The sequence below is a fragment of the Pelecanus crispus genome, chromosome 5, assembly GCF_030463565.1.
Source record: "Pelecanus crispus isolate bPelCri1 chromosome 5, bPelCri1.pri, whole genome shotgun sequence".
Classification (NCBI taxonomy): Eukaryota; Metazoa; Chordata; class Aves; order Pelecaniformes; family Pelecanidae; genus Pelecanus; species Pelecanus crispus.
In genome coordinates this window covers 15,189,381-15,333,559 of record NC_134647.1, presented here as the reverse complement: position 1 = coordinate 15,333,559, position 144,179 = coordinate 15,189,381, and the positions used below count along the sequence as shown (strand labels likewise).

At 45.0% G+C, this 144,179-nt stretch overlaps 1 protein-coding gene across 1 annotated transcript; it reads left to right on the top strand.

Annotated features, from left to right (window-relative positions):
* The first annotated feature begins 69,442 nt into the window (after positions 1 to 69,442).
* On the top strand, positions 69,443 to 109,770 carry MRAS (muscle RAS oncogene homolog). The gene is made up of 6 exons (XM_075710312.1): positions 69,443 to 69,468; positions 92,020 to 92,230; positions 101,586 to 101,739; positions 105,028 to 105,127; positions 106,457 to 106,536; positions 109,671 to 109,770. The coding sequence occupies exons 2-6, from the start codon at positions 92,038 to 92,040 to the stop codon at positions 109,768 to 109,770; spliced, it is 627 nt and encodes a 208-aa protein (XP_075566427.1). The 5' UTR covers positions 69,443 to 69,468; positions 92,020 to 92,037.
* The last annotated feature ends 34,409 nt before the right edge of the window (positions 109,771 to 144,179 follow it).

Sequence of the window (144,179 nt, the reverse complement as noted above, 5' to 3'; positions counted from 1 at the left end):
AATAAAAATGTTCACTCGAATCACAGATTTTTTAATGGCATAGTTGGCATTAACAATAAACAAACTATTTTTTTTTTAAATAATCCTAGAGATGTGAACAATGCAAAATAATGATTAATGTTAAATCAATAACAATTTGGTGTACTAATAATTCTTGTTTTCTTTCTGATAGCTATAAGTTTTGACTGCTATTCTAAAGTTTACGGAATCTGATTCTTTTAAGTAAATATTCTTCATGTGATATCATATTTCAGATAGAGCTTTTTGGTAGCCTTGGGTTTTGACTATTAAAACACATCACTAGTAAATAATTAAACATGAGAGATTGAACTTAGTAAATGCTCTGGTGAGAAGATGGTGCATTTTCCCTCACAGGCATGTAATAATAAATGCTGTTCGACCAGTTAAGCAAGCAGCATGCAGAAATAAAAATCTTCATGGCCTAATCCAAAACTTGCTGCAGTCAATAGAAACAGACCCATTAACATCAAAGGATTTTAGGTCATCTCTTTCCTGAATAAGTGTGTGTATTTTTTGAATGGTTGTTACCAATATGATAGCAATTTAGCCATCTCCTTTGTTATTCTTGCAGGATGCATTACCATTGTGTGCATGGATGTTGTGAGACACAAAGGCTTCTTAAAGGCTCAGGATTTGTAATGTTGGGTTTCCGCTCTTCTCCCTTCCATGAAAATAAATGAGGGTACACTCATGTGACATAACCAGGCCATGTGTTTTCTTAGCCGCTATTTAGAAAAAGCCACAAACGGCAGTTTTAAGTCCAGGAATTAACATGCACAAAACTCTCTTTGGGTGTAAGAAAAGAGAAAACAATGTTTCTTCACTATGCACATGCTGTATTAGACAGCAGACCACAGTCACACCATCAAACTTTCATGTACAAGTGACAGATCAGGGCTCCTTCTGTTGTTTAGGATGAGAAGAAATGGGCTCAAGCTGCGCCAGGGGAGGTTCAGGTTGGAAATTAGGAAAAATTTCTTCATGGAAAGGGTGGTCAAGCATTGGAACAGGCTGCCCAGAGAGGTGGTGGAGTCACCATCCCTGGAAGTGTTCAAAAAACAGGTAGATGTGGCACTTTGGGACATGGTTTAGTCCAGTCTACCCTTGATTGGCTTAGAGTAGACTTGGTAGTGTAGGTTAATGGTTGGACTGGATGATCTTAAAGGTCTTTTCCAACCTAAATGATTCTATGATTCTATGATTCTATGATTTTATGAATGGAGAGAAGCAGAAAGCTAACTTGGGCATGCTGAGTCATACAATGCAAGGCTCCGCTGACTACACAGCAAATATGCCTGAAGTTAGGGTGTGTGAATATCCATTTACATGTAAATCCATCCAGATCACTGTAAGCTTGCTTCAGCACACCACAAAAAGATTCTCAAAAGCCCTCTACAGTTTAAAGGCACTACCTTTTGAGAATAAAACCAAACACCTTTTAGCTTTGGTGCAGTTTTTTTATATACAATGCCATCAGTTATCTCCTTTGGCTACTCTACTTTTTGTTGCTTCCTGATCCAAAATGTTTGACCATGGCTGTGGGTTGCCTACTAGTTCACAGACCTGTGGTCCTCTTCAGCCACAGGTATGTGCAGCAATAGTCTTGTCTTTGCCCAGCTTCTGTTCCCAACAAAATCGACAAGTTTGCTTTGACTTATTGTAGTAAGAGTCTATTGACTACCTAAGCAAGTTGCTCTCTACTTTCTGCTTGACTCAGTGCATTAAGCCGTAAAACTAGAAAAAAGTGAACTGTGTTTCCCTTGAAATGAAAATTGAAAGGCCTTTTTTGAAAAAGCAGAGGACAGTTCCCTTAATGGACTTAAAATGCATTAAATCTGCTACAAAATACCATACTGGCTATTATATTGGTCCTGCTATTTTTATTGAATAAGCAAAAAAAAAACCAAACAAAAAGCCTCTAAAACTTCTTAAAATCTATTTTTAATATTGCTTGAGTTAACATTTTAAGCAGTTTATGGGGTTTCTATCTGGTTTACTTCCTTTCTTTTTAATTTATTTTTGTATTACTATTTTTTATGTCAGGAGCAACAGTTTCCATATAAGGTGATGGCCAGGTAGGTTAGAGATTTTTCATTCAACTATCCTATGACCCATCAAAGCAGCAAAATGTTACAAATCAGATAGTGCCATTGATATTAGTAGCAGCAGAGGCTTAAATGGCATGATTCAGCATTACACTAGCTGAAAGATCACGCCTTGGATATATCGGGTACCACAGCAATAACAAGAGCCATTAATTAATTAAGAAAAGATATTCAGGTGACAGGTTTTGGGGTCTTTTTAAAAATGACCTGGCAGGAACTGGTGACCAGCTGAAAATTTGTGACTGGGAGAGGCCATTGTTGCTGTGAGACCAACACACACACACTCACACCCAGCACAAAATAAAGTGTAAGGTTTCCTTTTTGCTCGAAGCCAGACTGATTCAGTAGATAGATTTGCAGGGATGATTGCTTGGATTGTCTCTCAATGCTCCATTTGACTTTTCATAGCAGGTATAAAAATTTTATCTGATTTTCTACTTTACTCTTTTGAAATATTAAACATTGATAAATTATTAAACTAAATATAAAGTATTACAAATGTACGTACATTTCATAAAGAGGTCTGCACAAGCGGGCTACATAATGGGACTGCTTCTGCCACACAAACAGGTCAGAAACCAGCTCTTCTCTCTTCTATTTTTTTCCCATGTCTGTTGGCCCAGGTATTTCTAAGGTAGTGTGTGTGTGGTGAGATAAAATGCAACAAATCCTTACTTGAACTCTTATTTCTGCCTTCTCTCAACTCATTGCGCTCTTCATCATCTCCTCCTCCCTTTTTGTAAAGCCTGTGCAATCCCATATGGGCCTTCTATGAAACTTCACTAAATGTGCTTACTGGAAATGGGTTAATAAAACTGCTGATCTTGCAGTGGGATCAGAGCACAAACATGCCTGTTTGATCTCTTTCGCTTCAGAGGCTCTCAAACTCCATAAGATACTGCTCTTTCTTGGACTGGAACTAGAGATCTTAGCAAGATATTTATGCTCAATGCATACTGAAGAAGGCAATACTTCTTCCTTATCCAGAGGATCTGAAATGTTTCTTTTGTCTGAAAATTTATTTCAAATGGAAAGCTACAGTGTATCCCAATGTTAGTATTTTTCCCATTAAAAATTTACATGCTCTTTCAGGACTAGTGCAGTAACCAGGGTCACGTTAGGCTTAAATTCACCAAAGGCTGATGCTGTGTGCTTCAGAGCATCTCTGTGTGGTACTACATCTTTAACAGTATTTATACTACAGCAAAGTCACCATGAGAAGTAATTTCTTAAATACATTAAGAATTAAGGTCTGTACTGAATTAGGGTCTAAGTTTTCTTAAGTACATTAAGAATTAAGGTCTGTACTGAATTAGGGTCTAAGTTACTTTGAAAAGAATCTTTTGTAGGACTAATTAATTTTGTCCATTTGGTCCTCAAATTGACTATGAAAAAAGTCAAAAAGCCCAAAGTAAACAGCCAGTCTTATTGGAAAATTTCAGCTTTCTTCAAAAGTTTCAGTTTTCCATTAAGTGACAAAAGAGAAGTAACAGGGAAGATAAGGAGTGTTCAACTGTTAATTTTTCTCAAAAGATTCTGTCGTGGTTTAGCCCCAGCCAGCAACTAAGCACCACGCAGCCGCTCGCTCACTCCCCCTACCCCGATGGGATGGGGGAGACAATCGGAGGAGTAAGAATGAGAAACACTCCTGGGTTGAGATAAGAACAGTTTAATAATTGAAATAAAGTAAAATAGTAATAATAATAATAATAATAATAATATAATGATAATAATAGTAATAATATCATACAAAGCAAGTGATGCACAATGCAATTGCTCACCACTCACTGACCAATACCCATTCAGTTCCCGAGCAGCGATCGCTGCTCCCCGGCCAACCCCCCCCCCCAGTTTCTATACTGAGCGTGATGTCATATGGTATGGAATAGCCCTTTGGGCAGTTTGGATCAACTATTCTGGCTGTGCCCCCTCCCAGTTTCTTGTGTACCTGGCAGAGCATGGGAAGCTGAAAAGTCCTTGACTAGCATAAGCAGTACTTAGCAACAACTAAAACATCAGCATGTTATCAGCATTCTTCTCCTACTAAACCCAAAACACAGCACTATGCCTGCTGCTAGGAAGAAAATTAACTCTATCCCAGGCAAAACCAGGACAGATTCATAGTAAGGGACCCCAGAAGTCTATTCTCCCATCCTAAAGCAGTTTCAGTATATTTTTGCTTTAAACCAGCCTTTATTCAACCAACCTGTTCTTAAGAGACCCCAGTGATAAAGACTATGAAACCTTCCCTACTTGTTTCTACCATAATAAATTTTTGTACCTTGAGGTCCCCGATGACCATGTCAGCCTGTCCTGGCAGAGCAAAATGTTGCCATTTCATGGTTTGTGAGATGTTGCTCCATCATTCCCTGAAATGCCAAAACCCCTACCATAAAGAGGAGGAAAAATCCCATTTTCTAGTCATCACAACTGTAAAAAATCAGGAAAAAACAGAAAGAGTGAATACTGTGCCAGCTCTCAGAGAGAGCTGCGTGCACCAGGGAGTAAAACTTGCAGCTCACTCGGATACTGTTTGTACTACGGAATTCAAAGAGAGACAGTTCAAGTCATTTGAGGAAGGGTCTAAATGCCACCGTGGGCATTGTTTGGTCTTAGGTAAGTAAGGCCAGTAGCTTTAGCGTTACAGAGAAAAATGTCAAATCTGACCCTAAGTATTCGTAACATGGTGAATTACCCTGGATATTAGCTGTATTAAGTTACTGTGAAAATATAAGCCTTAACAAAAGCAATTAGCACTCATAGCTTGTTTTACATAGGCAATGCACTTTGTGGATAAGAGCCTAACAGTGGTGGTAAAGTCATGCAGGTTGTGCTTTATCAGACTAGTGGATTATAGCCCTTCAGGTTAAAGGGTTCAGAAAAATGGAAGAAAATCCAGGTGCAATTTGCTACTGTGGCTTTACTCTAATATCAAATCCTCGCAGGCTTAGCTGCTTCCTCTGCTTGCTAGATTACTTACACATTTGTGATTTCAACTTGTCATGAGATCATTTGCAGTTCCTCTGCATTTGTTAGCTTGGTTTCAAGGATTATGGGAAATGTTAAGTATGAAAAAAAGTGGGAAGACCAATCAAGAAACTGGTAGCTGGAATCTGGCTAAATACCTTTTCCTATTCTTAAAATGACATTTCTTTAAGTCCATATTGACAAGGATCACTGCATGTTAATGGGAACATGCTTGCACCTCTACCTATCTTATCATAGACTTTTTTTTTCTACATTTCCCTACTAAGAAAAGTAAGAGGCAGAGCTGCTGCCCTTCCCCACATCTTGCCATAGATCACCCTCTTTTGTGTGCAATAACATCTAGTTTGATGGCTTGGTTCTAATGACAAAAATGCTCCTATGTAACTGTGATTGCTGAGCTAATTAAACTGAGATACAACTGGGCTGTGAACAGGCTGATGAGTATCCAAAGCCAAATCTGAGTTATCTGAGTACAACCTTTGGAAATATGACTTACCCTTTCTGCTGTACAACATTGCAAAATTACTTCTTGAGTCAATACTCATCTTTTCTGTTTCAGCTCAGCTGAACTCCCTAAAAGAAAAACAAAAATCCAAGGTTTCTCAGAGCTCAAGACTTTTCCTGAGGAGGATATCAGATAATAACAGCAGCAGCCAAAATAATCTAGGACCTTTTACCATTAAAAAAATTATTTCATTGATCAGCCATATGATATATCACATTTTCTGAAGCATGTAGAATTAAATGAAAGCTAGTTATCTTTAATATTCTCACAACTTAAAAATAACCCTTTCATGACTGCTCTATATATACATTACATATATTCACATTTTGTTTCTCTGGAAGCAAGACAATTGTATTAACTGTTTACAAAAAGGAAGAAATTTTCTTACTGCTGCCCAGGTATCCTGGGAAGCTTCTTACCAAAAGTCAATAATGTCACTGTACTGGAGAAAGAATGGACTTTCATTGGGTAAGAAAATCTCTAGTCTCCAGAAAATCCTCTGAGAAGAATTTTATAAAACACAGAAGTCTTGAAAGGGATATAAACCCACATGCCTCAGGCTTTAACACAGCCTCTAACTACCATCGGTTACAGCAACTTTTGTGGGCAACCTCCTCCATAATTAACTACTGTGGGGCTTCCTGCACTCTGTTTGCAGGTTGTATCAGCCACAGCTAGAGACAGAATTTATGAATAATCTGGCACTGCAGTCTGCTCTCACAATACTAATTTTACAGTAGAAATTGGCACCCTTTATAAATGAAGAGGTCTGTTTTAATTGGGATGTCAAAATTAATTCTAATATGCTTAAAATAATCATGATGGTTTGATAATTCTCTTAATGCTGTGTGCTAAGTTTGCTTGCTAAGATGAAATAACTGGGGTAATTCAGCTGACTTCTGTAACAGGACAGAAGGTAGACCCAGATCTGTCTCAGTATTAGCATTCAAAGTACACCAGTTCTTATATAAATGAGTGTGGGGAGGGGATCACAGCTGGATGTACGTTGAGTAGGAGGTCACGTGTATTTTTTTTTTTCACTGCATTATATCCCTGGTGTCACATCCCTGGATATACTCTTTTCCATCACCATGACATGCTATGTTAGAGTAATGCATTGGAAGTGAAGCAAGTACATGACCATAAGGAAATCTTTCATAAAATTGTGTCAATGGGAAGTAACACATTCCATTCAGACCAATCTCCCTGATGGAAAAGGGTGCTTGGAATTAGCAAAGATTGTCTAGCTCCATGGATAATTTATCAGTGCCACCAGCTGATCTCTAGAAAAAGCTTAAAAATAACAAAAGACAACTAATCCACTTTCAAAAAAAAAAAAAAAGATTGAAAATGTGTTTCAAAAGCTCATTGGTGCTTCTCGTATTAAAAAGCTTACCCTGGTGCATTCCATCTATGGCTTTAGACTATTCTTCACATCATTTGGATGAAGAAGCTTACAGCTCTCCCCAGACAGAGAGCGGATTAGAAATGTTCATAAGTCAATAGTCTTTGAATTTTAAAGTATTTGCTTATTACAGGCTACTTTAGAAAGTTCAGAATCAAAACCTTGCTATTCCTGTTTGACAAGAAAACCTTGGCAGTTTCCTAATGCTCAGTATAAAAATGATGATTTCCATTTCTTCAACAGTTTCCCTCCTAGGATCTCCAGGTGCTTTGAATTAGTAACATAACATTAATATGCAACCCTGTAAACATCCCTCTGCAGTACAGAACCCTTTACACCACCTTCTTGCAAGAAGAGGACACAAAGCTGGCATCCAAAGGTAACCACTTCAGTGGTTAGATTCTTATTCACATGAAGGGATTTTCGATAGATTATTGATAGATTTGATAGATTATTTGATATTGTCAGGGCTGAAGGACCTTCAATGGACACATTGCCTGACCTTCACAACAGTGAAGGATTATGCCCAGTGAATCTTTAAGCTCGTAATCCTGTGGATGTGGTCTCAAGACTCAGCCTTTCTGCATCCATTTGCAGGCAGATGTTCTGGCTTTGTTCAGATCTCAAAGAAGGAAAAGGCAATAGGATCATTGTGTCCTTCCTACAGCGTGACCTTCCCCTCCACAACTCTGAATCTATGAAGAATTTGAATGAAGCAATTTAGACATAGCAAAAGTGAACTCACAGATGGTCCAATGAATCCTGTGGGGAAAAAAAAGAAAAAAAAAAAATATGGGTCTCAGCACTCACTCTATTACTGTGGTAGAGCTCTAGGGATATAAGACACAAATCCACAACAGACTCTCATCATTAGCCAGGATGCTCGTGGACCAGGTTATTATACTGGGACAGATAAAGCAATCCAAACTCCAACACAGAAAGGGAAAAATATGTAGGACTAATAGTAGAATAACATTGAAGTGATCATACCTTTCTCACTAGAGGCTGTAGCACAATGATTATTCTATACAAAAAAAACCCAAAAGTATTTAACAACTATAGCAAAAATCCTAGGTGCAAATAGTCCATTGCAGAGCCAGAGGCAACACTTAGTTTTACTGACTTGCAAGCTATAGCTGTAACCAGAAGTTCATCCTTTTGTTTAATAGGGACTGACAGGCTGGCTTGCAAATTAGGGGGGAAAAAAAAAAAACAACCCACCACCAAAACCCCAAGATTTAACAAAACTCTTGGGCCTGATCCAAACAGCGAATATTAGATAAAAAGAATTAGACAATCTGGTGGGGCAGGGGGGAAGTTGCATCTGTTTTATAGGTGATGACTTTTCCTTTATTGACTCTGGCCTAACTGAAACACACTGGTTTTGTGGGATTGCTAAACTGATTAATAACAGGAAGAGAAAATAATGAGATACTGGTAAGCAGCCTCTGTGAGTGAGATTTCCAGTTGTCTTTGAATCATATAGATGGGTTAAAAGAATGTATAACATTAGTTTTAACTATCTTTATTGTTTCCCAAAGGAACTCACTGGTGGGTTGATTTTTCTGCAGATTCCTTCCTAAATATTAAGATCTAGGAAAAAAAGAAATGGAATTGCCAAATTATCACTTTCTTGCATGTCTGGAAGAGCTAAATGTAGTTTCAAGCTCTCATACAGACCACTCTTTGGTCTACTCAGAGTATTTTTACCAGTTCATTTTTTCACTTGCAGGGGATGTGATTTTCTACTGCAAGAGTTAAATCAATACCATTTTATAAATTGTATCAGTGTAAAAGTTCTTTGTAGCTGGGTAGTATATTGCCCTTTCTGGACAGACATAAGATCTATTACTACAGGTATCCCAATACAGATATACATGACTCTACTCTTATGGTGCTGTGCCATTTTTATTATACTAGAATTTTGAAAGCAACTTCATTTTTGTGCTATAAAAAGCTCTTCTAATATTATTTAATACTTGTGCTTCAGATCTTTCCCTCTTTTCTCCTGCTTAGGGTGAAGATGACTCTAATCTTGTTCCACCCACTGCATGTCTTATTTGTCTACATATATAATTTCTTTAGGTCAGAGTATTTTACTTAAAGTGCCCATGCGTATGTATACATATACTCTGTGCTAAGCATCCTGGGTACAGTGATAATTGCTCAGGAAAAGCTGGTGAAGGGATGTACTGGCCTCTGCCCCATTTAACCTCTTTAAAGCAATTTGGAAGTAAACCAAAAACATGCACCCTGGATTAATCAGTTGTCACGGGCTTGATGTCAAATTTACTGAGTGAAACAAGAATGTCTGAGAGACACCCAAACAAACCGTAGATAACTGTAATGGAAACTAGTGTGTGATTTGGATCTTATTTAATTAGGGCCGCTTAGCAATATTATGATAATAAAATAATTAGTACTAAGAAAAACCTTAAACACAGTCTAGCTATACCTAGATAGACATAGGAGCAAAGAGATATGGATACAGATTAGATACAGATATAGATAGAAGAGGGGGAAATTTTCTAAGTATTGAAAGCCCAAATGCTGGGATAGAAATCTGAGTCTCAGAGTTCCCATCTGTGGCACAGGGAGCCGCCACACTGAAACCCCAGTAGGGCAGCCTCCAGATGTTAATTGAGTCAATTCAAACTGCTTCAAGAAATGTCAGCTAAAACACATCAGCTGCAGTTCTAACTTAGCTTTCTAACACTGGCATAAGTGACTTTATATCACTTGCATAGCTGAGGATATGAAAGGGGGAATGAGAGTTTTGACTGGCTCAGTGACTGAGTTTGCTTTGGAGGATTGTTAATTATTATCCTCTTAACTGAGTCACCCTCATGCAGCTTATCAGCCCAGGTAAGTAGACAGGCTGTTGAGAAGAAACTGTCCTTACTTCTCACTTTGACCTTTATTTGGCAATTTCTCCTTTAAAAACTTAGACCTGCTGTTTACGGTATTTAGCTTATTTAATAGTTGATTGCACACCACCTAATCTCTTGGTGTTGGCCTAATCCATCCATGCCATGGATTTTTTTTACTGTTGCCAATACTGGACTGTCTTTATTTATCACGGCCACCCTCACTACATCTTCTGGGGAAGCCACATCAATCAAGTAACCATCCTGATTTGCTGTGTCCCAGGGCAACAAGAAATGCTTTGTTCTGACTGTATATTTTTTAGTTATTTTGAGTCCTCCCACAAATTAAAGTCAGAGGAGCAGTAAGAATAACAGTTAGCTATCTCACAGGGGAGCAGCATGAGCTGTTTGCTGCATTAGGATGAGCTTTCAGTGGTGACAGGCAACTTCCACCTGCCCTGAAAGTTTCTCTCAGGACTTTTCTCACCCATCCAGGCTCTGTTCCCCACAAGGGCTGGGGAGCAGGTTGGCCGTGCATACATGGTGCCAGACTCACCCTGCTGCCTGCTGCCCTGACGAGCCTGAAGGAACCATCCTCTCAGGGACAATAATGCACAGGGGTTGTGTGGCCACCGGAGAAAGGTTCTGTGATGTCCTCAGTGGTCCTCAGCTGGTTCCCAACTGGTCCTCAGCTCACTTTGGTATTTCCAAATTCCTCCTGAATTTTTCCCTGCAACTCAGAAAGGCACTGAGGAACCTCTCAGTGAATCACCGGAGTCCTTGTGCCAATCTACCCACCCTGGTCCTGCCATCCAAACCCCAGGTCAGTGTTAAGGGGTTGGGAAGGGAAGGTGGGAAGGGAGAAGGGCAGAGAGGGGATCCTGGGGTGGAGTTTTCTTATCTTGGGCAGGAATTCTTCTGTCCCTGCCAGGGACATCATCTGACATTTAGGCCTGATCCAGGAGCTCTTCTACAAAGTCTCACTTTATGAATAAAGCAAATAAATGTATAAACTCTACAAGAAAAATTACACCCATCAAAACATTCATAAAGCTGCGTATATTCACACACAAATCTGAAGACATAAAAATTACAGCCTAAACCATTTTCCAAAGAAGTTCTCTTTAACTGGCACAAGGTGTTGAATTATGCAGAACAGATCTCAATGGAGATTTTTTTTAATATAAAGTTAATTACTTTATCTTGGTTTGCATGAGGAAGCACAATACTTTTTGCACAGACTTTTTGTATCAGAGACAGCTACTATCCATGTTACTCTGTTCATGTAATAAAAATCAAATTGCATCAATTCCTTAACAAAGCACAGCAGAGGCTTCCCTTAATAGAATCCTTATTAGAGAATCAGATACAGCTATCTCCAAAGAAAAGATTTTTAAAAGGTACTGGGATTTCTCTGTAGTTTATTAGATTAAGCAACACTGGAATTAGCTGCTGGGAGATGTCAGCTTGGAATAAGAACTGCTGGGTGGAAGCAGAGGCAATTAGGATACCCTCTGCTGTTGACATGATTCAATGGAAATTTTTTGATTTTATGAGGCAAGCTGGAGAGGTGAGAGGGGCAGAAGCACTGCCTGTCGACGTTTTGACTCTTCCTTTGCTATCCACATAGAGCTCCTCCCTCCACCCCAGTTTCACTCCCAGGCAAGGCCAGGTTTGCAAACCAAAACCCATTCTACTCCACAGCCATTCCCAAAGCCACAGCATGGGAAACACAGGGAAACCGGGGACTTGGGGGATTCTGCTATCATGGGATTTGGCTTAACTTCCTTCCTGTGCACCAAAACTGCAAACACCTTAACAGGCCCAATCTGGGCTTGAGAATTTGTAAGGAAGCAAGTGAATTTTGCATGCCTTTGTTTTTGTCAAGAACAGTTTGCACAGGCTTATTCCTAGCCTGAAATGGTATTCAGTTTGTGCCCTGAAGCATGAGGATTGATAGCCCTTGTCATTTGCTCCCAGCTAGTATAACTGCCGTTATCTTAGCAAAGCACACCCCATTGCCATCGGACTCCTCTGGAGAACAATTAGCAGAGCTCAGCAGCTGAAATAACGACAGCAGGGCAGTGGCAGCGTGGCTGCAGTCAGGCTGCGTGAGAAACGGACCCTGCGTACCTCTCAGAGCGGCTCTCCACCTCTCCCCAAGCCATGGCTGGTGACTCCGGTGGGGGCAGGAGGTTGGAGGGTGTTTTGAGGCAGCTGTCAGGGCTGGCCAACCAAGAGCCACTGCAAACCCTTCCTGGTGACTTGAGCACTTCAGGGACTCAGGTTTTGGAAATCCCAATTTGTGATATTTTAAATTACTGGTGCCAGACCCCTCAGCCACCACTGCTTATGGTATTGTTGGCCACTGCCTTTAATTTACCGGTCCATAGTGGCCATGCAGAGTTCACTGTATACTCCAAGCTCATGTCCAAACTGGTGCTGACTGTAAAATGCCAGACAGCACCATGCCACCCAGGGTTATCCTCCCCTCTGCAGCATCCTCTTGCTCCAGCCTTCCAGAGCTGCTGAACTGGGGAAAGTGAAATTGCTTCTAAAATGTATCCTGCCTCTTTGGAGTTATATTTTCTCTCCTGGCATGCCACTATGGAAAAGGCTTTTACAGACCAGGATTTCAAAATAAAACCAGTTTTCCCCCTTCCTGTCTGGCTGCAGTACTTTAGAAGCACATGGGCAGCACCTGAAATACAGAGGAGGTTAAAGATCCAACAAGGCAGCTGTTTGAGGGCTCCAAGATTTGGAGAGTGAAGGGACAGCCAAAGGAAAGGAGTAGGAGCAAAGGCATTGCTTGCCAAAGCTGGGGGTGTTTTGAAAGGGGCATAGCCCCAACCTGCTGTGGAGCTGGATCAGAGTGCACCAAGGAGAAATGGAAGAAATGTACACATTCCCATCTCCCCTTCTTCCTTGTCTTCATTCCCCAGACAGGCAAAAGGACCGCTCCTCTTCTTGGGGGTCTACCAAAACCGAGGCAGGAGCAGCCACTGGTACCTGCCTGTGACAGCATCAGAGAGACGTGCCAGGGTTGACACTGAAGTCACAACTGCGTCAAGTGCCAGACTCCAAAAAAACCAGGTGGGATGCAGTTCGGCAGCATGGATTCATTTCCTCTGGCAGGAGGCCTCTAACTGAGCTGTCGCCCTCATGCCCTGCTACCATCAGCGGGCACAGATGGGACCTTCCACAAAGCGGTGGAGTCTTGTGTGGGCTGAGTCACACTCTGAAGGACCCTAATTTCTGAAACTGTTCTGGATGCAACTGTCTCTGAGTGTAGCAGAAACCTCCAGTGACTCTGCTGCTATCTCAGACTCTGAACAAAAATCCCTAGCAGTGGGTGTAAACACACAGGTCTAACCACCCATCTTAACCATAAATCATCTGCTTAAAATTAAACATGTGCCTTGGTGATCTGCACAGGTTGCTTTTTAAGTAAAAAGCTACCTGTAATAATTTGAACAAGCATTAGCTGTTAAATATGAGTATATTATAAAGCATGCTCTAAAATGGCCCACAAGACGGCAGCAACGCGGCTTTTAGACGGCTCTGGTATCAACCCCTTCACAGTGTGCATTGCTGGGACAGGGCAGGTGGTCCTTGACTCTGAATCTTTGTTTCCCACCTACCTCAGGCGAGTGTGAAGAAAAAGTGCAAAGTGCTCGCCTCCAGCTTGCAGAGGCATTTGAACGCAGGAGGCAAGTTTAAGTGGAGTTTGGCATCCCATGGGGTGAACTCTTCCTGACAGCCAGAGCAATGATATCGAGCACTATCATTCTCTGCTGCGCACATCTTTGCCTGACCTTACCCTGAACGCATCCCCTTTGACTTACTTCTTTAGAGCCTAATAGATTTTCTTTAGCTTGAGGCAGAGCAAACCTCTGCTGGATTGAACTAATGTAGAAGTATTAGAAAAGATTGGTGCTGGGAATTTTTTTCCCTCTTCCCCTTGCTGCGTGATAGGAAGAAAATGTATGACCTAAATCTGCCAAGCACCTTCAAAAGGAAGGAAGAAACACATGTGGAAAAGCATTAGAAAGCCACCCAGCTCCCTTTAATTATGATGAGAATGCCAACATTGCTAAATGAATAGAAAATAAACTGAATAAGTATTAAATGATTATGGTTTCTCTCACATATTTCTTTTCATCTATTCACCAGCAGATAGTTTTACAACATAAATAAATCTTTTCAGATGTAAACAAGTCTCCAGCACACGCTGCTGGAGCTGGCGCTGGAGCTGTTGGCTTCTGGGTGGGGAGGGAAGCCGCGATCTCCAGCACCCCCTGCAGCATCCTCGCCAGAAGACAGGCTCGGAGCCTGCGCGCAAGGCCAGCGGTGCAAATCCAGCTCTGCTTACGGGTTCTTCTGGGATTTAAAACGGTAAAATGCCCTTATATGCAGGGTTTAATACTACCGGTTTCCTATTGTTTCTTGGTTTCATCCCTACACAGAAGGAAAACTTGGTTTGAAATCTCAAAGCTTCGCAGAGCGGGAAATGCAATTTCTGCCGGAGCGCACGTTGCCTTTCTGCTCCCAGCAGCCACGGTGTGAGTGGCCTGTGGAAGGGGCCAGAACACTGCAGGGAGAGGGAAGTTTTGCATATCTCTAATATTTGCGAAGAAAAAACACCTAGAGCTTTTGAGAAACCTGAAACTCTTCCCAAGGTTGGGTGCAGAGTGACCACTACCTAGCGTTCTGCCCCCTCCCTGCACCAGAGACGCCAGTAGAGCCTCCAGCCCTGGCTGGCTGTTTAGGGTGGACTAAAAAAATATAGTTACACTCTAAGTGCTTGAATTTCCCCATTTAATCCTTGGCTTGCTGACCAAATGGCTTTCCATTTCATCTGCACTCATCCAGCATCCACCTGCTGAGCTATTGAAATGTGGTAAGAACATAACACAAGAACCATATCCCCTTAAAGTCCCTTCATATCTCTGAAATAAGTTAATAGCAGAGCTCCCACAATCAGCCACACAGCACCAGGTACCCCGTGCAGTGAAACGGCGGTGTGGGGACTGTCCCTGGCGCAAAGCTCTGCAGCCCCACTAAGCACCGCACAGAGCTGCACCGCTTCATACCAGCTGGGCTCTGTCTCCCCCTAAGTCCAGCAAAGAGATGCCCCCCAGTTTGATTTGTCCCCCTTTACGAGCAGGACTACCTGGCTGCAGAGCTGCCGGCTGCCGGTGGCCCCCTTTATTTTGCTGAAGTGCAAACACGAACTTTGACGTATTTCTTTCAGAATCAGGATGGTCTGAGCTTGCTTTTTCCAAGTGCAAGAGAAAGGAAAATCCACAAATTGTTCCTTTCTTTGCCAGACTGCTTCCCAAGCAGGTTGTGAGCAGAGCTAATTTGGCTCATCCTTGCAGGCCTCCCCGGTGACTATTACACAACCGGAGCCCTCCCGCGTGGGGCATTTCACACAGCTCACACATGCATATGGGAAGAGGGCTGTTTATATGGTATTTATGTCCTCCTTTGCATCCCTCTGCTTCCGAGAGCTGCATGCCCCTCTCCCGCTGCCCCGCAGTGTCCAGCCTTTCCCTTCTGCCCCTTCTGTTAAGTGCCTAATGTGACTTTTCTCCTCTGCCCTGTCCTCTTGTCAAGCCACCCTCCCGCGGAGCAGCTGCTGTTAGAGCAGATGTAAAATGGTTCAGTAACACTCGCTAATATTAGCTTTGACACCAGCACAGAGAGGAAAAAAATTCTTTTCTGGGGGAGAAGCACAAATTACTTAATGCAGCAGATCAGAGCAGCATCCGTGACAATGCTGGAAGAGAGCTGGTGTAATATGTCCCTGAATATAACACACATGGAAAGCAGAATAACTCTTCCCCCCCAGCAGCCAGAGCATAGCTTGCCCTGTTTTGCCCTGCACAGCCTGTGGTGATTTCTCCCCAGCCTTGCAGGACTCTGGTCATTAATCTAGAATCTGCTTATTAGTCCATAAAAAGCCGCCTCCAAGGGCCTTGGCTGGGTGGAGAGGTGCTTCACAAGCCAGGCTTTTCCATGGCGATTACAGCAGGCACTAGCACCGGTGGAGAGGTGGCCGAGGCATGTTGAGATGGGGTGGCTGCTTGCTGGTGTTTAAGCAGGCACAGGTCACAGGACGTGAGCAGCACCCAAGCATGACTGATCCCCTCCATTTATGTGTTTGGCATATGGCATGCAACAGCCTGGCTGGTCATGGGGAGGAGGAGAGGGGTTTGCAGTGGATAGTGAAGCTGCATGGAATAGTGGGAGCTGACTTGAAAAGGTCTCAGCCTCCTCCTGGAGCAAAGAAGAGCTGCTCAGGGTTACGTGTCTTGCTCAGCAGCCAATTCCCCCCCGTGCTCTGTACCGTGAGGCCTTCAGCTCCCAAACCTGCTTTCCCAACAGCACTGGCTCCAGCCCAGACAAAAGAGGGGTGCAGGGCCAGAGCTGTTGCACAGAGTTTGGGGAGTCTGAAACCCTTCTGCCTGCAGGACTGTCCCGTCCTTGGCTGTTCCAGCACACCTCCTCCCCCGAGAAATGGATTTACTCTGCCCTGAATGACTTCTCTGAGGCAGTAGTTTGGCCGATGATTTATGATGGCCTGAGCTACAGGGGAATCACGTCTCATTCACATGCCGCATGCGGTGAGCCAGGTTTTCTGTGTGTGCAAGCTTCAGTAGGAGATTTTTACCTCCCTCTGAAATCTCAGGTACGAGATGGATTCGACATGGATGGGATGACCTAGTATGCAAATTATTATCTTCCTGACCTGGAAACTCCTCTTTTTTCTCCTTTGTTCTGCTTTTAGGATGAAAGCACTGACAGCATTTCAGCAAAGTCAGTACCAGCTGCCCTGGTGGGAAATACCTTCAAAGGGTCCCTTTTGCTAGTGCTGCAAGGCTGAATGCAGCCAGAGAAATAAAGAAATTTGGCCGAATTCAGGAACTGCACCCATTGACACCACTAGTAATTGGCCCGTTGCCCCTCTGACTAGCTCTAATGGAAATCTTTGCCAGTCGTGGGAGTGTTGATCTGTTAATCACCAGAGCACGCACCGGCCTCGATTGTTAGCTGATTTTGCGGACAATTTCTGCTCAGGTTATGGATCGGCGCTGCATGCGCAATGTATAGTATTATATTCAGGCAGAAAGAAAATAATGAATTCAGCACAAAGAAGCAAGAAACTAAACTGTTTAGATAACCTTAGGCTTTTTCTGCTAAGAAAATCAATACAGTTAGAAGCTCAGAAACTACCCATGTTGCCAGCAGAGTCAGGCTACAGAGCAACAGAGAACCCAATGTAAATGACCAAAACTGTTTAGTTTAAGGGTTTTTTGCTTGTATTACCTTTTCTTTTTCTTTAATAATTCAAGTGTTTCTGTATAGTGTGCACCTATCTCTTAAGGTACCTTTGCCTGTAAGGTTTAATTTTTTTTTAATCCAAAATCTTGGTTCAGAGTCCCTTGTATTGGGAACTCTACAGCCCTGTGAGTTCCCATCTCTTTTGATGACATCTGTCATTAGTCCAGAGAAAAGCTGGCATGGAAATGACTGTGTCAACTTGCAGCTTCCCAGGGCAGGTAGTTTATTCTCTGTATTCCATTCACATGTTTGGTGTCCTTACTCCAACAGCCAACATGGGTGCTAATTAGCAGCTACACTCCTCCTGGCAGGTTGTGTGGGTACCCATCAAGTAGCACCTGACATGAATTTAATTCACATCATGGATTAACTGCTTTGTTATTTGCATTGCAGTAACACCATCAGTGCACGGAAGAGGGAGAAGCAGTCCCAGCAGTGTGGAAAATGTAATTAGGTGTCAGGGCATTAATAGGCCTTAATGACCCTGACCAGCCTCACCTGGGACCCACATCCACACCCTTCCCCTGGGCCCAAGGGCTCTATTTCAGCTCAGTCCAGCGATTGCAGCCCTTCCCTAAGCTAGGCTGTGGATGTATCTGTTCTCAGCCCTGCTGTAGATCTTGTTTTCTGGATAGGCTTGGCCCTGTCTCATGGATGGACCTTGGATCCATGCTGAAGCCTTGTCTCTGTCTCCTTTTGTTCATGTGTGGATTCCTTGGATGGCCCCTGCACCTGATGTATCACCTTGCTTTATCTGTGACTGATGGTAGATCCTGTCACCACCAATGCTGTGCTCTTCCTCAGCTCCCAGCTCATCTTCTGTTGTAGAGCAGCCCTGCTCTTGCTGCTCCCTGATATCAGGACAGAGAGAAGTGGAGAGGCAGGAGTGACTACAGCAGCGCGGGGAACACTGGAGGATCTGCCACTAAGGAGTGAGGAAGTGAAGAAGAAAGCCTGTCCTTGTGTGCCTGCAGTGAGGAAGACATGTATTCAGCAGTCCTCATCCCACAGGATGGACAGGAGGAAATTGTGGGACTAACTGTGGCTTATTTCTCCCTCAGGAGAAGAAAGGGTGTGGGCAACTACCACTTACTCCAGTAGTCAGTTGGGATGCAGTCGGGAGAGGTAGCCAGGGACAGCAGAGAGTTGCACTTGCTATGGATCAGTCTTTGATTCTTGTCTAGTGACTTTCTCACTGCATCACATCTGGCCACTCCTGGCCTTGACCTGATAAGGGGGTTACAACCCCTTTCACAATGGAGTCCCAAGCAAGAGCTCTAAAACACCTGACCCAGGGTCCATCTCTGGGTGTATCCAGAGCCACCCCTGGAGTTGTTAGAGTGCTAACAGCAGCTTAGCCAAGTTCACCTCTCATTTTGCCTGGCCTGAGAGGCAAGGCACATGCTCCTGGTTTCTGTACAGTCATTCCTACCTGGTATAAGGCTACACTACATTCTCTTTAGCAGTGCAGGTATGCCTGTGTTTGATGATATTCAGAAATAATTCTGATTAAAGGAGGAGGAAAAGCACCAGAGCAAAGAGTTCTTTTTAAGTAAATAACAAAAGCCTTTAATCTTTGGAGGCAGATTGTTCCCTGCATGTTTTAAAGCTTATGCTGCAGAGAGATGATGCCACTTACTGCAAACTTTGTTCCTTTTATTTTTTTATCTTAGGAAGGGACTAAAGATAGAAGTACTCAATAAAAGAAGTATCTACAGGCACTGAAGAGTCAAGAAATGGTGAGTTCACCTCCCTTTGCATACTTTATATGTCAAATGGCTACCAGTCCTTGTCAGCCTTGCAGAGTACCAGGCACTGTAGCAGACTGTATGCTTCAGACATAAGGAGAGCCAGCTGGGCTGCCCCATAAGGCAGTGCCTTTCTTCAGTGCTGCTGAACCATCTATATCCCTCAGCATGAATAGCAGGTTTGTGGAAGCCAACTTGCATCCTCCTAACAAATCTCGGAGGAGGTTATTCAAATCCCTCGTGGAGGTTTCTCATGCTCATCTTGCTGTGCTGCCAGCCTGGAGCCTGCACAGAGCTGTGTCAGCCCAGGTGGAAATACTGTGTGAAACAGCTCTGCATGCTGCAGGGAGTAAAACTTTAGGAGATTTTTACTGAGCAGGAAACCTTAGATTTCCCTACAGGGACCAGGGATGTGCATACTGAGGTGTTGGATGACAATATAATCTATAAAACTCTCATGCTAAGAGGTGTTTCTCTGTAAAGAATGAGGTGATGTTAAACAGTGGGAGATTAATCACTCCTCCTCCCCTTTCCTCCCACTTACCTTGTGGATCATTAGGTCTCAGGAAGGTTTTAATTCTGTCTCTTCCATGTGTACATGAAAAAAATTGACAAGAGTTTCACCTGGCTGGTGACTAGGTCATGTTAAGATCTGTATCACAATCAAGACTCATTAGTCCAAAACAGCAAAGAAACAATGCATCCTCCTGGGAGAGGAGGATATTTGTCAATTTAGGAGGCTTTTATGGGGGATTATCGTGTCAGTTGTACATAGCGTTCTTGCTTCCTTCCACAAGAGGTACATGTGTAAGCAGGAGACAGGGAAAACTGGTGTCCCTGAGCATCCCTCTCACTTGAGTGATCACAGCTTTATGTCCCAGACTGTTTCTTTCAAGGAGGATTTCCATCACAGGAGCTTTGGTGTGAGAATTTCAAAATTAGGTATCAAAACCAAGATGATTAGTGCTGAAATAATGTCTCACTCAAATGCAAAGCCCCTGAGACTGGCCTGGATTGGATTTACTCCAATCTGAGCCTACTTTGTGCCTGGAATTATTTCATGTGACAGTGTTGGGGACTGGGCATTCACATGCAGAGCAACAGGCTGGGATTCACCCTCAGTCATGTATTGATCAGATTTTGATCTTTTTTTATGGTAAATGCTCCTGAGAACCTATTTTTGTTGAGAAGAGATTGGGTGGTGTCTGCTCTTCATGGGTTAACAGTGGAATTCTTGCACTCATCTGCTGGTGCTTCAAATGGTGTTAAGCTGTGCAGAGAACAGGGACAATAATATGGGATTTAGGTGATCAAATCAACTGAACTAAAAATCGAGAAGGGGAAGGAAACAGATTTGACTTAAATGTTTGAACTTAGATAAAACTTGAAGGCTGGAAACTTGCAAGTAGGAAAGAAGGGAAAAATTAAGTGAAAACTTTTCCATATTTCTTACCTAGTGTGTTCTAAATTTTTTTTCTTAATTTACCGCTTCTGTTTTTTGTATTATTGATAACTAAAGTTAGAACTAGCTCAGAACATAAAAATCTTTAAAAGTAGTTTATAATGACTGTGATAGTCTATTGCAATAAAAGAAAAAGGAATCAATCTGATTCTTTCCTCCCAGTTTGCTAAACCAGGCACCAAAACCCAGCCTTTTCTTTGCAGATTAAGCTAACTAGAAGCAATATTTCATTCTGCCCATTAAGAATGCAATTCCACTGGTAACTGCTTCCATTGGGGGGTGAAGTGATTTTTAAATACTCCATCTTCTTTTGATGAAAAATGCTGTTGAAGTGTATTACAAGCTATTATCAAGTTTACAAAAAAGATTCGCTCTGGAGTTACGGTATTTTATGCCAACTTTCAGCTTAGACTAAACTTTTATAGCCAGGTTATAAACTCCTGAATATAGGGTCTTTATAATAGAAAACCTGGCTGACTAGGGTCAGGAAGAGCAATAGTATAATACGATTTATAGCCTACTCAGCTTGGATTTACAATTCATCACAGTCCAATATCAGGAGCAGATGTTACAATGACAGTCCTTCCTCTTTTGTTGCTGTGTAAAAACAACTATAATATAGTCCTAAAACAGAACTGCTGTTTTCTTAATGGGAGAGCAGGGATAGCTCACATTTCCTGAAAGTATTTTTATAAGCATAGCCTTTGCAACACCAACACCTCAGTTACCCCCAAAGCCCCCTCAAAAACAATGGCATTGAAAATAAATCCTCTGGTTTTAACCTGTGAAATTAGAGACCAGAAGAACAGGAAAATCAAAGGCTGAGCTCTCTTGAGACAGAGGCCAAGCTATGGGGGCTCCAGTAGATGCTGGGAAGGGAAAGCCTATTTTAGAGATTGGAGACAAGGCATTTACCATGGATGGGATGGGGTCACTGGGGTTGAAAAGGCACCCTGGAGGACTCTGGTCCAACCCCCTGCTCAAAGCAGAGCTGGAAGAAGGGATAAAGTCACTTTCAAATAAATAATACTTCTGCTGAACTGCAAGAACATAACAGTGCAGTGCCCAAATCAACCAGTTCAATGACAGCTATGTCACCTTAATAGAAACTTTTTCCCCTGGATCACAGTATAATGTGCATGTAACAGATAAATTAAAGATGTTTAAACCTTCTCCTGTCCCCTTGCAACCCTTCACCCCCTTTATTTTCACTTGCTAGCAGAACAGAAATGAGGAGTTGCCATGAGGCATTTAATAATTATAAAACCACTTTGTTTTGAAACCCCAGGTGTTGTGTGTGGGCTTCTTTGGGGAAAAACTGATTTACATTAAAGTTTGGATCCAGTCTGACAGAGCCTGTGTAGTGAAAGATTACTGGGACCAGAATTTTTTTTGTTCTGTGCTTGTACAGAGTCTGCTCTGGGGAGAGAGGGCTCAAACACAGAGCTCTCAGGCATTACTGGAAATCACATAATGATATCAGGAAAGTCTCCAGTAGTTTTCCAAAAACTAATTATTTGAAATTACTGACTACAGAAAATCATGTATGCAATTATTTCTGCCTTTATTTTTTTTGCTCTCTGTCTTAAAGTCTGCAAGGTTGAGGGAAGACCGGTCTCCATGCACCACCTCTTTGTGGATGGATAGATCCCTTCCAGGCTTCAGAACCATGGAGAGGAAAATATTGATAACATTAGCAAAGAAATCCATCCCAGGGTGAGACTGAAGCTTTCTAGTGATTCAGTTTGTGCCCATTATTGCAGTATCATTAACTACTTTGCTGCTGGTGCTCTGTGCCACAAGCAGATTTAGCAGGAAAACAATGAGATTTAAAATGTTTTAAAGACATTCCACTCTCTTTAATTAGCTCCTGGCTGCAAGGAATGCTGTGAACTACCAGTGAACCCTGGCTGAGAGTCAGTGCTGGTAATTTCATGCTTTTGGGCAGGTTCATTGGTGTTTCCTAATGGTGCTCCTGGCCTTGAAGGTGCCAGATAGTGCGTGCACTGAAAAGGGCACAGATGTTGGTGTCTGTTAGAGGAGGTCAGTGAGTGGAAGTGGAAGCACTGAAGGGAGAAGTTCAGACTGTGGCAAGAAAAGGAGACCATTGATTAATGTGCTGTTATGTGTCAGTGTGTACCAGAAGGGCATGACCTGGCTGTGAGTGAGAGGCAACGCAGCTATTCAGAGAGGGATTCAGTTGGACGTGTCCTAGCTATATTGTCAGCGAGATATGACTGTGAGGCTTGCAAGCTCTGTGCAACTAAACCTCCAAAATATTAGACCCTTCTGATTTGCAAAAAGAAGCCCAGATTGGCCTCTTTTTATTTGATAAGTCCCTGAATTATATCTTTCTGGCCTTGCAAAGAATTTTACAGGAACAACCTATCTGATGCCATTTTGGCATGTCTCAATTGCACAGATCATGCATAGGCATGATTTTCAAGAAATTTCTTAGAATTTTCTAAGTTTCCTAAACATTAAGTGCAGGGGAAGCAAGGACCATAAGAGAGTATAATAAGAGTTTCTCCTGACTCTGTGTAATCAATTGTTGGCCATAAACCAAAACACCAGAATGGATCTGTGTGACATCTGTGATACTGTCTAGTGAGTTGGATGCTAAGGAACAAACGAGAAGCCCTGGCTTCCCTTATCAGTTCCCCTCACTTTGCTGCTTTCCTTTTGCACAACTGCTCTGCTTCCAACCTGACTTCTTACCAAGTCCTCTATGTATGCACAGTTTGTTACTCCATGGTAATCTTGATGGAGGCATCACGGAGCTATCAGCATGAAAATAAGAGGTAGGATGAGTGATTAGAAAATTTCTGGAGGACAGGATGGCAGGGTGAATCTCATAGGCAGGAATTTTTTCCCTCCCATAATCCTGGGCAACCCAGGACTTTCAATTAGGGCAGATGTGCTCTGCATTTTCACACATCAATCTTTCATTGGCCTCGCATCAATCATTCACCGTCTTGTGCAAATAACTTCTCCCAAATGATATTCTCCCATCAGAAACAGGCACTGTCATCTGCAAACCTGTTTGAATATTTCATTGTTGCCAGATGATGTTTTTTTGTGGAGGCTTTTTGTGCATTTCCTGGATGACATGGCAAGATAGTCCCTGTGCTTCTTGCCCTAATGAGGCTGGAAAGCCAGGGTAAAGCTAGACAGTGGCTGGGGCTGTGTCCTAGAAAACATTTTCTCTGTATCTATGCAGGGAGGAACAAAGGGAACTGCAAACAGGGAGCACTTGTTTATTACTTATTTGAATCTAGTCCAGTCAGGTTCAACCTAGCTGATGTCAGGAGTGTCATCACTAAAGCAATGTCAAGGTCATCCTCAGTAGACAGCCATTCAGCAGATGGTGATGGGAGCCCTTATGGACGTGGTATATCACAGTCTTGTTTTCAGCTGAAAACCTTTCAAATCCTCCTGCCTGCTCCCTGGGTAGTTTGAGGTATTCACTAATTAATATATATCATTGGTAGGTACTGATAATTCTTCTTGGCCTTCACTTGAAAAATACATCCTGACCCTGTTAACTACTAGGTCGCAGCACAAGGTCAAGTTACCTACGTGGTGTTGAGTGGAGAGAGGCTCCTGAGGTTTTGCTAGGGCAAAAGTTCTTGGCTGGCATTGTCAGACTTGGCTTATAAAACTGATTAGCCCTTTAGCACAACTTACACATATACAAAGCTTACTTTGGCTACCTGTTCTTTCAGGAAAGTTTTAATCCATAGGTTACAATTCAGGCAGCTGCCAGTTGACTTGTTTTCTGAAGGTGTTGTTGAAAGCTCTTTGTGCACGGTCTCTGGGAGGCCGTGTTTGCCTGAGTATAGGTCAGCACAGATGAAAAGGGTTTATCTGGGGCAAAGCAAGGGGTAGAACTGAGGGGAGACCTAGTGAAAACTGTGACCTACCCAACAACTTCTGAAAAGGAGGTCTGGCCAGCTGTGGGAAACCACAGTAAGTTGGCTGATCTGAGCACTTCAAAACTAGACCTATCCAGATAGCACATCACTGGTGCAATAAACAGTAAATGCCCGTGAACTGGGCTTACCCATGCCTGGTTTGGACAATAGAGTGTTTACTTGCTTCTCAGCGAAAAGAACATGGTACTTGTAATGCAAGTGCATCTCAGATAAGGCCACCAATGAGTTTTTATTCCTAATAATGCCACGATGATCATTACTTTCTGTGATGTCAAATAGTTTCTTCAGGAACAGTGTGCTAACTTGACCCGGGTCTTTTTTAAAAGTGCATCAATAGATTAAAACTACAAATTAACAGCATGTTTCTGTGCTCCTGTGGTCTCAGATTTCCCCCTCAATTTAAAATAGCTCCTGCAAGGGTATATTGAACTTTTTGTCTTTGTGCTCTCTCTCATCATGTTTCTTCTCAGTGCTACACTCTTACAGTAGAAAAGGCTTTGAAATCAATTGCTGAAATGTAGTTCAGTTTATGGTTCATAAAGGGCTTTGGGAAACCATTTTGTATACAAAGTGAGATATAAATATAGGCAGCATATTTATTCCCTTTTCTTAGCTTTGAAATTATACTATTAAGCTGGCAAACCTGTCAAATATGTAACTTAGCCTACTGAAGCCCTACATACCAAAAGGCACTTAAGTGGATTCTTAAAATTAAGCAGGTGATTTAATCCTGCCTTATACTGTTCTTAAACATGGGCATAAGTCTCACTGAAGTCAAGGCAAGCACATTAAAGTTAGGTGTATGCTAAGCACTTTGTTAAATCAAGACCTAACTCTACTTATTTTCATATCCATTCCTAATTCTGAAAAACAACAAGTATGTTACAAGAGGCAGTGACATCTCAACTTCTGCCCCGATTAAATAAGTTAAAAAATAATGAATCCTAAAGCAATTGCATTGCCATCATACCTCTTTGCCTTTATGATTAATCCAGAGTTTGATATGCCTTTCTATAGGATTAATATCTTAACAGCAAGGTAATAGGTAGTATGACATTTAATCTCTTTGATTAAATTCCATACTAAAAATGTCCCATAAATAAAAGAAACAATTGAGGCAATCATAAATTATCTTCATTGTTGCAAAGTGATGGATTTAGTGGTTACAGAGGGTAAAATCTCATGAGCTCATTGAAAGCTATAAGGGTTTTTTTCTTTCCACAGCCCTAAAAGATGTTGTGGCCCACAGCAGGTTTTCTCACATGGCTTTCATTTAATCAGCTGAAACCTTAAGACCCTGGGCAAGTCAGAAGGCCAAATTTTCAACCATCAGAGCCAGCTCAAAATGTATCAGTCACAACCATAGTGCCAAATTAATAAGGTTTGGATGCAGTCCAATGGACTGTGCTCTTCTGAGTATTTACCTAAAAGCATTGCAAGGGAGATGCTTATTTCTGAGTCCCTCTCAAAATCTGCATGCAGGAGTAGATCCCAAACCTTTTAAGGCCCCACTGTGCTACTGAGATGCACCTGGAGGATTCATTTCTCCCTTTGCAAAATGAATAAGAGGTTGAACCCAACCAGAAGGACTTCACTTAGCATAAGGCGGCACCATTTTTCCTATTCAATTAGAAAACCCTTTTTACCACAGATGCTAAGACAGGGGTTTTTTCCCTTCTGTTCAGCTATAGCAGGTAGAGAAGTTAAGTGACAGAAGGGGAATAATGTGAACAAGACTTTCATCCAAGTTGGAGGGGGGGAGGTCAGGGGCTGTCATTAGCACTTTCCTGCCTCCTGAAATCAGTACTGTCTCTTTGACTCCTTACAACAAACTGTCGTTGCCATGAAACCAATCCTCCCAACAAGGACAACACAGGTGCACAGGCTGCACTTTAGAGCCCTCCTGCACTGTGCCTCTGCTGAGCTGCATGGTCGCCAAGGTTAGGGATGGGCAAGAGGCTGATATACAGTCTGACAGTGCTAAAAAAAAAAAAAAAAAATAAAAAGTCAGCCCATTCATGTGATTAAGGATTCAAATGAAAGGCTTTCTGTAAAGACGTGTCTTTAATATAAAAGGCTGCCAGCAGAGAAGTCCCCCATGGTGCAGTTTGTAGGATCTTGTAAGAGTTTAATGAGATTAAGTTCATGTAAATTCCTTAAGAAGTATCTGCACAACCCACACCGAGGTTTTGCTGCACGTCTCACCAGATGAAATGCTGCATTTGACTTAAACCTTGTTCAAGTACCCATGAAAATGACAGAGCTGGTAGTGCCAGGAGCACCAGATTTCCTCCTGGGGAAATATGGTAGGAAGCCTTATTGTGGGTGGCATGGGTGCTCTGCAAGAATGGGCCATGAGTGATTTTTCTGTAGGTCTTTGCCATCAGCAGAGACCAGGGTACTCATTCTACTTTAGCCTCCTAAAAAAAATAAAAAAGCACATACTGACCAAGAAATTTCTCTCATTACTAATCTCAGTAGCTGCCTACGGCCTCTGTCCCTTAAATCGTGCGAGGCCTGTCTTAGCAAAGATTCATGGAAGGTAGAAGCTCACTGACAGATCCTGATAAATCAATCAGATCTTGGATTGCTTTTTAAAAACTTCAGCCTGTTTTCCTGAAACCTATTATTAAACATGCCCTGTTCTGACCAGTTCCTTTCACAATGACCTCCAACAAGTTTTTGCTGGAGAAGCTATAAAGGGAGAATGGGCACAGGGCCAGGGACCCTCAAAAACAGGCCTTGCAAGTAAACAGGCTGTAGAGCATGGCAGGGCCTTCAGACAGTGCAAAACACATCACAGTGGCCCAGGTCTGTGTCAGAAACACCTGCTGGTGGAGATCTAGTGATGCTTTGGGTGGATTAACAGTGAATGCATCCCAAAGGGACTACAGAGGGAGGAAAATCACAGCTTAGCTTCCCTGTGCTTTGTTTCTTTGTCTGTCTTTTCTTTGTGTACCGCCATATTGTAACTGGTTTATCACAGGCCAGACCAGTGCAATCCCAAATTACTGTAGAAACCTCACAACGAACCTCTAGAAATGCTGATTCTTCATACAGTCTGCCCAAACACTTCCATTACCCGTGTAGGTCTGGGAGTCACAGGCTGGAGTCAGGGATGGACGTGTGTATTGCATTTAGTAATATTAATCTATTTTACCCATTCTTACAAACTGAAGCAATGTATGTAATATAGGTGAAGCAATCTATATAATATAGGATGTCTATTTTACTAGCATCTTCACTCTGGTTACTTGCAGCCTGAGTTCAAAAGCCCTAACATCTAGGGTTATTTGAAATGCTCCAGGGTATCTGAGACATCCATGTGGGCCTGGCAGATATGACCCTGGATGTAGGACTACCCAAGCCCTTCAGAAGTGGCATGTGGAGATCGGGGGGGTGAACTAGGGCACCTCCAGTAACACTTTAGACACGTTTTGTCACTTGAATCCCATTCCCATTCACTGCAGTGAGAGCTCAGACACCTAGTGCACATCTAGACACTTATGTAGACACCAAATGTAGGCACCTCAATTTGGGAGGCTGTCATCCCTCCCTACACAAGCTCCTCCTCAGCAGTACAGCCCATTAGTCCCACCTGCGCTTTTGCAGGTACCTTGCAGAGCTCCTTATAGATACTGAGCTCCTTGAGACCATTAATATTCCTGGGTAACCTATGAAACTGATCCAGCAGGGGAAAAAAAAAAAAAATCTCGCTGAAACCTGGGAAGAAAACTCTCTTGACTTTGAAATTTTTAATTACATTTTAGTTTACTATGGAAGCTACCTCAAAATACAAATTCAGATGTTTCCTTATGGGAGAATTTTTAGGTTTTCAAACAAAAAAGAAACACTTTTAACTAAGACTTAATTTGATTTAAAACTCAATTTTCCATAGGGATGGGAAATTCATCACAGATTTTTCACACCTCCTTTGTTATTCAGGCTGATTGTGCTCCAGGCAAGAACTAGTAGGATTAGGGGAAACTGATAGCTACTAGGATAATTTCAGAAGTCTGGGACATGACCTGAAGAAATGATTGATTTGCACTATTCCTTGACAAAGAAGATACGTCATGTACAAGGAGAGAAGCAGCCTGGCATCTGAGGTCAATTGACCAATGTTCCCACAGTGCAGAGACGGGGTAGGTGAGAGCAAATGCAGCAGTTTCTTTAATAACAGGCAATCAACCCCATCTTTTTCGAAGCCAAGAGAATTCTCTCATTGATTTCAATGTTTTCTGATTTATAATATAAGGAAAGTACCCACCTCAGGTAGCTGAGTGCAGGTAGCTTGATTCAAGCCAAAGTAAAACATGTCTGACCACTTTAATATTTGTTTGGAAGGTAATAGTTTAGAATGGAGTGAGCTGGAACAAGAATAGTTTTGATGCAATTAAGCCTTGGGGATTTTTGTTGTTGTTTTTGTTTTGCATTTGTTCTAGTTCCTTTTCTCCAAATAGACCACTTCATCATTTGTTGGTAATCATGATTTGCAGCTATAAACGTAGCCCATACAGCAAATGCAGTGTGCCTTTTCCATTACTTTCACTCTCTCCATGCACCTTTTACATCCTCATGCCATAGGTGTCCAGTGTTATGCCCATATGCACTTTTAACAAGTGAATTTCCAAGGTTTGTGTGGATGAGTATTTGCAGGAGCTTCCTTGTTTACATTCACTGTTTGTACATCTGTTGAGCCTGGTACCCAAGAGATGCTGAGAGCATCAACATTCACTAACATCACTGGCAAATAAAAATACTCAGCTTCGTGTCAGCTTCAGTCACCTTTTTCTGAAACTTTGCTCCTATATTGTATTTTGTCTAAGACTACTGTCATAACCACCAGGACTATCACTAGGGTCACCTTGAAGGGGAGGGTTAGTGCTTTAGCTTGTAGACTCTCAGAGTTTGTATTGGTATTTAGGGTTGATTTAGAGGTTATTCTCCATGGGGGTTGGGGGGGGGGGGGGGGGGGCGGGGGGGGAGGGGTGTTTCTTCCCCTTAAGTACTGCATAAGTGTATCTCAGGCTGGCTTGAAGAGCTGTTCAAAGGATCAGTCTGCATATTTATTTGTTTTTTCTTCTAAACATCACTTAACTTTGTTGTAGCAGATTTAGAAAATGAGGTGTAAAACAGAAATCAGAACAGGGATTTCTGGCATTGCTGGCAATGGCCTGCTTGAGCTGGAGGCTTGAAGAATAGGTGAAAGCTCCAGATATGCTGCAACATACATCAGGCAGCAACTGAGCAGAGCCATGAATTCAAAAGAGGGATTGAGCTAGAGAGAAAAGGGATTTACTGGATATATGTCGGCAGACCAGGATATAGGATTTGATGGCATCCTAGGAGCCTTGAGGACAAACACGGTATTTCCGTTATGTATTTGCAAATACCCTGGAGCAGTAGGCTCCAGTCACAGCCAGAGGCTTTTTTAGGCTTGACAATAAATACTGATAATACTTGGCATTTATCTGCCAAGTTGAGAATTACTGGTGCTGGAATCTTTGGCTGTTTAGCTAATGAGAGAACAGAGGTAACACAATCTGATTTCCCCAGCCATTCTCACCTTCACAATGAAGCCTGTGCTTCCAATGCTCCTGGTCCCACTGTTGTGTAGGCTTTCTTTAAGCTATCATGTTCATATGATAAATAGGTTTGAGGAAATCTCTTCACTTCCATGGATCCCATGAGCAAAAAAAGTAGGACTAAATATATGAAATAAATTATTCATTCTGAATTATTTACTCAGCTTCACTTACTTGTTCTCATTTACTTCCTTTTTACTTATACAAGATCATTCATCTTCTCTTTCTTCCTTAAAAGATATTTCAAATGTTTTTTAATCACTTTGCATATATCAAATGCTGATAGATATTACCATCATGCTGCTATTTGGGAAGCCTACAAATAGTATTGTATACATTGAGGTAAATAAACCTCATTAGCTTTGTTAACTCCATTAATCACCGTCAATAACATTAATGAAGCATACTTTAGCATCGCTGTTGGAGATTTAGGACTAATTCATCTTATTATTAACTTTTGTGGAATTACAGTCCTCTTCAAATTTATCCCCCAGTACTATCAAATTTTATGTGAGGTCAGCATTTTCCCATGGATTTTTGAAGTGTAAACTCAACCAAAAAAGTGTTGTGGAAGCATTTTGAAAGGTTTTTAGTTTGATCACAAAAGGGCACAAGAATTGGAAAGTGAGGAGGACTGGAAATTGAAAGGGAAACTACACAGAATTAAACATCTACTTTTTTGCTCCAGTTGCTACACTCCAGCCTCCAAGTGATGGATGTGTCAACTGAGTAGTAGTGGCCAGAATCCCAAACAGGGCTTAGTCACTGGGCAGTCAAGTCTGACCTAAAGATGTTGACTTAGAGATTTAAAGACCCTTCCAACATGCAGATTTAGTGGTCTCGAATGCACATGGACTTTACCTTACTGTTGCCTTACAGATTGTCTTCGATACATTTATGGACTAGGATTTCCACATTTGGGGAGTTGTAGGAAGGTGTTATCAGACTGATGTATTAGTCTATTTGAAGACTGCAGTGAGACAGTTATATTTAGTAGATACTGTATTGTGAAGGCCTGACATGATAGAGTTAATTCTATATGGAGCTACAGAAAGATGAAGAGTTTATTTTCATTGTAATTTTGTTCCTTTTTTGACCAAATGTTGACAAAACCAGTTTTTTCTTAACTGTATAACATTTCTAACTGTCTACTTGCACATATATCACATTTCCTGAGCATTTTAAAATTTAAAGCAACACCTTTAATGTTACACTAATACTATTTTCTGCTTTTGATGCTATTTTTTTATTTTCCATATATCTGCCATTCTGTTTTCTGGCATGGATTAGAATTGGCAGTATCTAAAATACCTTGAAAAGGATATGTCTTTCAATAAATCTTTGCAGATAAAAGCAGGAATAACCAGCGATATAAAAGAGCCAGTTTTTCAGCTAGACCTGATAAGTATCCATTCACATTAATACATACCAGCCTTCTGTATGAGGTACCCAAATCTTCCCCAGGCGCAACAGCCTCTACTTAGAGTTTTACCCATTCCCACATCATAAAAACAGATCAGTTGCTCATTTCAAAAGAGCTGATCCTAGATAAACATAGTTCCTGTATTTCGGTCCCCATTTATAAAATATTAAGTGTTAAACGTCTGTGTTGGGCTTGAGGTCAATTAGTTTGAATTTTCATTTAAGAACAAAAACCTGAAGCATCTCCAATGTGGCATTCCCTCAGTGAGGCAGCCTTAAAGCCTCTCCCCAGTCCTCGTGCTTTGTAAAATAAGACATTTTTGTTCTTACATAATTAGCTGGCTGTAAGATTCAGGAAAAGAGGGGGACAACAGACACTTTAGAGCTCTGAGTAGTGACTTGTCTGAGCATTTACATCAGTTCCTTTTAAACAGCTCTGTGGCTAACTTCCCAGGTTTCTTCCAGTGACTAATGCTGGGTATTAGTTTAATGGGTCATAGTCACTGATTGGATCATAAATACAGAAATCCCACCACTGAAGCTTAAAAAAAAACCCCAGAGCTATTCAAGAAGCAGCTAAAATTCAGCACAGCAGTACAACATAGCATGTATCTCCTGGCCTTCCCTTACAGAGACAGCTTTTTCTGATCTTGCTGCGTTTCCCTTATGCTGAAAGGAATGGATTTTTTTTTTTTTTCCTCAAGAAACCCAGATGTTATAAACTCTTAAGCCAAATTCTTTTTCCTTTTTTAGAAGGAAGGGGGAAGCAGGGCTGAGGGGCTCTGAATGAAGGTCACCATGGGACGACCTGGAATTGGTTTAGAATCATGAAGAGCTCATCAGCTTTGCCAGGTGTCAGTGACATTTCTGTTCTACAGCAGGCTGGTACATTGGCCTGAATTTCTAAGGGAAGAGGCTACAAATGAGAGCAACTTCATTATTTCAGTGCTTTATCGAAGTCTTTGAGGGGTAACTAAGAAGCCATTTACATTGACCTTTACAGCACTGGCCTGAGGCTCAAAACAATGTGGTAATATTCATTGCCAGTAAAGCTCTGCTGAGATACTTCATGCTGTAGCAGGTGGGAAGGAGGCAGATTGTTACAGCAATGGCCTGAAAGATTTCCAGGTACAATGCCTCAGAGATTCAGTGTGCACCAGTGACTGGGGGCTATTTTCAGCCCTACTTCTCTATCTTGCTTCTGCTCTGCTTAGGCGCCGAATTGCCATGTGCTGCAATGGTGACATCTGCTTATTTAAACTTCAACGTCTGATATTGCAAGCCTTTGCCACATCTCAATTACTGTCTCCAGGACTAAGGTTGTTATGGTTTAGCCCCAGCCAGCAACTAAGCACGACACAGCTGCTCACTCACACCCCCTACCCCGATGGGATGGGGGAGAGAATCGGAGGAGTAAGAATGAGAAACAGTCCTGGGTTGAGATAAGAACAGTTTAATAATTGAAATAAAGTAAAATAGTAATAATAATAATAATATAATGATAATAATATACAAAGCAAGCGATGCACAATGCAATTGCTCACCACCCGCCAAACGATACCCAGACAACTCCCGAGCAGTGATTACTCCCCCCGGCCAACTCCCCCCAGTTTATATACTGAGCATGATGTCATATGGTATGGAATAGACTTTTTGTCAGTTTGGATCAATTATTCTGGCTGTGCCCCCTCCCAGTTTCTTGTGCACCTGGCAGAGCATGGGAAGCTGAAAAGTCCTTGACTAGCATAAGCAGTACTCAGCAACAACTAAAACATCAGTGTGTTATCAACATTCTTCTCATACTAAATCCAAAACACAGCACTGTGCCAGCTACTAGGAAGAAAATTAACTCTATTCCAGCCAAAACCAGGACAGGGTGGGCAATTTTATGGCAGGGAAAGGAAGCATAAAGATAGGGATTAGGGGCATCTGAGTCCAGCTTGCAGACAGAAAGCAGAGACCCAGCTTTCAAAGTGAGCAGGGGAAGACCAGACCTAGACATGTGTCAGTATAAAGCGTGACAACTGCAGGCAAATACATGTCATGAATCAGGTCCTGAAACTCATGAGATTTTAAAATAAGATTGGGTATTTTTATTTGCTGTCCGTCTCCTGCCAGGCCTCCTGTTGAGCTAACACAAAATCAGCCTGTGGTGCCAAAAAAAGGGATGGTCCTTTCTAACCCATCAACATGGTGATCATGTACAGGAAATGCACCCCTTTTTCCTAAAGAGATCACCACATTTATTATCCCTTCTTGGGTTCTCTCTGTGACAGGTGGTTTTTTGGTTCCTCCTTTGCTATTTCTATGCCACCAAAGCTTTCTAGAAGTGATGGTCAGTGCAGTCTGAGGAGACAGGAAAGAATTTCCTCTGCCTGGGATTTTCTTTGCTAGTCAGAGAGCAGCAGTCCCAGTAGCCATATTTGGTTTTATTTATGTAACAGACTCCCAGGGAGTCTGTTCTGGGAGAGAGGCACAGAAAAAGGGAGAGAAGAAACCTTTGGCTGTGTGGGTGGGATGGAAATGCACTGAGCTGGACCTGTGTGGTCCTTGGACTCCTGTTGCTGGAGATGTAGAAGTGAAAAATGCACTTTCTCCTTCACTTGGTGGGGCCAAAGCAAATCCCTGGGTAGCCTCTGGAGATGTGGAAATCAGGTTAGATTGGCCCCTTGCTTGCCAAGACATCAGCTTTCCACCAGAGCTTTTCCCTTCCAAACAGAACCCTCCCATGCCTGTCCCTGAGGGATCTCCACTCCAAGACATGACTATTTGAAGAGCACATGATCATAGTTCCTTGGCCAGCATGTCCATATTTGAAGCTGCTTTGCCGATTCTAGCCATACAAAAATCACACAAGTGGTTTCTGAAAGCAAATTCCTTCTGGCTTCCTTCCATTTGCATTTTGCTTTATCTTGTAACTTTTAGGTTGTATTTGGTCACATTCTTACAGTTTCTTTTTACAGCTGTGAAAAATGAACTTTAAAAAGAAGTGAAAGTTGAAGCTTGTTTGGCTCAAGAGTGAGGGCTTTAAAAAATCAAAATATTTCAAGACTCAAAATCCAGAATGCGAGTAGTACCAGCTGAGCTGGATCTCTAATGCTCTTTTTCTCTCATTATGGAGTTGCTCAGGAACATTCATTGTATCAGCTACTTGCATGTGAGTTTTAGGTTCAAGAAAGTGTGAATCTCTTAATGAAACATAATTTCCAGGGACAGGTCCCCAGCGTGGCATGTGTCAGAAAGGACAAAGCAGAATGTGTACATTTTTGCCAGGTCCATTGAAATACTGTTCTCAGGACTTTCAGGGGAGGGGGAGAACAACAAAAATCTTTCACAGAAGCTCTGATTTTTTTTTTGCAAGATCTTCATAATCCTAAAAGTCATATCTGAGAGCCCACACAAGACTTTCTGCAACAGGGAAGTGGAACACATGAAGTGTCCATCAGATTTACTCTAACTTTATTTAAAGTTTTCTTATCAACCCAAACTTTTAGGGTGTTGTCCCATTTCAGAATCTGAGCCAACCACATTAACTTTCAGACAGGTCCGGCTTTGCAGAATTGAAGTTGTTCAGATGAGTTTTCATCCCTTCTAATAGAATGAAAAAACCTGAGTATGACATGAAGGGCTCAAGAACGTAAAAAGAGTTCATTGTACTTTGGATGGAGCAAATTTCAGATTCAGGATGAAGGTCTGGTTACAATACAGCTTGACAAAGATTTGTCATCTGCACAGAAATGTAAGAGTAAAAGGAACTTCCTGGATGACAAAGTTTAGTCCTCTGTTAATACCTGCATTATATAATCCCTGTTACATTAAAAAAAAAAAAAAAAAAAAAAAAGATTTTACTTTAAAGGGACTTTTATTCTCAAAAAAATAGGTTGGGGCTTAGTAAAAAGGAAAAGACAAGATTGAAAGCTTTTCAGTCCTGGCACAGATAGGCAGACAAGCCTTGAAACAGGAAATGTAACAGCCTTAGTGATCTTCTGTGTGAAATCAAGGTCACTGGAGAATTTAGAGAGCAAGGTGAGAAGATCAGTCACATGCCCAGCAGAAGCAGATATGAGCTTCTGCTCTCTTTCATACTAACTGGAGAGGAATACAGGAGGTAGTGTAGGAAAATACTGTCTGCAGTGATAAAGCATCCTGTAAACCCTGTAATTCTGTGCCTCCTGTGAAGTATGCCAGAACCGCAGCAGAAGAAACACATGCCAGATTTGATTGACACTTTGCCAAGGGAAGGCATAAGCACAGGAATGAAAGGGTTGTCATCCTCTCCTGGTAGCTCAAATGTCACACAGAGATAAAGGTTACTGCTAGTAACAAGTCCCATTTCCCAGGGAGAGAGCATGCAGCACCATGGCTCTTCACATATGGAAAGTGGTAGTGGAGCAGTGAGTTGGGTACACACACAGGCTTCGAGATTAACAGCAACAACAGAGTTGACTTCCCTGCTGTCATAGTGCCATTTGCAGAAATTGCATGCTGTTCCTATCTGATCTCAGCAAATCTATGGGGACATGGAAGGAAGACTACGCTCTTTGAAAAATTATGCACCCTACAAACAGGAGCTCTTGCCTTGTTGCTGTGAGAGCATGACACTGGGCTTCATGGTGCTTTGATCATGCATCAGGATCAAAAATAGCACTGGCTTCTCTCGAGGGCTAGGAGAGCATCTGAAGACTCAAGGTGTGGTGCAGGTAGGGTCATCAGAGCTCCAGTTTTCTTCAGAACTTGTCTCAACCTCTTGTACCTGCTTAATTAGATAGAAATGATTAAGGAATCATTGATTTTGACTCTCCCAGTTCCACTCCCTGCTGCAAGCTGAGTCCCTCACAAAAATTAAAGTATGCAGGAGAAGAGACACTTCATTGAATGTTTAGAAGCTTCAGGAATGGATTGTTACACTAGGCAGAATGAACAATTTTGTGTTTTACTTAATATTAAATATTCCACCTTGATCATCTTTAACAATTGTTAGCTTGCTAACAATTAGCCAGCAAGGCCATCTTTGATGTGCAGTTCTTGTCTATAAGAAGTCAGGAGAACTGAACATGATTTGGTCATTCCAGGGTTAGCGGGAAAGCAGATGAAATCACTCTTCTTGTGGTGTTGCCTTATGCCCAGAAGTAAATCTGGTTGGTGACAGATGCCCTCTACCTTTGCTCTCCACAAAGTAAAAGCAAGAGCATTTCAAGACTTCTGGTTCAATCTTCTACATTTCTTGTTAGTTATTTTCAAATCACTAGCTTGAAAAGCCACTGTCTTTTACCTTTCCATAATACCCACCCTGACCTCCCCTCTTCCCTCTGCCTTATGCCTGTCTGCCTATCAATAGGCTGATAGGATTAGTATAATGCTTGATTGAGTGCTGGTCGTCAATCAAACCTCCCTGCCTTAACCACCAAACAACAGTCATTTGTGTAGCAAATTCTGTCCCAGGTAGGAGGTCTGACGGAAGCAGGGATCAATTCAGCCTCCCAAGATTTGCCCTTATGAAAGAGGGGACAAAATTGCTACTGCTGATTTCAGTCCTGCTTTTAAATCCAGAACATCCCTGCCGGTCACTCGTGATGAGCACTATGTAGCAGCCGATGCTCCCCACCTCTCTGGCAGGCTTAGTGGTGTTCTTCCTTTCCCACGTAGGAAGATTGAATTTCTTCCTGGTTTTCATTAGCTTTATCCCCTCAGTAGCCTAATAAACTCTGCAGCTGAAGCAGGGGAAGGAAGCAGGCGGTTTTCCCTGCCTTCGCTGCTCTGCAGGCGGCTGCAGCCGCACTCGCGTGTGTGTTGTGCCATCGCGCGGTGCTGCGGCCGCGCTGCCACTCCCTCCGCATCCCTGGGACCTGCACTGAGCCCAGCCCTGCCAAATGGCTAAGAACCCACGAATACAGCCTTCAAGCCTGCCTTCAGGCCCGTGAGCTGTTGCAAGCTGCAAAGCTTCCCATAGACCAGCGCATTAAAAGCTCTTACAGAGAAATTGGCAAGTGGCCAAGGAAGAAGGTGATGGGCTCTGCCTAAAGGAGGGCTCGTGCCTGTCCTGACTCTCAGAGGCAGCAAAAACCCTAAATGAAGGGATTCATTTTTGTTCTACAAAGCTGTCGTTTTCATTTGGATCTGGGAGAGACACAAGGATTGTGTTTTAAGCATTCATTACCACTGTCAGTGAGCAGGCTTTGTCTGGTCCTTTGACGGTTTCGGGGATGCAGGGCAATATTCTGCACGGTTGCTTCCTGAGCTCTGGCTCCTGGCTTGTGCTAAGTTCTGGAAAACTTTATCTAGTGCTTCTTACTCTGTAAGTGATGGTAACATTAGTGAGGTTAAAGACTGTAGGAAATACGTGTCTAATGGCATTCTAACATATTTTCTAAATTGCATTATATTTTCCAGGAGGCTCCACCAGGGAATAATCTGTCTCATAGACTTGAACCTGCACACTTTTCTGTAGAAGCAAAGTTTGCAGGAATGTAAGTATCCTACCATTCTTTCCTTCTGTTTGAAGTTGACACAGCAGAAGTTTTAAAGACCTGAAATTCCCATACATTTTGCAAAAATAAGAAAAGATCAGATAAGACGCTATTAGTGCTTTTACCCAGAATAAAGAGTGTAGCATAAACTGACCCTTGATTAGACATCAAAGTATGCACTTGGGAGAGCAGCTCGAAGACGTAAGTCCACAGAATCACCATCTTCTTTTGATGTGCTACCTGCAAAATGGCGTTATTCTTCCCTATGCATGCAAAGACAAAGCAACAGAAAGTGAACATCACAGGTGGTTCTCACACTGGTGCAATTTCCTAATCTGAGTAATTTTTACAAGGTAATGGCAATACCTTGAAATTGTTAGAATGGCATCTGGGCTGCCTTTTTGATCTAGAGGATTCTGTTATCATTTCTGGTTTACAGCTTATTGTAACAAGAAAGTACAGACCCTGAAAATCTATGATGCAATATTTATTCCTCAGGATTATTTATATTCTTATAAACATACAAAGAAAGAACTCTTCCAGACAATTAATTTGTTCCATAAAATTATTTCATGTAAGGCCAAACACAGATATCCATGTTCCTAATGAAGAATAGTCTTCTGAGTCATCACAGTCAAGCCAGCAAAACAATTTTAGAACAAAATTACCTATTGCCTATAGGTAGTAGGGAAATCTTGAAATCATTTCAGAAAAAAAATGCATCCAAACAAAGAGTGCGAACAAAACCACATACCAGAAGTAGAGATGACACGTTGCCAGAAGACTGGAAAAGGAGCCAACTGTACCAAATTATTCTGCATGGTTTTGGTTAGTCTTTATTAATAGTCAAATGTTTTGAACCACAGTTTTGTGAGTCATGATAGAACAGGAAGACCATGTCCATACTATATGCAAGCCAAAAGAAGTTATTCCTATATAGCCATGCCTGTTCCTCTTGGTTCATTTCACCTCTTCCTTCCTACACTAATTGTCTTCATGAAGTTTTTCTTAGAGGCTCTGTTCTCTGGCACTTTATTTTTTTCAAGTGATGAGGGGCTAAGATTTCCATGCCAATTAGCAATTCAGTCAAATCCATCTTACTTCTTTTCATTTTTGGTTTTATTTCATCTGCCTTTGACTCCCTGAAACAATCCAGTTTAGCTTGAAGATTTTTTCTTATTATTAATAAAATGGCTCATTAGATTAATCTCTGCTTAAAATTCACATCCTTCTCTCTCACCTCTGAGAGACAACCACTGAAAAGCGGCCTCCTCTATGTGTATTTACTAGCTGCTGAAGGTCACTTTCTGAAAAACCCGTTTTCTTCCCCAAAAGTCAAAATATTCAGGATGGATGGTTAGATTATCTGGTTGTTCTCATTTATAGCTTGCTGTTTTAGGTTTGAGGGGTTTGGGGTTTTTTTAATTGAAGGAGATTTAGAAACGCTTGCTGGAGTGCAGTGTTTGTTATTCAAACCGTGTGTGCCAATGTGTCTTGACAAAGCAGCTGTGCTCTGAAAATGATGACATTTCTACCCCCCTGGGCTGGAAAAGGAAACTTCTGTCCAGGCTCCAAAGATCTCTAGTGACATTAAAAGAGATTTTCATGAAGTGGAAGGCAAACACCATTAAAAGCTGTAATTTTTGCTCTTAAGAAATTATGCATATTTAACAGGATGTCTTTGAACTCATGCCACCTAAGTAGAAAAACAAACAGCTTTTTTGAGAATTTGAGGATTATTTTACATGAGAATTTAATTTGTTTAAATGGAAATGAATATGGATGAGGATATTTGAATAGGTTCAGTGTGTTCGTCAGTCACAATTGCCAAGCAGGGACTAATCTCGGTGATTAGTAAGGGTAGTGATAAAAATATGCTTGTACCCAATATGCCTTCTGATTGGCAGTTTATCGCTCTTAGAGGACCAGATGTCAAAAGCCATATGCTAATATTCAGCACAGAACAATCCTCTGGTTTACACTGTAAAATGCACCATCGTCGGCATGCGTCAGGCGAAAGGAGCATTTGCTGCAGCAGCTGGCAGAGGGGCAGCAGGGGCTTCTGGGGCTGCTCCAGGCTCTGCTGCTGACTCCCGGCATCTTACAACAATGATCAGGGAAGGGGAGATCCAATATTTTACCTAAACTGCACTTCATACTTATTTAGACTAGGAATTATGTTCTTTCTATACGGCACCTGACACAGTGCGGTTCTGCCCTGTTACTAGAGGTGCAGCAATGAAGTTACTAAGTCAGAATAAAAAAGTGTGTTATGTGAGAAGTGCATTAAAAAAAAAAAAAAAAAAAGAAAGAAGAAAAAAAGACCTGCAGATATCAATGTCTTATGCTGAAGTAGGATTTCAGTCTGTGATCTTCCTGAGCTGGGGAAGTTTACATTTTACTGGAATGGTGAGTTTTGAATACAGAATTAACAGTAAAAAAAATTCTCTATTAACTGGTGCCTTTAAAGGTGGTAGTACAACAACAAAAAAAAAAAGTTGGGAGGGAAAAATACACCCTCATACAAAGGAAAAGCCAGCTTCTGCCATCAGTTAAACTTTCCAGCCCCCAAAATTGAAGTGACACTAGGTTTGACTGAAGGCAGTATTAGGGTCATTCTGGTACCATTTTCCAATGTGCTGAATATACTAATAATAACAGTTACTGGTAACGCTAGCCATAATGCCAGGGAAAGAAGTGCCAAAGCCATCAGCACTCACTTTCCACCTGATCAGACTAAAGGGGCAGGTTTCTTTCCCTACAAGCCAGGCCATAGTGATCTGGAGAATTAACAAGATTTCCAGTCTCCAGCCACTGCCAGCAATAAACAAACCCACCAAGCTGTTATTAAAGGCAATGGTGTTCTGTAACATGCTGCTGCAATTTCCTTAGGATTATCCTGAAGTTTCAAGTCCTTCTGATTTGTGAGTTTCTGCAGGAAAAAAAAACTTTTTCAAAGATCAGTTGGGCTGAACTGCAGTCACAGTGGCTGTTCTTAAAGGTTGTTATCCTAATTTTACATTGCATTCTCTTGTACACAGACTAAGATGAGCACAATTTTGTGCCTGCATAATTTCGTCTCCAATTGCATCTATAGTCATAGCATAAACGGGGAGTGTCTCTTTGATTTGTCTCTGTTCCAGGCTCTCTTCTGATGCAAGGATGAGAATAAAAGCCTTACACAAAAGATCACGAGTCCCTTTTCCTTAGGGAGAATACTTGGGTTTCTATGTGTTGAAAGAAGCTTGAATTTCAAACTTTTTGGGGAGTTAGTCTGGAGCACATTTAAATTGCAAGAGAAGATATGCAGTGATAGTCCTGCTCTTGTACAGGTGTTGTACATCTGGCGTAGGCTTCCCCTTCACATTAGGGCTTTGCAGTACTCTGTCTCATTCTGAAGGAAGAACTGATAACATGCTCTGGGAGAAGGAGATATTAATCCAGCTCTTATGCTATCCCCCTCCCTCTTTCTTTTTTCAAAGCAGCAGTATATGAGGTCATATATTTCTCTAACATTCCTCTCATTTGTGTCATTTTATTGAATTCTTTTCATGACTTGTGTAATCCCACACTAATTAAGAAGGGCTTAATAGACCATCACACCTCCATTAGCTTCACCTTGTGTTACTCTTGGAGGAAGGAACTCAATGGGGGAAAACAAGCTCCAGGAGACAAATGATCCTGTGCATCTGTAGGAGACAGAAGCATTTGAGGACTTAGCTGTGTGTTATATGACCACAATCCTTAGTACATGGATTTTGCCTGTCTTATTATTACTGGTTTTCCCTTTTTGTTTTTAGCTTCACTGGGCGATGACGTTGGCAGAACATGTTGGAAGGCCACGGCCTGCAGAGGATGCTGTTGGAGCAAGAGGTATTGATCACTGCAGCCGTGCTTTTGGGGTTGTGATGGTTGAGGAAAAAAAGGAGGCTCATAATGGGATCTGCAGGCAGTGTGCACACTTCTGCACAAATATAGGTCCCTCTTTTTACAGTAAGATAAAGACAAGTTGCAGACTGTGCCATCAGGGAACAGTGCGCACCACAACACATAGAGGTATTTTACCGGACTTTGAACTAGGGCTGGTTTGGAGCCTGCCAGCTGGGAAATGCAGGCAGAGTTAGTGTGCAAACCTTGCACCAGACTATTGATGTGTTCTGTAACGCCTTAGCTTTAACATACTTCTTGAGACCTTGTTTACTATTTCACTAAAAAGCTTTGAGAAGGTGAAACTTCAGTAAGAATGGAAAGACTTGCCTACCGTCTTAGGCTGGTGAGCAGAACATGCTCTGAGCTGGTCTGGTGCGTTTGTAAGAACTGGTCCTGTGCTGCTTGAATTCTCACAGTGTTGTTCAGGCTGGTAGTTTTATTAACTGCTTTACCAATACTGTATTATAAATTCACTAATTGATTTGGTTCTGGCTATATTGACTTGATGAGTGGTGTTCCACAGTCCTGGTTTTTAAGGATAGTAGTTAAAGAGTTTATTGAAAAGACTAACAAAATTACAGTGGTTTGTTTCTGGCCAACCAAACTGTTTAAAAGGATGTAGGCTAAAGAGGTTTTTTCATGAAGTAGAACCACTTGTAGTTTGTTCTTTTGTTTTACAAGGGGGAAAAAATATCAGCCCAGGCTGAAACTTCATAATGCTTTCTCTGTGGTGTAAACGAGAAATTCTGAAGCCTTCTCCTACATGTTACAACTAATCCCTTAAAATTATTCACGGTTAGGACAAGGTCTGTATGGACACAGAGATTTTTCTCACGTACTTTGGTAAAGTGACCAAAATCAATGACTTAGAAGGTCCAGAGCATTGCACCTCAGAAGAGCCTTGTCCCTGAAAGTGGTTTGAAAAGTTGTTTAAAACCTTGCTGTGAATCATAACTGATTAGCTCCTTTAAACACCAAAATATTTGCAAGAATCTAGCTGAAAACCATGAGCTGTCAAGATCTAAATGGTTGAGGGACTCCTGAATTATCCTAGGTTGGATCAAACATTTTTAAAGAGGTAGGAATATAGGGAACCATAACTGCACACAGAGATAATTATCTCTAGAGATGTTAATTAATTTCTGACTGCTAAAAATCACTTGACTTTGGACTTAACAAAGATGAAACTTTCATTTGTTACAACACCACATATTCTGCAGCATTAGCACTAATATAATAGATATGTTCTTATTTTTTTCAGCATATACTCTAGGAGGTCATCTAATTTTAAAGCTTCTGATGCCTCCAAATGTAATGATTCTGGGGGGGAAATGTCTCTCAAGTTTGGGTCACTGAATCTTACCAAGTAATGGAGATCTGCAAGTTCCCAGCCCTGTAAGCCTTTAGTTTGCAATTCTTTTGAAGCACCCTTTTTATGTCTGAGTCACCTTGCTAGCAAGTACACTTGGTCAAGGGAGGATGGTGCTCTCAAGGGGGTTATTCAGGGTCTGTTGGTTAACCTGACTTAGAATGACCCTGGAATGGCTGAGACTTTCTATGTTTATTTGAAACCCCTTTCCTTATCCTGGTGCAGCTCCCAGCTAAACCCAGAGCCTACTTCATGATCATAGCAAGGCTGACTTGTGCCACTTTGGGGAGCCCAAAGGAGCTTATTTGTTAAATGGGAGCTGGGGAATCACTAGCTCTGGCTAGGACACCATCTCCAGATGCTCCAGAGATGTGCTGGACTTTGCCAAGCTGCCTGGGCTCCTGACTGCATGAAATGGCAGCAAGTGAAGACAAACGGTTCCGGGCAGTGCGATACTGAGCTTTGTGTGCTTTCATAACACGGCTTTTGTGACTGAAAACTGCATCCTGGTGTCTTAAGGGATGCCTACCCAGGGTAAAACTGAGAGCATGCCTAGATACTATTAGGCTTGCCTTCTAAATGGGTTGTTCTGTAAAATCAACATAGGCTGGACAGGATGCGGTCTCAGCTTTTTCCTGACACTGATTTTTTTTTTTTTTTTTTTTAACCTTAAGGCCTTATTTCCTGATCCTGGCATCCACTCCTTGCAGGGTCTTTTGAGAAGCAGCTGTCACCTTGGCCTGCTTTGTGTCCTCTCCCAGTCGCAGGGGAGAAGCAGATGGAAGCTTTGGGCTGCTTCATTTTTTAGACATAGTGCATTAAGAAAATAATGGCTTCTGTAGCCAAGGGTGGCTTCCAGCCAGGCCAGAGGCCAAAACATTTGTTTGCACCATATGTGACCCAAGTGCTAAGCTTTAAGAAATGCCCAACAGCTCAAAGTTTGGGTACAGAAAGAGTTTGTTGTCTGTACTCTGTGAGAAAGCTGTGGTGAGATGCAGGTAGGAGCTTTGTGTAGGAGGGAGATGGTTGAGAGCTGGCTGCTGTGGGTGTCTCCGAGGTGTTTACCTCTCCCCAGGTACTCTATAGGGAGCCTTGGCAAACCTGGGCAGCACTTCAGTCCCTCTCTTCATCTGTGTATTCAGATCTAAATGTGTCAGAAACCCAAATCCTTTCTAATCTTCTCATTTTGTTTTGGTGAAGTTATCAGTTATCCTTGTAGTCTGTGTATACTAATTGTAATAGCATTTTTTTTAATGGAGGAAAAGGGAGACAATTTATCTATTAGCTTATTCATTTTGATTTCCCCAAAGTACTACTGGAGGCAATACTTTCCCAAGCATAGCTCTTCTGAGGCTAAAGAAAAGTTAGAAACATAGAAATATCACTAGAACTCAACTGTTAATTACTTGTGCTAAAACAGTCCTTTCCTAAGCAGACTCTGGAAATTAGCCCTGCACTCCTGCAGGGTGTTGCGAATCATTACACTTGCTGCTTTAATTTAGAAGTGCAAGTACTTTTTTCATCTCTCAAGCCCCACAAAGCTGTTTCTAAGGCAATTCCTGCAGCTTTTGGAGAGTCCGAACTGATCCCAGATTCAGAGCAATCTTGAAATCCTTTCTGGGTCCCCTTGCCAGCTGCTGCTCCTGAAATGGCTGAAGCGGCCATCTGTCATGTTTAAGCCTACAAATGTCAAATATCCAGGATGAAGATGATCGAGAGAAGGCTGCTAACTCTTCCCAGCTGTATCTGTCTGTTGAATGAAAAATGACCTGTCCCTGTATGTTTGAACTGTGGACAGTAAACATCGGTGTGGTTGGTCTCCCTGCTCTCCTGGCTCTTGTGCCTCTCAACTGTCCCAGGTGCACTCACAACAGAGCTGCCTGCTCCTCTTCCTAAACTCTTCTCCCCTAGTAAGGGGAGAGTAAGGAGCTGAGAAGATAAGGAATTAAATTTTAATGCTTGCTGATGCCACAGGCTTTCTCTAGCTCCAGCTAGGCTGTTTCTGTCTTGCCTGCACTGGGAAGTGCTTGAAGTTGAAGCACTTACACATTAGGTGGTGCTAAACTCTAATAAATGCAGGCAAAGTGGTTACTGGAGCTGTTACCCATCCTACTTGCTGCACTTCGTAAAGCTCCGAACTCAATGCTGTGAGTGCTGCCCTGCAGCACTGATAGCCAGTTCAGAGGCTTGCCAGTTCACAGTTAAACTTGTCATCAAATAATTGTAGATTAAAAAGTTTCCCGACTACTTATTTTTCTAGAATTACAGCCAATATTACCACACTTAGGAATGTGAATTTAATGTTTTGGGACTTTTGTTATTCTCAGGGCTGCTGCCAGGTTGGGAATAGTTAAATGGAATGGATGGGGGAGTGAAACCTTATTAATGAAAGAAATATGAAGATACTTGAGTTGTTGTCCTGGGGGATCCTAGTTAAGCTGCCACTGAGCAAAATTTACAACTGTCATTCACAAAACTACTCTGTATTGATGGTTTTAATAAATCTGCTTAGCTATCAGAGATGATCTAGGGTTATAGTGGAAACAGGTGCCTCTCAGGAGCTGCCTTGCACTTCCAAGACACTTCTCTACTACTGGTCTCATAGGCATTGAATGGGATCTGAAGGTAATACTGTCAGGTCCCTCTTTGGACCAAAACCCCATCTCTTCTTGCTTTAAACTTCTCCCAAACACTTGTTGAATAAATCACCATTCTATGTGCAACAGGTGGGTAGAAAAGTTACCTTTATACTCGTCTTCCTGCATAAGTGAAGTGGAAATTCCTTTTGGCTCTGGAAGTAGCAAGAAAAAAATCCACAGATGATGTTGCTCTTTTGGGTCACATGGGATAATCACAGAGGATCTATTCTAATGTCTGGGCCAGATGAGGAAGATACTGAAAGAGGTAGGAGATGTCATGCTTATCTGACTAAGGGCTACCTGCTTGAACTCTCCTAGCTACATCTCTGTTGCATTTGAGAGGCACAATAATGGTGAACCTGCAGTTGGGTACCCAGTAGAGCTGGAGGCTGTTCTGCAGAACATGAGAGAAGATGTCCATGGTCTTCCTGCATACTACTGAGCACCCTTTTTTTCATGCTCTGCACACACCTGAACAAGCTCCCTCCAGGCTGCATGAAAGGTAGTGGGATGCAGCGAGGGTTGGCATGGAGTATGCCGTACTTGCAGCCACCCATCGGAGTTTGCTGTTAAAACATTCAGGAATCACAGAAAGGATCCTTTGAGTTCTATTGCACGGGCAAAGCTTTGAGTTAGGAGATCAGGACCTTACAGGATAATCGTGGACAGCATTAGAAATGAAGGCATATAAAACAGCTGAAGAGATGCTTTGAAACTAGCTGCCAAATAATGAATAATCACAGAGAATTTAAATGAGACCCATAGTACAGCCTTTTGTTTCTTAAGGCAAGCTACCTCTCTTAGACTTTTTTTTCCCCTTTGAGAACAAAAGGCAGAATCAATAAGCCAGTCAATGAGACTACTGGAAACCACTTTGAAGTTTGTGATGAAAGAGAATTTTCCTTCCTGTTTGAATTGCAGATTCCTTAGCACAAAACATGGCTGGTTCACTTCCACCTCAGCAAATCCAGCTGAGACGTCTAAGCTCCTATCTCACTCTAATGCCTGACCCTCCTGAGCACAACTCCACTGAGTGAGTTCAACCAGCTGTAGTCTGTACTGCAGACATCACTTTTCAGAGTAGGACCTGAGTCTATTGTTTCACTATTCCAGCTCTCAGGAAGTTTTGATGTGGACATTTTAAAGGCTTTATATGTTATCTGGGGGGGGGGGGGGCGGGGGGAGTGGTGGTGGTGGTATTTTTCAAGCAGTCCTAAGCTCTTTAGCCTTTTGGGTTTTGCTCTTGGTTTGTGTGCAAGGGTCAAGAGAGCTGCAATAGCACTATAATCTTTAGTGGTAACATAAGTGTTAAGTTGCATGTATATTAGCACTCGATAGCCCCGAACAGTTAATGAACTATTGGTTAGAAACTGGTTGGGGGAAAAATGCCTAATTCCTAAATATGAACAAGTTTTGAGTGCTACGAACCGTATCAGTCTTACTTTTAGCTTTTAAATATATAACAGGATGAAGCTGGTTCTCTCTTGACTTTCTAGTTTATACCTCGAGGACAGTACTGCTTTGATTCTGGCAGTGAGGGGATGTTTGCTCACTCCTTGGCTCCTACTTTACAGACACAGTTTCTCTTTGGCAAATTCAGAACTTTCAGTGGCACAGCACCAACAAAGTAACTAGTGTATGGTTAACAGGGGCGATTACATTAAAATGTAACAATGGGCAGTGCTTCTCATCTTTTGCTGTCATTGTTAGTTAGAGACCTTGCCAGAGACATGGGTGGTCTTTATTAGTGTGCAGTCATGTAATACAAGATTGCCCTTGACCAGGGCAACTCTCATTCAAAGTATCCCAGACAGGGATTGCTTCTGTGCTCTGTATGTTTGTTGCACCTAGCAGTTTCCTTTCCATTGAGGCTCCTTAATATAGTCACTAATTAATATTTCACCCTACTCAAAGATGAGACCTGAGACATTAGGATAGCAAGTTCCACCTAGATTAGAAATTGGCAGAGCAGAATTTAGGTAAGCTTCCTTATCCATAAAAATTACCTTGCTAACACTGGATGGTATATAACCTCTTCTTTCATCTCGCTGCATGATCATTAAGCCTTCAGTTGGAAAACTACAGCCTTTCAGCCCACCAGGGCCTGCTTTCTGTCTGCAATGGTTTGTGCTGCTAATCTAGTGGGACCCAGAAGACCTGGCCACATCCCACCTAGCAACTCCCTGTACAGATCTTGGGTCCTTCAACTAATCTCCCTTTTAGAGGGGAAATGTGGCATGACAAACTTACTTACTTACTCATCTTACTAATGGTAAGATGGACCCAGGATGAACAGTGTTTCGGGGAGGCTTGAGAGAAGGCATCATCTCCACCTTCCCTTAGCCTCTCCCAAATAGGTATGCCCCAGGCTTCAGTTGAAGACTTTTAGCGTCCCTGTCACTGCTTCACTGCTCACAGAAATCCCTACCAGCCTAGTCATTTCTGAAGGAAGTTCCACCCAACAGAAGTGCCCTGCTACTGCAAGTTGCCTTAAACACTTGGGTTCCTCCTGAGTTAAGGTAAAGCAGCAGGGAGTCATCTTCAAGTGGAGGGTGCGAAAGAAAAGGTTAACCAACTAACTGCAAAACCATTCCCTTTAACCAAAGGCAGGGAGGCACGCTGCATTTTTTTTATAGCTTGGGACAGAAAAGTGCAAAGTATGTGGCACTGATGCAGAGTGAATGTTTCATGAGCTGGCCTGCTAACAGAAGTCTCCCCGAGAGGAAGGAGCTGGTGTGGCGGTGACAGCCTGAGTGCCCGCAGGAGCGGGCCATGAAGACTCCGGTAGCTGAGGCAGCTTTTGCAGAACCTGGGGATTCTCCTCCTTGGACTTCCATAGCTTTTTGTTAAATAAAGGTTTGGCCCCTTAGCAGAAGGGTGCAGTGCATGCAGCAGATGTTGCACTGACAGACATCAGAGCCAGACGGTACCAGTGATGTGGTGGCAGATCTGAAGGCTGCAAGCCTGCCTGTCCTGTACTGTGAACGCATGAATAATCAAATGCTCTGTCAGACCATGCTCTTACCTTTACTAGCATTGTTGCAAATGGCCTATGTGCTACAGAAATGTCTCTCTGAAAAAAAATGTTGTTTGCAACCTAGTTTTAACACGGTTAGCAGAGTTTGTAAATATAATAGCCTTGGAAAAAGTGTGTGAGTGAAAAAACCTTCATTTAGTTTACTGAGACTGTTATTATTCTACCTCTTATGCTATCTTGGATCTATGGCAGCAGGAGAGGTTAGAGAAAAGTTCTTGTCACAGCTTGCAGTGAAAACAGCCAGTGTGGCAAAGGAACCAAAAAATGGGGATAAGAAAATAAGTGATATATACCTCTGTAGGATACTTCAGCCAGGTATTTTAAAAATTTCAGACATCAGGGTATTGTTTCAGCTTCCTGGCATCTAATACAGATGTTAGATTTGTTTTTTTTCAGAGTAACTGAGTAAATTACTCCACATTCTTCTCTTAGAAAATCACTTTGTCCTTTCCAGTTACCAGTGAATGATAAGTCATCTTTTCCCCCAAGTGGTGCAGATGCCAAAGTCCTTTTCATAGTCCCAACCACCAGAAGGTGCTGAAAAGTCTTTTCCCTGATGGTGATCCTCACCACTCACAAATGAAATGTAAAAGTCAATGCTGTGTCTTATAATGTCACACTGAATAAACAAAAATATTAAGCTGGCCAGAGCACTGAGCTAACATGAAGCAACAATCATAGAATCGTTTAGGTTGGAAAAGACCTTTAAGATCATCCAGTCCAACCATTAACCTACACTACCAAGTCCACTCTAAACCAATCAAGGGTAGACTAGACTAAACCATGTCCCAAAGTGCCACATCTACCCAATTTTTGAACACCTCCAGGGATGGTGACACTACCACCTCTCTGGGCAGCCTGTTCCAATGCTTGACCACCCTCTCCGTAAAGAAATTTTTCCTAATTTCCAACCTAAACCTCCCCTGGCACAGCTTAAGCCCACAAGGCTTGGAGCATGGAAGGACAAGGGTTACAATGCTTACACAGCCTGGCAAGGGGATCAAGTTTTGTCATTTATTCTGCATAGAACTTGAGCAGGATCTTAATGGGCTCGTCTGGAGGTCAGTGGTGCTACTGCTGCGTGTGTGAACACTTGTGTGACCATTTTGCTATCTGGTCTGGCCCCGCGAAGCTCCAGTGACCACTAAAATTGAGGTGTTGCTTCTGGCCTCCTGCTGAATGGAGGAGCTGCCTTCCACCGAGAGCCACCTGGAAGCTGCCGCGGGCAGGAGGCTGTTATTATACGACTCGCCACTTAGCGTCCTCGCTTGCTCGCTTTTTGGATCAGCTAGAGAAAGGGAGGGCTCTTGTTTCAGGAAGGACAGAAGCTAAAAAGCAAGACGACCTGAGTATCCGCATTTTTTATGTAAGGGGTTAATCTTCAAACTTAAGCTCTCTCCAGTCTCTGACCACGTACCTTGGGGTTGGCAGCATCTCTCCTGATGCCTGTTGGCTTTGAATGACTTCAGGATGTGATCCACACTTGTAGACAGTGTAATCCACATCCAGGGGCTTGGCTCAGCTCCTCTGAAGCCTGTGGAGCGTGGCAAACTCTAACGTGTAGGGCCTGATACAGAGCTGAAAATCCCTGGGAATCTCTCTTGATCCAAAGAGCACGGCTGTCCCATTGTGGATAAGCATGCGCACTTTCGTACCCTATCTGCTAATGAGTTACCGAACAGATTGTATCAGTTTCATTTTGGGTCCTGATTCTGTAAAACACCCATGTGTGCTTCATGCTGAAAGCAGTTCCCCCCTCGCATGTTTACTGATAACTAATTGGTCGATTGGGAAACCTCACGTAGTTCTCTGTGTTTCTTTCAGACTGAAGGAGAAAGAAACCTGTCTGGTTTCTTTCAGCTCTCCCTGTTAAGCTAGTTATAGCATATCTACCTTTAAACTTCACCTAGCTCATGGATAAAATCTTACTCCCTAGATGTCTAAAGCTGGGAAGAATAAGATCTATGCCCACCAGCTCACGTATTATGATCTCCTGCACATCACAGGCCACATGGAATTGCAGAGGAATCTCTTCATGCTTCCCCCTTGCCCAATTCCTGAAAACTGAAATGGGTCTCTTTGTAATGGGAATTATTTTTAAAAATGTAATCAATTAATTTATTACTAATGTATTAATTTCAGTATGATAACGATTGCACACCTTAAACAAACATCTTCATAGCATTTATATTATGCAAAAAAGGAGATGCAAAAGTTTTCACCAGCCTGGACAGAGAAGGGACTGAACCAGAGCTCCATATTGTGGATCAGCCCCAGGCTTTGGCACACTAATTGTTGTGGGGAATCTTTCTTTTCCATCCTTGGGACTGGGAAGTCCTGAAAGCTTTACTTCTGTAGCTGGTGGAAGACAAAAACCTATTTCAAAACTGAAGTCTTTCATGAAGGAACAACATTGTATTTCAGATGATCCTAATTTTACCAAGTTCCCTTATTTGAAGGTCAAAAACTGTGGGATTTTTTTCAGATCTTATACAAAGGCATCTTGTCTCCATACAAAAGCACAAATGGGAGAAAATCCAGCCCTTCCACAAGGGATTTGTTCCAATGATAAACACTGACTTGGGTTTAGAATACTTTGCCTTATTTCTTCTGTGAAACTTCCAGTTTCAGTTTTCAGCAAGTTGTTCAAGTACTGCCATTCCCTGCTAGGGTAAACTCCAGAGGGACAAAATTTCCTGTTAATGGGGAACATTTGAACTCATCAGTTCATGAGTTGGACTTTCACCCGTAATTCCACCAACAATTTAGTAGCATAATAAAAGGATTACCTCCTTCAGTTCCCATTCCTGTTCCCCAAACTCGTCAGTCCGAAGTATTCTCATTATTTTCTAGGGCTCCCGACCGTTGTCCAATTGAGCATTGACTTGTACAATTGTATCTGACAACATTTTAAGTCTATTTAAACCTAGCTTAATTTGATCTTTCTCCTTTGCTATGTGGTTCTTGCTTCCTTTTCTTTGTCCAGCCAAATCTCAGGACACGGGCCTCTAACCTGATCCTTTTTCTTATGAGTTGTTAGGATCCAGCTTGTTGCTATTGGGAGCTAGTTGGCAGAGCTGCTTTTGTGTGCAAGATCAGGACCAGAGCTGAGAAAACAGAAGCATTTATTTCTCCAGAGTGTAGTCAGAGAGCAGCTGGCAGGCTTGGGCTGTCACTAGTGTATTAGGTGTGAAATATCCGCTATCTTTAACTAGGTGAATCTCTGACAGCAGAGCCTGTTACTCATGGTACCAGCGATAGGACTGCATCAGTGGGCCAATTTTCTGTGTAATTGTAAATCACACTGCATTTCTTCATAGAAGAGAAAGCCCACTGAGAGAACTGATTCTATTTGGGTGAGTTGTGCTGAAAGAATATTGCTATTTTAGAAATAACTGTTATTGGGTTTGATTTGATGTGGAATACAATAAAGCCTAAGCTGAATTATGCAGGGTTACTATAATTATTTTGAAAGCTCAGCATGGAAAAATTTGTAACAGCTCATGTGCTCACATCAGGGATCATTTCAATTTTACCCTCATGAACAGTTGTTCATTCATTGCTGATTGCAACAATCTTTTAATCAAGAAAACAGCGTGGATATTTTACTCCAGCTGGTAACAGGGGTTGGGGGAAATGGTGAGATTAATTTTACAAGCTGAATTTGAGAACTGAATTTCTTCAAAGTAATGATACTTGCTAAATAGAAAGAAGTGGCTTTAAGGCTCCTTTAAAAGGAAAGATTGTGTCAAATGCAGCCTTTAAGCAGCGTGTTGCAAATGTGCTCTAATCCTAGAAGCGGCAATGGGAAGGTCTGTGTCACAGGCAGCCTACAGAGGCGGCTTTTCCCCATTGCTCTTCATGTGGCAGCAATGGGCAGGAGCTCTGGTTTGCTTCACCAGCAACAAATTACAAATCACTAAGTGAATGAGCCAGCACACAACAAAACAGCTGGAAGCAAAGATCTCCCTGTCCATTCTCCTCACTGCTCAAATGAGCTCATGCAGTACTTGCTTACTCGTCAGTGTCCAAACCCAGCGTCTTACTGAGTACCTTAAAGGCTGGTGTTATTTGACAACAAAACTGTGGACAGATGCTGCAGCTGGCTTCCCAGACAGGCAGATGTAGGGAGGGGATACAATAACAAGTTTTTTCTGTGTTCTCAAAGTCCCATATCCTTTGCAGGTTACTCAACATCACAGCTGTCTGGAAAGCACCTTTCATCATTTTCCCATTCTTAATGTGAAAGAGGGGAGAAAGACAGCCAGGAGGATCTCTTTAGATGATGTTGTCATTGACTTTTGAGGTTTTTTTCCCCCTGGAAAATATTGGGGTTAAAAGTGTTAGAGGTGTCTACTGAAAGCATGAGAATTCTTGATGAAACCTGTTCTGAGTGTCCCGCCCCAAAACACACACACACACACTTTTTCAACAGAAAATGGTACTTCTGGAGGAAAGAAACCCAACTTTTCTGACCACTGTTTGACCAGCTCCAGGACTATGATAAAGCCTTCAGGTCCTGATTATAGTCTGACTGTGTCTCCCATCAACAGCACTTGCATTGCAGAGTTGCCTTGAAGAAGGACGTACTTGGGTGTTACCAGTGCCAAGTCAGCGTTCAGCTTCAGGTTGTTGCATGACCCTGTTGCCTGCTCTTACTGTGCTGGCTTGGTGCCTGGGAACCACTCTGAGAGTAGGATGCTAGTCAGACTTCTACTCTGTTGGCCCATCTGAGGAGACAAGAGCAAAGGAGAGTTTACCCCACAGACCTCACAACTGGTTTCAGTGACCAAGTTTGGGAACATGTGAAGGAGACGCCCAAGCTGCGAGAATCTAGTCTCAATTCAGACTCGTGCAAATAGGCGGGTATGGAGCAGGACCAAAGCCCTGCCAAGCCACGCAAATATCTGTTTTGCAATCAGGAGATATGAATAAGTAGCCTATACTAAAATGGGACACTCCGCTTTTATAAGTGTTTTTGTAATCTAATGAGCAGAGGAAAAACTGCATCAAAGGTGTATTCTTTATCAGTGAAGTCACAGTAAGTTATGTACAACTTAGGAGCTTTTTCATCAAGTATAAAAGGATGTGGCCAAGAAGTTTTAGCCTTTCCAGGCACAGCTGGAGTGACTCCAGATATCAAAGGTGCAACTGAGAGGCTTCCCTCGTCCCTGCCCCGGTAAATTCTTGGTGGCTTCACTGGGAATCTTGCATAGCTGCAGAATTCAGGTTGGGACCACTCATCATTAATACAATAAAAGGCAAATGAGAAATCCCTGGTTAGGTATGTCATTACTACCTGCTTTCGCAGCTTACTCTCCAGATAGATTTGGTTTAGGGGGTTGGTTTTTCCATTGCCTCTTCTGGAATGCTAATAGGGACTGGGAGACTTGAACCTTTCAAATTTATCTCTTGATACTTCTCATTCATTTGTATATTAAGATTATTCCATAATGAGAAAATGTTTATATTTGTCATACAGAGTCAAACAGCTTTGATATGCCATACTTTGCCCTACCTAGTATCTTCTACACGGAGGGAGTATAAATTGGCATCTGTCATGGTGATATTTTCCTTATCTTTTCAGTGGCATGAAAACTGGCAAGCAAATCTTCTATAGAAGCTCCCAGCACAAAAATGAAACTGAAATATTTAATCCCCATGGAAACAGCTTATCATGGATGGAGGTTTTCCCCCAAAATCAGATTATGAGCTTCCAAGAACACATTCTGGAAATGGTGATTTCACATCAAAGCTGAAAAAGGGAGTGGGAGGAGGACAGAGGATATTTTGGGGAGGAGGGGGAACCCGACTGCTGGTGTTCACACAGCCTCTGCAGTCTCAGCCTCCAAGATCTAACTCCTGTGGATTTAGTGTACACGTGAGCACTTGCACAGATTTTAAGCACTGCAGGCCGAAGTGCCATTGTTAGGTATTTAATCTGAAAGCAAAGAGGATCCTCTTTCTTCCTTTCAAATCTAAATCCCTTGTTAGCTTAATTTCTTAAGAGAGGAACACAATCAGATGTTTTTTCCCCCAATACAATTGAGAGTCAGGCTTTTTTGTTTTTCTTCACTCCCAAAGAAAAGAAAAGTATGAGATACAAAGGAATACTTACTTTTATTTCTAGCTTTTTTCTGATTACTGAAGTGCACATGATCTGTCAACTCCTTAAATCCCTTTATTCTGTGCCTGAGTCTACTCTTCCAAGGATTTTATTTTCAGTCTGCTGTGCCACTTTCTGCTTTCCTCAGAGTTTTTTTCTTTTAATTGCAACACTTCAAAACTCGACACCTGCATACCATCACAGATCAAGACTGTCTTCTCTTAAGCCTTAGATTTCCCACTCCTGTTAGTGGATCTCTACTTCAAGGCAACAATGCAATTCACTCGATTGTTTATGTCATCCTCCAGTGGCAGTAGAAAGGAAAATCTCTCATGAATGGCCTAGACCACTTTCTACAACCCATAGGTGAACTAGGTCCCCCTGCCCCTGTGGCCCAGAAATCATTTTCTTCCTGCAAGTGACTGAATTTTCCTCATACTCTGTTACAGTATTTCCTCAAATGTCTCAAGTCATGACACTTGGATTTCTCTTTTCTCTGGCTTTTCTGTGGCTTGAGAAATGAGGATCAGGCTCTCCAATCATGTAACTGCTCATGATCTTTGCACAGCTGAGGGGGAATGAAGAGGTCCCACTTAGCAGCCCACATGAGAGCCTTTTATTTCTAGTCTTGCTGATTTGGAACTTGGCTGGAGTCTGAGTAAAAACTGACATTACTTGACAGCTGATTTTTAAATGAGCTGGTAGCTTCTATTTTCTAAAGGGGCATGGCTGATATGGGATACTGGAAATTTTGGTGACACACTCTCAACAGAAAAGAGGCCAGGGATTGAATTATGATGCAATCAGAATTACTGGAGCATGCTGAAGCATCTTTTTAGATCAAATTAGCATCTTGTTAGTGCAAACAACCCCCACATGCTCATTCAGGACACACTTTGGATTATTGGAATCCAGACTGTCACAGAATTCAAAAGATTACATCCTCAGATATCAAGACCTGTGCAAGCAAGTCCATTATCCAAATGAATTTCAGAATGGCAATATGCTGAGGGTGAGATGGAGCCTCAATGCTGCAAGCAACTTTGCATGTGTCCATGCAGCTATACTCAAGCAGAGGTCCTTAGACTATTAGGACCCTTCACCAGGAGACTTCCACAGAAGTCCTGTGACCCTCAGCTTTGCTTCTTGCAAAGAGATATTTGTAAAAGTGTACGGCCTTCCATAAACACCACCCGGGCCTGGTGAGCAAGGAGATGTGGAGAGAAGGCTGAGTCCTTGCTCACTCACACAACATATCATTGATTTCCCTCTGAAAAGAAATAGTTCACTTTTATCAGAACTTGGCAGCAAGCAGAAGAAATGTGAAGAGTAGCACAATCCAAGCAGCATCCCGATAAGGTCTCCACGTGGTGCCTGGATGCTGGGCAAACAGCAACTCTTCAGGCCAAAATCATTAGTCTGTCTTTGAAACCATTCCAAACTCAACTCCCCTTTCAGGAAGCACAGAAGGTAACTTGTACCAACCATGATGGCAATTCAAGTGACTTTCCATTTCAAGATGGTCCTTTTTTGAGTAAGGAGTATAAGTTTTTTTTGTGACCTGATCTAATGCCTGGCAGATTCACTGAGCTTTGAGTAGGTTTTCTCCTTCTAAAATTTGCTGTGCTTGAAAGTTTCCCATCAACCACCTTTAAAAAAGTGGGGCAAAGAGCCTTGGTTTTCCCATTTTCCATATGTGAAATGAATAACAGTTCCTCTGAGGCTTGATCTATTGACGTTTTTAAAGTTTGTGGTAGTTTCTGCTTGGGGATTTCGAAGGGCTGCACTTCTGTCTAGTGTAAGTACCCTGACTTCAGCAAAGCTATGAACTACATTAATATCTCCATCTTGTGCTAGTAACTCCTAACTAATCTTATTAAATCCTTTCCAGACCCAGATCAATATCTGAAATGCACTCTGTCCTGTAATTAATCTGATGAGCCATACTATCCATGTTTACAGGTCCCTTTAAATTTTTCTTTAGAGGTTTTATTTTAAAATTAAACTGGTTTAGCAGAAACAGGGTCATGATCTCTGTTTCTCGGTAGCTTTTTCATGCCCTTATTAAATATCCTGTACTGAGTGCACTCAGTAATTCAATGATCCTGCCCTGGTGAATACGGTTGGATACCAGCATCTTAAAGACCCTGCACAGGGGCAAGTATGGCAGTTTGATGGCTCATGTGTGAAAGGCATTGGTCAGACTGGCCTGATAGATGCGTGGATTTTTCCCTCAGAGACATAAATGCATGATGAAATGTGCGTACCTGCATGAGTTAGAGTAGCGTCATGTCAGCACTCCTGGCTCCGACTTCATGCAGTCATGAGTCCTCACCTATGCTTGGTCTGCTTCAGCTCTTGAGGGCAGGGTCTACCTCTTGGTGAGGACAGTCTTCTGACAGCTGGCTCTTTTTGGAGCAAAGGGCTATTCAACAACAGCCCCATTGACCTATGATGGACTACGGTACTACTAATTGGTGAGGGCATGAAAACACCAGCCTTTAGTTTTATATGCCCTCCAGAAAAATGGGCATGTGATCTTAGTTCATTAATAGTGTAGATGACAGCAAGACTTAGAAGTAAGCTGTAGGAACAGAAGGAATTAATGGAATAATATCATGACTCAATTATTGCCATTGACAAATGCTCATGTAGCTCACATATGTGAGAGTGCAGCAGGCAGTAATTAACGCACTACAGTTGTGTCTGGACTCAAAACCATGGCTGTCTGGTCTAGTGTTCGCAATAACATCCAGTTTGAGCAGGAGGCTGGACTATAGACCTCCACAGGTCCCTTCCAATATACTTTTCCAGGAGTCTGTGACCCTGCCAAGGAGTTCTGTCATGTTGTACAGTGCACAAATGTTCACACCCTAGTGTCACAGAAAGGGGTCTAAGGATGGGGAGAGGATATTGGATATATGCACAGGGAATCATGAGAGAGCTGGAAACTGTATCGCAGTGTTGCTTTCTTTTTCTTCATCAGTCTTTAGTGTGCTTCTTTGGAAGGGACTCAGCTAATTCAAGGCTTGAAGAAGGAGGCACTGGAGAGGTTTCTAGCAACATGGACAACAGGAGGTGGAAGACTGAGCCAAAACACTGAGAATACTGCGTGGAGAGCAAAGCAGTCTGTACCAACCACAGAGATTATCCAGTCTCTAGAGTTTTCCATGGAAATCTGAAGTTTTTCTCATTTAAATAGTGGAAATCACAAACATTTTTCATCTTAGATTTAAGGTTTCTCCATGAGACACAAAGAATATTGCACAGCTGAAAATGCAGTATTTGGAACCAGTGAGAAAGTTTTGTTCACCTCTCAGCCAGTGCAGGAGCTGCTAAAGGTGCTCAAAGGTCTTGTGAGGAGTTTCATCCCAACTTTTATTATTTGAAGCTTACATGGGCATGGAGAGGTGAGGAGAGAAATGGGCCCTTGTGTCACTTCTGTAGAGATGGAAAGTGCTTATCATCACTTCATCTAATGATTCGGATTTGGCACAGGCCAGGACTGCTCTTGTGCCCAGTTCAGATTTGCAGCTGATACATGTGCTAGTTTGGACTCAGAGACTGTTTAAGAACATCTTCCTTATCTCTGGGGGCATTTGCATGCCTCACTGTTCCCCTTATAGAATGCTTTGGGTTGGAAGGGACCTTTAGAGATCATCTAGCCCAAACCCCCTGCAGTGAGCAGGGACAGCTTTAACTAGAGCACGTTGCTCAGAGCCCCATCCAACCTGACCTGGAATGTTTCCAGGGATGGGGCCTCCACTACCTCTCTGGGCAACCTGTTCCAGTGCTTCACCACCCTCATTGTACAAAATTTCTTCCTTATATCCAGTCTAAATCTACCCTCCTTTAGTTTAAATCCATTACTCCTTGTCCTGTCACAACAGGCCTTGCTAAAAAGATTCTCCCCATGCTTCCTATAGGTCCCCTTTAAGTACTGAAAGGCCGCAATAAGGTCTCCCCTCAGCCTTCCCTTCTCCAGGCTGAACAACCCCAACTCTCTCAGCCTGGCCTCGTAGGAGAGGTGCTCCAGCCCTCGGATCATTTTTGCAGCCCTCCTCTGGACCCACTCCAGCAGGTCCATGTCCTTCTTGTGCTGAGGGCTCCAGAGCTGGACGCAGTACTCCAGGTGAGGTCTCACCAGAGCAGAGTAGAGGGGCAGAATCCCCTCCCTCGACCTGCTGGCCACGCTGCTTTTGATGCAGCCCAGGATACGGTTGGCTTTCTGGGCTGCAAGACCACATTGTTGGCTCATGTCCAGCTTTTCATCCCCCAGTACCCCCGAGTCCTTCTCCGCAGGGCCGCTCTCAATCCCTTTATCCCCCAGCCTGTATAGATATTGGGGGTTGCCCCATCCCAGGTGCAGGACCTTGCACTCGGCCTTGTTGAACCTCATGAAGTTCACACAGGCCCACCTCCCCAGCTTGTCCAGGTCCCTTTGGATGACATCTCATCCTTCTGGTGTGTCAACTGCACCACTCAGCTTGGTGTCATCTGCAAACTTGCTGAGGGTGCACTCAATCCCACTGTCTATGTCATTGATGAAGATATTAAACAGCACTGGTCCCAGTACGGACCCCTGAGGGACACCACTTGTCACCGGTCTCCATTTGGACATTGAGCCATTGACCACTACCCTCTGGATGTGACCATCCAGCCAATTCCTTATCCACCAAACAGTCCACACATCAAATCCATATCTCCCTAATTTAGAGAGAAGGATGTTGTGGGGGACTGTGTCAAAGGCTTTACAGAAGTCCATTTTTTTTCCTTTGTCCACTGATGCAGTCCCTCCTTCATAGAAAGCCACTAGGTTGGTCAGGCAGGACTTGCCCTTGGTGAATCCGTGCTGGCTGTCTCGAATCACCTCCCTGTCTTCCATGTGCTTAAGCATAGCTTCTAGGAGGATCTGTTCCATGATCTTCCCAGGCACAGAAGTGAGGCTGACAGGTGGGTAGTTCCCAGGGTCCTCCTTTCTTCCCTTTTTAAAAATGGGCACAACGTTTCCCTTCCTCCATTCACCAGGGACTTCACCTGACTGACAAGACTTTTCAAATATCATGGAGAGTGGCTTGGCAATGACATCAGCCAGTTCCCTCAGGCCTCTGGGATGCATCTCATCAGGTCCCATAGACTTGTGTACATTCATGTTCCTCAGGTGGTCTCGAACCTGATCTTCCCTTACAGTGGGAAGGGCTTTACCTCCCTGGTCCCCATATAAAGAGGAAGGCCTGACCATCCAGCTTGTGAAAATCACAAAATTACAATTTTAGTCTGGGTCAGGTGACCCAGCCTTGACCTGGAGAGCTAACTTAAACAGCCAGAACAGTGCAGGCCTGCCAGGAAAATGGCAAGCTCTGCTCTACAAAGTGCTGCTCAGCTGGGCTGCTGCTGAGTGGGATGTGAGGATGAGAAACCATTCTCGGTTGGGATCTGGGGCTCAGCTTGGCCACACGTGGGCTTCACTGTCACAGAAGCACTCCCATTCCTGCAAGTAAATTTTAGAAGTCTGCTCTGATTAGTTTGAATATCCCAGTGTGGGCTGGGGGAAAGGGAGCAGCTCTGGGTCTCCTCTCCCCCTTCCTCCTCATGGGAATTAAACATGAGAGCTAAGTGCTTGCTTTTCTGAAGCTATTATTGGCAACCAATGCAAAATGTCCCTTTTCATGACAAGTAAATGACCTGCTAAGTACAAGCTATAAAAATTCAGGTCATGTTTTCTGTTTCATTAACATGCTGCCTGACAAAGCCTTTGCCTGCTGGGGCTCTCTGCTGGGGAATGGGAGTTAGAAAATCCCTAAGGATTTCTCACTGTCATTATGAGATAGAAAGGCAAACAGGCTTCTAAAGGAAGGAAGGCTCCCAAAAGACAGGCTGCCTTTGTGTCCTGATCTCATGAGCAACCACAGGAGTGGGGAAGTAATGCCATTTACACACACAATCCCAGTAGTGTGGGGTTTGAATGCTTTTATGTTTCACTAATAGCTGGGCCTGACTGTCCCAGAAGTCAATAGAAAGGTTTTCCTTGATTGAAACAGGCAGTGGACCAAAAATGTTATTCAGCCACAAAAAATGTTTGCAAAGTTGGTAAGTAGGGGGAGAAGAGTAATATGAATTGGAAAGAGAAGGAGAGCCTCTTTGAAATGCTTTTCTACAAAAATATTGGCTACCATAGTCTTTGGGCCAGTAGCATCAAGAATTTACTGGAGACAGTTGTTCTTCCCAGATAAAATCATCTTTCAGAAATCAGAGAAGTGTCTCCCTGCAGGGGACATCCAAGGTGAGTTCATAGGGTGCATCTCTTCTAGGTGTAACTCCAGGGCTTTCCCATAAAGGAGGTAGGGATGACGGACCTTTGTTCATGTGCCTGGCTAAGGCAGGATTAATCTAAAGCTGGATTCTGCCACCATGTAATTCTGGCAGATGTTTGGATCTGCCTTTTCCCTGTGCAGGGAGTTTGGGCTGAAGAGCATTAGCTTTTACTCTTGGCAATGTTGAGTAGGATGCATCCTGCCTTCTTGACTGCATTCTCTGGGCTTGCAGGGTGGTAGCTGATGTGCTGGCAGTGAGGTCGTGCTGGCAGTGAGGTCGTGCTGCCCTGCCTAGGGCTGATGTTTGGCTTTCCAACTCCAGGTCAGCTCCCATTCCTCTTACCTGTCCTGCGTCCTCAGCTATGAGGTGATAAAGTGAGTTTCATGTGGAGAGCATGGAGGCTGAGATGCAGCAGAGAGATGTAACCTGGCAGGTCAGTGCCATTCAGAGGGTTATAAATACTTCCTCGAGCCAACAGGTATTTCCAGGTTTGGCATCCAGGTGTTCTGCTGAATAACTGCTTGCCAGAGGTCAGCTTTAGGGACCAGGCTGCTTCATGTCCTCTTCTGTGCTGTTCACTACCATGTACCTTGTTCTCTACAGTGCTCTTGCCCAGAATGCTAATGTTTTGGAGCAGCACCACCAGCCTCGTTCCAGGGATACTCAGCCTGCAATGAATGCATTGATTCATAGCTTATTTTTAAAGCCAGAAGGAATTGCTATGCTCATTTGCTCTGACCTCGAGCATGCAGTGGGCACAGGAGTATTTATAGCTCTGTTTACAGCATTCTGCTCTGTATACAAGCCAATAAGGCCAACCAAAGAGCAGGGTCCCTGCCCCAGTGTAGGTTTGACAGCCACTACAAGTTCAACTGCTTTATTAAGGTATTGCGCTCAGTAAACGGCAGGGCAGACTAGCCCTGCCAATTCCAGAGCACATGGGCAGAGAATCGCCCGCGCACAGGACTTACTGCGCATACATCTGTGCCCTGCTTGCAACAGAAGCAGAAATAAGCTCCAGGTGCAAGGACAGAGATCTGGGAAATCCTGGGTCTGTGCTTTAGGGTTTCTTAGCCTCCATGCTGAGCCTGTCTTGCATCTTGTCTTGGGGGAATACCCCTCCTATGTTCTAACCATACTGAAGCAGCCCAAAAGATGCATAAGGTCACTGGATAAGATGGTTGAAATCAGCCTAGGAAATAATAAATAACTAGTAGGGGGGTGCTGAAGAAGAGCAGGACAGAGCCACCACCAACTGCAGCTGCTACAGCTCTCCCTGTATAATATTTCTCAATGTTGTACGTTCCCTGCTTTGTATTTGGACTTGCAGGCTAAGACACAGCGTGCTCCCAAGTGCCATGCTGCTGCATCTCAGATGTGGTGCTTGAACTGACCTGCCCAAAGTTCAAGCACTCCAAGAAGATAAGCTCTTTTGTACATGTGGGACTGAGATCATTAAAACTGAAGCAATGTGAATATACCCTGCTTCCCACTTGCCATGTTCTGCCTTCATATCTCAGCCTGCAGCCAGTGTCCAGGCCACTTGTCTTTCTCCTGTGCTTAATTCTGTTGCCTTAGCTCTTGACGTGTGATGAGTGTCCAACCAGAAACCTGAGCATTAAGTAGACAGATTGTCTAGATAGATTAGCTGGTTTTTCTTCCTGCTGGATATTACATTTCTGCAGGTCAGTCCACTGCAACTGCTTTTGGACTGCTAGTGCAACATAAGAAGCCCTTGTCATTCTCTTTCCAGTAAAATGGCAATTACAATATATCTTAGAATAAGATTTTCATAGCTAAATCTTGTTAGTGTTCTGATTGACACATGTCCCTTCACATTCAAATTCCCCTGAGAGCCTGACTTTTTCACCAGACTGTATTTGTGAGTGAACATGTGACTGTAACATTGACACCCCTCAGATGAAATCCCTAAGAGGGAAAGTAATTACATTTTTACAGGCAGAAATGGTAAAATCAGCTGGAGCTAATGCTTTGATAGTTAAGAGAATCAGTTAGTACTATTTCTGCATGGAGGCAGCACAGCCACCAAGGCCCTTGCGACTGTGAATCTCACAATCTTGCTCTTGGGCAAAGTATATGCAGTCATCTCTAATCTGTTCCATCTCTCCACAAGCAGCTCATCCAGCAGCGTGAACAAATTGCCTGGAAATGTTGTCATCAGGCTTCATCTGGCACTATCTCCCCTTCTGTCTGGGTCATTGATTTCCTCATCTCCTCTGCCTTAAAACTCACATCATACATTAATTTGCAGCTCTCCAGTACTGAAGCAGCAGCACTGTGCCTTCCCTGCTCAACACCAGCAGCTTTCAGCCTCTGAAGTGTCCTTTACTGCTGCTCATATGAAGACCTCCTGAATGTGTCTCAAGTGGCTTTTTTGCCTGCTACATAACAGCATGTGCTCTGCCAGCTTTTGTTTCATCACAAGGGAGCTTAGAGCTGTTCTGCTTTCAGAAATTGGGTAAGATTCGGTCTCCTTCCTACAATGACTCAGTGTGCTGGAGAAATGACTCCTGCCTTGTACAAGCAGCTACCACGGAGCTCTCAGAGCTGTGCCAGCCTCTGCTAGCCACCAGCTCCCCTCCGGAGAGCCCCTTCACCGGCAAGGAGCTGGGGCTGCTCCACACTCTGGTCTTATGATTGCTAAATATAGAGCCCATTGATAAATCACACAAATGCATGAAGGGCCCAAGAACCAACAGTCCTTGCAGCATCGTCTTAGCTAACACAGCCTTTTCCTCTGTTCTTTTGCCCATGTCCCTGTGGCCTTTCAACACCATCCTTTGCATTTTGGGTAGATATCTCTGTGCACCAAATTCATACTCAGTTCTCATTGCAAGACCATCCAGGATTGGGCCTTCAACATGCAATTCAGCCCAGAAAAATTATTCTGTATGAGAAAATAATCTTGTCTGGCTACTCACTGGTGTTGTGGTCACTCTCTGCTTGTGCTGGTCAGAATTTATTCCCAGTCCTGGTCTGCTGCCATCATTTAATAGCCAGGTACCACCCAGATCCTGTATCAGACCTGTTTGCTGAGCTGAAGCCAGCTTGGGCAGCTGAGCCACAAACTTCTCCCTACTGTAGGTTTGCACAGCTTTTCCCAAGGATCTAATCTGGCCAGCAGAAACTTGCTTTCCTTGAGTTTTATTAGGAATAATAAAGTCCCACTTTTCCTCAACATTTGTAAACCAAGTGCATCTGACATGGAAATAAGTGCAAGATGGTGAGGCCTGAAATGTGAAGCCCTTACTCCTAAATTAATGGTGATCTTAACAGGAATAATTCCATTCAAAGGAGGTGTCAGATAAAATTAGTCTGTTTCCTTAGGGAAGTGTGTTCTTTTATAAAGCTCTGCTGATGCTTGTCTTTCTAGAAACCAAATTGTCAGTCTCTTTGTTTCACAGCCAAATTCCTCATCCCAGGCCTGGAATATGTACGGAAAAATATTTCCAGAGAATTCCCTGTTATAAATAACCTGGGGGGGCGGAAGTATTCTATGTATCCTTCCTAAAACAAAGAGCGGCAGGCGCAAAAGGGTATGGAGAAAGGGCTGATCTCTTGTACTAGAGGAGGAAAAAATTCTTGGTCTTGAGGCTGACGTTCATACTGTGTGCTCACGGTGAGTCACATGAAAACCAAATTGAGATAAGAGCAGAGATTCCTGAAAGAAAACCACTGATTTAAATCTCTCTATTGCTGCTTACAGGGTCTTTGCTGTAGAAATAAAAGCACTGTGCTTCCCTGTAGTGTCTCCTTGTTAAAAGGTGCAGCACCACCAGCTCCCCTGAGCTTTCTGTCTATGCCCTTGCTGTATGTTTTCTATGTATAAAGCCTCTTGGGTTTTTTTTTTTCTTTGTGACCTGGTCATGCAGGCTGCTGGGTGGTCAGCTTGTGCCAGTCCCCTTGCAGCTGTTACAGCCACACCATATCCAGTCTTTAGCCACGCCGGCTCTTAAGCGGTCACATGTGAACTTTTATCAGGTTTATGTAGTTGCATGTGAATATCACTAGATGTCCTCTACTGCTAAGTAGCTTTACCACAGCCTGTGCCAAGCACCACACAGAAATTCAGTGAAATGAATCTCAGCTGTTATAAGCTGTCTTTTTTTATAGCTCCTTGTTCCTTGTCCGTAGACGCACAGCAATATTGCTCATCCATAGCCCAAAGGAGTGATCTGCTACCTCTGAGTGACTGGGCTTACAGTGACAGCATAGCTCTTGTGTTGGTTTCATGCAGATTTGGAGCTATCTGGCACATCATAGGAGCCCCTCAACTTTTTCCTTTGCCTCTCATTTGAGACTGAGGCATCAGGCAGGGCTCAGGCTTTGGTCTCCTTGTGCTCTTCTCCAAATTCAACACCAAAGGCCAGGCACGTGAGTCTCCACTCCAGCAAGACCTGATCCAGTGCAGGATGGTGCATGCATGTCTGCAGGGTGCATTTGGGTACAGCTCCCTGCTCCAGCAGGACCCAGCTACCCTCCAGGCAGTGATGCCAGCAGCACCTTGGGTTAGCTCATGGGAGGGCCACTGCGTGCCCTCAGACCCCATCTCCACCCTCTGCCTTCTCTGCAGCAACCTCTCAGTCCCAACTACGTGGCAGCGGCAGGAACTTCTACAGACAAAAATCTTACCCATTGCACTGTTCCTGCAGAGAAGGCATTGCGTTTTGTTGTGCAAACAGTCTCTGCATTGCTGCGGTGCTGTGCCAGCCCCTGTGCTTGCAGCCGCCTGCTGCAGACCTCAGCTCCCCAGCCAGCCCCAAAGGCAGCTGCCAGCAAAACAAGCCGAGGGGCCACACGTGGCTTGCACTGCGTTAACCCACTCAGCTTTAATATGGGACAATAAACAGGCACATTCATCTAGCCCTAATAGTGAAATATTACGCTATATAAATAATGTGTTCTCTTATTTAGAGACAGTTCGCCTGAAGTATAGTCTGACCTGAGCAGTTCAGAGACTGTACGGTCGCTTTAATCTGTTAAGTGAAGCTGAAACAGACTGGAAATGTCGTGTGCTTGAAGCCGTATGGGGGGAAATGCTGGCTGAAATCTTAAGGCACTTTTTTCTTTTAGCTTGGTAATAAGTTCCACAGTTTGAAGCGTTGCCCGTCCTGCACTCGCATCCCCCGGGGAGGGCTGGTAAAGGAGGGGGGCTCTTCACACCACTGCCGCTGCTGTCAAACTGAACATGAAGTTTTGTTTGAGGGCTCCTTGGGGTGACTCAGCAGGATACAAAAATGCACTTAAATAGGAGTTGTATTGTGTAAGCACTCAACCACAACAGCAATTCCCCTTTAGCAATGTTGTTAACTAATACGCACTATAAGAAATTTAATGCTGCTCCAGATACTGGCTGGAATTGAAAGAGGAGTTTTTGGCTTTCCTCCTTACATAATTTTAGTATTTCTTATGGGCAGGAAGGCTACTGAGAACTGAGGAATACCCTGGAGACCCAACATGCAGGAGCCAGGCCACGGGCTTTTCCTCTCAAATGTTACTGACTTTGGTATGAAATGCATCAGAGATTTTCAGGTTTGGGTGTCTGAATACACCCTTGGTTTGGAAATACAGCTATCTCCACAGAAGCAGAAATGTGCCTGCTCTGAAGGGTGATCTGTTTAAGATGCCCAAGTACAAAGCTGGATACTCAGATTTAAAGATCTAAACCTGAAACCTTTGGTCTACCAGTCCTAGGACTGCTGTGTCCCCAGCATTTAGTGACCCCATTTCCACACCTTTGAAGGTGTATAAACAACCTGCTGTGTTTTGAGACTCACTAATGGGTACTGCTCACCAGCAGCTTTGCCAGTGCTGCCCTCGCTCATGGCAAGACGTGCTGATAGAAAAAAAGAACAAATTCCTCATAGCCAGCCACCTCCACCGCTGCATGCGTGGCTGCTGACAAAGTCTGCCCTCCGGAAACGGAGGAGATGGTTTTGTCCCAGAAGGAAAATTTGCAGCAACAGAGAAGCTGAGTGTTGCACCAAATTCACATGCAAACCTGTGATTCCTGTTGACAAACATGTGTCTTACAAACCCAGCTTTTGATTCACGTGAACAAAACACCTCAGTCCTGCCGTTTGGTTGGGAAAGCCTGCAGGGGTTCCCCTGGGCACCTCTCCTGTGTCTCAAGACAGGGTGAGATTAGCAAAGAATTTGCATGGTGAGCCAGCACGGGCACCGTGGCCTGGTGTGCGGTGGCTGCTTGCTGTGGGTCTGCTCCCTCTCACCTCCTCCATGCTGCTGGATCACTGCAGATTTTGAGGCAGAGGCTCATGTATCTTGTTTGTGAAATGGCAGCGTGCTTCTCTCTGCCTCTTACTTATGCGGGAAAGACAGCGTGGAGGCTTTCTCTTGTTTTGTGCAGGCCACAGCGCAGTGCCAGACTGACTGCCTCGGGTAGATGTTTTCAGGGAGTACTGGGGTGTACGTAATGCTGGTTTGGCACAGGAGGGGAGCTGGGGCTGCTCGCTTGTCTGTGAGAACCAATTCGAGTCACATACATCTGCTTTGCAAACCGACGCAGAGGTGCACCCTGGCTCAGCAAGGTAAGTCAGCAGGTGCCTAAATGCAGCCCCCTGAGACGCTCTGGGTACTTGGCAGGTGCCTCAGCACCCTGCAGGATTGTGCCCAAGATGCTCCCCTTGTAGGACACGGGGCAGAGCCAGGCCGAGCAGTCCTTGCTCACATGGATTGCTGTCACGGAGCTACTGCCTGCCTCCTCCGCGTGTGGAAATAAACGAGTGCACGCACAGAAGCAGGACTTTAGCTCCCATCAGCTGCGCGGGGAAGGTGTGAGGTGGCAAAGGAGTCTGCAGGTGAGACGTGAAGCATCGCTTTGGTTCTGTCTCCCATCGCCAAGGGCACGAAGGAGACATGGGAAAAGTAACCGCAGCCCATGCGTTCCCTGAAGTCCCATCTAGGATGAACCCTGGTGTATGAAACACAAATTCTGTGACTGTGGCAAAAGTTGATAGGGCTTCCTCGTATTTAGTATGAATATATATCTACCTGGGGGTGCGTGTGCGTGGGCATAGTAGCCGGTTAGTGAAATATTACGTGGCATGAGCTCCGCTTGTGTCACCCCGTGCCCTCCCGTTGCTGCCCTGTCCACCGAGCAGCGTGCGCACAGACGCGGCTGTTTCCTCCTCCTCCTCCTCCTCCTCCTCCTCCTCCTCTGCCGTGGCTGCACGGACCCCGCGGCCCGGAGGGTCGGCCCGCTCCCGTTCTGCCACGACCCCCCGGGCCGCCGGGCGGGGAGAGGCGAGGCACCGGCCGGCTTAAGGTGCCGCCGCCCACTCCGGCCGCCGCGGTCCACCTTAACGCGGCGGCGGCTGCGGCGGCGGACGGGCCCATTGCCGCGCCGGGGGTCGGCGGGCCCCGGGCCCCCCCCCGGCAGCCGCGCCGCGCCCCGGAGAGCGGCGTAAAAAATGAGTCAAAAGTGAGAAATACATCGCCGTGCCCCCGCCGCAGGTGACGGCGAGTCTCGGCCGCCGCCGAGAAACCCCCGCCGGCGGCACCCGGCCCGGCCCCCGGCGGCGGGGCCGGGCTATTTATAGCAGCCGCGGCGGCGATATAAGGGATGGCCGGGTGCGGGCTTGCCTGCCGCGGCCGCCGGGGCGGGAGCGGGAGCGGGAGCGGGAGCGGGAGCGGGAGCGGGAGCGGGCGCGGGCGGGGCCCGGCGCTGCTGCTGCTGCTGCCCGGCCGCGGGCGCCTCTGGGCGGGCGCTGAGGGCGCAGCCCGGGTGAGCGGGGCTCCGGGGAGCGGGGCTGGGGGGCTCGGCGTTGGGCGGCGCTTCTGCCAGGGGAGGGGGAAAAAAAACCCCCAAACCTCAATAAATCGCTGTTTATTTTGCTTCTTCCCTCCGCCCCCCCCGCCACACACGAAGGGAGGGGGTGCGGGGCAGCGCCGCGAGGAGTTACGGCGCTCCACGCGTGGAAAGCCCGCGGGGGGTGGGATCGCCGTGACAGCCAGCGGTGACTGCGGCGGGGCTTTCCCCTCGCTCCCTTCCTCTTCCCCCAGTAGCTCCTGCTGAAATGCGGTGCCCCGCTCTGGCATGAGCCCCCCCCCGCGCCGGGAGGAGCGCTCCCCGGGCACCGCCGCTTTCCCTGGCCGCGGATCGGTGTCGGGAAGAAGGGGCTGTCGCCGACTGTCGCCGCGGAGAGCAGCGCCGGACGCCGGGCGTGGGACGGTACGGTCGCTCTGCGGCGCGGCGGCGGTGGGCTCTCGGTGCCCCGGGGGTTCCTTTGCTTCCCTGCTGAGCGCTTGCAAATGGGCTCTGCGAAGCGGTGGTTGGAGCGCTGGGGGTCTCCTGTCTTCTTTTGGGGGTGTGGTGGGGAGAGGGGGTCACTCCGAGTTACGCCGCGTAAGGAAAGGTCTTTGTAACTTGAGGGGGGTTCGTTGGATTTTTGTTTTCTGTCGGGTCCCCCCCCCCCCCCAACAGATTCGGAGCCACGCTAATCTTTTACTTTTCTACCCCTTGCATGTTCTGATCTGTGTATTGCAAGATTTCTTGTCTTGCATTAAAACTGCTCTTGGACCACTACTTTGTGAAAGCTTCCATATTCCTGTGTTTGAGTTATTTGCTAGACTTTTAGAAGAAAGATATAGATGCTCTCTTTAATTACAAAGAAACAAGGAGAGGAGGCGGCACTTTTTTTTCTGTTTTTACTTTTTTTCTGCTTTAAGAAAAGGAACTGAACCGCGGCTGGAGGACAAGGACTTTTAAGCTCTTGTGCTTGGGATTGCTGGGGATTAGAGAGAAAACTTTGTAACTCTTTTTTCTTTTTTTTTTTTTTTGAACGGCTCAAGAGCCCTAGAAACAGTGTTTAGAAAACCCTGCTTCCCAGATAAACTAAGATAAAGCCACGCTGACTGCAAGTTGAGGAGCAAGTAAGACTTAGAGTTTGGGTGGACCAGTCTCAGCATCCTGCGTTTGGCTGCTTCTCGTAACCCTTCTTGTCGAGCTGATGACTTTATGCAACACGTTGGGACTTTGCACCGTGGCAGTTCGGAGTAGAGGCTGGGGTTTTGTTAGAAGAGCCAAGCGCACGGTGGAGTCCTCACCCCTCCGTGAGGCTGTCCCCCAGTACAGGTAACCACAGCCCTTCTGCACCCAGCAGCTGGCACTTTTCTACGTTACTTGCCTAATGTTATGAAAGTGTGAAAATCTAAGCCAGCAACTCTTTAGGTATCTTAAGTCATCTAAGTTCAGATTTTGATGGCAGGCTTAAAGGGATGCTATTGACTGGAAACGTTCTATTTATGTCTTATCTGGAAACTGTTGTTCATACAATAGTTGGTACTAAGAACAAGCGCACCAACTTTGTAGTCATACCTGGATATAGAGGTGCTTTCTGAATTTTCACTATGAAATTATCTGGTTAGCTCAGGCCTTTCCTGCACAAGAGAGATGCATTTCAAAGGCCTATGACTGCATGGGTCAGCTGTCATAATTTTTCTTTATGAAAGGTGCTTGTCTGTTGCTCTGTTTGGGGCATTGCAAAAATGGGATCTACTCATTTAAGAAAAACTACGAGAAGATAAGAGAGAGAACAAGGGTGTGGCAAGGAAATAATGAAGTAATAGCTTTAAAAAAAAAAAAATCTCAGTAGCACAGCTTTGCTGCCTAATAGAGATAGGATTTCTTTCTATGTGGTTAAGTCTGAAAATACAAGGCTGACAGCATGTCTTTTAAAATAATAGTGCATATAGAAAAATAGATGTTCTTCATATTATAGTTGTGCCTCAATTTGTTTGACTTCTTTTGATTTTGCTCCTCCATTCCAGGAGATATCCCATACAGTAGAGTGTGTAGCCCAGATTGCAGAGGGCCAAACAGCCCACCAGCATGACTCCCGAACCAGGGCAGCTGCACCAGGTTCGGAGCTGGCCCAGCATGTTTTCAGAAATGATGTGAAAGGCAGTTTCTGTTTATTGAAGTTTTTGGTGGGTGTTTTCAGATGCTCAAAACTTTTTGCAGAGGAACTAAGAATTACAGAAACAAAGCTTGCCTTCTTCATGGGGGGAGGTTTTGGTATGTGTTACATTGGGTAGGTTTTTTCTTAAAGTGGGACTGAGGCTAACAAAAGGGAGGAATAAAACTGTATCATCTGGTGGTTAGAGAGGGCTTTTTTCCTTCTCCCCACACATTTTTTGGCTCTGGGGAAACACGGCATTTGGGGACTGGAAGGAGGAGGATTAGTCCTGTACATGAGCTGGTGTTGTCGTTGGCAAAGTAGTACACGAGGGCAATGTAAGGACAAGTGAATATAGCAAAAATTAATGTGATGAATCATTGTCGTTGACATCGTGCTGTGGTTCCTTAGAGCTCTCTAACTGCAGACAGAAACAGTGTCCTGTACCCGAGACCTGCATGGCCCTTTAGCTCGCACCACGTGCTGCCGGTGGTGTTTTGCTGTTGAGACCATCAGGGCAGAAACTGTACTCCCTTCTGCTCTTAATTCTGGAAGGCTCCTTAAGGAAAGTTGTTTGGCTTTGTTTATTTCTGCCCTTTCCTTTTTATCTTCCCTCTTTGGGTATGAAATATTTTTTGTGGCTGGATTCAAGCCAAGAGCGTCTACCTACCACCCACAGCTGCAAAGCCGGGCATCCCTGCCGACCGGCTGGGTACAGGTGAGTCAATTCATTAGGACGAATCAGTGTACCCTGTGAAAGTTTTAGGCTCCAGACTTCAGCTGGACCAGTCTTAGTTGGTTTTTGCCTGGTTTGGTTGCTTTGCGCTGCTCCAGCCATGCTGTCGCTTCAGGTGGCTCCTCGCTCCAAGCCTCGCTCAGCCTTTGCCGCCTGCATGGGGCCCCGGTGCGGTGCGGTGGCCCTGCGCGTGGGAGCTGCCCTTGCCTCAGCGCTGTAACTTCTCCGTGACTGCGCATCCCTTTACCTCTCTTGCCTGCGGAGGTGGAGGCAGGAGGGATTGCACCTCAGCATGGGAATGTGCGGCCCTTGACGCAGAAGGTACTCCAGACTCTGGAGATGGAGAATATCAACATGAATCCACGGGAACAAAGAGAGGAGTGTTTTTGTGTGGGGGCGGTGTTTGCATAAGCTTTTACTGTCATAAATAAGTCGATCAGGGTTGAGGGGACAGATTCAATATGGAAAATACGGAATTACTTTTCAGGCTTCCAAGACAGTACTATAGACAGGGCTGAGGAGAGAAGTGGTATTAAAAGATATGGAAATGTGCCTTGAAAGTGACCTTTCAAAGGCCGATGATATTATTCTTGGTGTCTAAGGCACCCAAGTTTAATGAAGTATAAAGCAGAAGGGGTTGGGAGGATTTGGTCCAAGTGAAAACAGAACGAGCGTGGGACTGGCAGATGGGAGGAATGTTAGCCCACTCCTTGGTGGAGTTACTGCTTCTTTCTCCTGTTTTTGCCTACAGAGAAACTTGACAGAAGATACTTAGTGGGGAGGGGACTACTGCCTTGCTGTTCTACTTGAATGTCACTGGCTGTATTTTTCTCCATGGGGAAATGAAGGTCCAACGCTCCAGTGGGTGACATCCTGAGTGTTTGTATCCAATGTAAATCTAGAGCAAGTCCATCAACTTCAATAACTTCTGCAATAAGCCACGACTGGCTCTTTCTGAACAGAGAGGAGAAATGAACAGCTGTAACTTCAGATGCTGATTTTTTTGGTGTACTCATTTTTTTGAGATTTATGACTCTTCTATTCTCCATCTGAGAATGTAGTGGAGCAATTGCTGATCCATGCATGCATATATATGTGAGAAAATGTCAGCGGAGGAGTAATACATATGCAAGTCTTGCACAGAGATATGGGAAACTGGCCACCTGTTCTTAAATGATGAAATAATTTTACAAAAGTATCTCCTGAAATAATGATTGAGGGAAGAGGTGGTGCAGGGTTGGGGGAGGTTAATGACATTTTTAAGTAGTTTGCTGTACCTATAGTACTTATGGTTCTTCTTACTGACTCTCCTGCTAATTTTACTGCTTCAGACACTAGTTCTTCAGTTAGTGGCGGTTAGTGCTGCACAGACATACAGGTTTCATCAGAGAGACCAGTCCAATGCTGGAGCTAGCTGAAGAGATGGGAGACCTGCCCCCAGGTACCTTCTCTGTCACAGGCTGCCTAACGGCAGGTAGCTAAGGTCAGCAACTCTTAGAGATACCCATAACTGTGAATCTGGCTCTCACTGAGCCTGGTTTTCTTCTTTCTAAAATGGGGTAGTAGAAGTTTCTTCTTTGTGGGGTGTGTTTGGACCATAAATATAGCAAATGCTGAGATACTTCAGAAGGCATCTAAGTATCTGAGGTACTCTGGGATTGGATTCCCCTTCCTGCTGCTTCTCTTCTGGCCAGAACTGACCAGCAGAATTGCTCAGTGCTTCTACAGCTGAGGTTTTTTATTAATTTTTGTCTAAACCTTTTTTGTCTCAGAAGTTGTTTGCTATTGATGGGCTTGAGATTAAAATCTTGAACTACTTTCTTGTAGTTTCTTCTACTACTGCTATAGGGCAGCTTAAAAAGTGTGCTGACACCCCTTCACCTTCTCCCAGATAACGCAGTGCCTGCCTTGCCTTCTCTTTCAGAAGGTCTGCTTCTGGAAAGAATGTTATATATCAAATATATAACTTTATGCAGTGTGGCAGAAGTGGTTTATTCTTTCTTCATCCCTCTCAGCCCTCCACTATCTAAGCCTTCTTTCTTGCTGCAAATTCCACGTAGTTTCATACGAAGCCTCTCTTGAACGTACAACAGTTCTCATTCCTGTATTAACTTGCTTAACCTACCTGAAGTGGGCACTTCATTTCAGGGAGGGGAAAATCGATGTATTTTCTCAAAGGCAGGGGAAATGCCCCCAAATGGTTCGCCGATCTCTCTCTGTTTGGTTATTGCCAACTCCTGACTGCATCTGCCTAGCTCTTGGTCTAGAGATGAGTGTCACTGAGGACTTCCTGGAGACTGTTTTGCATCTGAATGGTGACTTGTAAAGATCAAACGTGGTGGGCCAGACCACTGGTTTATGTAGTGACTGGTGTTAGTCCACTGAAGACCAAACAGCTGCTCCAAGTTTCCGTCGTCTCCAGTGAAAATGGGTACAACTGCATCAGCTCACAGCCAGTTTACAATAAACCTGCTCCCTGGGCTGTGGGTTAACCTTGCTAAGTGTCTCCTGGGGTCAGGTCTGTTACTCTTGTATGTGAAAAGTCTTGGTGTGCTTTCTGATCTGCTGGAGGGTAAATAAAGCAAGAAGGTCTTTCACTTACAGGCTCGTTCATCAGCATATATTATAATGCTCATCAGCTTTTGACTGGAACTTTGATGGCATAATTACTCTAAAAGGGTAAGATATTCAAAACTGCCTGTGTGACTTCGGGAATTAGATTCCTAAGAGTCTTAGTCATTATTTTACACAGAAATCAGCTTTTTAAGCCACACATACTCCTGGTAGCTTTAAACACAAACACAAAAATAGAATCATAGAATCATAGAATCATAGAATCATCTAGGTTGGAAAAGACCTTTAAGATCATCCAGTCCAACCATTAACCTACACTACCAAGCCCACTCTAGACTAATCAAGGGTAGACCAGACTAAACCATATCCCGAAGTGCCACATCTACCCGTTTTTTAAACGCCTCCAGGGATGGTGACTCCACCACCTCTCTGGGCAGCCTGTTCCAATGCCTGACCACCCTTTCCGTAAAGAAATTTTTCCTAATTTCCAGTCTAAACCTCCCCTGGCACAGCTTAAGCCCATTTCCTCTTGTCCTATGTCCTTTTCTTTAAGAAAAGGCTTCTGTTATCATGTCTTTAAAATGACAGTTTCTAGGACGAGCATGGCATCTCTGCCACTCCACTCATTTCAGATATTAAATAAAGACGTTGAAGAAACAATTAGAAAAATGCTGTGGAAGATAGATTCTCATGGGTAATCTTACTAGAGAGGGCTAAGATGTAAAAATGTCTACTCTTCAGTCACCTGACAGCAGGATGGATGCGAACATGTATTTTTCAGCTATGTCTTTAGGACAGCTGGGAGGATGACTGATGTCTTGGACATCACTGTAAACAGAGCAAAACATACATTTCTCCAGACATGACTTGGTGCAGTGAATTCAAACAACTTGTGACTGGAAGAGTTTGTGTCACCAGAGCAAACATGGTTATCAGAAGAAACAGATAAACTAAGAAAACAGTCTTGCATACTCTAGTATTTATGTTTGTGTACGTAAGACTTTAATTTGCTATCAATCTTAGGTTTCTTTTTGAGCACTGTTGGATTAGCCTTGGTACTTGTGCATTTTTTAAAGCGGTCTTGTAACATTTGTAGTGGAAAATCTGTTTATTTTGCAACATACCTGTGAGATAGGGACCTACTATTTATCACACTTGTACAGCTGGGGAACTGGAGTATTCAGTGAAGCTAAACACAGCACACAGGATCACACAAGAAAGTCTGCAGCAGTACAGGCAGGAGGGTGCTGAAACTGGGTCTCAATTCCCATGAAAACCACCAGGCTCTGGTCTGTGCTCTTCCCATCAGGTTCCTCCTCCGTGCTTCTGAGGCAGCTTGGGGCATTTCCTTGGCTGGACAACGTGGGGTTTGGCTTTTCTAAGGAGGAAAGCTTAAGCCTCGTATTGGAGGGAGGAAGGCGATGTATGTCTGGGGAAAGATGGGGAATGGGGAGCATCCCCCAGCTAGAGATGCCACCACCACTTACTCAGGGAGCCTGGCTTCACCGATGCTGGCACAGGCTGCTTCACAGCTATCAAAACTCCATTCCTCTGGGCAAATCCCTGCTCTTCCTGTGCCCAGAGCCAGCTCTGCTCTTTTTAATAAAGTTGATATGAGTGGCTGGGTTGATGATGAAGCCTTCTGCCCAGCTGCTGGCTCCACATCTGCTGCCACCACGCTGTGTGCCTGGGCTCCCTGATGGAGGAGAGCCACCTTCGCTCTGTCCTGGCCTTGTGAGGGGCACCAGCATTCTGGTTTTGGGGGAGGAAGCTGTCGCAAAGCCGGCAGGAGGAAGTTTTTGTTTTGGTTGCATGGTGAACAGTAACAATATGAGTTTTATTGCTCAGAATGTGTCCACATTTATAGGATGCTATATTTAAAAAGGAGAAAAAAATGAGTCATGGGGAGCTATGCTAATGCTAAGTATTTATGTCTACCTCTTGTGAGGCTGAAGGCAGTGGGAGTTGAGCAATGCTCTTGTGAAGTGTCTAGAGGATTTACGGATCAAACTAAAGCCCACTGAAGTCAGCTGTAAGTCATGCCGTGCCTCTCTTGGGGCCCGTATCAACCTTGTGCTGGTTAGAGTGAAATACTCTGCTTGAAAAAAACTGGGAGTGCTCAGTGCTGTCAACTTCCCTGGGCCAGGGCGGGAGCTCACTGAGCCATGGGCTGCAGCAGAGATCTCACCCTCCCAGCGGTTACTGCCCCTCCACTGGAAAGACGTATGTCGGTGGCAGCCAGGGGAGGGGTGTCCCTGCGCCTCTCGGGCCGTGCCTACAGCACCACGTGAGCAGGTACCTGCACCCCAAGTGGGAGCAGGCAGAGCCTGGGCACGCCTCAGCTTCTGCCCGCTCCTCTACAAGAGCTGTAGTCCCAAAGAGAGGTAAAGTCGGGGTCTGCTGCAGCACAAGCTGCCGGAACTCTCCATTCAGAGCCTGCTAGGGACACAGGGATGCCAGGGTTTGGATACTTTCGCTTATGGCATGTCTTGACACTAATTCAGTTGGCTTGCACTTAATTAAGAAGTGTAAGTGTTGGGTTTTGGTTGGTTGTTTTTTTATTAAAAGTTCCTTAATAAAATACTGTTCTATTTGAGAGTGCCAGTGAATTCAGCTTTCCAAGTGTCCGCTTGCCAGTGTGGCTCAGCTCCGGTCGCAGGTAGAGAAGGGACTGGGGTTTCTCTGCTGGGTGGGCCAAGAACAGAGGCTGGAGATGGACTCGCTGGGAACAAACCGAGACAGCGTGGTGTGCCTGGAAAAGGCAGGTTTGGTAACAACAAGGTGCTCTGCAGCTCCTCTGTTTTGCCCACTTATTTGAGAGAAGGAATTTTCAAAGCAAGCAGAAAAGAATCATTAAAGTGAAGTCTTCGGGTTTATTGGGCTTTTTGGTTTGCTGCTTTAGGAGTCGGTCATATCAGTGCCAAAATGAGCATATTTCAGCTTCCTTTGATAGGTTTTTCAGGGGTACACTGGGAAACAGAAAAGGCTGTAACTGTGTAAGGCTGGTTCTGGTTTGTGGAAACAAATACTTGCTCATCTTGCAATAGCAAGAGGGGTTGAAAAGCTTTTGAATAGGGATCTGTTATTTGCATTGCTGGAAGCACAAAAGCTAATGGTGAGTCTGATATACAATAGCTGGAACAAAGACCCACCCAACCCAATTTAAAAGGATGTTAATGGGCATTGGTGCAGTGGGAATCCCATCCATTTTTTTCTTGAACTGGCCTTCCCACTGAACGGGCTACTAAAACATCCCCTGTAGCATATTTCCAGGTACCCGGTCACTCAAAAAAAGCATTTAGAGGATTTTCTTCTCTGTGTTTGCAAGCCTATGATACAAGCTCCTGTACCAGTTTGTTGTTGTGACACAGAAAGACTCCAAAAAGGTATGAAATGACAAAAAGTAACAGGATGCAGATGGAATTTAATCTTTCAGGCACATCCAGACACTGTTATCGGGTCTGTCATCTGTACTTAACATACCCAAATAGCTCTGGAGTGGTCTGCATGGACAGCTGGCAATTTAGTAGAGATTGTGATCTTCAGAAAATATGTAGCTGATGTCTTGTGTAATACTTAGTATGGAAGTAGTAGTGCCACCAGTGTAATTACAAGACTTGCCGGGCAGGGAACACCTACCTATAAAGTAGGACTCTTGGGGAAGCAGTTATTCAATCCCAGAAACAGTCATCAAGGGCATTCGCAGAGCTTGTGTTGTGGGGTGATGAACTGGGAAGGGGGAGATCACTGAAGGAATCCCTTCAACTCTGGAGTGCTCACTGCTGAGCTGCAGGCTGGAGGTTGGTTTGATGGCTGCTGGCATTTGGTGGGGATAGGAGTCCCCAGCTAACCTCGGAGGAGGAGGAGACATGCCCTAGTGCTCTGGCGAAACTCCAAGCTGTTGCAAATTGTTTTTGTGAAATGACAGTGCAACATCAAGTACTGCCATTGTGGCTCTGAATAGCGTATGATCTCGCTGTTAGGTACCTGCTAGCCACCAGTCTACACCTGACGTAACCATCCTTGGAGAACAAGGCAGGTATCGCCTGAGCCCATCCTGTGCATGCCCTGAAGAGACCTTGGTGGTAGCTGGTGAAGGATCGTGAGTCCGGATTAAAAGTCTGAAGGTTACGATGAGCCGTAGCAATGAGGTGGACTTGAATGACTACTTGCAGCTCTTCCCTCAGAAAATATTTTGTAGCTGAAGGGCAGAGCACTGGGATAGAGACTTCTCTGTTTCCTCCGCATGCTGTGGATGCTTTTAAATTTAATCTGCAAACAGGCAAAATAGCAAGCATGAGGAGCTGAGCAGACCATTTGCTTTTCCTGAGGTTTGGTCTGGTCTGAAAAGCTCTGTTAAAATGCTCTGCTGAGCATCGTTTCCTCTATGCATTCTGCAAAATGGCTCCATGTGGCACAGAGATGCTGATAAGATACTGCAACACCCCTGTCCTGTAAGCTGTGTTTTGTTATGTGAGATTTACTTGTGGAGTGTTAAGTCCATCTTCACAAGTTTGACTTGGACTGAACACCTGCGGAGTGTAAAAAGTCTTTTCTGCTGTTAATCAGCAAAGTTTTCTAAGGGGGTATATAATTTCTTATTCTTTTTGCAGTGTAGCAAGTCTGTTTAATTAAGCATCCGGGATTTGAATTATTAAATAACAGAACAGTTTCAATCTACTTTTGTGTTGGTAAAGATCTCCAGCAACCCATTTTTATTCCTTGGATTTTTAAATTAGGAGCTTCAGAAATTCTTTGAACCTCGGGAGGATGACTTACTGGGTCTGGGAGGGCAGAGAAATACAACTCTTTTTCTAAGGTCTCCTGAGCACAGCGAGTCTCCCTGTTGTTTACATACCAGCCTCACAAGAATATGGGAATAAATGTTAGGGTTGTCAAAGCAAAGGAGTAAAATTGTGTTTTCAGGCATATGCTACGTTGAAGCATTTGTTTGGTTTTGTGCAGTGTGGGAATAAATCCTTTTGCTGCACGAAACGGTGGGAGCAGTTCTCTGGTTTGGAGGTCAGGTTGCCTCATCCATTTTTGGGGGAAAAAAGAGCAAAATAACAGTAGTTGCAGTTTGCATGGACTTGGGAAGGCTCACAAAGAGGTGGATTGGTCTAGCCAAGAGGTGGGAAGGGACAAGGAGTTGTCGTCTAAGCCAGAGGTGAAGGGTTGCTGAGCTCGGGCAGTGGGTGGAGGTCTGCCTCCTTCAAGGCAGTGAATGAAGAGCTGAGGAAGGAGGTGAAGAAGTGTCTGCTATCATCCGTGGTGCAGGCAGAGGGGCAGGCAGCCCTGGGCAGGGTGTCCTTGTGGGCAACAGGAGGTGAGAGACTTGCTGACAAAGCTGCTTGGCCCCAACAAGTTCCTGAAATGCCTCCCAACCTCAGCAGCGCTCCATCTCCCCAAGCCCTCCTGACCCCAGGCTAATGTGTTCTCACTCCTGTTTGAGACCAATGCACTTCAAAAGCCTTGTCGAGTGGAGGGGTGGGTGGACACAGTGGATGGAGCTGATGACCCAAAATACCATTTCCCCTTCCTGAGGCTGGGCGTATACCAAACTTGTGTTTCTGTGTGGTAAAAGAATATGAACCAAAAGTGCTGAGAGATGCAGTGGTTAAATTGAAACATGCTGTGGCAGGATGAAAGTAATCTTGTCCCTTACCAGCCCTTAATGCTTTGGGGCTTTATTTATTTTCTTTTTTCAAGTGGCTGCAATCCATGCCGTCTCTATCTATGCTTTTAATAGAGAGATTTTTATATGCACAAACATGTCAAGATACCATCAGGGTAAACCATCCCATGTTGTGTTATAGCTCACAAGGTCAAGATAAAACATAAGGGTATCTACAGTTGCCTTTCAGTTAAAAATTTATTTTTGCAGTGTCCTTGAATGTACTGAAGTATGTGAAAAAGATCCCTACATGGAGTGAATGTCCCTCTGGGAGAACCCAGCAGTTCAAAGACGGGCCAAATCCAAATCTCTTGTTCTTTCTGTGAGTCCGATATTTAAAATGTGGTGCAAGTGCGAGGTGTACGTGAGTTGCCAAGACTAAGGCTAGCGTCTCTTTGCTCCGTGTTTGAAAATGATGGCACTATACAGGCACAGGAACGGCATATGAGATCTACCATAAGGTCAGAGCAACACAGCACTGCATCCCACTATTTTTGAGAAAAGACCTTGATGTCTTGACTCTGTTGTGACTTTGTAGTACCTCACAGCTGTGTTGTGGATGGAAATAAAAAACAGGTCTTCCTGGGCTCTGATGGTAGAGCCTAAACATTTCTATGAAACTTCTCAGCCAAGGTCTGTAGGGGATTGAAACTCAGGAGAATCTGAGCAAGGAAACCTGTTCACACAGAGACCGGAGTAATTGAACCAAAACGGTGCTCTGGAAGAGCTAATCAAGGACCAGGGATTCTTCTTTGAAAGTAGCTCTTGATTTGACCTTGAGAGTTTAGACTCAGAAACTTTGTCCAGTCACTTTGCTTTGTTCAGTTCATGTGTGGTTTTAACCTGTGAAACGACCCTTCCCATCGCCCAGGTAAAGCAGAAATCCTGTACGCAGGTGGGAGCCAGCACTCTGTACCACAGCAGGTACAACTGCATATAGTACCACTCACATTTAAGGAAAAGTGAGTGTGTCCAGCCTCACTAAATGATGAGAAATGTGGTGATATTTGTGTTCAACCAATGTTTTATCCTCTTGTCCCATCATGGGTCCTTATCTGCCCCTTCACCAATACTGAGTGGTGTGTTTGTTGTCCACGTTGCTGCAGGGATGGAGCTCCCCGGTGGGTTGGGTGTAGCCCAGCGCATCTCCTCATCCCTCCTGGACATCATCCCCTTGGGCAATCTGAGTGCACAGTTTCTAGAAATCTGTTAGTGCCAGCCCCATGATTAGACAGAAGGCATCATCTTTAGCATGGGGCACTGGGAGGCTGAGTACCTTCAAGGCTGACTTCTGAAATGAGTATAACCATGTGTGTGGCGTGTTTCTCCCATGTGCATGCTAGAACCAGTTTGCAGGGCAAAAGCAGAAGATGTTATTGTTTGGTGTGTGTGAAAGACGCTTTGTGGCGATGGCAGCAGAGGGTGTGCCTCTCCCTTTTAACTGGGGAGAGACTCTGCTGTTGCTTTTTCTTTCCTTTTTTCCCCCAATGGCAATTGCTTTTTGAGGGGGTTTATCTTTTCCTGAAGTTGTGAGTGAATTTCTCGTGTGATTGCACAGAGGTAGTGGTGGTTGGAGCCCTGCTGTTGCCTCGTTCATCAGAAGTGCTTCATGAGAGTGCAAAACACTTTTGAGGTATGATTTCCCATAGCATGCTAATCCAATGAAGTGCTGTAGACTCACTGGCTGGCACTGTTTAAATCCATAACGCAGCACCACCTGCCAAACCACAAGGCATAATGGAAGTGTTAACGAATGTACATATATACCCTCCCACGCAGCTGCAATTCGAATGACTTAAAAGGTGAGGCAGAGGGTTTAGACTGAGCATAGAAGGAGCAGGCTTAGGGTATCCTGATCAGGTCTGTGCTGAAACTGGGGGCTGAGGGATAGCCACAGGGGTCTGAAGCTGCATCAGCTGACCCATAGGGTGTTTTCAAAGATGTGTTGATTTTCAGCTGCTGCTCTCTGATACATGGAATCGTCCACTCGTGACACCTGCGAAGAAACTTAAGCATCCAACAGCAAACCACAGGTACTGAGCAGCACTGGCTGGGACCCCAGTACATCTTTTCCAAAGGGGTATCCTTGCAGGATGCTTCTCTCCGGTGCTGGCAGGGCGAATGCGCTCGACAGGAGGGAGAACTTGAATCATGCATGGGTAAACTCTGTTGCTCAAGGGTGGTTTGGCCAGTTAGCTGCTGGTCTGAGCATCAATGTGTGCGTTTGCCACTGGGAGGGCTTGCCCAGACTGGTAGGGAGGGAGCTGACAGCCATGCAGCTTGCCGACGAGAAGGTCTGAGAAGAGGTGCCAGGGTTGGCCCGGCACGTGGCTAGGATGCTGGTGGTGTATGTGCACCCTGTCCTCAGACAGGTTCACAGGGACGCTGTGGCCTCGCGCAGCTGTGGGTTGCCATGAGTGGGGCGGAGGAGAGGGCCACGCATCCCCCCCATCCCACTCTTCATGTCCGTACCCAGCCCCAAGCTCTGCCCACACTCCTCTTCAGACAAGCCTGTTGGATTTGCCAAGTATGGAGTCGCCTCCCCAGCATGTTGTACGTAAGTAAGAGGCACATGCTCTTGGCAGACACTGTAACGAGCCTGGAAAAAATGACTGTTAATGGTCCTGGGCCAGTGATGAGATCTGGAGCCTTCCAAGTGACAGAGTAATGACATGGACCCAGGAAATGCCTGGAAAATAGCCTTCCACGTGGTTCTGGGATTTAAAGTCATGAAACTCTACCTAAAATCTGCAAAGTGCCTATTTGGGTAAACCTGGGAGATGGTATTTGTGTAAACCTGGGAGATGGCTGTTCCTTCATCTTCTGAATTCCACACTGGTGAAGCTCTACTAAAGCTCCAGAGTCAGAGACTAGCATGCTCTGTGCTCTTCTGTACCTGTCAATGCGTATTAAATGAGCTGTGGGGAACCAGGAGGACTGTCCTCGACTCAGTAGCCTGGGAAAATTGACAGACTGGCGTACGAGCCTGCCCTGTGGTATAGAAGTGTTGCAGAAACATCTATGCTGCTCCATAGCTCACAGGTAATTCCAGGGATCAGTGGGATGCAGAGAGGGAATGGGCTGTTTTTCCATAGGATGTGGACAACAATAGTCTTTTTGCCTAGAAAGGATGTAATCATGAGTCAAGTTTTGGAGAACACTTGCAGTAGAGCACAGGTTTTGGAAATAGCCTGGAGAACCCCACTCTTCATGCCTTCCTCCATCTCCTCCAAAAGGCTCTGGCAGTACCCACTCTTCATACCTTCCTCCATCTCCCCCAAAAGGCTCTGGCAGTACCCACTCTTCATACCTTCCTCCATCTCCCCCAAAAGGCTCTGGCAGTATCAGCCATAGACTTGACAGGGTTCACCCATGCCCGCATGGAAATGCTATTACCAGGGACCTTCGCAGCCTTCAGCTCTTTACAGCTGTCTGAAGAGATGCAAAGTGTGTTTGCCGGGGGGAAGGGAGTCTTTAAAAAGCCATTTACATCCCGAAAGGCATCCGGTAGCAACACTGGAGATGCAAAAAGCATTAAATACCAAATTGAGCCTGACTGGAAGATGAACTTGGAGCTAAATGCATTGATTGATTTGCAGGAGGGTGACTGGAATGAGATGGCCCTGTACCCTTTCTATCCATAAACCATCTCCAAAGCATCCATAGGTGCCATGAAGTCTGTGCGTTGGCTCAGCCATGCCTGCCCTGTGCACATCACGATGTCCATAAAACCACAGTGCAACAAGCCATCAAGGAGCTGTTTGGGGGGTAGGTACGCAGCACGGTCAGGATACTATCAAGCACCCCTTGTTTTGGCAGGGGGATGTGGGGCCATGGTAGGGAAGGTAGGGTGAAGCCGCGAGTCCATGCTAGGCAGTTTTCGGTGTTGCTTGGGATCCACCCCAGAGCTCTGTGGTGCATGAATTCAGCACATGAACCACTCTGCCTGCCCAGGGCAATGCCAGCTGAAGCCAGGAGGGCTGTGCCATGCACATCTGGCTGTGCCACACACATCTGGCTGCATCACCAGCAACGGGGCCACGTGCAGGCAGCAGACCGTCTGGCTGCAAACCGAGTGCTGCCGCAGTGCTGGGCTATTGCTTCAGAAACCTTGCTGAGCAGTATAACAGAGCAGCAAAACCACCCAGGGCAGTGGATTTGGGGTCTTTATATTGGCGTGTCAGCAGACTGGGATGTGTAGGAGGGAAGCTGCCCATTTCCAGGGATTGTGCAAGCAGGAAGGGCAGCTATTGGAATTCGAAGCCGCTTCCTTGACTGTAAATTTGTTCTTGTTGTGTTATCTCTGGCTGGGCTGGGCAGGGGAACATCTTGGCTATCTGATTTTTTGCTGCAGTATGTTTAGGTCAGCTTCATCGGTTCCATGATAACATAGGAGAGGCATTCCTGGCCTCACTAGCAAAGAATTTTCAAGAGTAATACAGGGATCCGTCATCTCCCAATGTCTCCCAAGAGCTCTGGAAATAAATGAGTAAGGAAAGGGATGGTGGATATAAACACACAGAAGTGATGGAAGTAAAAGTAGCTGAGCCATCTGCTTCCTCAGGCTCTGGTCTAATGTGCAGGGATGCTCTCATTTCACGCCTTAGCAAAAGGCTTGGATCAACCTCCAGTGGCAGCCCTAAGCTGGAAACCATACAGTTTTAATTGAGGTCTGAGAGATACAGGAATGGATCTCATATAGCTGCTTTCTGTCACATATCTGGATTCTCCTACAAAACTGGTAGCAGCAGTGCTGAACCTCTACAGATGACCCAAATCTGACTTAAGTGTTGTTTTTAATTAAAAAGAAAAATAATCTGGCTTCTGCATCTGAGTGTTGGCTTGTCAGAGTGACAGGGATCTTCTTACATATTTTGAAAAGGGCACTAAATCACTGAGAGAAACAGGCTGAAAATTAATGGAGTGGTTGTGGGAGGTGGAGGAGGAGTTGGGGGAGGGAGGCAGAGTTGGTTTTGGATGACATTTGTCAATATGATTGACACATGCTGCGCTGCATTTGCATGCAGATCAGGACACCGACAAGCATGTGCTTCCGAGTAAATATGAGTGAGCCCCCGAGCCCAGCCTGGCCATGGGATAGCTGCTGCTCAGTGCTACAGCAAGGGCTCCTTCTTTTCACTTGAGGATTTGCAGCAAGGGGGGACAGGGGCCGCCTACCACCTAAGCAATTTCCAGTGACATGGCTTTTTATTTTTATTACTTGTTCAGGCTATAATTCCATGTTTCCTGAAATAACTACCAAGTATTCATTAGGCAGTTACTGCCTTTAGCTGCCTTTTGTGTGAATCTGAAGTGCTTCATTACTCTCCCGGTGAGTTTTCTTTCTCTTACAGTAAATCTGAGCAGCATCTGCGTGGAGGGGGAGGCGATGCGATCTTGGGTGGAAAAGGAGAAAAGGTCTGGCTGGCACAGGAGGCTGGTGAGGAGTTCAGGGAGCGCAGCCCTCCGGGTACAGCATCTTTGTGCACTGGAGGAGAATTCACAAGGCTGCTTCCAGGACCCGCAGCTACATCCCCCAAGTTCAAAACCCAACTGGTTGCAGCTCTTTATTGCTGGGTTGAGGATTTTATTTTTAAGCAACAGTTGGTTTATGACTTCTTTTTTTTCTCCTCTGTAGTAGCAATCTGATAGTGCTTTGATCACTGCTCCAAAAGGAAATGCCTGTAATTTCCTGTGCAGTCTTTCCAGGTGCTGGGCTCCATCAGATCTCTTGGAAGCTGATAGGAGTTGAGAGCGTTCTCACCTGGCAGGATCCTCCGTATTAGAAAACCTCAGAGCTGAAATTTCACTTGGGTTTTGAACAACTTAATACCGGAACTACAAAGGGTGTCAGGCTCTGGCTTCCCACATGACAGGTCTCTTCCATGCTGACTTCCCACTGAAGACTTGCATGCAGCCCGGCTTTGGCTTGGTGTGTCCATTTTGAGGCATTGACCAGGCAGGAAATCTGAAAGACTGGAGGAAACCTGGCTAAGAGTTAATCATCTTTATTTAATAATAGTTGGCGGTGGTTGTTCATACACCTATGAGTCCTTTGGCTTTCGAAGGTTTGGGATGTGGTCATGCCAGCTTGAGGGAGAAATTCCTGAAGTTCATTCGGTCCTGATCAGCATGACTCAAGGGAGGCAGCTGCCTCCTAAAAGGGCACGTCCCACGTTTCAAGGGTTCTCAGTCATTCCCAGTCCAAGGAATTGCCTGCAACGCATAAGGCTGAACTATTTTGTTACCTGGCGAGCGTCTCTGGGCGTGTCGTGGTGGTTGTGTGGCTGCAGCCAGCAGCCTGCAAGAGGAACAGAGAGGGAAGTGTTCAGATCTTGCAGAGTTTCAGCCCTGGAGGCATTGCATGGAGCTGCTAATGCTTGCAAAGTGGCCGGGTAGAAGGGCGTAATCGAGTGAGCTGTGGCTAGAGGAAGAGTTATTAATTGCAACTGTAGGAGTAGTTGGCAGCCTCAGTGGCTGACAGTCTAACTCAGCCTCAGGTGAGGTTGATGTCTTCAGGTACACAGAGCTCTGGCAGGACGGATGTGAAGAGCTATCCACGGACCAAAGCAAGCCGATGACAGAAAAATTCCCTTGGCCATGGGCTAATGGAATTGGTCAGCATACATACATATATCTAAGTATATGCTAAATCTTAGCCTATTGCTATAGCGGACACAGGCTCCCTAAAGTTGCCAGTTTTGGAGAGCTGCAGCAGAGGAGGAGGGTGCTGGTGGTTCCCACGCAGACCCTGCTCCAGCTTTTTCTTGAGGTTTCATAACAGAATTAAGCGATTTGTGTCACGTGTTGCCATGGAGACTGTAAATCACTGTCATGCTGGGCTTCTCTGTCAGGGAGACAGTGTCTTTAATTGCAGTAGCCTCCCCTGCAAATCCAGGGCTTGGTTCTGAGCTCATTTACCTGCTGTAATGGCTTTGCCCTGGGAGCTCTGCCTCCAGGAGAGCAGAGCTGGAACTGGGCATAGGGGCGCTCACACATCGAATATCAGATATCTGGGGTCAAGTTTATTATTCTGGTATGTGGCCACACCTCTGCTCAGATGAACATAAATTATAATGATTTCCATAAGCTGAGATCTGTCCCACTTGCAAGTTTTGCAATGAGGATGGGGATTAGAAACTACCTAATGTTGTGGTGACCCGTAGGGGCTTGGGGGTCCAGTCACACAAACTAAGTTGAATTTCTCTGTCTTTGATGTTTGGGGTTTTTTTCCTCATTACTTGGCTGCTCCAAGGGTGTAGCTCAGCCCTGCCACTCCATCCCCATGTCCAGACAGGTAAATGGGGTTTTACACAGTTTATTCTGCCTCCGTAAGAAATCCTTTTTGCAGAGGAGGCTCAGCCTCAGTGATGCTCTTGGGTCAGCATTTCCTTGCAACCTACCCCAGAAGTAGCCACATTTCTGTCTCGGCGTTACTGGCTTGCGCTGTCAAGACACAGACCTTGCAGGTGCGTATGAAGACAGTGGTACAAATCAGCCTCCTTCCAGTGACTTAACCAGAGCACTGACAGCTTTCATCAGTGTAGGGTATGGATCCGTCTCTTGGCTCCTTCAAAATAAACAACTATATAAACTGTAAGATGATTATCATCAGAGCTTATTAGTGTATTACCACATGCTGCTTTGTATTCAGACAATAGATAAAAATGTCTGTGCTTCGTTTTTCTCAGTCGGATCTACAGCAAACACGCTTATTCTTGCTCCCATCTGAGGAGGACTGTGTCAGTACTCTTGCCAAAAACACATGAAAATCAGCCCAAGTCTTGTGCACTTGCCCGTAGTGACGTAACTAGCTGGCGTGGAAGCTCCGCACACCTTTGGGAGTGTTTAATGTTTTCCAGGAGGCGACATATCTTGTTTTTAAGGTTTAATTTATTGTCTGGTTTAGATGATAATCTCGTCAAGGCATGAGCTGTCTTCTTACTTTGGTTATCGGGGCAGGTGGAAGTGTAGAGGGATTGATGTACTTGGCTTTCCAAGGGTTTGTGTTCCATACCTGCATGTTGGGAGCATGGGACCTGCCATCTCAGTAGAAGGAGGAGTGTTTCCATGAGCAGTAGAAGCAGCCCTGCAGAAATATGTAAACTTGCTGCCTCAACAGAAGTTTTTGTCTGTTCATGCTAACATCACCTAAAATATGTTTTTTTGTGCTCAACAAACCAGCCTACAGTGCTTGACTCTTTTAAATTTTTTTTTTTCAGTTCAGTTCTTGCTGTTTCTCCCCAGGCTATATAATACTCAGTCTGGTGGCTTAGACATACAGTATGACCAAACTTCTGGAAATGACAGGAAGCAAATGTGCCGATTCAACCCATAAGTGTGTTGGGCAGAGTCATAGTTTGTACAGTGGGCTAAATATTATCCTGGTACGTTGGCGAGAATTTCATGCAAGATAAGCTTGAGTCTTCTTAGGGCTGAGTTAAAGGGGCTGGTACTAAATGTCAATGAAAATGTAACGCTTGTCTGCTGAGCAGTAGTTTGTGGTTTTGTGATGAGGTCAAAAATCGTGCACAAACGGAGTATGCTTTTCACATCCACGGCCTGTCCCCCGCCATGGCAGTAACAATTGGCCTTTCATACCGCCCGGCTGGAGCCGCTCCGCCGTGTAAAGAAGGATGGGGTGAAATCTTGGCAACGGGCAAAGCAAAAAATTGTTGTCAAATGTGTTGGGGGGGAGGGCAGAGTTTTAGCCAGGGTCTCTGTCCTAACGAGTCTGTGAGAATCGTCTGGCCCTAATGGGATTATGTGGAAAGAAAAATTGGTCTTCCAAGGAAAAGTGAGAAATTTAGTTGAAATTAATAGGTTTCTATCCAGCCAAGCGTGCTGCTTGTTGATGATGTGATCTTGTAAACATAAGAAAGTCACTTACTCTCCCTAAAATGGGACTAAGAAACTTTTCCTTGGGATTATGGTGAGGAACTGCGATAAGACTGGTTAAGGTCTCAGCTGGTGCTTGGTTTCCTTCTCCCTGTCCAGCAGCTGTTGCTTGCAGTGGAAATTCTTGCCATTCTCAAGAATTTCTCCAAAGATAGTTTAGAAACAAGCAGATGTGATCATGTTTCTTCTTGGTCTGAAAATTTTGGCTTGTCTGAACTTGGACAAGAGGCCTTTGCAGTTCTTACTAGCCTCAGCAATCTCACCTCTATGATCACACTCTCTCTCCCTCTTAGGGGGTTTTCATTTTAGAGGGTAAACTAAGACAGTTCCTATACATTTGGTTCAAGGAGAAATGCACAGTACATGACCTTAATTAGGGGTCAAGGCATTTAACCTGCACAACACACAGATTATGCATATGGGAAGTTATTCCTGTGTCTGCAGGAGTCCCTCAGGTGCAAGCTGTACCTTGTCATCAAACATAACATGGTGCTGGGGAGGATGGAGGAGAGGAGATTCCCTCATTTAAAAAATGGAGGTTTTTTCTCTTTTGGCATTGAGCTGTGACTCTAGGTGGGAATGTAACTCCCGGAGTTGTGTCCTGCTGGCACGAGCTGGATTATGGTGTGGTGATCAGAGGCAAGAAATAACAAGGAAACCTTGTTCTCATGCCTACCTTGTGGACAGAAAAAGCATAGGGTGAATCACTCATGTTTCATTGTCTTGATATTGTCTTTGGGCATTGCTGTGGTTTGAATGGTGCTCTCACGGCATGCCTCAGGTCACCTGCTGACAACTAATGTTTTGAGGGGTTATATTTTAGATTACAGCTCAAATTCAGATACAGCTGCTTTGGCCAGGGGATCTTTTTCCCGTAAGTAGAACTTAAACTCAAATGTGAATGTTCGCAACTGGTTTTATTTTGTCTGCTTTCATGCACTTGCGCACATGCGTGGGAAGGTGGGTGTATAGTGGAGGGGAGAAAGCTGGTTAGTAGAGCCGTGAAATGACAGTGAAAAGCCCTTTCTCTGGATGGGGTCTCCAGTACACAGTACACTTGCCCAAGCAAGTGCCTTTATCATTCAATAATTTGGATTAAACTGAAATAGTGATTTAGGAGAAAGGGACTAGAGAGACTAGAAAGTAAACTTGGAAGTCTGATATCTTCTTCAATATGAAATCAAACCATTAGGGGGTCATGCTCTTGTCTGTTTGAAAAATGGTCCAAGTTGGCTTTTGGGCCCCTTTGGAAATGAAGAGTCAAAGCGTTTTGTTTGGAAAAAATAAAAATGAAAGAATTTCTGGGAAAAAAAAAATTCTATACTATACACTGAAATAAAATTATATTGGTGGCTCAATTTGCACTGTGCATGCAGCAGCCCTGCAGTCTTGGCTCAGCACCACCTGGCACCTAGCACATCAGCCTTGCTCGGTGGTCCCTGAGAATGAAAGAGTTGAAGTCCTCTACTTAAAGATGAAAAATCCCTATGGTTATTGGGAAAGCCTCCCAAAGCTTGTGTGGGATACAGATCAGGATGCTGACAGTTTATGGAGGCTTCCCTAGAGTAGGTAGTCCAAAGCAGTCCTTGTCCCACCTCAGCTCTGAACCCAGCCAGCGCCTGCAGTCAGAGGGGCACAAGCAAAACCAAAATGGATGGGAAAAACAAAATGGATGGGAGCAGGTGCCTGCAGAAAGTGTCACCACAGCTGCTCCCGCGCTGTACGGCTTGTGTCAAGAAAACTGATACCAAGGGAATCAACTGCTCTCTCTTGAGCCTTATCATTAGGATGGATTTTTTTTATTTCACTTTACTTTTCTACTGCGTGAAAAATGTCCCCAAAAATGCAATGGCCATTCAAATCTGGGAGGTGGCCACCCATTGCCCATGTGATTTGAGTGAGCATCACTGTTGCCCATGTGGGGCAGGCAGGTGGAGGGCACTGCCTTTTGCAGCACATGTGCAAAACCACTTGCCTGGCTGCTTCTTAAATAAGCAGTGACTGTTGTTGAGTGTTGAAATGGGCCGTTCAGCAATGGCTGCCTCTTCTCCTTTCTCCACACACGTGTGCCATTGCCCAGTTCCAGCCGGTGAATTTTTTTCTTCTGTCTTTGAAGAGTCAGTTCCTCCGCGGCTCACCCGAGATGAGGGGAGTGGTGTGACCGCACTGCAGGGGAAGCTGCTGTCCTGGCTGTCTGGGCTGTGTCATAGCCACAGAAACCAGCCTTCCTGCCATGGTAGGGTTGGGTTTTTTATTTTAAAAAAAGGCAAAACAAAAACCACCTGTCGTTCCTGGCCTGGTGCCGCCTTGTTTTTTTATTTCTCAAACTTGAAAATGAGTGAGAAGAAAGCAGCTAAGTGCATTTTTGTCTGCCAGCAGAGCCAGGACTGGTCCTTTAGCTCTGGTTTCATCTATCACTGCCGGTTCTGCTGGCAGATCTGGTCCCCGGACGTAACGCGCCATGTAATGTTTGCTGTACACTGGCTTAAGCAGTGAAGAGTAGCAAGGCTTTGGCTTCTCAATGGGATTTGGTCACTGGCAAATGGAAATTATCTGGAACTTGACAGCTGTGCTGACCGGGGGTGATTTTTGGCATTGCTGCATGGGCCAAGCTCCTATAGGAAAGGTATTCAGATGATAAAAGTTTTGCACACACATTTGGTGGCAATTAGTGATCCTTGTAGACGAGGCGGGAGTAAACAAGTCTGCACTTTTAAGTGATGGGTCTGGGTACGGTAGAGCTGTTGGGGAGGGTAGGTGCTGCTGCTCCTGTCTAAAAGGACTTTGGATGTCAGAGTGCGTCAGGGAGGGGGTAAAGCCAAGGAAAACCCTCGGATCCTGCCTTCATCCTCACTTCTTTGGCACCAGGTGAAAGTTGTCTTGTGCATGTTGCCCTCTTTTTATTGCTAATGAGTGATCAGAGATGATCTCCTTCTCCAGCAGGTTTAGCACACTGGAAGTATGGCTACAAGTGCCGTTCCCAGCGAAAACCTCCCCACGTACAAGCTGGTGGTGGTTGGAGACGGTGGTGTGGGGAAGAGCGCTCTCACCATTCAGTTTTTCCAGAAGATTTTTGTGCCGGACTATGACCCAACTATTGAAGACTCCTATCTGAAGCACACAGAAATAGATGGGCAATGGGCAATTCTTGACGGTAAGCAAGCTGCTCTCATGGTCCCCTTTCCATTTTAGTTGACCATAAGCACAGACAGACCTCAGTGCCTCCCACAGCACGTTGTGCCCTTGTGTGCCTCCTATTCCACTGTGAGCTGCCAGGAATTTGAGTGCAAACTGGCATGCAAGCTGCATCACGTGGTCTGCAGCTGACCTCCAGCAAAGCTTCTGCTTCCAGTTATGTTGGTTCCAGTTCTGCACAGCAATGTTTCTTGCAGGAGCATGAAAACCTATAGATCGTCATAGACATTTGGGGTAGGCTTCTATGAAGGGTGAATTATAGCACTGTGAGGTGGCTCTTGCTAATGATACTTCATTGTGGTTAGACTCATCCCCTGGGAAATAAACAGTGAGTGGGTAACTGAATGAGGGTTATAACCAGAAAGAACATTTAATCAAAACTGTCATCCACTGACAGTGAAGAATTGTGACACCTCTTAACTCCCATCATTCAGGTGTAATGTTTTCATATCTAGTTATCTGTTTCATTTAAATACAGGTAGGGTATCAGCCTGGAGAGCTGCTGTAACCATGATCTTTCAGTTCTTTGAAGAAAAATCACACCTTTTTTTTTTTTTTTTTAAGAAAAACCCAAACAAACAAAAAGAAAAAAAAAAAACAAACAAACAAAAAACAAACTGCAGGTGAGGAAAAAGCCTTATATTACCTAACTAGGTACTACGTAAAAGGAAGCAAATATTTTGTGCCTTATTTAACCAAGTGCATGTATGTGGCCACTAACACAACTAAACTAAATTTAACCTCACTTGCAGCAAGTTCCTACCTCCATCCTCTTATCATAAAGGTACTCCAAGATGGTGTCTCTGCAGGTGGATTGGTGTGCAGGGACAGAAAACCGGGGCACTGGCGTGAGTGGTGGAACGTGGAGAGTGGTGGGGTTTGCTGTGAAGACTGTAAGTTTGGTCTGGAAACTTGGAGATCTTAGTTGCACTCTTAAGGATTTATCAGATACAATTTAGTGAGTACAAATGGCCCCAATGTCCTTAAAGAACAGCCTTTACTCAGTACTTTAAAAAAACCCACGCAACACTAATCTTGCCAACATTTGTTCATTTACGTATGTTAGTAGTTGATCACTGATACGAGGGAATATTTGTGAAATCGGTGCCCAAATGTGTCTCTTCTTGTCATCTGCATCACAGATACCTGCTCTCAATTAACCATCACATAATGTACCTGTGTACCTTTATTTTTAAAATGCCAGCATTGTATAAAGGAAAAATCCAATCCTGCTGTAAATGAAATGCATTCTTTCTTTTTAGTCCAGAGCCAGCCCTCTAAAATGAGCAACCTTTATCTTTGCTGGTATGCCCCGTGTACTGATATAACAGTACCAGCTGCTGTACACATTGGTGTTGGCTGAAAAAGCCTGGTTGTTGTGAATTATTTGGAAGGAGAAAAGGCAGCTTTCACGGAATATTTGGAATTTTTGTTTAGTCAAAAAACCAAAAACCAACCCTGACCTGGGTGGGAGTGGAGAAAGAGGTTGTTTTCCAACAAGCAGAAACTTAACCCTTTGCTTTAATGAACAAGCCTTTCTTTTTTGCTCAGATGGAGTTTAGTGGCTGTACGCGGGCTGAACTGAATTCAGCTGTGGCCTTGAATGGCATGTTGGGAATCCCTGACTTTCAGAGTTCGTGTGCCCACAGATGTCTTGCAGCCACAGAACTGAAACTGCAACTTCTTCTTCTCTTTCCTACCGCCTGAGATTTTGAACAATCAGAATTTTGGAAGAAAGGCAATATTCTTGCTTGGAAAAGCATGTGAGCCTTTACCGTCTCTGCCCAGTAGAAACAGGGCATAAAGATTGACTGTCACACGTGTCTTCTGCCACAGCTTTCCATCATAGGCTTTGGATCTAGGCCATTCTCGGAGGTCACCATATACTTGGACAGCTGCTCTTGCTGTGGTTACACGTGGTTGCATGAATCACTTATGGTATAAAATTAGGGACAAACATGATAGGAAGGGTAAAGATGCATCATGATAAATTCTAGACTTTCCAGTTGTCCTTTATGGCCAAATCCTTTACAAGCTGATGTTTCATGCACTGCTTGGTGGGGAGAAGAAGCTACCCACCCCCAAAATAGGAACTAGTTTTAGAAGATGAGACTACCAAGTGAGGATATAGTGTGAGGGGCTCCATAAGTTTCTAAGTTTGCAAAAGTAGTTATTTTAAAAAAAGCCAAATACATTGGCATTCAACAACTTAAAAAAAAAAAAAAAAAGAAAACACAGCCTGCCCTGTTCCAGGCTGTTGCCTGAGCAGTTCTGTGCAAAGCATCTCTAGCATTTGGTATCTCCACCAGCATTATGTTGTAAAAAACACCCTTGTGCTAGCCAGCTTGCATAAAGCATTTGGCTTCCCTCCATGAAGACCTCCACCCACATTTATTCAATAGCACTAACTGGCAGCTTGATGAAATGTTTGACTTGCATTTATTTCCTCTGCTGAAATCCCTCACTGAAAGTAGACTTAAATGGAATAGGCTTTTATTTCAGATTTTAGACCTTGGAGCCAAACCTACATTCAAACTCTTCTTTTACATACTTGCTCTCTGGCTTTGTGTCTATTTTCTTACCAGACAAGAGTCTATGATAGTTCCCTGCCTCCCAGAAGATTGTGGGACCTGTGCTTGGTGTGTTCAAGTCCAGCACCACAGGGAAATACTTTATTGTTGGCCTTACGCCAGCTTTATAAGACGTGCAGAGTCTGGAGGACGAGTGTTGTAGAGTGGAACAGGACACTTAACCTGAATAAGGGATGCACAGGCAATTTGTGGCTAGCCCATTTTTTTTTCAGTTGCTGCCACCCCAACGAGGCTTTAAGATCAGCCTCCAATTTTCTCTGCATATGTTATCTTCATTTATTCCCTGCTGTTCATATGGAAATCAGGACAGTGATGTGCTTGGTTAAATGCATTCACACGCAGATGCTGTATAGACACATCAGGTCAGAATTAAGTGGGGGCCAGGGTTAATCTGCTTTGATTAGCTGTTGCTCCAATTGAGTTGCTGTCATTAATTTTGTACACTTCTTTCTGTGTGCAGGCTAACTTAGCAATTAGCAGAGGATTTCTTTTGGTGTGGCTGCAAAATGCCAGTCTGGAATTATTAATCTGGGCATGAAGCCAAAAATGGAATACCTTAATATGGAAAAAAGTTCCCAATGGTTCAAAATTCCTTATGGCTCAGAAACCACACAAAGATAAAAAGGTGGTGAGAAAGAGATGGCCACAAGCACATGGCTTGGGCACATTGATGAATTTGGCTAAACCCTTAGCTGTCAGAAGGGCTGTGCCAGTTGGTACCAGCAAAGCAAGGAATTGTGCTTGTGTGGGGGGTGAAAAGAGGCTGTGGTCTCCCTCCTCTTCCCTTTCCTTCCCCTGGTATGATTTAGATGAAACTCTCACTGCCTAGAAGTTGTCTTCCTACTCCTGCACTTCATTTTTCCTTTTTATTTCTCTTCTTCCCAAGTCCTTTCTCAATCCCTGGGTGCCCTTGCGTTGGGCTGGAGCTGCACAGCCTTGGTGTGCACCCCTGTGGAGTAACACCAAGCACCGTTCCTTCCCTGCGCTCCCTCTCTGTTCTTTCCACCCGTGTCTGCCATGCATCCCTTTTTGCTGAGGTTTTTTGCTGCTAGTCATACCAGGACAGGCTGTCTGCTTTTCTGCTTTTCTCCTCAGGAAGCTTGGGAACAATTCAGAGGCCAGAGGGAGATCAAAGGTCACTTCAGACTTGCAGGCAGAAGGGTTGGTTTGCAGCTCACTTTTTTTTTTTTTTTATTTAAACTTTGTGTAGCATCATTGAAAGAATTAAAATTCAAATTAAGTTTGTACTTTCATCCTTTTATTTGTGTGTACAGTATTTTCCCTCCCTTAATTGCTGGGATGTTTGCAACCTTGAAAGAGGTTTTTTTGTCTTGGGTTGTGGGGATTTTTTTCCTGCCAGGAAAATTTTGATGTTGCAACATGGAAACCACAAGGCTTTGAATACTTGCCCTTTGTTAGAGAAAGAGCTCCTTTAAGGGTTCGCATCTTTATTCTGTTTACTGATGTGGAAGCCTTTCTTCTGAAGGCCTCTATTTTCTTTTTCCGTAAAGAAAGGGCAGGAATTCAAGTACTCTGGTTTTCCATGTTATAACATCTGTGTATTTAGTTAGGGCACAGAAGAAGGGCTCATAAAAGCCCCAGTGTTTCCCCACTGTGTGTTTTCCCCTGAGGAAAGCTCTCATGCTGGGGACAGTGTGGCTGTATCTGAGAAGGAGCAGAAGCATCAGAGTGACCAAGTGAAGCATCCACCTCGCCTTGCGCACAGCATGGGCACCTCATACCTCTTCAGGGTGACTTGGGGTGTGGGAATACAGAATATAAGCCATGGTCCCTGTACCATCCAGTCTGCTCAGTGCCCAAAATACCAATCCCTCAGCTGAAGCCAATGTCTGATGGGGGCTGCCCTTTCCCACCGCGCTGCTGATGGAAGGAGGACGAAGACTGTCGGGGTGGCTTTCCTCAGCCTGAGACTCTTGTTTGACTTGTCAATTCACATTGAGTTTTCTCTTGAGCTTAGCTACCAAGCTGCAGGGCAGCTGGGGGTGGAGATTCTCTCTGGCCTCACCTTTTGAAGGTGAGGAGCTGTGGTGCCATGAGGGAAGCAGGACTTGGAGAGAGAAGCGCCAAGGGGAGTCTGGCTCTGTAACCCATGATGATAGTGCTCCCCTGACAGTGCCACATTCCCAGTTCTGCTCTTTGCTCCAGGGACTTTTCCTGTATTTCACATTAAGAAGTTGCTAAAGAGGCAGAAAACGCCTGGGGTCAGCCTGCTTTGTGCCGCCCCTCTCCCTGGCGCTGTGAACCCAGGTTCCTATGTGCCTGCTGGCCCATCCAGCTCCTTAAAGGCTTGCACATGTGCTGTATGTATGTAGCCAAAGGGATTTCACTGGAGACTGCTTGCAAAAATCAAATCATACACATTGTGCTCGCCTTTCCAAGCATGAGATCAAGGTAGGCGCAAACAACTGTGTCTTGTCCCTGAACTTCATGGTGTGCAGCCACTCTTCTGGATGCTGGAAGGCAAGGTGCTCCAAGAGCCACGCTGAGCTGCTTTCAGGACTGGCTGCAGCAATGTGCAGTCACTGCTTGGAACAGGCCACCAGTGTCTGATTCGGGCAGTGAAACACAAGGGCTGAAGGACAGACAATGGGTTTAACCTGTCTGTCTGGTCACCTTTGGCCCCTTAGATGCCATGGACAGTGGAAAAACTCTTGAGTTGACTATATACCTAGCTGCCCAGCAATGTAAAGATAAAGATGTAGGAGGGAATTTTGCCTAGGTATGAAAAGAGAAGAGGAGCTCACCTGCACAACCAGATCTGAGCTCTCTGAAGGGGAGGCTGTGTTTGAATCTGAACTGAATCCAGCCTAGGCAATGCTGTGACTCAGATTTCATAGTATGCTTCTGCCCTTGGCTTAGATTTACATGCCTGTGGATGGGCACTCAGAGCACTGTTGGTTGCAGAGACATTGCCACATAAAATACCTGGAAGCACCACGTGCTTCTGTTTTGGGCTACAAATTCCTGTGTATTCTTGGGCTCCTGTGTCTACTCAGAAGTGCTGTCTAAGCAGCCACACTCTTGCCTAACCCATCAGGATTCACAGGAAAATGGTGTGTAGAGCTCTAAGGGGAGAGGATTCAATTAGCAAGGAGTTCATCACAACAGCTGGGGTCACATCCACTGGAAAGTGGAAAAGGGCATCTCTTTGCTGAGCAACCTCTTACGTGCGAAGCAAGAGACCTCCCTGCTGGGCTCTCACAGCCTAATTGCTCTTAGTTTAGTCTCCAGCTGATTGCGTGATAGCTCTGTAAAATGGCTTTGCCCTCTTTGGATGTCTGTTCCTATGTCAGACATGTTTCTTGGCTTCTCTCTCCTTGTTCTTCACCCTAACACTTTCATTAATGCTCCTTCTTGCTGCTTCTTTGGTCGGGTTTGTGGGAACTTCACCAAGTTTGCTGTTGGAAGTCCCTGACCATGCGCTGCACAGCCTATGAATCTGATTGCAGTTCTTGGAAGAATGAGGTAGGGGAAACCCGCTGTGCTTTGGTCCAGCCTTGTTTCCATGTTGGCTTTTATGTGCTGCCAGTGGGGCAACTGCCAGTAAGAGGCAACTGCTGGTTTTAAAGTACCAGGGGAAGAGAGAGCTCGCAGTTCTTCCCTGCCTATGATTATTTCTATGCCTTTTGGCATCCTGTCTGCAGAAACAGGGATTTTAAAAGAAGACAAATGCTGGCTAACATCCTAAATCTCCTCACCCCTTTGGGAAGCCAGTCAAATTGCCATCCCAGTTTCACCTTCTCAAGGTTTCTCCTTGCTGCTTTCCCATTTCTGTAGATAAGAGTCTTCTTGAAACTCTTATGCCACAAGAAGCAAAGCTGCTTGCATCCGGTCCTTTTTCAGTGCTGATTTTTTCCAGAATGTGGTCCTGTCCTGCCTATGAAGGATCCAGATCGCGCTCTCCGCTCCGATTGTTTACAATTCGTGTAGCACAGAACTGTTGCCGGGGGGGACAGGGGGAGTGTCTTTAAGAGCACATTTAAAGTTAAAACAAAGACTTTCTCTGGCCAGCCACATGATGCTTAATTTTGCATGAATATCCCACCTGAGATTAACCTTAACCTTCACTGCTGCATGCGTCTTACTTGCATTTCCAAAGTGCCATTTTAAATGCTGCCTGGACTTGCTTGCCTTTCTATGAACACTGCAAGTGAATTCCCTTTAAATAGCAGCTGCTGACACAGCATCTTTGCCTGTGTTTAGCGTGATGCTGTGGCCAAGATCCAGGCGAGGTCGGAGTGGCAGGAGCGCAGGCCTGTGCTGTCCCTTGGGTATGCCCACAGCCCCCCCCAGGGCTCGTCCCCTGCCCCCTCACAGCGGCTGGAAAGCTTTGGAGGGGCGGCAGCTGGGCATGGGTTGATGGGTGCAAAAGCAGAGCTGGATGGTCCTCACGTGTTTCATGGGAGGTTTGCAAATGTGCCAGAGCAAGGGGAAGTCCCTAAGCAAATTACCGTGCAGGATACAGCACATCCATCTCCACCTTCCTGCCCACGGCTTGTGCTCGGGCACCTGCCCCGTGTCAGGGGGAGGGAGGGCAGGAGAGCCTGGCCCCCTGCGAGAAGCTGTCCCACTCCACCACAAGCTGGGTATGTGTGTTGGAGAGGGGAAGGGAGCCTGTGTTTGTGTGTGTGGTGGTTGTCAGCTCTCAGCCCTGCCCTGACATCGCGTCCAGCTGGTGCAGGAGTCAGATGAGGGCAGCCCAACCTCTCCTTACAGGTTGGGTGGGTAGGAAGGATTAATTTCCTCTTCCGTCCTAGCCACGTGGTCCTGGCCTTATTCCATGGTAGCAGTTCTGCCCAGGGCATAGAAATTCACCAGTACATGCAGGGTCTTTGGGTTGTTTGCCTTTTTTCTTTTTCCTCTTTTTTTGTACAGTCCTTAAGGATGCCTGGATGCCTTTGAGCTGAGACCCTTGTTTCCTAGATTTAGAGGAAAGAAGCAGGATAAAAGGCTATGAAAAGACACCCGTGACTTTCCAGCAAGCTCCAGCTACTCAGCAAGCAAGCCTAAATCTCAGGGTCTCTGCAAGAGCCTAGAAGCTCTTTTCACCTTAAAGGCTCCTGGAAACAGGCGTTCAAGACCAGGTAGAACAGGCGAACGAATGAGGCTGAACGCATTAAAGGGCTTGCCATCACCAAGTATCATCTCCAGATCCTCCAGCGTAGCTGCCTTTCCTCCAGACATATAGTGAAGGTGTGGGCTGGCTCGTGGGGTGCGCTGTGACACGCAGCATGCCTGCCTGCGGCCACCCGTGCTGATTCAGCAAGTAACACCGGCAGCAAAGTAGGCTTTATCCTGGCCCTATCTGGAAATCGGGGCAGCCTGAGTACTTACCCCTACAGGGAACATCTTGCTAGGACTGCGGGCCTGCTCAGACTAGAAAAACCCATATCAAGCCCTGCTGCTCTGTCAGCAGTACGCTCCTGCCACAGTCTCCATCCACCGGTGCCCTGGGCTTTCCCCATCACTCACGGGCAGCAGATGCTAACACTGTGGCTGTACAGCGGAGGTGGAAACAGTTTTCCCACCCAGCCCAGTTGACTGGGATGTGAAAACATTCCCAGTCATCATAAAGGTCCCACGTTTGCCGCCAGGATACAGCGATGCATTAGGACTATTACTTCTGAGCAGCTGATGCATTTTGAGCTCACGCTGCGTTTGTACTGGCATAGCCTAAACTGATAAACTCCCTGTGTGTGTGTGTGTTGGTTGTCAGCTCTCAGCCCTGCCCTGACATCGCATCCAGCTGGTATGGGATGAACTCCTGCCAGTCAAAATCCTGGCAGAGTACGAAGCTGGGGCCCAAGAACTGGCATTGATGATGTGCATCAGTATGTGGTGTTTGCCCAGAAGGCTGGCGTAGCTTGCTCTGCGTGTAGCTGATGGGACCCCCTGCGAGGCAGAGTGATGGAGAACCAGTGAGTTACGGTCGCATTAGAGAGGCGGTTAATCTAGTGGGGAACAGCATCTGGGTTGCTGCCACAACTGGGGTGTTTTAGGGGATTTGAGCCTAGATCTAGGTATTGTCAATGCACAGAAACACAATCGCTATATAGGATAGGCAAATCACTTAAAGCTTTTCCAACTGTTTTAACTAGCTTCTCAATATCAGAACGCCACTCGGACTAAATATTTAAGGGGAGTTCCTCAAGGCTGTACCGTCTTGCTCTGAAAGCACATAATTGTGTAGAAATAATATCCAGGTATTGACAAAAGGAAAATGCTTGTAGCTATTACTCTGGGTTGTCTCCCAGCTCTGCTTCACCCTGCAGTTTGTAGATTGTCCCTGACATTCAAACTGTCATTTACTTACTCTTCCAGTCTTGGGTTTGTCCATGCAGGGAACAGAGAGAGCTGGAAGATGGAGGGCTGCAAAATACTTTGAGCCATATCTTGCCAAAGGAGCAGCTCCCCAAGTCCAGTGGTCAGTATTTGATACTGAAAAAGGAAAGTAAAATCCACGTAGTCTCCTTCCCCTCCATCCGCTCCCATTGTAGGCACACAGTGATGAGTGGGGTCTGGGAGTGGTTTATTGCTTTGTAACAAGAATCCACCTTGTCCATCCAACTTGCTTTTGTCAAATGTTGCAGCCTTTGAGAGGACCAAGCCCAGCGGAGGCAGAAGGGCTATGTAGGACACATAGCGGTGACAGCAGCCGCAGGTCCTCACAGTAACTAAAAACCTTTACCTCTTCTTTCCTAGTTCTGGATACTGCAGGCCAAGAAGAGTTCAGTGCAATGAGGGAGCAGTACATGAGGACCGGAGATGGTTTCCTTATAGTCTACTCGGTGACGGACAAGGCTAGCTTTGAGCACGTGGACCGGTTCCACCAGCTGATCCTCAGAGTCAAGGACAGGTGGGTGCCGTGGAGCCAGGCGCTGCTCTGGAGGCCATGCATGTCTTGCCTGCCTTTCACCTCCTGGGTGTCCTGGGGCGAATCCTTGCATGCTCTGTGTGGGTTTGTAGACCTACATATGAGAAAAAAAGAAGTATTTTATCTTTTCTGATAAGCATCTAGTACTTTCAACGTGGAAAAGTTCAGTAGTGTTATGATGGAGTGAAAATGGGTCTGGAAGGGAGAAACTCCAGCCAGAACGGTCTGGCAGAGCAGTGTGAGAAAGGCAAGCACCTTTGAAGATAACCCGCTTGGCTCTGAAGAGGGAGGAGGATGCTCTGTGCACAGTGCAGGCACTTTGGGATTGCCAGCAGGGAGTCAGCAAGTGTTCATTTGGCCTTAAACCTTTTGTGTGTCCTGGCAGCATCCTCCTTTCCCTGGCTTCAGTTTGTGCCAAACAAACCTTAGAAGGCGCTGCCTGATACGGGGCTGTGAACAAGTGTCTTGAAGGGGAAAACGCCTCATGTCGGGAGGAACAGTGTTTCTTACAAGGGGTGTAATGCAGTTAATGCACGGTGCTCTGCAGCAACCATTTTCAATGAATAAAACATCTCTGTGTGACTGGGGAGAAAGCAAGAGAGGTTGCCGGCTCCCCTCCTTGTGCATGCATGGGAGAAGGGAGCACTGAGGGTTTAATCGTGGTAAGCAAATGTGTCCTGACAGAGTGAGGGGAAGCTGCCAGGGTTTTATCTCTGAGATAACTCCCTCTTCCTCTCCTAGTTCAAGAGGTGATGAATCCATCCTCACTGGGTGGGGTGTGAATCAAGCCCTTATATGTCTGCAGCTTTGAAACACTTAGTTTTTCCATTCATAATGGCTTTTAATTATGGAAGTCATCAAGAAAAGCCACCAGAGGGTTCGCGCCTCGTTGCTGGCTTCCTTTCGCAGCTCTGAATAACTTCCCCACAGGAAGGGTGGACTCGTATCATGTGAGGTTCACAGCTGACAGCTCTTCCAGTAAAGCATCCAAAGTAGAGCCCACAAGGGTGAAAAGTAAAGGAAAAACCACCCTTTGATTTCACCTAAATGAAGAAAAATGTCAGTCACTCAGTCTGCCTCCCAGATCACGACAGTCTTTTCTTCACTGCCAGCTCAGCTTGGGGCAAATTAAATCTGTTTCTGAAAGCTGAAGAAGATGGGACAGCGTTTCCTGTAACCTGCCCCAAACCGATATCGCTTTTATCTAATTTAACTTTGTGACAATAAGTTGGTATTCATTGTTTTGCTCTGGACTGAAACTTTTACCCCTCCGTACGCTGTGCAAACACCGTGACCGGCGTGTGAGAAGCAGGAAGTGAAACAGGCTGGTGAGGTTGTTTTTGTTTCCCCGCTCAACACCACCGAAGCGTAGAGCGTGAGGAGCTTAACGCTGCATCCAAAACCTGAGCTCGTTCAAAAAGTCACAGCAATAGGAGCAGCGTGAGTAGAGAAACAGTCCTGCCAGACCCAGAGGTAGCTGGGAGCAGAGCTTCGCCCTGGTTTTCAAGCTAGCAGTCAGTTTTGGCAACTTAAAATCCAAAGGAATTGCAGGCTGCCGTGTTAGCAGAGCTGTTCAAAGCCTTCCTTCTGTTTCTTTCCATAATCTTCATTACAGTAAAACTTCCAACTATAGTAGCTTTGTCCAACTAGCAATCATACGGCTTACAACAGGGAACAAAGTCCCCACAGAGTTTTATGTCTAACGTAAACAAGGCAAACGAGATACTGTCCAAATGCAATCCCTTTCTTATCAATGTGCTGCAAGCCAAAAAGGAATCAAATAGTCCAGACGAGCAAGTGTTTTGCTCCAGAATGATCAGAGTCAAGATATATCAATGCTCAGGTATTAAAATTAAATCAAAGCCACATTATCAGAATGAACAACTGTAAGACTCATTTAAAATGCAGAGTGCAGTACGGTATTTTTCCAGCCAGAGCAATGGGGCAACGTGCCAGAGAGAAGATGGAGCCCTTATCGTCTTGATGAAAAATGACACAGAAACGCTGTTTGAAAATCCAGAGTTACTCAGGGAAGTGTTTTATGCAGAAATGAGTACGGCCAGCTGCTCCTTACCCCAATAAAATCAGCTCTGTTACAGCAGAGAACACTGGAATAATTTTAGGAGGGTTTAAAGTTAAATATAAGAAAATAATACCGTCAATTATCAGAAGGGTCCTCCTCCATCCTAGCAGTGGGTAAAGGCCCTGCAGCACAACTTTGCTGTCTGCATCACGCAGCCAGAAGAAATGCTCCAGTATGGGAGGTGGGGTGGGCAGCACCCGCACTGCCAGGACCGCCCATGGCACGAGCTGGCTCGGTTGGGTTTAGTTGCCAGAGTTAGGGGGATTTCTACCAGGGAAGAGCCTGACCCACAGACCTCATCAGAAGAGCCTTGCACTGGGCATGCTGTGGATAGATGGGTCTCTTCTCAGGCGGTGGCTGAAGACAGTCACTTACACGCCCTGTAAAGTTAAAGAAATACTGAGTATTATTAGAGGTAGATGGTTTTGGTACAAAAGGACCTTTGTTCATCAGGTTTTTGCTCTGTGATTAGATATAGGTAGGAGCATCTGGGAACTTAGGAAGACTCTTCGGTTCCCTACAGCATCCTTCCAGCTACCACTGCCAGTCTTTCAATTTGTCTTGGGGAAACAACTGATGGGGGTCTTTGCACCCACTCATTTTCTCCCCATGAAGTGCCCCCCGAAGTGCCAGCTCTCCCAGAGTCTGTCTGTTCTTCCCCCACGGTTGCTCTCAAGTGGGTGAGTCTCCACCAGGGCATGAACTGACACCAGTTCCTCCAAAATAGCTCATTACCTTGCAATGACAAGCAGCTGCCAAGATGTGCGGTTACTGAGATGCCTTAATTGTTACAGAAGAGTCCCATTCTCCTGTTCAAGATCTGTCTCTATGTCTCAGTTAATTTCCTCACTAATTCTGTACTTCTTCATCTAGTTGGATCTTCAGTCTTAGCTATTATCAGGCATTGCAAAAACGATGACACTAAGTCCCTGAAGTGCCTGCAAATAAGAATGGATGTATGCACACATGCAAATTGTCAAGTACATTTTTACAATATGAACATATGTGTAGCACAGTCTGGTGGCTGATGTGTGGTCATTTGGTCTTTCCATGTATTTCTTTACACGTATGTGGTATGTCTGTAGCTGAAAATGTTAGATGATGTCAGCATCAGAAAGTGAAACTTATGCTCAGCATTTTTCATTGTAGTTTGCTAATAATTGGGTGGTGGTTTTGATTTTTTCCAGGGAGTCCTTTCCAATGATTTTGGTGGCGAACAAAGTTGATCTAATGCATTTACGGAAAATCACAAGAGAACAGGGAAGAGAAATGGCAACAAAACATAATGTAAGTTTGCAGGATTGTTTAATTGGTTGTTGTAAGTCCCATTACAGGCATTCAGAATTGAATTCCCTACTCATTTGGAGCTGAATGAAAGCATTTCTCTTACAATTGAACATTCGCAATTATATTTTCGACTACTACAGAGTAGTAGCTAGACAGTTTCTTTTCAGTAAGTCCAATTCATCATTGAAACTAGAGCCTCTGCTGTACACCAGGCTGTAGCAAAGCTGTGGCCGTCATGAAGCGACGTGTACAAGGTGTCTGCAAGTGGTGAGAAACGTGAAATGTTCAAAATGAGGGAAGAAAGTGCACCCTCCTGGAGTGAAAAGGCAGAGTCAGGCATTAGGAAGTATACCCAGGTGTCCGTAGGAAGTGAGCTTGTTAAAGATAATGAAGTTACAGGGTCATTAAGCCTATATAAATCTGGCCCACCACCTTAGCTCTGCATTATTCATGCCATAGTTTAGCCTGAGAAATTGGTCTTGGATGAGTGTAGATGACATAGATACTCCACTAATCACCTCTAAATGCCAGCAGCTGTGAATACCCAGAGGGAGGCAACAACTGTAGGAGGAACTGAATGGAAATGTAAAGGCAAACAAGCCTGAGACCCCTCGGCAGCTTGCTGTGCCGAAACGGCAAACTGCGCGGTGTTTCTAAACAAGCCACGATGGGAGTTTGGTGCGGCAGGTTCACTGCCTCCCCTCCCCAAGGAAGCTCGTCTCTGTAGGAGCCAGGACACCTAAACTGCGACACGTTGCACCCATCTGTACGTGCACGCTTTGGAAAAGCCTGTGTACGAAAATGCCTTATCAGAGGCAGTTTTATAAATCTGCCAGCGTGCTGGACAAGCGCTCTAGGAGGCCCCATCTGGCTGTCAGACTTTGAAGGAGAAGATCATTTTACACTGAAGGGGAATTGTAGTCATGAAATATTCATGCAGTAGTCCTAATAAAATGTGGCAAGCAAGAATTTTTGGCAAGTGCTCGTCTTTCAACAACCTTCGGCTATTTTCATGTCTGCTGGCACAGCTTAGAGGGAGAGAACATCTGACGACATGAAGTCTATGATTATTCTTCCCCAAACCCACAGCTCTGATAGCAGCTGGTTTGCCTGGTGCTTATTCCAGACCTTTTGTAAGCGCTTGCTGACCTTGCTGTGAGTGTGAAGGTGTTGATAGCAGTGTCATGACAGCACTTTGTTTACCTGTATTTCCCCGGTCTCTTAGGCACCCAATTTCTCCAGCCTTTAGGGTTTTTCATTTTGAAACTGGTTTGCTACCAACATGTAGGCTGTTACTAATGTCTCTCACGGTACGCTTCTGTCCTCCAGATTCCCTATATAGAAACTAGTGCCAAGGACCCACCTCTAAACGTTGACAAGGCCTTCCATGATCTCGTGAGGGTAATAAGGTAAACTGCAAACTCTTCACTTGCTCACGGCCCGTGGACGGGACATGCAGGGGCCCTGGTCTGGAGAGCTAGGAGCCAATTTTTGGGGAGCAGGGGCCAGATGGTTTGGTTGTGGGTGGAAGATTTCAGGGGTTTGTTAAACTTTCTTGTCCTATATCTGCATAGGGATGTTCTGACACTCAGTTACCCTTGTAGGACATCACTGCTAGGCAGGTTGAGAACTAGCTGCGGCCATGACAAAAATACATTATCAATGAACAGTGCAAATCCTACTATAATGATCAGCTTTAAAAGGCTGGTGTTAAAAGCTTTAGACCAGTAATTTGGGTTTTCATAGCTTTGTCCTCTCAGGGTCTTGCGTTACCAGAGGTTAAAAAGGGCTCACAAAAAATTCTACAAAATTCTAATGTTGTAGGTGATTTCTAACGTTCTCTGCTCACTAAATGGAAAAAATCAAGCTGTTTTGTAGGAGAAACAGCATGACCTAATGGCTAAGCCACAGGTTTCCTCCTCAGCCTGCAGAGGTTTGTTCCCAGTTTTGGCATGAGCTGCTTTTGCTTGCTTTGGCAAACGCCTGCTCTCTGGGCGAACCCCTGCTCCTGCTGCCGGCAGGGAGGGATGGCCTTCCAAAATCCCAGCTGCCCTGCAGGAAAAGAGCTGCACGCACATCTCAGCGTCTTGGCTGATAACCTCAAATCTCTCTGAGAAGATTTGTTTTTCTGGCACTGGTTGTCTGCCAGATTTTTCTGGGCCCTCATTTTTCGTGTTTTGGGAGGGTGCTGAGCTGAAATCATGCTCCTCCCCGCTGTGCAGTCAAAGTGCCTCGCTCGGCAATTAAACCATGAGGCATTTATTCACAGCATATCTGTACTTGTGAATATCTTAGCGCAGCCTCGAGTCAGCCTCCATCAAAAGCAGATGGTACTGCCCACTCTTCCCACATGTCTCAAAAGCAGGGGGCAGAAAGTCTTTGGAGAACTACAGAGCTGTATTGGAATTGTCCCAAGCCATTTCCCAACTGTTCTGTAACTCAGCATTAGCTGGCTAGATACTACTTTTGTATTACAGCGAGCTCTTACCACCATCTATTCTACTCAGGGGGGGAAAAAAAAACATAGCCATAATAAGATGGTGAGGCTCTGTTTGCTTTTTCTACGTAACATGACTCCAAACAGGCTGGAGGGAGTGTTGTAACGAGACATCACTAAATTCAAGCCCTGAAAATGCACTCCATAACCTCAAAAATAGGTGATGCACCTCAGTTCCCTGAGTAGTCACCATGAAAGTCATTGCCAGCCAGGTGAAATCCTCCGTGGCATCTGGGGCACCAGAGATGTTCACAAGAGCTGGAACTCTGGTTAAGTCAGAGAGCAGAGAGACGCTGTGTGATCGAGCTGGTCATTTGCCACGAAGCAGCTTCACTTAATCTTCGGACATGGCAAACCGCGCAGCCATAGGATGGCATCGCCCACCAAGTATTGCTTTTCTTTTTTTAAGTGAGCTTTTCCAAATAAAATGTAAATTTACAGCTCCCTAATAACTGTGTCATTTCTGGAGTGCTTTACAAAGGTAGTTTGCAGGGTGAGGACACTTGTTCAGGGTTGGCATCGTTTGTGCTCCTTGCACTTGGCTGATTCCCAGTTTATTTAGCTTCACGCAAGAAACTGTTGTCTGGAAGTAATCCAGAAAGGAGCGGGGTGATTGAGTCCACCCAACAGATCTTCTAAATTTCCTGATCCCTTTTATGCTGCAGCAGTGCATACACAAGGACCGTCACAGCAGAAATCTTGAGCGGGCGCAGGACGTGGTTTTCTGGATCTCTAAACCAGTTCCAGAACACTGTGAACAGCTTGCAGCCACTTAGTGTTTATCCAAATTAACTTGGAAGTATTTCTTTATTTAAGCTTTCTAGTTCTGAGCTTTAAAGTTTTATGTTTTTCATGCCTCCAGCCTTCATACTCTCCGAAAAAAAATCTTACTAGTCAAAGCTGAGTTTTTCAGGTGGTTGCAAGCATTTGGGAGCTGAGGCTGGAAGAAAAACACCAAATTAAGCCATAATGATTTGTCCCCCAGCTATGTCTCATCCTGGTCTGGATAAGTTGGTCTAAACACTCAGTTTAGTGCCTGGCATATTACATAGCGAAGAGGTTGAGTTTGAACTATTCAAACTCAGGTTGGTTATTTAGATGCTGTTTGAATCAACGGAAGCTGCCGGTGTTCATATGGTTTATCTTGGAATAAAATCTAAGTCTACAGGCTGCCTGTCGGGTGTTTGAACTACAAAGCTTTCTTCTGTTGAATTTGCACCGCTGGGCTAGCTGAATGTCTGCTGCAAACAGGTACAGTTGCAAACAGGCATTTGGGCGACGCCTCATCGTAATTAAAAGGGAGAAGCCCTCAACGTAACAGTTTAGAGGTTGCTCACAACCCACCCGACTGATGGGGGCTGCCGGGGCGCAGCGCTGGAGGGCTCTCAGCTGCGTGTTTGACAGCTGCGACTTCAGGCAACCAGGGACATCTTTCTGGGGTCAGCTCGCTCTCCATGCTCTGGTGTTCTTCACAGCTTCCAGGGAAGGCCAAAGCCCCATCAGCAGCAGACTCTGTTTTTTCACTCTTATTTTTTAGCCCCCCCTCCATAACCAAGTCCACAGCAGTGCAGTTGGCTAACAGCAATGCCGGCTGAAAGCCAAGCTTACTGGGAGGGTTTATTTCTCTGTGCACTCTGTATTTCTTTCGCCCCCGCCCAGCAGCGAGCGTTAGCAGAAGTGTGATGGATGATGCTGCGTTGCTTAGAGCATCCCTGCTTCCCAGAGCAGCTCCTGGCAGGGGAGGAGGCAGCAGTTCACCCAGGGCAACCAGAGGCATAGTTCCCTGGAAGGACATACATCCCTGCCGTTAGCCTTAGTATTTGCTTATGGCTTCTCTCCTCCTTCCTTGAAAACACAGGCGGTTGTCTTGCTAGCTGGGTGGCATGAAAAGCCACATGGTGGTGGAAGGGTATATGGGGATATACATGCAAATACGCATATGCACACCAAGGTGCTGTTATGCTGGCAGCCCAGGGCTCTAGATGCTGATGTCCAACCCAGCCTTGTGTCTCACCTGCTTATTTTCCTCTCTGTCTCCAAAAACAGGCAACAGATCCCAGAGAAAAGCCAGAAGAAGAAGAAAAAGACCAAATGGCGAGGGGACAGAGCCACAGGCTCCCACAAACTCCAGTGTGTGATTTTGTGACGGGACCGCCTGGGAGTGCCTTGGACGCCTCCCTCCTCCCCCCTTGACCCACCGCCAACCCAGGCAAGGAGCAGCAGCACGACGCCCGCGCATCCCCGCCGTCCCCTCGGGCTTCCCACGGCGGCTCGGGCTCGGAGGAGGCGGCTCGACGGGGAGCGGACCCCCCTGGAGAGGGGCTGCGTGTCGGGGCTGGCGTGGGAGCCGCACGAACGGGAGGCGGAAGGGATCAGCAGGACCTCAACTCTCGAACATCCCCAGCGCCTTCCAGGGGCCTCCATGATGTTTATTTAAAAAGAAAAAGGGGGAGAAAAAGAAAAAAAAAAAAGAAAAAAAAAAAGAAAAAAAAAAAGTGTTGGTTTTATCTGCAAACATTTCTCCTTGTGACCCGTTTCTGAACAGCCATGAATAGCCTCCTGTTTGGTACAGTCGTCTGTGTATGTGTGGGGGAAGGGAAAGGGCTTTTCTTTTTTCTCTAATTTTTTTTTTTTCTTTTTTGTTCTCTTCTCCTTTTTCGTTGTTTGCTCAGCGAGCATTGGGTTGCAAAGAAACACGGCCGGGGTTAGATTTTTTGCACTGAACTCTCTTGTAGGCGGCAGTGCCAAAACACAACTTCATATGAAAGTGCATAGATTTGGAGGAAGAAAATGAATTCCAGCTGCTCTGGGTGCTCCAGACATTGTGTCAGACTCTGGAGGGCAGCCAGCTCACAGACCATAAACTCCAGCTTAGGAAAGGAGGTTTGGGTTTGGATTATTTTTTTTTTCTTACCCTTTGTTAAGAGGTTTTGTTTCTGTTTTGTAATTTGGGGCATGTCAAAGTTAAGACGTTTTGTTAACCTGGAAGTATTTAAATTAAAGTAATTTACAAATGGAAGGGTTTGTCATCTTTAAGGGGGAGGAAAGGGAGAGAGGAAGTAAAACCTGAACTGAATTTGTTATCTGGGTGTTGCATTTCTCCCTCACAAATGTGTGTAAAGTGGTGTGATCTAAATCCCTCTTTATTATTCCTTAACTTTTCCCTGAAAAGCCACTCATGGGTAGATGAATTGTTTTCCTTTTCCCAGGCTCATCTCACGCACACACAAAAAATCTGTTTATGGGCTTTGGCTCAGTGTTTCTTCATTTCTTCTTCTCCCCCCTTCGCTGAGAGTTGGTGACTTGAAAGGAAGAGGTGTTTTGAAAATGACTCAAGTGGGATGTGTCTCTTCATAAACTTAGTATATCTAAAATGTCTCCCTGAAAACAGCGGAGACTAAATATCTTTATGCCTTATGAAAAGGCAAGGCAAAAAACCTGCAGCCATTCAAGCCACCATTTGTGTGGCACCAGAAATACAGTTGTGCACATCCTGGAGGGGCCACATTTTCTCTCACACCTTTGCTGGCACTAAAAATTGCAGTGGCAATTTTTTTCTTTAATTTAATGGATTGTCATTTGCTGGACTGAAGCCATCAGCTCCATTCACAGGGTCATCAAACCCCTTAAAGTAACAACTTGCTTTTCATCAGCTTGAATCCTATTCAAACATGTTTTATGGGCATGACTTAAAATATTGGCAGAGTATGAATGCCTGAGATTTGTGTGTCTAAGTGCAGAAAATCCTGGTATTGGATATTGAAGATCCGTTCAAGACGGTGGATCTTCACAAACTTAATTGTTTATGTTTGTCTTTGCAATCCATTTGCCACCAGATTTCACTTCTTGAGTCTTTGCCAGACCACCTTGTGAAACGGAAGTTGGCTGCTGATTATTTTTCAGGTGAGTGCAGCTAATGAAAACATTTTCCTAATTTGTCCAATCTTCATCACGGCCAGAAGATGGCAAATGTCTGTGGCTGGCTCAGCAAGCTGCTTACCATAACGCTGCCTTCGTCCTCCCCGTTTGTGTGATGACAGATGCTGGGGCTGAATTAAGAAGGCAGATATTGGGAAGAAATATTTTTCAGGGACCCTTGCGCTGGATGTTGGCCACACGCTTCAGTAAAGTTGCAACACGTTTTGTCAACTGAGATCCGGCTCCAGACCATCACAACATTTCTCCCACTATATTGTTTCCTTGTTGGCTGAACTGTGGTGACTGAAACTATCCGGGTCGAATCCTGGCTCTTGAGACTTGCCGCTATCTTCTGGGGGTGAAGAGCTCCCTGTAGGCATCTCATTTGTTCCACCTCTAGTAAATCAGGTGTCTGATATGTGCAACAAACCCAATTTGCTGTAACCCCCGTTACCACTTTCCTGCCAGAATCCCTGTCCAGCCTGGCTACCGGCTTACTTTTTTTTTTAATTACACACACCTAATGCTATGGGATCCTCCATATAAGAACATGATGGCATTTTCAGGGAGCCCTGCTAATACCCCCTAGAGCCCTTCCACTTAAAAATAACCTGATTTCTGCTGAAACACTTCATCCTTATTATTTTTATCTAAACCCTTGGGAGTACTTGCTTGAAAACAGCATGTGTGTATCTTGAGTCACATCTGCTGGGTACTCAGCACTGCATGTGAGAAATTATCTGCTTTTTCTGAAGCATCTTAATTGTTTCTTCAGCTTCTTTAGCAACTGACAGATATTGCAGAATAACGGGGGGAGGAGAGGAAAGGAGCAGATTAACAACTGAATATGGGTAGTGGCAAATGGAGAAAGCATGCCCGTTTTCTTCTATGTTCATCAACTTGTTTATAGCAAGGAGTGTTTTCCAACAGGGATCGCACCTCTAATGAGTCTAGGGTGCTCAAAATAGTGAAGAGATACAAAGCCTATTGCCATCTAACTCACCCTTTCATATTCAGGGCTGTTGGCAAACCAAAAGCACCTTCCCTGCTATAGGCAGCACCTGGCTTGAGAGACACTGGTTGGTGGTACTTACGCTACCAAAAGTGCCAACCGTGCTGGTGGGTGGCTTATTTTTTTCTATGGACCACCCAATGGAAAGGGACTTCTTTGCTGTGGTCAGAGAGTCTGGAGAAGGATCCTGTCACAGTGCGCTTGGGGCTCACTTTCCAAAGAACTGGTGGTCCAAGTGACCTAATGTCATCTTCAGCCCCTGAGTAAATCTGCATTCACTTGTTCCACAGCAATCTGGTTCCTCTTCTGCTAAACAGGAATTTAGAAGGTAGAGCTGGCCATAGCCTTACCTTGCTTTCAACAGACACCTGCAAACAAAATGAAAAGAGGGGTAAAACCTTACAGATTCACTTGTATTTGATAACCACATGGCCTCCTTTTTTTCATTTTAGGCACTGAATAATATTTGTAAAAAAACAGAAAAATTCTTAAGCTACATAAGTTTTGGCTTTGTAAAGGCTAATTCACCTTCACCTCCCCAACCTGGGATCTCATCCCAGCTGTAGCACTGCCTTCAGGTAAATCGTGTTGCTGTTGCCCCCCGCAGGTCCTTCTGCCTATAAAGCAGACTCTGGCTTGTTTTCCTACCAGCTTTTGAGACATATGGCATTTATTGTACAAGCAAAGTCATCTGTCTGTCTGCCTATCTTTGTCATTCATTTAAGGAAAAGGGACGGGGGGGGAAGAAGAAAAAGAAAAGTACCTGGCTGAAATAAATACATTTCCCTCATGGCCCACCCAGGGACGCGCTCCCCTTACGGGTAGATGTGGCACTTCGGGACATGGTTTAGTCTAGTCTACCCTTGATTGGCTTAGAGTAGACTTGGTAGTGTAGGTTAATGGTTGGACTGGATGATCTTAAAGGTCTTTTCCAACCTAAACGATTCTATGATTCTATGAGCAGAGGATTTAATTGTCCCTTTCTGCCTGCCAACTCTGAATGGAACAAAAGCCTGATAACAACAAAAACAAACAAAAAAAAACCCAACCGTGCAGCCCTACAGGTGGTGGACTACCTACAAACCTGCCTTCTTGGCTGTCTCAGCCAAGGCCAGTGCTATTGCTGGCAAAGCTGCTGAATGACAGTCTGGGTACATTGGAGTAAACCACGTTCCGATGATGGTGCTCAGCAGAAAAATGCTAGAGATGGTGAACAAGACAAGCAGGAGCTTAATGAGGGGCTGAAATTGCTTGGTTTGGATCAGATGTTTCAGTTTAACAAGAGGGCATTGCAATATGTTGCTCTGTTCCTTAATCTGTCATAATTAATTTTGGCTGGCTCTTTAAACCTACAGCTGTACTAGAATTTGTAAATTGGGATAGGCTGAGGGGTTTAGACATACATGATGTGTCTCGTCTCGAGAGGAAATGAGCGTTATTAGACACGGAGAGGACAGCATTGTAATACTGGCTCAGACTTTTCCTTTTTTTTTTGCTTGTTACCACGCTAAGGCCAAAACTGACTGCTCAGAGCCTTGTTCAGCTCCAGTGATTTCAAGGGATGATCACTAAATGCTGCTGAAGTGCTTGGGAATAAGGTGATCCCCCCAAAGCTCTGCTAAGGGTAGAATGTAATGAGGAGTACAGAATATAAGAGCATTTTTAAGAGGCACAACTTGTGGACTGCTGCAGGTGTCAGGGTTCAGATATGGATTTACTATTGAGGGAGGGGGGGAGCTTGAGAGAAGTTTGGCATTAGAGAAATATCCGACTGCCACATCAACCCGTGTACCTGGGACTGGACAGAAAAACTCTTGTCTCTGGAAATCCAAGTTCTGTGAGCTGGGGTTCAATGGCCAATCTAATCTGTCTGCTGTAGGCTGGGCAGAAAGGAGGACCTTCAGTGTGTGTGTGAAGTACTGCATTACAGCTACACATCCAGCGCTACAGTAAAAAGGAGATGAAGGATGCTACGACACGGGAATGTTGCAGTTCTTGGTCACTGCTCCCTGTGCTGGGAAATCTGCTGGGGCCAGCAGTCACATAGGCTCAGTTCTGTGTCTTGCATATATGTATTTAATGCCATCTGACATGCCTTGGGGTATCCAGGGCATTTGCCTGGGAGTTTCAGATGTAACACAAGACCTATGGGAGATCTGTGCCCTTCTGAAGCACCAGCTAGCAGCCAGGTAAGATCCACCTGAGCATCTGAAATGGCTCCAGATGCATACGTTCAGACAGCTAGTTGAGCAGCTAGTTGGTGGTTTGAGAGCCCTTTCTTACTTCACAGCAGTGCTCTGAGAAAAGTCTGTGGATATTTCAAGTGTCTGTGGATATTCTAGCTCTTCTGCAAAGGGATCTCACCTGTTCTTTAGGGACTCACCGATGCATCAAAACAAAGTCTGAAGGAGGAGTCACCAATTTTGTGAAATGTATTAATTGCATCTTGCAGCCTAAGCGATCTCATGAGTCTCACTTGCACAATTAGGCTGTAAATAATTCAATATTTGGCTATCAGGGATTCCATCGATACTATGCAGGCTGTTTGCTTCTTTTTCTCCTGCATGCGAGGGGAATAAATATTTCATAGATGATCTCACAGACACAGTTTCTGGGATGACATGGGACTTGATTGCAGCTGAACAGAGCAGGGAGATGACTCTGTGTGTGCTAGGTCCCGTGATGGGGAGAGATGACGAGGAGCGGCAGCATGGAGGTACGCTCTGGTTTGGGGGCTTTTCCCCACCACTGTGGCAAATCCCTGCAGCTCCAAGAAATCACCAGTAAGTGGCCAGCAGGTCAGGCAGGCCAACGCTTTCTGAGGCAGGAGAAATGTGTGGGTGCTGCGTCGCTGCTATGTGAAGTGCCAAAGGGAGGGGGCTGGGGGAGGAAGGCTTGCACTGAGCCTATGAGACCCTCCAGGTCGGTGAGCACAGGGGTTAGTGCTTACAACAGCAGTGGGCATGTCCAGCACTGCTGAGTGCAGAGTAGAGACAGGCAAAAATCCCCTAATCCTTGTGGAAGTTTTGGTACAGGTTTTTCATTTCTTTTGAATTGAGGGCTCCCTTTGCCAAATCTACGGGGACCAGCAACATCATTCCAAGCCCAACACAGCAGTCTGACTTGCCACAAGCATTTCTACTTCTCTCATTTCCATCCTTCCTCCCAGGTCTCTCTCATGCAGACCAGGGCATGTGACACAGTCAGAGAGCTCAGACTGGGCATGTGGTCAGGTCCAGAAGCCAAAGTGTGGGGACTCAGACAAAATCCCGGATTTGCTCAATAAGAGAACAGGAGTAAGAGGAGGAGGAAAGAGCTTTGTGAATTGACAGCCTGTTCTATAAAGCCAAATCCTCGGCAAATCTGGGTAGGAGACATTGCACGGTCCATGATAGGACAAGCTCCGCTGAGAAGCCAGCCCAGCTGAACAAGTCACGAGCTGGTCCTTGGACTGCCGGACACAGAGGTGGTTGTCGTGTGTCTTCTGTGACAGCAGCTCCTCTCAACTGCTGTAGTCAAGCCTAGCCAGCCCATGACCCAGTCGGGTATTTGGCATGCCTCTGCATCTCAATAGCCCACATCCCCTTAAAGCAGGAGCCCTGGCGCTGGGAACCCACTGAAAGGCCTGGGCACATGCTTATGGGGCAGAGGTTTCTTTTCTGCAAGCTCCATAATAAGAGCTGTGCTTCAAACAACAGTCCCCGGGATGCAAGCCGACAAAAAGCAGGAAATTCAAAGTGAAGGCTGATGCGCCGGGCTCTGCTCACACAATTGTGGAGGTCAGACAAAGCACAATGGTGTGAGCTGGGGACAGGGTGCTGCTCTCCCCTGGGAGCTTCCTGCCTTGCCTTGCCCTCATCCCCATCTCCAAACCTTCACAAGAGCTTAAGCCATTTTCTGGCACTGAGTTTCCCACAGAGCTGGTCACAGAGTTTCATTCCCACGTTTTTCTTTGCTCGGCTCGGTGAAGTTTCTTTGTTTCCTTCAGCACCCTTTGGCCAGAAGGGTTAGCTTGCTGATGGGGGGGCGTGTTTGGGCAGCCTTTGGCAGAAGGTCTTTCATGGGGAAGAGGAGTCACGCCCCCAGCATGAAATACTTAAAGTCAGAGATGGCACTCTGCTATGTTTTTGGTGGTGTTACTCTAACATGTAACAATTATTCAGGGAAAATTCACATAATACCTGCTGCTGTAATAATACCGAAGTGGCACTAAGAATTTTTCATTTCAGGATCTTAAAGCAATCATGAATCAATCCAAACACTTTGCAGTCAGGACACTCAGAGGTGGCAGATCTCGATCTGTAGGCTGCAGAAATGAGAGCAGAGATCTGAAGCATGAAGAAAGAGCTGAAGTTGGTGAGATGCCCAAACACCTAGCACTACTGGGACTTGAGCTCAATTTGCTTCAAGCTGAGAAACTACAAGTAGCACAGACTTAACTGAAGATAAATATTAAATGCTGAAAGAAGACATCTAAGGCCAGCTATGTTGAGAGGTTCAGTCCCTGATACAAACTGTAAATACCTACTAGATATAGGCTGCTTCCAGAAGCAGTGCATTTCCCAGTATTTTCAACTGATTTTTTTTTTTCCCTAAACAATCCATCTCCTTCCTAATTTGGGAGTTAGCTTACCACATCATGGAGATAAAATAAAAATGGAAAAGGACATATATTCTCCTTCATTTAGGGGGGAAAAAGTTTACTTTTTGTAAAATGCCTTTGGACTTTTTTACATGACTGCGTTGGTTTTTCTTACAGAACAAAAGCTTGAATCCTGCTTGTCCCATGGAGTCCCCAGTACCAGTGACTGTATTAGCAATGGGCTGCCCTAGGAGAACAAACCCGTGAGCACCAAGCGTAAGCTGTGTGAGCCCACAGCTGGGTTGCCGTTTCAAGTTTCCAAGAGGCAGAGGCTAATGCTTATTTTTAAAATGACAGGTCCTTTGGCAATGTTGTCCTAAGGCAACAACAAAGAAAGGATGCCATCTAAAGCCAGCCTGGCTGTTCCTCTTAGCATCCAGGGGACTTTCAGAACTGTCCATATAAATAATGTTACTGATGCCTGTGCTGAATAAACGACTTCTGCTTCTTGGGCCAGAGTTAGCATCAGCCTGACCAATGCTACAGGGAGGAAGGCTGCCTCTATGTTTCTTATGTTTTAGTGCCAAGTAATGCCAAACTGCAGGCTTGTTCAGCCCTAGCAATGGTCTCAGTTGGGTTTCCTCTTACTATGACCTGTATGGGACTTGAAGCATTAAAAAATCACTGGAGAGCCAGTTTGGCTATGGCACAGCATTTTTTACTGCCCAGCTGCCTCTTCTCAGCAACAGCCTTTTACCACAAGCTCTGTAAAGGTGGGACAGAGCTCGTGCTCCTCCCTGGAGAGAGGCTCGTCCCTTGAATTTGATGGTGTGGGCTTGGGTTTGTGTCTACTGCACAGAGCAGCTTGGAGGAAAGGGTCAAATTCATTGCCAACCTGTATCACTAAGGGGGTCTTAGCATCTCTTTGGGGCAATTTGGCCATTTCCCAGAAATTAATCCCCTGTGTCGACCAAGCAAGGACAGGAACAATTTGTCTGTGTTTTCACATGGTATCAGGATTAACTGTTGGACCCCAGGAGAGCATCTGCGAGGAGAGGTGGCCTTACCGGCCGTGTGGATTGGCCTTGTCCCAGTGCTGTCCGTCAGTCCCACCTGCCCCTTGTGACAATGTCCAGTAGCAAATGTAGACAGGGTGGGTGGCATGGGGTCCTTCGGACACAGCCAGCGGTACAGCATCTGGCGTGACTGGGGAGGTCAATACACCCTTGGGACCCCTTCATGTGTGTGCAGGGTAGGTACTGCCAGGTGCTGGGCATGACTGGGAACCCGCTGGGGTTTTCGATGGGCACATACTCCTCTTTTCCAGATCCTTCCTGTCCCCTTCTCTTTCTTACTGGTGCAGAAAATAAACCAAGGAACAACTAAAAAGCAGAAGGTGTCCCTTTGCATCCCTTCTCAGCAAAGGTTGGGAGTAAAACTACCCCAAAAACAATGGTGAAAGAATTGCTGAAGGGGGAGAGTGTGAAAGGGAAACTAAGCAATCTGCATTTGCGTTAGTGGCGGATGTTTTTTATTATTACTGTTATTGGCTGTTCAAACACTTACCCAAAAAAAGAAAAGGAGAAGTGGAGGCAGCAAGCTCAAATCAAACAAGATTTCAGACAGTTCACAAACCTTTTCTAAATATATTAATCTTCCAAAGGCTCTTTAGCCTGTTAGTTAGACTTAAATAAGCATGACCTAGTACTTACTGAGTAACTGAAATCTTTTGAGAGTTCACATTTATACTCCAGGAGATCACTGTAAAACAAAGGGCTGAAAAAAACCCTTTTGGATGTGAATATTTAATACAGCTGCTTGTAAAGCTGCTGTGCTGACATTAATTTGGGCATATAATCAAATAAGTATTAAAAGACACAATTATGCAGAGATAAAATTAGAACAGGCAAAAGCTCTAAGTTAAGCCAAAAGAAAATGGTTTATAAAGACCTTTTGACGATGGCCTTTCAAACATGACTGGAACTAAATACCAAAGTTGTTACTTTATGTTCAGGATTATAGACCAGCAGCAGTACCAGTAGTACCTGGTATATAAATATAGGATGGATGTTGGGTTTGTTCCACTTCAGAGCCCAAGAATGTTAGCCAGAGCCTTTCTGTTAAGTCAAACGGGCTTTGGATCAGGCTCCATCACTTTCTGACAAGGGAGTCCCACGATTCCTTTAATCGGCAGCTCGCAGGAGAAGCAGAAGCGAAACATATTGCAAAAGCCAAGCTCCAACAGGAGCTCTGTTCAATTATGTCTTAACATTAAACTGTAGCTAATGTGCTTTTACCAGATGTCCTGATGAAATACTATTAAGAGCCAGTGCATCGCATTAATTAAAGTGAAATTTCATAATGAGTTCTTTTTGCAAGGCAGCAGGGATGAATCGGTGACCTACATAACCTCCCTTCCCTCCGAAATAGCTTTCCAAACTAATGAAATGAATCCCTCTGGTTGTGGCAGGAGAACGGAGGGAGCCGTGCTTTGCATCCCAGCTACATGCTGCGACATGAAAAAATCCGTGCACTCTCTGCAGAGATTATGGCTTGCGTTTCATTGTGTCTAGCAACAAGAGGGAACTTTCAGAGGCAGGAGGACTCTCCATTAAGGGCACCTTGCATAACGGGAGGCTTTTGAAAGCTCCATTAAAATTCTTGGACAGTGCCCTCGCAGAGAAGCGGAGGCATAAGCCGGCTGACCCTCTACCTTATAAACCGGGACAAACACACAGACAGTTAAATGCACATTCATTTGAGTGTAAGAGGCTTAGGGTATGTCATTAAAATATAATCCACAATGCACAACAAACACACATGCAGCTGGCAGGCTCAAACCCATTTTTGCAAGCGCTTTAGGAGAGAAGCAGGAGAAAAGCATCACATAGCTCATGTGCGCGGGAGAGGATGGGAGGAGGGGAGACCTCTGTTCCCGGGCATATGTTTTTAAAAGAGAAAATATGCCTATGAATTCCAATTATGCCTGTGTTAGTACATTTTTATCCATGGTGGTTTGAGATTAAAAGTGATTTATGATGTTCCTAGGTCTCAGCAGTCTACATTTCACTAAGCCATTGCAGTGCAATCAAACCAGGGCCTGTACCAATGCTGGATTGTGCCAGTGAGTCCTAATTGCCTGAAAGATAATGGTGTCATTAAAGTCCCTTGCCCCTGTGAGCCTTGTGCTCCTTGACAGAAAAGATGCTTTTATTGTTGGTCTCAAAGGAGCCCTCAGTCACTGCTAAAGCACATTGTCCATTCAGAGGTACTGGGAGGCTGTATTCTGTAGCTGCTTTATTTCTCTGCTTTTCCCTTCTCAGGCAGAGGACAGGGGAGGGCAATGGAGAGAAATGCAGAAAAAATGTTGACTTTTCATCAAGAAAGCCAAAATATAAATCAGATATTATTCAGTTAGAAACCATGAAGGGAAGAAGTGGCTGAGACCTTGCACTGATTAGGCTTCTAGCAACAGAAATGGAGACTGCTTCTGTGAAAGGAGACACACTCCACAAAAAATGCCAGCTTCACCAATAATTTTCAATTCAGTAATCATTTTGACAGAAAAGCTGTGACCACCTTCTTTATTCTTGCAAAAGTCATGCGGCTCCGCAATTATGCCTTAATTCACAGCCATCCTTCTTACTGGACAATTTCAATTAAGAAATGATCTCTTCCTAAAACATTCAATTCTGCTACATAATTTATTCCTGTCTTCATCTGATAACATCTTTCTAAAAGGCAGAAAGATGCTTATGCAGGTAAATTGATCACTTGTCAGTTTATGGGTGGGTTGTTTTTTTTTTAAACAGAAGCTTCTTTTTGTTTACCTGGACTCTGAGCCTTGCTAGCTCTTGTGCTTCAAGCATCACCTTTCTGTTCATTTTGCACAGTGCCCTGCTCAGTCAAGGAGCCCGTCTTCACTGTGGTTAGCAATATAAGACCACAGAAAATGACGGTGACATGCAGAGGTAGCCTATTAACAAGTATTTTCTGCATTTTTGCCATGCAAAACTGAACAGAGATGTATTTAATCTCTAAGATCTAGCACAAGTAGTGTCTGCTGAGTACAGCAAGAGGCTTGGTTTGCAGAGGCGCTGTAGTCCATCTGACCTGCTACCCTCATAAAAACGTTGCAGTTAAATGTACACTCAGTTACGCTTAAGAGACTTATGGCAAGCCATTACAGCATAATCCCGAGTGCTCACCAAATGCATGCATTACAGAGAAAATGCTTTGCGTTGCTGCTGCAGGGTACTTTCAAGCAGAGCATGTGTACTTTGCATTTTACAAGAGTAAACCATCTCTCCACAAATCAGCACTCAGATCATTTTTCCTTTTGTATTTTCCTTCTCCTTATCTGCCTTTCATTCTTTTAGCTGTTGCCTTTACTCCTTCATCACTACCTTTCCATCTTCCCTCCATATTATCCACCATACGTGGTATAGGAGCCTTTCTTCGTTGCATCACCTTTCTGGAGCGTTCTCTGTTGTAGTTTTTGCCACTGACTCTCCCATTTGTTTAAGACTTACTGGCATTTAATGTTTTTTCTTTGCTGAAGCCCTTTTGAATGTAGGATCTAAAATGTAGTCCTACTGCTCAGGGTTGCGCCTGTAAGGTGGCACCGGAGCAGGGGCTTCATCTGAACGAAGAGGAGTCTTGGTCAGTTGAACAAGTAGAGGAACCTTATAGGTGGAGAGGAGGCAGTAATTAGACAAAGAAGAGCTTAGCGCTGCTTGCCTGAAATGTGAGTGGGGGAGAGAGATTGTTTATAGCCCAAAAAGAAATGGGGAGACCCCCCCCCGTGCATATCACGCTACAGCCTGCAAGGTGAGGGAGTCCCAGCAAGCCAACTGGGCTCGTTCACGACCACACTGGAAAGCCCAGGGCAGCAGTGTGGGCAGCTCTCCTGAGCCTCCTGGACCCCCTGGTGCACACCGGGCCCTGCCAGGGACTCGCTTGGATGCCTAAACCCTGCAAAATGTGAGGTCAGATCTTAATCCAGTGTATTCAAAATAGACACTGGTTTACTTGTTTTGATAAAGGACCAGAGCACAAATGGCAGTAAATCCATGAGCCTTTTGGCTTAATCCCATTTCAGACACAAAAAAGAAAACTCTGCCTCACAGCCACAAGCTCTCTGGGAAGAGTCCGTTCCTCCTATGTTTCCCTAAATATAATTTTAGTCAGTCATGTGCTGTCATCCTCCAATCCTCCTCAAGTGTCACTTGAAAAAAACAGATCTGTTGTCAATTATAATGACAATGCATTGAAGATGGCTTACAGCAGAGAATGGAGCTTTATAGCAGCCGGCTGTGACAAATCTGAATTGCAAGAGAACATTGTGTGTGTCCTAGAGATTATAGCTTTTAAAATAAAAACCTCATTCTAGTTCCCTGGGGCTTTTTAATGAATTGCCACATGCAACAATGCCTTAAACGAAGCATCAGCGATTACCCATCTGACTGCAGCTCACTTGGTATTTACAAAATAAAAGAACAGCCAGCACCCTGAAAACCCTAAACCTACTTGAAGAGATCTACTGATGCTAAGGATACCCCCCACTTTAAAGGCAATGAAGTAGCAGTCACCAAAAGAGCAAAAGCTTTCAAAGAGATGGGACGTTGGAGGCTGCTCCATGTCTTACCACGGTCAACATTACTCAGAGGGATGATACACCCACCTCTGAGTCACAGACCAGTTGCACTGCACACAGTCCAGGAAACACACTGATGGCAGCAGGTGCCAGTCAGATCCCAGTAATATTCAGACACCTGGATGAAGGGAAATCATGTTTTACCGTGCTGGCAAGAGCTAGGATGAGGCCAGGAGCAGCAGTCCTGCTGGTGCGACCCAGAGGGAGGTGGTTCTTGCTGGACCATGAGGATACCGTCCAGTGAGGGTTAGGGGTCTTGTGCCTAGGGCCAGGGGTGTCCTGTTCCATCCAGACACCTGTTTAAATACATAAGCACTATGGCTTTTCCCTCTCTGGTAGATGTGCTGGTCACAGCATTTAACTGTGCATTTGGCTTAGGTGTGCAAGTGAGGACTCCAAACTACCATGGCTCCCTCTGCAGTTGTTGGATGAGATGGGCTCCTCTCCCACACAATACAGGCTCTGCTGCGGATCACCCCGTATGAAGGCCTGCCTCTCTCCAACGAATATACAATGGCCTCTGGAGACCACAGTCCTAAATTAGACACCTCATTTAAAAGCCTCAGGTTGGGTTGTGCAAATACTGGTTTCAATGCCAAGAGTTAGTGGAGACCTCTGGCTTCCTTGTCCTATCTTAACCACCCTTCCATGCTCGCACACCCACCCTGCACCCTCTGGGGCTCTCCCAGTCCTGTTACAGCATGTACACCAAACCCAACAACTCCTTTGGGTCCAAAAGTGTGTTTTAAAGCATCCCAAACTGGATTGCTCAGAATAGGCTCCACGCATGTGGAAGAAGGCTAACACATCCCAATGTATGGGACTTGCTGTGCATGGGACACAGTGTCCTTCTGCATTCGCCCAGGATTTCCGGATGCCCAGCAGCCCAGGCTGGCAGACATCCAGGTATCCACTAGCTCATCACCCGAGTGACTGTAGAGCTGGCAGGTCCGCACGCTTCCTTGACGCCTGCCCTGCCTTCATCTTCTGTTCTCCTGAGCTTGGTGGCTTCCAGGGTAAATCTGGGTCAACGTCTTTCCATAGGATTTCTGTTCCCTTTCTGCCGTGGCTGGCAGAAGGGGATGTGCCAGGACAGTACTGAGGGGCCATTGATCGATGCGGAAGGACAGGCAGGGAATGAGGGGTTTTGGTTTAACTATGTCGAAGCTGTGCATGAATCCACAGATGTACAGACGGGCATCGTTAGCAAATGTCAGTAAAAATCAGAGGCTGATGTAAGAAAATCTCTTGTTTTCCCCAAAAATTGCACAGATCCATTTGAATCAGTGGGAAATTCAGTGTTTGCTTTTTTACTGTGGCTAACAGCTACTCAGGTTTTCATAATTTTAAGCCATTATTCCTAATATATGTAACAACCTAAGTTTAAAATCATACTTAGACCAATGCAACTCTGACTGTTGGGAAGACCACATTAAAAAAAGTCTCATCCCTATTTCAGTAAATGTGCAGGAGGATCAGTATGAGTAAAAGCTCTTGTTAGTTCGCTCACGCTTTGCTCTTAGTAATTGGTTGATATTTTGGGGATGGAATAATCTGTGTAAGTTGCTTTCTGTAGCATGCGCTGCTAACCCTCTTTTTTTTTCTTTTTCTTTTTCAGAAGATCCTTTTGAAATTAGATACAGCTTCTGGAATCAACCCAGACACTGCTTTTCAAGCCAGAAGCATTTGTATAAGCATCATCAATCATGCCCCTGGCTCTTACTGCTACTGTATATTCACTTCCTACCTGGTTTGAATTTCTAATTGGCCCTGCTGCGCAACTTAAAGCCCTGAAGAAAGCGGTGGAAGGGAGGTGGGGGAGACTATTACTTCCCCAGCTGGGATCCGGAGGGTTTCTTGCAAATTACACTGATAAAAGTCCATTTCCTGGAGAAAACAGACAAGAAGCAGTTGGTAACAGGGTGAGTAAGAGTCGAATGCGATGGGGTATGATGTACAAAAGTATGTACAACTGGCTCGATTATCATCAGAGCAGTTGGCCTGGCAGCTGCTTATATCATGTGTTTCAGGCTTGTGTACTATAACGCAAGCACACGAGAAGTCTTTGGGACAGGAATGGAGCAGATAATTCAAGAGACAGGCTGTTTTTCTGATTTAAGTACAGGAGAAGCTCTGAAAAAATGCAGGTGATTTTGGTGATTTTCTGTGCCATCCACAGCAGGCTTTCTCTTTCCCTGCCTAGGAAACCGCTGCTGCTCTCCCGGTCCTCTAGCGCTCATTTATAGCCAAGTCTTTGTTACAATAGGGTTCTCTCAAGCTGCCTAAAGTGATGTTAAGTGGGTGGGGGCACCCCCATGGGCTGGTGACCCAGGGCACAGGGATGGTCTGGGCTGTGCCAGGGAAAGGGCTGCCCCCTCCATGCAGTGATGATGGGCCAGATCCCTGCACAGCCTCAGGTACAGCAAACACAAAGGTGACTTGGAGCTGCCTCTCCATCTCAGGTACAGAGTAAGCATGAATGGGAGCTCTGCTCGCTTATAGTGCATTTGTTTCATTGCTTTGCAACCCCTGCTATTTGCATGCCCCTACCCTATTCCCATTGAGCACTCACACATGCTGCTGGAAGCCAGGGCAGCTGTATGCATCTATCAAACCCTGTCAACTTGAGAGCATAGGCTCTTCCCATTAATTAAGCAAATGTAATGTGATTAGCTAAGGCTGTAAATGTTTCTAGGCCCACTTAGACAGCTACAAAACACTGAGCATCACAGTCTCTTATTTTCATGCATTTGTGTTATCTGAGATGCTCCTCTAGGGCTGAGATTTTTGTTCTTAAATTTCTGTGTGTGTGAGAAAATAGGGAGATGTGATAGAAAGCACTAGGAATGGGTCATATTTTTGTAGTCCTTAAAGTGCTGTTTGAATTATAGAAGCTTGAAGAAGAAATTAATTTCTACACTTTTAAAAAATGATTCTGCCCACATGTTTTTTTAAATGGATGTAACAAGAACTGCTGAAAGCTGAAATTTTGGTAAGAATCTATACCTCATTTAAGATTTCTACTTGCTTTGATAAAAAATATGCATTACTTAGCAGTTAAGTATCTAAACTGGGGTGCTTTAGGCTGTCAACCTGAAATCAAATGGAAGAGTCATTGGGAAGTTGGACATAGAATGAGAAAATTCTTGAAGTTAATTTGAGTGGTATGAACAAGATCTGCTTAAGGACTTAAACCTAAAGTGGGATGGAGGTGGCTAAATCTAATACTGTGATGCTGAAAAAGCCCAATTCGGCTTTTGACAGACTTTCAGATGTGTAAACTCCAAAGGCACCTCCCTGTTTAAAGCTTCCCAGATGTTTACAGTTGTTGCAACCTCTAGGTCTCAGAAGTGCTCCCACCCTGTCCAGGCTGAGCCACTCAGCATGTCACATGCATCTACAGCTCTTTGGGATCCAGAAATTTAGCATTTCTTTCCCTAAATCCCTGCAGTGGCTCAGCCTGGTAGGCATGCACTAAGAATACCTCGGACAAAGTGGCTGTGCCTACATAGGCAGCTCAGGCCACTCTCCAGCTCCTAAAAGGACTTCCTAGCAGCTTGCATCCACACATGGTTGGCAGCAAGTTAAGCCCGGTGCCTGACGTCTCGCCCTCTGTGGCTTCTGTGCCTGTAATCAAGATCAAAGTCCTGGCACATCGCATACCTTTGTGTGGATGTAAAAAATAACCAGGACTCAAATCACAAGAGTCATTTCCTGAAGCCAAATTCATTTAAACATACCATTCCACCCAGCCCTGATACCCTCAGTGCCATCTTTTAGATGACCCAAATTCCCATCTTTGTTTCCAGAAATCTGCTGGTTTTTTTCCCCATGAGAGAGAATGAAGCTACCATCATAGCAGGCAAGGCAAGAGTGGGGATGCATGCCTGGTAAGTCCCTCTGCTGCAAGGCAAAAAAAAATGTTTAGGGAGCCTGGGATAAGAAAGTGCTCCCTGCAATCCCTATCTCATTGCTCTCACAAATGTCCTGGGGGACACAGGGAGGAAGATGCTACTTGAAAGCACTTTAACTCCCACCCTGAAATGGTCCAGCACTGCAGATAGCTGCTGCTCTTGGCAGGCGGAGAAGGAAAGGGCACATGGGAGGAGGTTCAGCATTAGCATCTCACAGCCTGATGCTTTCTGAGGACTTGGTACTCTGACTGCCCCAACCTCTTCCCAGGGAGCAGTTCTTACTGCCGAGGTAGAAACGGAAGGGGGAAGAGGGCTGTTGCTACAGTTATCCTCTCGTATAAATCAACCTGTGATTAGATGCGAGGTTTGCCCTTGTGGTAGGTCTGTGGTGCTTGAGACCAAGACTGGGCTCAATCCCAATCACTGCCAAGACGTGCTTGGAGAGGTGGAGCCACAAACATGCCTGGGCCCTTCTCTTATAACATGCAGTCGCAGCTGTTGGAAGGGCAGTGGCGATGCCACATTTTGAATAGTTTTCTAGTGCTGGGATTGACAAGAAGCAGGAAGCCAAGGTTTAATTCACCCCTTGGCTGAAGGAGATTCAAAGACCTCTCTCATCAAGACAGTGTCTCACTGCAGGCTTACATGAGTTTTTGAGTGGAGAAATTCCCCATCTCTCCTGGACCAAAAGCAGAGAAAAGGACTATCAGACCTACATGGGCAAGGAGCACTTGCAGAATAGGATGCAATGCTGAAGGTTCATGTTTTGGGCCCTCAGCTGGCTGTTAGTATATTTGAGAGTAAACAGATCTATTGAAACAATGCATGTCCTAGCAATTGCTGCAGATATTTCAGACCCACCTAAGGGGCACAGGTTCCCTTTTTTAATGCAGTTAGACCCAAGCCATCAAAGGTGATTGCAATGACTGTAAGACACCAAAACATCTCCAGGAGTCTCGGACTTACCAGCCGTCAAGGAAGAACATGTTATCAGCCTGATTTCTGAAGGCATGTCAGCACTGGAAGAGATGTGAGGAAACCTAAGTGGCATTCTGACAAGCTCTTAGGTACCCAGGTCCAGTGAAAACCACAAGAGTCTAATGCATGGGGTATTGTGAAACTGTACTAGGTGTCCCTCTGCTTCTCCAGGCAAGATCCTCTGTAGTGTTCCAATACCTTTTTAAATCGGTGGTTGTTAGATGGCCAAATGCTTTCAGAAATCTGGCCTCCACCTTTCTCAGAATTGGAAATTTTTCCCTACAATTTATGCTATTGATGTGTAGCCTCTACCAATAATAGTGGAAACCTAAATATTTTACTCAGAGACCCGGAGAGCCTTTTTCGTATCTCAGTTTGATGCTGGCATTCAGTTAATGTTGATGTAATGTCTCCTTTAAAAAGACTGTAATTATATTTACCAACACAGTCACCAAAGAGCCATCTAGAAATTGTATATATAGTTGCAATTCAGCATGTGCTGTGAGTATTTCATTGGATTAGCCTTAACATCACAAGTTAATAATACTGAAAACAGGGATATGGGTAAATCACAGAGGACACTGCACTCAGTATGTAGCTAACAGTGATTAAGTAGTCTCTGCTTTCAGAGGAAAGATAAGGGCCAAAAAGAATAGGTCCCTCGATAAAATCAGGTAATTCTTATGTATGGTCCTTCATGACACAGGCATAAATCACAATAAAAACCCATCTGCAGATCTAAGGGGTGAAATGATAAATCCTGCTTTATAAATGAGACCTGCACATCTGATAGTGTACATTGTTCCAGATTTACGGCAGCTGTAAATGATGTACTAAGGTTCACAAACCCATTTGCACTCTCTGGCTGGGAAGAAGGGAGGCAAGATTTTTCCAGGGAGGAGAATATATTTCAAGATGTGCTCAGAAATGAGAGAGATCATTTGTGCATGTGAGAAACTGGTGCTTTACACAGACTTGTCATATCTTGACTTTATACTTGACTCTCTCCTCTGGCCCCAGTTTCCACAAATCCATGGCACTGGGTTATGCTTTCCCTTTGCTCCCAGGTCTGATGGGGTAAATGCAGCTGATGGGGCCCAATGCCCAGCTTCAGCTGGTTGCTGGAGCACACCAGACTCAAATAAAACCTTTCATGCTGGCCAGGAGCCCGTCCATGCCCTTTCCCAGGCTGCAGTTTTGCATGCCAGCTTCTCCCATCAGCAGCAGGCAAAAGCCAAGTGGTCAGTTAAGCAAGTGCAGGGCTGGGAGCTGGATGATCCAGCATGTTGCCTGGGTTATGGCCCGTCGTCTGGACCAAGTTGGCCAACTGGGCCATCTTCTTCTCTGGGTGTTGGAGGGTGCATCTCCCCTGAGACAGGCTCACCTTCCTCTGATCATGGAGCTGCCTCGCGTTTGTGACCCCTGCACCCTGCTCAAGGCCACTTATCATGGCATTCACAACATGAAGCATCTCCCAGGGGCTGCTCTCATGACGGCAGGTTTGGGCTTACCCATCTCCTTGTGTTGCTGTAGCTCTCCCATGACTGCATTTGGCAGTGCACGTATTTGTCTTTTCTGTTGTCAACATGAGACAGATTATTTCCCTGGTGCTCTTCTGTGGTTTGATAATGCTAAACACAGGGTATAGGCTGACTCGGCACCTTTTCACATATGTGGCATATTCTTATTTGGACCAACTCTCCTTCACACTGACTCCTCCGCAGGGGCTAATGAGGAGTCAGGTACCCACACCTGTGCTTCCCTACACACTGCTTAAGCCTCAGTTTGTTAAACTGAGGCATTATCTAAAATGCATGCCAGATTATTTAATTTTGTGTTCATTGTGGGGACTGGGACCTTGGAAACATCCTGGGTTTCTTAAAACATTTACATTTCACATTCATTAGGATGCTATCCCCATGGCACACTCAGACTGCGGCTTTGGACAGACAGAGGAAGGTGGCTCTCCCCACGCAGGCTTTCACTGCAAAAAGTCTTCTTGCTCCTTCATTTTTACCAACTTCACGGTGAACTTCCAGTATGCTTTGCAGCTGAGGGTAGCACAATCCAGCAGTGCTAACTTCGCTCCCTGTTTTGGTATTTCTGCTACACCAAATTTACATTTCTATATAATTTAGTCCAGCAGCTTTACTTCCTTCAAAGCAGTTGTAGCTCCCAGGCATAAGCTCTCTGTGTTTCCAAATGTCATCTATGTAAAGTTCAGTACCTCCTCAACAATTGAATATGTTGCTGTGTTTTCCTGTAAAATGCCTCAGGGAATGAATGTAACCAAAATGTCAGTCTGAGGAAGAAGTGTCTCCCGAAGGGTGAACGGAGCATGTAGAAATACACACTTTGTTTCTCTAAGGGCACCTGCCAGACATTTGATGATGCACATAAAGCTATTTGCTATCTGTCAGCTCCCCAGAAATCTTTCTTTTGAAGCTAGTAAAAACCCCATTTATTTTATTAGAGATTTTTTTTTTTTTCCCCAGGAATACATAAATATACCATTCCAGTTTTTTTAACATAGCTCCCTAAGATGAATGCATCCATGCAGTCCCTCTGCCTGTTTCTCTGTCTGCCTGTGCTAATCTGACTTTCTTGGCCATATAAACGTATTAGGCAGGCAGATGGAGGCCTCCGAGAGAAAAAGTTTCCATAAGCTCAATGCAGAAACCCATGGCTGGAAAGAAGAGAAAATTATTAATGCCTCTACTGAGGGAAAAGCAAGGGCCATCTCTTCTGCTTGATGGCAGCTGGCTGCCAGTTAGCCCTGTGTAGCTTCAGATCAGCCACATCCCATGTTGCTTTTGACCTGCCAAGAGGCAAAAAGGATGATGGAGGGCAGGGATGCAGCTGGGAAGTTGGCTTAGAGGCCACAGGAGGGAGTGAAGGGCCCAAACACATGGGAAAGGGGAGAGAAAAACATAGGAAAGAAATCACAGCGAGGGGTGAGGAACTGGGTGTGCTCTTTGGGATATCCCAGGGAACAGAAAGGAGATGGATTATTGCAGTGGGACGGTACAGGGGGCATGGACCACAAATCCCCGGTGGGTTTGCTGCTTATGGAAGACTTATTTCAGTGGCAGTGTGCTGCTCTTTCCATTGCCTCATTAGCCTCTGTACCTGGGTTCAAAACCCAAAAGCTAGCAACGTCCCAGCTGCTTTCAGGCAAACTCTTTCTGCAACCCTGTCTGTAGCTCCTGGGAAGAATTCCTGAGTATTACCAGTGCTCCTCAGTCTCTTCCCCCCGGCTGTGGGCACCCGGTTGGCACCTGAAAACCCTTGCAAAAATGATGGTGGGAGTTTTTTTGCATTCACAAGGTTTATAATATGTTTGTCTCCTTTTTGCACTCCCATATCTCACTTCAGCTTTTCCATAGTGTCCGTAGCTCAGCCCTTTGTCTGAGTCAGCTGAAAACTATTAGAATTGTCAAGCAATTCAGAAACAGTTAGTGTTACAAATAAAGCTGCTTTCTGACTGCCACGTTCATCAGTTTTGCTGGCACTTGCAGCTAACAAGGACAGAACAACATTGGGTCTAAACCAGTTGTCTTCCATATTTCCAGAGTTTCAAATCTAGGAGGGCTATTAACTGCTCCATTGCTCCACGTAGATGATTATTTCATTTTATTAGCAAGTACCACAAATGGCTCGCTCAGGGCCAGCAGTTGGGGCCAAGGCTGCCTGAGGTCTTTCCAATCAGCCCCCTGCAATGCAAACCTTTGCCCAACGTAACGACCAGCCTCAGCATGCTTGCTGCAGTGTCTCTGAAAGGTCTCAATCTCAGTAATAAAGAATTAAGGTCATTCTTTCAAGACATTTCGTAGACTAGTTTTTCCCATAGTCCTCCAGCTGGAATATAGGGTAAGAGCAGCGAGGCTGGTGCAAACAGTTGCTGAAAAAGGCAGCAAGTGGAGTGAGGTTGCTCTTTGATAAGCAAAGAGTTGCTAGTATTTCTAGTAGGCACTTGTTGTGGTTCCTAGAAGCTAAAGGAGGAAGGAAATGTGTCCTGTGGATTAGGAAACACCAGGAGCAAGAAGGGGGACTTTGCAACTAGCTGAAACGGCAGCTGGCAGAGGCATAGGGCAGGTCCTGGTTGCATGCCCGCGAGCAGCAATGCTCTGAGTCACGGCCGGGGACTGTTTGTTTAAGTTGCAGTTTGAAGTTGGCTGAGGGAAGCTGCGGGCAAAGCTCTTTTGTTTAGATGCTGGCTCAAGGTCTGCCTGGACTGGAGCTGGGGAATCTGGGCAGCCTTTAACCCCTCCAGCGGGCCACTGCCTGCAGCTGACAGGCATCACCTGTGCTCTTCAGCACTATAAAGCAGGGGGAAGGTGGACCCTGTGGCCCTGAGGGGGCTGTTACTTCTCATGGGCGTTCATCTGAACTGCTCCTGCTAGAAATCAAGAGGCTAGCACACGTTGTGCTTTAAGGGCCTCTTACTATCAGAACTTCAACAAGTGTTTTCTGCTCATCCCTTCATGTTTAGAAAAGGGCAACAAGGCTGGTGAAGGGTCTGGAGCACAGGCCTTATGAGGAGCGGCTGAGGGAACTGGGGTTGTTTAGCCCAGAGAAGAGGAGGCTGAGGGGAGACCTTATCGCTCTCTACAACTACCTGAAAGGAGGTTGTAGTGAGGTGGGTGTTGGTCTCTTCTCCCAAGTAGGTAGCGATAGGATGAGAGGAAATGGGCTCAAGCTGCACCAGGGGAGGTTTAGGTTGGAAATTAGGAAAAATTTCTTTACAGAAAAGGTGGTCAAGAATTGGAACAGGCTGCCCAGAGAGGTGGTGGAGTCCCCATCCCTGGAAGTGTTCAAAAAACGGGTAGATGTGGCACTCTGGGACATGGTTTAGTCTAGTCTCCCCTTGATTGGCTTAGAGTAGACTTGGTAGTGTAGGTTAATGGTTGGACTGGATGATCTTAAAGGTCTTTTCCAACCTAAATGATTCTATGATTCTATGATTCTTGTGTCCCTGTCCACCACCGCTCTCCCAGAGCAGCAGGGATAACTCAGGTTGGCACCTCTTGGGACTTTTGCATGTGAAGGTTAAGCCCATGGTTTAGGACCGGGTTCATCACCCGCCAACCTCTCCAACCATCCACACACGGTTTGCTGGCAGGAGTCACTGTTCATCCACCCCAGCCAGGAAAGGCAGGTTGGAGGTGGGATATGTTATAGTTTCAGATTATAATTGATCTTCAAAGTGCACATTTAACACTGCTAACCCACTTCAAAGAGAAGCGTGACCTTCCAACCACCCTCCCCTCTAGCGTCTGTTAGCTTTCTCACACTGTTATTTTCCCTGAAGATTAATTCCACAGCCTTATAGATGTGTTGAGCGTCTTAACCCTCCTGGATTTCCAGGATCTCCCAACCTTCAGCTATCAGCTGCCTGAAACACTGCCCGACCTGTTGGCTTTGCTCCCATAACCTGCTTTGATGGATCTGTTCAGCTTGTCCCTGATGACTTGGATACAGTGGTTCTTCCTGATATTATGAGCTGGCCAGTATGGGAGCGTCAGACCTGACAGCTGTGGGCACTGTAGCTGTGATGGAATAAACAAAGACTTTTCTGTTTTGGAGGCTGCCAGGCTGTCAATCTTTAGATGGGGAAAGGATCGCTCACTGTTTCCCTTCCCTCCTGCTCCTTAAATGAATACAATACTCCATTTTAAACGTGCAAAACTTGCCTTCCCCCCCTACAACTGAGCATCTGGGAACTTAAAACAGACTCCCCTAGTAAATAAAAAGAAGCAGCCTGATTAGTTTTATGGCAGCAAAAGTGGGTTAATCAGTAAAACTGCTTCTTATGCTGTCATGGTTCAGATAAATGGGTTTAGCACAGCAAGCAGCCAAAGGGCACGCATTAGCGGCTCCTTCTGCAGCAGAGGAGGAGAGCATGCTCAGCGGATCACCCCTCGGAGGCACCAGCCTGCTGCCTGTGAAGTTGGTAGCAGACTTCCCACTGACTTCAGTGGAGCTGAGACTGTGCTGTAAATAAATATATCTGCTTCCAAAGGGTACAAGAGACAGATCAAACACGAGTGAGCTTTTCTTGTATCTAGTAAGATCTTTTCCTCTATTTCCTCCATGGTTTTCTACAGCATTAAAGTTTCATTACAAAGAAAGTGATTTAAAAACTGCATTTACCTAGAGCCTCTGACCATATCCAGCCATACTGCCACATAAAAAGCATGCATGTTCTCAACTCCTACTGGAAATAAAGCTACCTGTGCTTCAGCTGTGGCATGTATAGCATCTGGGTGCAGCAATATCCACTTTGGCTCCACCTACACTAGCCCGAGGTCCAAAGCACCAGCAACCAGCTGGCTGTTTGTACCCCAGAGCCACAGATAATTTAGGATAATTTTGTTAGTCTGGATGCAGGACTTAGACTATGTTAAATGATCAGGTGTAGCCTGGATTTGTTCACACAGCAGTTGCAGTAGTAAAAAGGTATGACAGCCCTGGGGAATATGAAGAAGCACAGGAGGGAAAGGAGTGTCATTTCCCAGTCAGGACAGAAAAATGCACAAAGGTTTGGTTTAATCACTGGAGTCTGCAGTTTGCCTAAAATTTTGAGGGGGAAACTTTGAAATATAGAACACTACGAGCTTATGGTTTCAGTACTTGCTTCTGTTGTGTTATGTTCTCTCTACAACTGCCTGAAAGGAGGTTGTAGTGAGGTGGGTGTTGGGCTCTTCTCCCAAGTAGTTAGCGATAGGACGAGAGGAAATGGGCTCAAGCTGCACCAGGGGAGGTTTAAGTTGGAAATTAGGAAAAATTTCTTTATGGAAAGGGTAGTCAAGCATTGGAACAGTCTGCCCAGAGAGGTGGTGGAGTCCCCATCCCTGGAAGTGTTCAAAAAACGGGTGGATGTGGCACTCTGGGACATGGTTTAGTCTAGTCTCCCCTTGATTGGCTTAGTGTGGACTTGGTAGTGTAGGTTAATGGTTGGACTGGATGATCTGAAAGGTCTTTTCCAACCTAAACGATTCTATGATTCTATGTTATTTATCCATTGCTCTGGCAAACTCCCACCTAAAATCAATTAAGACACACAAAACAATTAAGCTGTGATTCTCATCTCTTGTCAATTCACCACCAAGTCAGCCACCAGTAGCCCCTTTCCTACGGCACGCTGCTCTCTTGGGAGGTTTTCTAACCAACTTTCCTTCTGTTTAACCCTGGGGATCTCACCAGACCTGGAGAGGCTGCTGTGACACCATCCTCCCCTTCTTCACAGAAAGCAATAAATGAAATCTCTACTTTTTACTGACTGTAGCAAACAAGCAATTTCAGGTGCATGAGAAAGAAGAGTCATTTTGTGGGGTTTTTTTCTTCAGCAAAAGCATTCACGCCAGCTGCAACCTGCAGCTCTGCTCCCGAGCCCTGTGCAGCTCTTCCCTCATCCCCTCCTTTCATAGTACCGGAGCAGGGAGATGCTGCATAAATCTGCTGTCAGAGCAGCTCCCTGGGCTGGTGGGAACTGGCAGATGGTTGCTCTGAAATATTTCCAAAAGAGGAAAAAACCAAGAGCTCCCCAACCCACTGCAAGTCCCTTGTTATGGCTGCATCGGTAAGGCAACGTACTTGAAGGAACCAGGGGAAGCAAATGAAGCAAAGAGTTAGGTTAAAACAGACACTGAGGTCTCAAATCAGAGTCCTTGATGCAAATTTTTGTGTAATCTAAGTTTCCTTTCTCTTCCCCAATTGCTCAGCCATTGCCCATCTTATGAGGGGAGCAGACCCAAGCGAATATGAAGCAGAAAAGCTTTGGGAGTTTTTCTAGGAATCGATGTTTCTCTTTCAGCCATAGCATTCAGATTTCTTATTTCTTCATTTACCATTTGGTTGAAACGAGGCGGTGCATCCTAGCTGTTGGCACAGGAAATGTGGAGGCCTCGTCTCTGTGCTTGAACTTCTCACTGTTTAATTGCATGAATGCTGGTGACACTGTTAGATGCCTCCAGTGTCGCAGGGACTCTTGCACAGGCGGCCCTGGGACAGCATCACACTGCCAACAGCTTTCAGAAACACAGGTGGAAGAAATAAAGCTGCAGGCTCCAGGGCGGAGGGAACCTGTAACAAACCTGGTGCCTCCCCACCTTCCCCAGTCTTGCACACAAAATGGAAGTCAGGGAGTTGAGGCAGGCTGTGGTAATTATAATGCCCCCCGAAGTGGTAGGATCAAACCTTTGCTAGAGGTTGGGCAATAAATATATTGTCAGGACCCGTAGTGCCAACCCGTTCTCTCTGTAGGTAACATTTGCACTCCCTGATATACATGTACTCCCCCTAACAGGCTATGTGTATTGGCCAGAAAAGGCCTCCACACAGGTTTCCCAGCAAATGCTCGGTGCACTGACCCTCTCCCTCCCCCCCCCATCGTACTGTAGGTAAATCACTCCCTATTCACTGGAGGGAGGGAAGATAGAGCAGAGGAAGAGTGTGAGGCTTCACCGAGAAACTGGGACTCCCATTCCTACTCAAACCAGCTCTTTGTCCATGTGCTCATCCTCCTTTGCTCCCCAGCTCTCTCTTGCACTGTTGGTTCAGTACCCGGACATCTGAGCTTGCCTGTTTTCTTGTAACAGCCTCCATGCGCGACAACACACTAGATCATAGATTCGTCTAGGAACACACCCTTTGCTGGAGCACATTTTTATAGAGAATATGGGGCAGTCCAGCTGAGGAACCATGTGTGCAACACCCACATCCAGGTTAAGCACCCAGACAGCAGCTCTTGCTCAAATCAATACTGTCTTTAATTACAGCACCAGACTGCAAGCTCTTCAAAGAGGTTCTGGTCCCAGTTCTTCACTGCCTCCTACTTTTGGGCAAGTAAATTGGTGCAGCTCAGCGTATTGCACAACGCTCATTCTGTCCTGGTAATGCAATCGCAGCAGTTGCTACTCTGCTTACAACTGAGCAAACTGTGCACAAAGGGCTACGTGAGGGGCAAAGAGTGTGTGCTGGGGTGGAGGGTCAGGTTTGGGGCTTTGAAATCCTCCAGTGCAGCTGCGATCCTGCTTGCTGGTGACCTGTATGTGATGGTCCCGATTTGGGCTATCGGGGCAGGTCGGGGCCATACACGAATGTGACGCCAGCCCTTGCGCGCGGAGGGTGCTGAGCACTCGGCAGCTGACCCGGCTGCAGGTAGGTGGAAGTCCGGGGAGCATCTGTCAGAGTTGCTGGGCTCTGCTGTAGGAGTAATAGTATTGCTGCTCTGAATTAGGGTTGGTATCACTGCTTCGTGGTAGGCATCCTTACCGTGTCCACACTGCTGCTGCTTTCATCGTCTCCTCCATGCTCTTGCTTTTCAGTGTATTTATTCATTTCTCTCCATTTCCAGAGCATAATTATACTGAACATATTCCAAATCTCACAGTAAATCCCTCCCTGTCCTCAAGGTTCCCCCAGTGCTAACCTTCCCAGCACTTTCCCTAGCTTCAGGTTAACCCCTGCACTGCCAGGATCTCTAGACCGCTGATGAAGGAGGTGCTTTAAAGATGCCATGTCCCTATTGTATCCTTTGCCTTCCGGTATCTCTCAACCAATTTGAAGTGGATATGGAGCTATTACAGTCCAGAAAAAAGGTTGTTAGTAGGGTCTGGGTTTTTTTGAAGGAGCAAATATCAAAACATCATGCCTTTCTAACCCTGGGAGATACAGAGATGTCACAACTCTTTGGGAACAGTATTGTGCCACAGACAAAAGCTATTTTAGCTTCTCTTTCTCATTTTTTAATGATATTAAATAGTATTCTCTCTCTCTCCTCAGGGTACATTCTGGCTAATTCCTATCTCAATGTAAATCAAAAGCATTTCCACTAATCTCAGCAAAGACTGACTCAGTGGAGAGTAGGATTTTGGCCGGTAATTAGGGCATGAAAAATAGTATGGTCATGAAGATTCAAATTCTCTCTCCAATATTTTTGCAATAATCTCTCTGCAAAGGTGATCAGCAGCAAGGGAACCTGCTTAATAGTTAACTAAAACCAAGATCCCTCCCCTATGTAAAAGCTTTGTTGATAGCCAAATTAAATAACCAGAAGTCACTCTTAGATTCACTACCTTGTTACACGCTGGTATCTGCGCTGATAAAAACATGGTCTGTTTCAACACATTTTTATCGTACTTGTCATCAGCAGAGGTTTGATGGTGTCTTCCGATAATTAACAATATAAAACACCCAGACTGCTTAATTTTTAGCCATGTTTCCTTTTGAAAAGAGGCTTATGCAACAGCACTGTCTGTCATCCACATCTTTCTCCTGCCAGTCCCATCACTGTCAGCTGCATCACCCAAATTTAAAACAATTGACAGGGGGAGGGAAATAGAGACCTGAAATGTATCGAGTGTCCACAGATTTCACGAAATGACTGGAGAAGATAAATGCTATTAAGGACCTCAGACTTCTGCACAGGGTAGAGGGAAGGGTGGGATATGGATGACCCTTCCTAAACCTAGGAGAGCCCACGCTGGTGCTCTGCCTGTACATGAACCCATGGGAACATGATGTCCAGTTTCATCGCTCCAGCTTTGATGTCTCTGTGCACGCTTTTCTTCCCATCCTGCTTAACTTATGAGTTGAGAAGGCATCCTCCTATGTGGGCTACAATCTCTATTATTTCTACAGGTCACAGACAGGACCATGGGCCTTTCCTCTGAGTCTCTGTTGCCCGACTTTCCTCCTCCTTCAGAGCAGGAGTAACAGCCCCTTCCTTCCCTTCCTACCCCACAGGTGTGAGGAGCATAAAAACAGCAAAAATTGTGAGCAACCCTCGTCCACCACCTCTCTTGCCTCCAATCCCAAATATATTTCTACACTTACAGCAGAAATGTCCAAATACTCTTTCACTATATGTCCCCTCTTAGGATATAAAGTATCTAACTATGCCTGAACTAGCATGCATGTCCCTGCACAGACCACGTTGTCCAAGCAGGTACATGCATATGCTATGGGCCTTTTGGGACGTATCCTTTACAGAGCAAGTGCATTTTATATAATACTTATACATGTCAGCACTTCACACTTCCTCCCCGCTCCCCACCCCGCATTAGTTAGCTCGGGTTGGTAATTCACCATTGCTTTGACATCTGGCAGTACAATCAAAGCAGAATCTCACTTACCGAGGCTGCAAGGCAAGCAAGTCTGTGTTTCCTTACAGCTTTGTCACCTCATCCTGTTTCACAGCAGAAGGTTCATAGTCACCCCTGTGACAAGGCTCTTCTGCTACTAAGGTGATGGTTCCACGTTGGGATTGCTCCAGCAACAAAGCCAGTGTAAGAGGTTTCTCTGAGTTCAAGCCCCCACCTATGGGCGCTTCAGCCCTTTCAGGTGTGATAACTTAATTTTTTTCTGTGGTTATGCCCTCAAACTTCTTTGAAATGGCTTTGCTGCTGGGGATGTAATGTAGCGTGTCACACAAATTCAACTACTCTTGCCAAACATGTAAGGGTACCTCTTACTATATGCTATAAAATACTAATGAACGCAGTGAAGTCTGGACTCTAAAAATAATTACAAAAAAAAAGGAAATGTGTCGTTTTGCACTTTTTGGATGGAAGAGGGGCTTCTACTAATTTACAGTTTATTCCTATGCTTCCTACTCTGTAATAAAGTATCTTTATTTCCAGATCAGAATGTGGACACAGAAACTTACTCTCTCAAGCACAGATTTATCAAGCAGAGAGGGATGGGACAGGATCTAACAAGGACTAAGCTCAACCCTTCCCACCGTGCCCATTCATAGGTGGGTTGTTAAGTGGCACTAAGTCATGAGATGCAGTTGTACACATGGCTCTGTCCACCACCACGACCACACCTGACCCTGCCCCAGGAGCTATCCTGGTCATTGTCCCCAGACAGGCAAATCCTTCATAGCAAGGCAATACGAGAAAATAATTGGTGAATGAGGCAACTTATAAACCAGTTATTTGTCAGACAAGTGATTTGTTGGGATCTGCCATCACTTTTGCTGAAAATGAAATAGTTACTTTGGCAATAGCAACTCTATCACACTGTACGAAAAACCCCTTGATATTATGTCAGAAAAACAAAGCTAGATAAATTTTAAATTTCCTCCATTATGAGTCTTTCTTGGGATCTGGCTGATTTTAATCCCTTCCTCTTCCCCACCCATGCCATGTCTTATTTCAGTCCATTTGATGTTGAGCAGTGTGGTACTCCCACTAAGGGGTAGGACCAGGCTCTTACATTTGCTGTATAGCTGTCAGTGCTGGCTCTGTGTTTTTCTTTTCATATTATCTGCTGCTCATGCTTTGGATTTCTTTTCCCCTCTTTGTTCCCAAATGCTGCAAGTACAAACCAGCTATCTGTAATCTTACAGTCACTCCTTCATTTACAGAGCAGGCACCAACACATCTCTGAGATCTGTCTGCAGCATCCAAGGAAAAATCAATTCCAGACAAAGGAACTGGCAGAGTTTAAATCTCTTAGCTCTGTATGTCTTGAATCAACTTTGCCTTTCTCTTGTATAGATACAAAGGCAGAATAACCCTCCTAACTTTGAGGGAGTTTAATTTGAGTGCACATCCGTCTAAAGAAATTAAATAAATGTGTTGCTTCCAATTCACATACTTTTTCTGAGGGAGGAGGAAGATATGACCACTTACTTTTGGAGGCCAGATTTTGATCCTTTTAATGAGCATTAGCTAACTTTACCCTAGTCCCACATTCTCCAAGGGAATCACAATGGAGCAAAGGCTTAATCTTGTTCCCATTCACGTCAGTAAAAAAATTCCCATTGATTTAAATTAGAGCATGAGTGATCCTAAAATATGTTAGAATTGCACAATCCAGCTTTCATTAGGTCAGGCTTGAAGGGTCTCTCTTAAACCACAGTCCTGTACGTACTCACCCAAGTTCCTCGCGTGCAAAAATACTGGTTTACAAAATGAGGCCCCAAACCCTGACTCATTCCTCCCTTAACCAAGCTCCCACTGCAGTACTGTAAATATTATCTAGGCAGTTAGAGATTTGTTCTTTCACTCCTATAGCACCATCACCTTTTTCCCTTCCATAAGTCTTCTACTCTGCAAGCCCCCATGCTTTGCTCTTTGCCTTTATAGAAACAGCAGAAGCAATAAACTTTCATTTCCCTCTACAAACATTATGAAACTGCTTAATTATTAAAATGTCTGTGTTGTTTCACTGGAGGGAAAAAGTCAAGCCCTGCATGTTCTAATTGTTTGTTTTCTTCTCGGTTTCCTTGGCATAGGGTCCTTTTTTTTTTTTTTTTTTTTTAAGCTTAAACAAACATTTATCCAGACCCAGCATTCAAAAAGTTCTTGGTGAATTAAACTGGTTGAGGCTCACCAACTTGAGTCTTTCAATGGAGACATGATGAGGGGAGGTGATCTGATTTTACGGTAACATGTCTGTAGGACCTCTCCTGTCAATCTCTGGAACTGGAAGAACGCAGATTGCCATTTAAATCCCAAGAGTTACAGTCACATACCTGCTTGAATCTGTAGCTGAGCTACAAGAAATGTGTTGCAGAAAGCATTTTCCTAATCAAGACTTAGCTAATGCTGTAATAGCCTGGGGTTCACAAGATCTTTGTGGTTGCCAGGCCCTGGCATGGGGCTCTCTGCACAGAGGCAGCTGCGCAGGGAGGCCGTGCGGGCAGGGCTGCCTCCCCTCACCTCACCACGAGCACACCTCGCAGCAGTGGTGCAGTACCTCAGCTCCTCTCTGGAGAAGCAGCCTCCCGCCAAAGAGCGCTGGCTCTTACCTCCCGCCCCAAACCCCTCCTGCCCATGCTGGGACCTGCCCGCAGGAGCTGCAGGCAGGAGAGAGCTCTCAGTTCCCTCTCTTGATGAAAGCTGCCCGTGCTAAGGTTGAGCCTCTCTGGATTTTCAAGGATCATAGAATCATAGAATGCTTTGGGTTGGAAGGGGCCTTTAGAGGTCATCTAGCCCAACCCCCCTGCAGGGAGCAGGGACAGCTTTAACCAGGTCAGGGTGCTCAGAGCCCCAGCCAACCTGACCTGGAATGTTGCCAGGGATGGGGCCTCCACTACCTCTCTGGGCAACCTGTGCCAGTGCTTCACCACCCTCATTGTAAAAAATTTCTTCCTTATATCCAGTCTAAATCTATCCTCCTTTAGTTTAAATCCATTACTCCTTGTCCTGTCACAACAGGCCTTGCTAAAAAGATTCTCCCCATCATTCCTGTAGGCCCCCTTTAAGTACTGGAAGGCCGCAATAAGGTCTCCCCGCAGCCTCCTCTTCTCCAGGCTGAACAACCCCAACTCTCTCAGCCTGGCCTCGTAGGAGAGGTGCTCCAGCCCTCAGATCATTTTTGCAGCCCTCCTCTGGACCCGCTCCAGCAGGTCCATGTCCTTCTTGTGCTGAGGGCCCCAGAGTTGGACGCAGTGCTCCAGGTGGGGTCTCACCAGAGCAGAGTAGAGGGGCAGAATCCCCTCCCTCGACCTGCTGGCCACGCTGCTTTTGATGCAGCCCAGGATACAGTTGGCTTTCTGGGCTGTGAGTGCACATTGTTGGCTCATGTCCAGCTTTTCATCCCCCAGTACCCCTGAGTCCTTCTCCGCAGGCCTGCTCTCAATCCCTTCACCCCCCAGCCTGTATTGATATCGGGGTTGCCCAAGGCTCCTCAGGCTGTGCCCCAGCAGATGGGCAGCACAAACATGGTGACTCCAGCAGGCCTGAAGCCACCGTGCAGGGGAGCTGAGCATGTTTCATGGCTCTGGTCCAAGTGCCAGCCAGCCTGGGAGGGGTTCCAGACATGCACAAGTTCAGGACAAATGGCCAAAGCCTTTTTTTCAGCCTGGAGAAAGTTGGCTTTGTGAAATGTGTCCAGTGAAACCTGGACATACAGTGGCTTTAGTTGTAGAGAATTTCATGTGCGTAATCTGCCTTCTTGCACTTCTGCCAGTGACAGCTGGGAGGTCACTATAATTACCCTGAATTTGGATGCTGAACAGCAGTGAGCATTTGTCTGTTTGGAGGAAGTAAGAAAATTTGTCTGCAAATGGCTTGTAGCTTAATGTCTTCAGAGTGTGCCTGCCCTTTCTTGCTTATAAGGACCACGCACTGGGAGATCAGGCAGAGGATTCATGAAGTGGATGCTCATCTCCTCATCTACCTGAGGCTTTGTTAAAGCTGAGTCAGTAAACCCGACTAGTCGGTGGGATGTCCAGGCAGGATTAATTTAGAATTGGAGATAGGCTGGTAAAGAAATGCTGGGCATGCTTCTCCTCCTCTGTCAGGGCTGCGAGTTGGGTCTTGTGCATGTGGGATGTGGTGTGACCAAGCAGCTAGTCCATGAGGGAGGTTCTCAGCAGTAAGTGGGATGAGATGGGTTACTCTCTAAGCTACGAGGAAAAAGAGAAGGGAGGTCTCTTTGTTCTCTCTTTGCACTACTTGCTTGCAGATTTAAGGGCAAGAAAACAGTAGAGTTGTTCTGGTCCTACCTACCAGAGGGAGAGCACATCAACCTGTGTGCACTACTCAGGTTACAGCAATGCAAATTTTTCAGGACCAAGAAGCATGGTGGATGGTGGCAATCAGAGTGGGAAGTGCACAGTGTGCACTTCTGAGTACGTCTCTCAAAACTATGCTTTTGTGTCAGTCACTTCCTTGGAGGAGCTAAGGCGGCTGACACTACAAGTCAGAAGGCTGCATTCACAGTAGGCACCTCGGTGTTTCATAAGCAACTCCCAGGGTGACAGTTTGCAGAAGGACTTACTGTACCCAGGACTTTCTCCAAATGATTAGGCTTTCCAGGAAAGTTCAGTTATCCAGAGTACATACAAAAGCATGGTGTCATGATCTGTGTGAAAGGACATGGCACTTTCCAGAATTTGTCCTTACAGCATCCAGCACCTTCCAACAGACAGAATGGGGCTTCGTACTGAGGTTTTACTCTGCTCCTACTCATAGTTACTAAAGGTCCTTTGAAGTGGGTAATCTTACCTGCTCTCAGCTGTGCATGCTTTCTGTGCAAGCAAGGTACTGTAACACAGAACACCAGGCTGGCGTAGAGGAGGAGTTCTTTTTCATTTTTGACTTGTTAATGACCCATACAGCTAATTTCAGCCATGTATATAATTGTGTTTGGACAGAATGTGTTGATGTTTTGCTCTCTTAAACCCAGAGAACATTTTTAGGATCTGCTAAGACTCTATTTTAGTACTTCACCAACGCTTGAATGAACTCTCTGATAATGACTCCCAGAGTACTGTGCAAAATCAGAAGAATCCCCTCCAAACCATTTGCCATCCTCTGTCAAACAGAAGTATCTTCCATAAAATCTGGAGGGGTACAGAACTGTAAAGAACTGATTTATAGTGAACTGGAGTTTCTACTTGAGGACGGAGGAGAGGAAGCTTTCCAGGTTAGTGCAAAGCTTTAGAAAACATAGCTCTCTACCCTGATGTCTTCCTACAACAGTCCCTGGAGGAAAGTATGATTTTTGAAGCACCGAGCCTGCAAATTAAATG

What these genes read in the sequence shown, in the direction of transcription:
- MRAS (XM_075710312.1), top strand. Translation starts at nt 92,038, where the DNA reads ATGGCTACAAGTGCCGTTCCCAGCGAAAACCTCCCCACGTACAAGCTG. An exon ending in ATCCTCAGAGTCAAGGACAG is followed by an intron (nt 101,740 to 105,027) that starts GTGGGTGCCGTG and finishes GATTTTTTCCAG; the next exon opens with GGAGTCCTTTCCAATGATTT. An exon ending in GATCTCGTGAGGGTAATAAG is followed by an intron (nt 106,537 to 109,670) that starts GTAAACTGCAAA and finishes CTCCAAAAACAG; the next exon opens with GCAACAGATCCCAGAGAAAA.